Source organism: Giraffa tippelskirchi, chromosome 2 (genome assembly GCF_054371585.1).
Source record: "Giraffa tippelskirchi isolate mGirTip1 chromosome 2, T2T-mGirTip1v1.2.pri, whole genome shotgun sequence".
Lineage (NCBI taxonomy): Eukaryota > Metazoa > Chordata > Mammalia > Artiodactyla > Giraffidae > Giraffa > Giraffa tippelskirchi.
The window spans coordinates 7567651-7676962 of NC_137276.1; the positions used below are offsets into that span (position 1 = coordinate 7567651).

The 109312-nt window shown below is 40.9% G+C and overlaps 2 protein-coding genes and 2 long non-coding RNA genes across 5 annotated transcripts; 2 read left to right on the plus strand and 2 right to left on the minus strand.

The window, feature by feature from the left end:
* Positions 1-5597: 5597 nt before the first annotated feature.
* On the minus strand, positions 5598-11602 carry LOC145523470 (uncharacterized). The gene is made up of 2 exons (XR_014066594.1): positions 9202-11602; positions 5598-6785 (listed from the first exon to the last, which is right to left on the minus strand). It is a non-coding gene; the product is annotated as an uncharacterized LOC145523470 (long non-coding RNA).
* Positions 5604-10759, plus strand: LOC145523474 (uncharacterized). Its single transcript, XR_014066595.1, has 2 exons — positions 5604-8368; positions 8675-10759. It is a non-coding gene; the product is annotated as an uncharacterized LOC145523474 (long non-coding RNA).
* Positions 11603-39324: 27722 nt separating the features above from the next.
* ABRAXAS2 (abraxas 2, BRISC complex subunit) lies at positions 39325-68171 on the minus strand. The gene is made up of 9 exons (XM_081533786.1): positions 68078-68171; positions 63968-64058; positions 59873-59909; positions 57311-57377; positions 48048-48238; positions 47079-47198; positions 46461-46545; positions 44597-44711; positions 39325-41477 (listed from the first exon to the last, which is right to left on the minus strand). The coding sequence occupies exons 1-9, from the start codon at positions 68147-68149 to the stop codon at positions 41008-41010; spliced, it is 1248 nt and encodes a 415-aa protein (XP_081389912.1). The 5' UTR covers positions 68150-68171; the 3' UTR covers positions 39325-41007.
* Positions 68172-71974: 3803 nt separating this feature from the next.
* On the plus strand, positions 71975-98659 carry EEF1AKMT2 (EEF1A lysine methyltransferase 2). Of its 2 annotated transcripts, none has more exons than XM_081533806.1 (6): positions 71975-72108; positions 76594-76659; positions 77173-77291; positions 91324-91431; positions 93978-94194; positions 97992-98659. In XM_081533806.1, exons 3-6 carry the CDS (start codon positions 77235-77237, stop codon positions 98084-98086), a joined length of 477 nt encoding a protein of 158 aa, XP_081389932.1. In that variant the 5' UTR covers positions 71975-72108; positions 76594-76659; positions 77173-77234; the 3' UTR covers positions 98087-98659. The 2 variants fall into 2 exon arrangements, with proteins under 2 accessions (XP_081389932.1, XP_081389923.1); XM_081533797.1 differs by having other exon boundaries at positions 77173-77287.
* The last annotated feature ends 10653 nt before the right edge of the window (positions 98660-109312 follow it).

Genomic DNA, 109312 nt, shown 5'->3' on the forward strand with positions numbered 1-109312 from the left:
GAGAGAGTCTGCATAACCAGCTTGTCTCTCGTTGTCATTGCTGTGATGCATCCCATTCCTTCCTCTAGGATGTGGGGACACTTGTCACTCACCAACCTCTCTGCATAGACAGAAAAATCTACACAAGCAAACGAGTGCTGAGCTCTGCTTCAGTTGTGTCTGACTCTTTGCAACCCTGTGGACTGTAGCCCACCAGGCTCCTCTGTCCACGGGATTCTCCAGGCAAGAACACTGGAATGGGTTGCCATGCCCTCCTCCAAGGGATCTTCCCAACCCAGAGATAGAACCTGCGTCTCTTACGTCCCCTGCCTTGGCTGGTGGGTTCTTTACCACTAGCGCCACCTGGAAGGTGCCACACAAGCAGATGAGACTACCTATCAATCAACAGCTGAGACTCACTGGACAGAATTTGTCCTAGAAAGGGACTTTGTTTTGATGTCATTGTTGAGGTTGTTTTAATAGCTAGATCAATAAAACACAGAGGAAAGTGGCCTGAAGTGGAGATTCCACGTAACTTTCTGTGATTATGTGGTCAAGACTGAAGGCGGGAGGAGAAGGGGACGACAGAGGATGAGATGGTTGGATGGCATCACTGACTCAACGGACATGAGTTTGAGTAAACTCGGGGAGTTGGACAGGGAGGCCTGTCATGCTGCAGTCCACGGGGTCGCAGAGTCGGACACAACTGAGGGACTGAACTGAACGGAGCCCCAGAATTCTGCTCTCAGCAGCAAGATAGTGGAAGGAGTCAAGTGGGCAGAGCTGAGCAGGAGGCCTGTCCCTCAGGTTTAGCTGGATAGGGAGGGCCCGCTGGAACTGACCAGGAAGCTCTGTGCCAGGACTTTCTGAGCAGGGGCTGTGATGAGGCCCTGCTGGGCTCACCCCAGAATTGAGGCAGCAGGTGGAAGGGTTCTGTCTGTGCTTAAGCCTCATTGAACACTTCTGGGTCAGGTCTGGTACACAGCATGTGCTCGAGAATTCTTTGAGTCCCACATTAATTATTCAGACAAGAGAAATTTCTGTACTATGTGTCATTTCCAAGAAATTTCATGCAATCTCTATGAGGACTAAGCAAGACTTTTTTTCAATACGCAATGTGAATTTTGAAGCAAGAACATTTAAAATTCTTAGGATAATAAGAATTTGTAACATTGGGATAATATTTTAACAACTCAGGGGGCAAACTTCATGTTTTAAAATTCTGCTAGAGGGCGCTCCTGGTGGTTCAGAGGTGAAGAATCTGTCTGCCCATGCAGGAGACACGGCTTCAATCCCTGGGTCAGGAAGATCCCACATGCTGTGGAGCAACTAAGTCTGTGTGCCACAACTATTGAGCCTGTGGTCTAGAGCCCGGGAGCTGTAACTACTAAGCCCGCACGCCCTAGAGCCCATGCTTCGCAAAAAGAGAAGCCCCCAATGAGAAGCCCACACTTTGCAATGACAGGGTAGCCTGCATTCGCCGCAACTAGAGAAAAAGTCCACACAGCAACAAAGACCCAGAACAGCCAAAAATAAAATAAATATAAAATCAAATTATAAAATTCTGGTAGATTTGCCATGTAGGAAGAGAGGAAGAATCAGGACATTATTTTATTTAGTCCTTCATTAAACAAGTAAAAGATACTAGGAGGACTTCTGGGTTGAAATGGTGGATTGAACACGTGCACCTCACTTCACTCCCTCCCGAAATCTACAGGGGAGAGATTAAACAACCAAAGACAAAAACAGAAATCCACAAGGACAGAGAGAACACCAAGCACAGAGAGGAAAACAACCAAGCTCATTTTGGAAACTGGAAACCGAATAAGCTGGTGGTGACTGATTAGCAGACCCAAGAAAGTCAGTTCCTACATCAGCAGTGAGGAAAGCTGAAGGCACTAGTTTACACTGCAGGAACTTGAAAAGACCCAGGAGCTGGCAATAGCCAGGGCTCCCTTGCACACTCAGTCACAAAACTACTGGTCACCACGAATGACTACAGTGTGGTGCATCCACAATGGAATCGTATTCAGCACTGAAAAGAAATGGTCTATCAAGCCGTGAAAAGACACTGAGGAAACTTAAAAGCATATTACTAAGTGAAAGAAGTCAATCTGACAAGGCCACATACTGTATGGTTCCAACTAATGTCACATCCTGAAAAAAGCAAAACTATGGAAACATTAAAAAGATCACTGGTTGCCCAGCATTGTGGGGGAGGGTAGGAATGAAAATGGTGTACACAAGAGATTTTTGTGGTGGTGGAACTACTCTGAATGACACTATAATGGTGGACATGTGTGATTTATACATTTGTCCCAATCCATAGAATGCACAACACCAAGGGTGAGCCCTAACATAAACGATGAACCTTGGTCGATAATAATGTGTCCGTGTTGGTTCATTGATTGTAATAAATGAAACATACAGACGCAGGGATACTGATGGTGGGCAGGGGGAGTGTGGATGAGAGGTTTATAGGAAACTGTACTTTCTTCTCCAATTTTCTGAGAACCAAACACAGTCCTATACAACAAAATGTCCTAAGTTTAAAAAATGCCATAATATGTTCTATTTAGGAAATCCTTGCCCAACTTGGAATGTTCTCCTCCAAAATTTTTATGATTTTAATTTTTACATCATAATCCTTCAGGAATTTATTTTGGTTACTAGAAATCAGAATTCGGAGAAGGAAGTGGCAACCCACTCCAGTGTTCTTGCCTGGAGAATCCCAGGGAAGGGGGAGCCTGGTGAGCTACCGTCTATGGGGTCGCACAGAGTCGGACATGACTGAAGCAACTTAGCAGCAGGTGCGGCAGCAGAAATCAGAATACTGACTGTATCAGGGATTCTGTAAGGGAGAGGAGAGAGGGCAGGAGATGAACTAGAAAGGGGAAGGAAGAATTTATTAGGATGATGGTTTTATATATATATAAATATATATTATATATAAAATATGTATTTATGTATATAACATATACATATTTTATATATAATATATAATACATATAATATTATGTATATATTATATATAATATACATATAATATAATATGTATTATATATTTCATATGTATAACATATATTAAATATAAATGTTATATATATAAATTATATATATTACATATATTAAATATATAAAACACATATATAATATATATAATATATACATAATATATTTTATCTTAAATATATATAGTATATATTGTATTATATATGATAATAATATATATAATTACATATATTTTATAATAATATATATAATTATATATAACAAATAATATAATAAACAGTAAAATATAATAAATATATTATCCTTATAATACATAAAATAATAAACAATATATAATAAAATATAATAATATAAATATAATTTATAATATTATATATTATATAATATATTATAATATGATATGTATTATTATATTATATATTATACTATAAAATATAACAAATTATATTATAATTCATTATATAGATTATATCATATAATATATATTATATATTATAATATTTAATATATTTATATTTAATAATATATAATATATAAATATAATATATATTTATATATTATATTGATTTTGTTATATATAATTTATTATATACAATATATAATATATTATTATATATTATATTATATTTCATATATTATATGTAATATATATTATAATATATTACATACTATATATAATTTTATATAATATATAATATTATACACTATAATATATAATATTGTATATAATGTATACACATTATATATGTGTGTATAAATATATATGTATAAATATATACATATATAATGTATATACATATATAATATATATAATTGTAATGTATATAACATATAATTATATATATTAAATAATATAAATATAATGTATAATATATAATATATTTTATATATTACATATTATCATATATTATATATAATATGTGTGATATAGTAATATATGATATATTATATATAATATTATATATCATATATAACTATAGGCATAATTATAGTATATATAATATATAATTATATAATAAATTTATATTATAATTTATTATATATATTCCAATATAATATATTATATTATAATGATATATTATATATAATATATTATATCTTATATTTAATATATATTATATATTTATATATATTCACATGATATATACTATATATGTTATATATAATATTTATATTATATTGATATAATATTATATATAATATATATTATGTATTTATATGTATTATATAATATATAATATATAGTATAATATATATTACATTATATAATATAATATATTTATATTAATAATATACAAATATTAATATGTTGTATATAATATTATATATATTCTATATAGTCTATATAGTATATAGACTATATAGAATATAATATTATTAATATATAAATATAATATGTTTATATTATATTTATATATAATATATATTATGTATAAATATATATTATAAATATTTTGTATATATATTTAAATATATCCTATATATTTACATATATAATATATATTTATAAAAAATATATATTTATACATATAACATATATAAATATATATATATCTTACAGTGTGGTGGATATATACCTTTATAAAAATCTATGAATCTATACCTTTAAAATCAGTGCATTTTATTTTATGTAAATTGTACTTGAAAAATTACATTTAAAAGTTTAATAGGTTTAGAAGATAACATTGAAAAATTTTCTAGAAAGTCAAGTAAAGACACTAAGAAAAAATAGTCAGACAAGGATAAGAAAATCAGAGGACCAGTCCAGGAGGCACCAATACAAAAGCACAGGTTCCTCCAGAAAAAGAGAATCAAGAAGATAAAGGGGATGGAATTACCAAATAAATAATTTAAGAAAAATTTCTGAAAAGTAGCCTATATATGCATTTCAAATCTGAACTTTTCACTTAACCTCCCTGCTTGAGGATCACCCCTAATGTCAGTACTCAAAAATCTGCCTTATTATAAGTGCTGCATGGTGCTCCCCAATTGGAGAGCTCATAATTACCTAACAGTCTTCTAATGACTGACATTTCTGCAGCTTCCAATCTTTTGATATTATAAGCAATGTTGCTAATACCACATGGCTCAGCAGGTAAAGAATCTCCCTGTAATGCAGGAGACACAGGAGATGCGGGCTCCATCCCTGGGTGGGAAAGATCCCCTGGAGGAGGAAATGGCAATTTACTCCAGTATCCTTGCCTGAAAAATCCCAGAGGAGCCTGGTGGGCTACAGTCCAAAGGTTTGCAAAGAGTCAGACGCGACTGAACAACTAAGAACACACACCTTCATAATTTCCCACGTAAGAGAATATCTCTAGAAAAATTTCTGGAAGTTAAATTGCTCAGTCTAAGGATATATGCACTTTAATTCTAATTGGTTTTGCCAGACTGCCCTCCATAGAGATGGTAAAGTCTACAATCCCACCTTGATTTGAGTGCCATTTCCCTTAATCTCATTAATGTGCTGTATCAGTGAGCTTTTTCATCTTAGTCTAATGGGGAAAAGCACTACATCCCATTGTGTTTTAATTTTCATTTCCCAAAGTGAAGCTTTTGAAACATGTTTTTGTGTTTAATATTCGGGAACAACATGAGCAATAAACTAGGTAATAACGGATTATAATTAAAAGACTGAAATAGCCAGGAGTCCATATTCATAAACATGATTAACTGAATAAGGGGAAGAGAGGTGACAACTCTTCCTTACAGAAGCATCTCAATCAATAAATGTTGAAGGAATGGGAGACTGATAATAGGTGATCAGCATTGAAACATCACAATGAGGCTTCCCTGGCAGTCAGGTAGGTAAGACTCCATGCTACCAATCCAGGGGGTCTGGGTAAGACCCCTGGTCAGGAAACTAGATCCCACATGCCACAACTAAGAATTTGCATGCCACAACTAACAGTTACCATGCTGAAACAAAGACCTGAAGCAGCCAAATAAATAATAAAAAACCCAACATCACAGTAATAACTGCTACAGGTAAAATTCACTGATAGATGTTGAAATTAGTGGGTAAAAGTTTAAGAGCAAATAGGATATTTACATAGTCTCAAAAATATCTCACCCAAAATAATAACTTCAGAAGGGAAAATAGTAACTTTACAGTGATGAAACAGCAGATACCTCTTTAGCCAAGCATTCAAGGTTAATATATCAACATCACGGAGTCCTGATGTTGCACCGAGAAGGTACCTCACTCTTCAGTCTAATCAGGGGGAAATACCAGACAAACCAAACGGAGGGACATTCTACAAAATATCTAGTCAGTACTCTTTTAAAATGTCCAGTTCAGTTCATTTCAGTTGCTCAGTTGTGACCGACTCTTTGCGACCCCATGGACTGCAGCACACCAGTCCTCCCTGTTCATCATCAACTCCCCGAGTTTACCCAAACTCATGTCCATTGAGTTGGTGATGCCACCCAACCGTCTCATCCTCTGTCATCCCTTTCTCCTCCCACTTTCAATCTTTCCCAGCATCAGGGTCTTTTCAAATGAATCAGTTCTTCACATCAGGTGGCCAAACTATTGGAGTTTCAGCTTCAACATCAGTCCTTCCAATGAATGTTCAGGACTGATTTCCTTTAGGATGGTACTGGTTGTTTCTCCTTGTAGTCCAAGCAACTCTCAGGAGTCTTCTCCAACACCACAGTTCAAAAGCATCAATTCTTTGGTGCTCAGCTTTCTTTATGGCCCAGCTCTCACATCCATACATGCCCAGGGCATGGAAGACAAGGAAAGACTGAAGAATTGTCACAGATGGGAAGAAACGAAAGAGACATGACAACTAAATGCAAAGAGGGGTCCGGAATTGGATCAAAAAAAAGGACATTAGTGGAAAAAGTAATGAAACACAAATAAACTCTGTATTCAGTTAATACAGAGTACAGTATTGTACTGTACAGGTATAGTATTATACCAAAGTTAACTCTTAGTTTTGATAACTGTACTATGGTTATGTAAGATGTTAATATTAGAGGAATTTGGGTGAAGAGTACATGCAAACTGTATTATCTTTGCAACTCTTCTGCAAGACTACAATTATCTCAAAATAAGACTCTGTAATTTTTTAATTAATTTTTTTTCCCATGCACACAGCATGTGGGATCTTACTTTCCCCAGGGATTGAACCTGTGGCCCCTACAAAACACAGATCCTTAACCACTGAACTGCCAGGGAAGTCTTGAGTTTGTTTTAAAAAGATATTTTTATTCTTTTTACTGTAAACTTCCCACTCATGTATTGTACATTGATTTTTTAATTGTATTTTTGTGTTTTACATAAAGACTTCTAGGAATTCTTTCACACATTAGAGGAAATGGACTTTTGTCATACATGCTACAAATACTTTTTTTCTGTCATTTGTCTCTGATTTTTGTTTATGGTAAGTTTTAAGGCCAAAAAATTGTTTCATTTTTACATGGATGCATTGATTAGCTTTTCCTTTATGGTTTCTGTGTCATATCTAGAAAGTTTTCCCCCCCTTGAAAAGTGCTCTAATATTTTTGTGGTTTTATTTTTTGACATTTAAAATCTTTTCCCTTCTGGAATTTTTTTTTGGCTACCTAATTTTTTCAATATTGTTTTCTAAACTCTCCACCTTTTTCTCACTGATTGAAACCCTACCTATATTATGCACATAATCATTCTATATGCTAATTTTTTTTAAGTTACACAAACTGCTTCTGAGGTTTCTATAAATAAACATTCAAGAATAGTCTGGAAAATTCAGAGAAGGAAGTATTAGGAGGGCAGAACTAACCTAACCAGGTATTAAAATGTATTACAAAACTAGTAATTCTAATAATTTGTTTACTAGGCTGTGAGCTTATTGACTGAAGGGTTGATTCATCTCTGTGCACAGCACAATCCTGGTGAGAACAGGGACTCAATAAATGTTTGTTGAATGACTAACTGAGTGAATAAATGAATGAGTGACATGATTAGGAGAGATGAAAGAAATGATGTTGTCAAGAGCTTCCTCTGTCTCAGGTGCTTTACATGTGTTCTCCTTTTATCTCCCTTTTTTTTTTTCTTTTTTTACTGCCAGTCTACTCCTGACCAAATAGGCTCAGATTTGTTGGGCCAGGATACTCAGCTGGTAATGAGGGGGTGAAGCTAAGATTTGGGCTTGACTGATTGCCCACCAAGCTCCCCAGAGCCTTGGAGAGGCCTCATCTGTGGCTTCCACTAGCCTGGCCCGGGCCTAACTAAAGCCAGGGCCTGTTTGGGGCTGGGCCCGCACCTCCAAGGGCTTCCCTGATGGCTCAATAGTAAAGAATCTGCCTGTAATGCAGGAGACGCAGGGGATTCCAGTTCAGTCCCTGGGTGGGGAAGATTCCCTGGAGGAGGAAATGGCAACCCACTCCAGTATTCTTGCCTGGGAAACTCCCATGGACAGAGGAGCCTGGCGGGCTACAGTCCATGGGGTCGCACAGAGTTGGCAGGACTGAGAAGGCACACAGGCAGGCAGGCCCCACTTCCGAAGCTGCCGCCCACCCTGCTGCAGAGTGTGACTTGGGCAAACTCTGCTGACAGACAGGGACTGGATCCTCACCCAGGAGCCTGAGGCCCCAGCTGTCAAGGGGAGTAGCAGCCATGCCCCAGGTGTGTGTGCATGCCAAGTCACTTCAGTCGTGTCCAATTCTTTGTGACTGTAGGACTATAGCCTGCCAGGCTCCTCTGTCCATGGGATTCTCCAAGCAAGAATACTGGAGAGGGTTGCCATGCCCTTCTCCAGGGGATCTTCCCGACCCAGGGATCATACCCTCATCCCTTACATCTCCTGCGTTGGCAGGCAGGTTCTCTACCACTAGCGCCACCTGGGAAGCTCCATGCCCCAAGGGGACTCAGGAATTTCTGTGGCTGCACAGAAACCTCACGGGTCAGTTCTGGGAGTCACAAGACACCAGGTCTCACATGGGCATGGACTAGGGCTGGGCAGGTGGGGCTCTAACCTAAGCCCAACTGCTGTGCGTATTGAGCAAACCTTTCCCCTCTCTGAGCCTCATCTATACAGTGGGGATGTTTTTCTTTATTAGGTAAAATTTACAAACTGTTGAGACTTAGAAAACTTATGGTTAGACTTAGAACTTATGGTTACTGGCTGGGTGGGGGCACTCGGGGAAAGGCATAGTTGGGGAGTTTGGGAGCAACAAATACACACTGCTACATTTAAAACGGATAACCAACCAAGGACCTACCGTACAGCAGACAGAACTTGGCTCAATGTTATGTGGCAGCCTGGATGGGAGGGGAGGTTTGAGAAGAATGGATTAGTATATATATATGGCTGAGTCCCTTTGCTGTGGGACTGCTGAGGAGCCTGCTGGGCTGCAGTCCATAGGGTCGCTAAGCGTCGGACATGACTGAGTGACTTCACTTTCACTTTCACTTTGCTGTCCACCTGAAACTATCACAACATGATTATTCGGCTATACTTCAATACAAAATAAGAAGTTAAAAACTTTTTTACAAACTAGGAAATGCACAGACTTTTCAGCACAGTCCAGTAAGTTTTGATAAAGTAGAACCAAAACCTGAATCAAGATACGGGACATTTCCATCGCTGCAGAGAATTCTCTCAGTCAGTTCCTTGACCCTCAACCCCTTAGTGCCTTCTTGGACTTCCTATTAATGGAATCATGTAATATGTACTCTTTTGTGTCTGGATTCTTTCAGCATAACACATTTTCCAGATTCATCCACGTTGTTGCATGCGTCAGCCCTATCGTGTGAACATACCACCCATATTCACCCATCCGCCCAACTATGGACCCCTGTGTTGTTTCTCGGTGGTGATTATGTTGAAGTTTTGGAGGATACATATTTCCTTTTCTGTCGTGTAAACACTTATGTGATGCAGAAATAGGCTGCTCATCCCTCCTGTGAGAGAACACGCTGCTGGGGGCCCAGACGGCCGACATCCCAGCGCTGCTCCTCTGAACCCACCTCCCCCAGCTGCTCCCAGCCAGTGACCCAGCACAGAAGGTGAGGGGTGACTCATGTCTGCCCATTCCTGCAGGAGGTGGGGTTCCCCTGGGCCCTGGGGTTCAGGGCCTCCCCTTCAGCCTGGCTCAGCCTCTTCTAAAGCTGCACCAAGGTCTGAGGCTTTCCTGAGCTCTATGGGCTTCAGTGTGTCCCCTCAAATCCGTACGTTGGAGTCCTGACCCCTGTACCCCAGAATGTGACTGTATTTGGCGACAGGGCCTTTCAAGAGGTGATTAAGTTAAAATAAGGTTGTTAACTTGGACCCTAATCCGATCTGCCTGGTACCTTCATAAGAAAAGGCGATTAGGACATAGATACCCACACACACAGGAAAAACCCCGTGAGGACAGAGCAAAAAGGGGCCACCTGCAAGCCCAGGAGAAGGGGCTCGGAAGGAACCCAGACTGCCAACACACTGAGCGTGGACTAGCAGCCTCCAGAACTGGGAGCAGAACTCTGCTGTTGAGCCCATGGTCTGTGGCATTTGGTCTGGGCAGCTGGAAGATGCCACCCAACCTTCCTCCCGGCCCCTCTCTGTGCTCAAGGCGGCAGGCTTCCTCCCCCTCATCCTTGCAATAAATCTCTGCAGGTCTGACCCTGTTCTGAGTCTGCTTCTGACACAACCTGCCAGAAGCGCCACCCACGTCTGGAGGAGGTCGAGGAGCGCGGCAGAGCCTGGCACAGAGCGGGGCCTCTGCCTGGCAGGGTCAGCGAGGTTCTGGACCAGCAGGGCGGGGAGGTGGTCCCTGATGCTCCCTTGCAGACTGGAGATGAGGCCAGATCCCTCCTCTGGGGCTGAGGCAGTGCGCCCCCTGGAGGGGCAGGAAGGCCCTGATTCGGGGGTCTCCTCCCCTCAGCCCGGGATTTGCCCTGGCAGCCAACGGGGCAAGAGCAGCAATTGCAGAGTGGGGAGGGGCCTTCGAGGGGAGGAGTCTCTGAAACGTGGGGAAACTGAGGCCAGGGTGGCGGCTCTGTGATCTACGTCGTCAGGCACACACACCCCCACCCAGCCTTGGCTGACATTTGGTCAGAAAGGACACCCCCAGCGACACTGCCAGCTTGAGTTTGAGGTGGCCCCGTAGGTGTGCTCAGCTCCGTGCCCACGGCCAGGCTGCTTGAGCGAGGCCTCACCCCCACCCGCAGGCCTTGGCTCTGAAGGCTGGGGGCGGGGGGCTTGTCCCCAGGCAGGAAGGGGAGATGGCGGGTGGGCGCCGACCAGCAGGCTCTGCGGGGCTGGCTCAGGGCTTCTCTGAGCTGCTGAGCCGGGAGAGAAAGGAGGAGAAGCAGCCGCCGCCCCCAGCGGGGTCCTCAGGGGCCTCGCTCTCAGGAGGCCCGGGCAGGCAGGAGGGGCGAGGTCTGAGGGGCTTCGTGGGAGAGAGGAAGGAAGCGGGGAGGAGGGAAGGGAGGAAGGGAAACGCTGACAAACCACCTAGCTCTTACAGGCTGTGAAGCGCTTTCCCACACCTTCGCTTTTTGATCTCCCAGCCGCCCCGTGAGGAAGGCAGATGATGATCCCTGTTTAGCCGGGCCCCTGGGAGGGAAGGCTTGGCAGCCTGTGCGCTCACAGGGCGTCCCCTCAGGCCTTCAGGCTCCGGCCTCCGCCTCGCCCGGTTCCGACCCGGCCTCCGTCACACGCACCCCGCCCCCACCCCACCCCCACGTGGGCTCTGCTCACCCCTGCGGGCTTGCTGGGAGCCCCCGGTCCCTACAGCCCACATTTATCGGCCAGGCTTCACAACCCTGGGGTCCCGGGCCGGCCCCAGCTTGACAGAGGAGCCCGGAACACCACGGGCTCTGAGACATTTCTGAGCTGGTTTGCCCCCAGCATCTCGCAGCAGCTCCGGGGGACCATGGTTTCCAGGGCTGTGGCTTCCTGTCTTACCCTGGCCCCTGGTTCAACACCCCCTTGAGTCCCCACTACGCATCAGGTGTTCTGCTGGGTCCTAGGAGCCTGTGGAGACCAAGACCAGGGTCCTGCTGTGCGGGAGGCCCAGGACCACCACATTGCTCCCCTCATTGGGCAGTCTTATCCAGACAGACTGCCCTGGTTGACCCTTGAATAACGCGGGTTTGAACTGCAAGAGTCCACTTACATGCAGATTCTTTTCAATAAATACATTGGCAATTGTTCTGGAGCTGTGTGACCATTTGAAAAAACTTAGACAAACAGCCTAGCCTAGAAATATAAAAAAAATTAAGAAAAAGTTAGCTAGGTCATGAATGCATAACATATATGTAGATACTAGTCTATCCTTACATAGGCAGAAGGTAAGTGATATTCCATAGAAGATTAATATTGTGTCAGTTTTCTTACTATTTTATAGCTTGACTTTTCAAGAATTACCTTTTCAAGAATTATCCTGCAGTATGCCTCTCTTGTAATTGGAGAAACTATTTACCAGTCTGTTGTCTCAGATAAGTGGTTTTTTAAAAAACATGTAACAATGTTTCTAATATTATATTATGAATGTCACTGTCATACTGCATGCTTTAAAATTTTTATAACAAGGCATTCGTTAGTGTATCAGTTCAGTTCAATTCAGTCGCTCAGTCGTGTCTGACTCTTTGCGACCCCATGAATCGCAGCACGCCAGGCCTCCCTGTCCATCACCAACTCCCGGAGTTTACCCAAACCCATGTCCATCGAGTGAGTGATGCCATCCAACCATCTCATCCTCTGTCGTCCCCTTCTCCTCCTGCCCCCAATCCTTCCCAGCATTAGGGTCTTTTCCAATGAGGCAACTCTTCGCATGACGTGGCCAAAGTATTGGAGTTTCAGCTTCCACATCAGTCCTTCCAATGAACACCCAGGACTGATCTCCTTTAGGATGGACTGGTTGGATCTCCCTGCAGTCCAAAGGACTCTCAAGAGTCTTCTCCAACGCCACAGTTCAAAAGCATCAATTCTTCAGTGCTCAGCTTTCTTCACCGTCCAACTCTCACATCCACACATGACCACTGGAAAAACCATAGCCTTGACTAGATGGACCTTTGTTGGCAAAGTAATGTCTCTGCTTTTAAATAAGCTATCTAGGTTGGTCATAACCTTCCTTCCAAGGAGTAAGCGTCTTTTAATTTCATGGCTGCAATCACCATCAGCAGTGATTTTGGACCCCCCAAAAATAAAGTCTGACACTGTTTCCGCTGTTTCCCAATCTATTTGCCATGAAGTGATGGGACCGGATGCCATGATCTTAGTTTTCTGAACTTTGAGCTTTAAGTAAACTTTTTCACTCTCCTCCTTCACCTTCATCAAGAGGCTCTTTAGTTCTTCTTCACTTTCTGCCACAAGGGTGGTGTCATCTGCATATCTGAGGTTATTGATATTTCTCCCAGCAATCTTGATTCCAGCTTGTGTTTCTTCCAGCCCAGCGTTTCTCATGATGTACTCTGCATATAAATTAAATAAGCAGGGTGACAATACACAGCCTTGACGTACTCCTTTTCCTATTTGGAACCAGTCTGTTGTTCCATGTCCAGTTCTAACTGTCGCTTCCTGACCTGCATACAGGTTTCTCAAGAGACAGGTCAGATGGTCTGGTATTCCCATCTCTGTCAGAATTTTCTACCGTTTATTGTGATCCACACAGTCAAAGGCTTTGACGTAGTCAATAAAGCAGAAATAGATGTTTTTTTGGAACTCTCTTGCTTTTTCGACGATCCAGCAGATGTCGGCAATTTGATCTCTTGTTCCTCTGCCTTTTCTTTTTTTTTTTTTTTTTTCATGTTGAAATACTCTTCCATTCCTGGGGTAAATCCCACATGGTCACGAGGTATACTCCTTTTAATATTCTTACTGAATTGTGTTTGCTCGAATTTTGTTGAGGATGTTTGTATATCAATATTTATAAGAAGTATTATCTGTAGCTTCCTTGTGATATCTTAGTCTGGCATTGATATCAGTGTAACATGGCCTCATCAGAAGAAAGACCAGCTTGAACATCTGGAAGTTCACGGTTCACGTATTGCTGAAGCCTGGCTTGGAGAATTTTGAGCATTACTTTACTAGCGTGTGAGATGAGTGCAATTGTGCGGTAGTTTGAGCATTCTTTGGCATTGCCTTTCTTTGGGATTGGAATGAAAACTGACCTTTTCCAGTCCTGTGGCCACTGCTGAGTTTTCCAGATTTGCTGACATATTGAGTGCAGCACTTTCACAGCATCATCTTTCAGGATTTGAAATAGCTCTACTGGAATTCCATCACCTCCACTAGCTTTGTTCATAGTGATGCTTCCTAAGGCCCCCTTGACTTCACATTCCAGGATGTCTGGCTCTAGGTGAGTGATCACACCATCGTGATTATCTGGGTCGTGAAGATCTTTTTTGTACAGTTCTTCTGTGTCTTCTTGCCACCTCTTCTTAATATCTTCTGCTTCTGTTAGGTCCATACCATTTCTGTCCTTTATCGAGCCCATCTTTGCATGAAATGTTCCCTTGTTATCTCTAATTTTCTTGAAGAGATCTCTAGTCTTTCCCAATCTGTTGTTTTCCTCTATTTCTTTACACTGATCGCTGAGGAAGGCTTTCTTATCTCTCCTTGCTGTTCTTTGGAACTCTGCATTCAGATGGGAATCTTTCCTTTTCTCCTTTGCCTTTCACTTCTCTTCTTTTCCCAGCTATTTGTAAGGCCTCCTCAGACAGCCATTTTGCTTTTTTGCATTTCTTTTCCATGGGGATGGTCTTGATCCCTGTCTCCTGTACAGTGTCACGAACCTCCGTCCATAGTTCATCAGGCACTCTATCAGATCTAGTCCCTTAAATCTATTTGTCACTTCCACTGTATAATCATAAGGGATTTGATTTAGGTCATACCTGAATGGTCTAGTGGTTTTCCCTACTTTCTTCAATTTAAGTCTGAATTTGGCAATAAGGAGTTCATGATCTGAGCCATAGTCTGCTCCTGGTCTTGTTTTTGCTGACTGTATAGAGCTTCTCCATCTGTGGCTGCAAAGAATATAATCAATCTGATTTTGACGTTGACTATCTGGTGATGTCCATGTGTAGAGTCTTTTCTTGTGTTGTTGGAAGAGGGTGTTTGCTATGACTGTGGACCAATCACATTGCTGCATTTTCATTATCAGTGCAGGAACTGTTGGACATCTAAATAAATTTGAATTTCTTTTTCACAGTATCTTTTCATTTTTGATGTCTAGTATTAGTAACATGTGTAATGTGTACCTTGTTTTGTATCATATAAGACAATTTTGACGTAGGTACTGATCCAGCTTGTAAACAGATGACATAAACTTACCGTGTCGATAAATACACTACAGTGCTGCAAGTGTATTTTCTTTCATGATTTTTTCAATATTTACTTTTCTCTAGCTTACTTTATTGCAAGAATACAATATATAATCCATCGGTGACAGCAGGCATGCGTGCTCATTCATGTCCAACTCTCTGCAACCGCATGCACTGTAACCCTTCAGGTTCCCCTGTCCGTGGAACTTTTCAGAATCCTGGAATGGGTTGCCATTTCCTACTCCGGGAGGTCTTTTAGACCCAGGGATCAAATCCTAGCCTCTTATTTCTCCTACATCGGCAAGTAGATTCTTTACCTCGGCACCATCTGGGAAGCCCATATAATCCACATAAATACAAAATATATGTTAATTGGCTGTTTATATTATCAGTAAGATTTCTGATCAGCAGCAGGCTGTTAGTTAAGTTTGGAAGGAGTCCAAATTTATATGTGGGCTTCCCCAATGGCTCAGCTGGTAAAGCGGGTAAAGAATCTGCCTGCAATGCAGGAGACACAGGAGAGGTGGGTTCAATACCTGGGTCAGAAGATCCTCTGGAGAAGGAAAGGAAAACTACTCTAGTATTCTTGCCGGAAAAATCCCACGGAGAGAAGCCTGGTGGGCTTCCAAAGGGTCGCAAAGAGTCAGACACAACCGAGCAACTGAGCACACACAAGCACAGTTATGTGTGGACTTTTGACTGCGGGGGTGGGAAGGGTCAGTGCCCCCAACACCTGCATTTTTCCAGAGTTGACTGTATTTTGACAGATACTGTCACTGCCTTGAGACAAAGGACCAAGCAGACTTAGATTCCCAAGCAGGTGGGAAGGGAAAGTTCTGAAGCAGGGAGTTTTCCAGCCTGTTCCAAGTCCTGCCACCTAAAAGCCTGGCCAGGCACTTCTGCAGACAGAGGAGAGGTGCCAGAGGTAGAGACCAGACCGGACCTTACCCTCCCCCTCCCTCCTAACCAAGGTTACTAGTGGTCATGTGGTTATGCTGACACCAAAGATTCCTAAATCTAGAATTAAGGACTAAGAGGAAATGCATGAGCATATTAAGAGTGTTTGTGTTTGGGAAGAATCTATAAGTGATTTCTTTTCTATTTCTTTGAATTTTTCTAATTTAATGCATGCGTATTTCTTTTATCATAAAAAAGCTTAAAGCTGTACTCTCTTAGGTATATGACATTCAGTTCAGTTCAATTCAGTCGCTCAGTCGTGTCTGACTCTTTGCGACCCCATGAATCGCAGCACGCCAGGCCTCCCTGTCCATCACCAACTCCCGGAGTTTACCCAAACCCATGTCCATCGAGTGAGTGATGCCATCCAACCATCTCATCCTCTGTCGTCCCCTTCTCCTCCTGCCCCCAATCCTTCCCAGCATTAGGGTCTTTTCCAATGAGGCAACTCATTGCGTGAGGTGGCCAAAGTATTGGAGTTTCAGCTTCAACATCAGTCCTTCCAGTGAACAACCAGGACTGATCTCCTTTAGGATGGACTGGTTGGATCTTCTTGCAGTCCAAGGGACTCTCAAGAATCTTCTCCAACACCACAGTTTAAAAGCATCAATTCTTCTGTCCTTAGCTTTCTTTATAGTCCAACTCTCACATCCATACATGACCACTGGAAAAATCATAGCCTTGACTAGATGGACCTTTGTTGGCAAAGTAATGTCTCTGCTTTTAAATATGCTATCTAGGTTGGTCATAACCTTTCTTCCAAGGAGTAAGCATCTTTTAATTTCATGGCTGCAATCACCATCTGCAGTGATTTTATGACATTAGAAACATGATTTTCCAACTTTTCTCCTTTTATCTCAATATTCTACCAGTGTTTAGCCGATGTAGTTTTTAACCAACTAGTCATACCACATTTGTTTCATTTGCTAATATTCTTTAGGAAGTGTTCTTAAACTCCTTGTCTTTTATTTAGCAATCTTTAAAAGCTTCATATATCAAAATGACACATGTTTACTATTGTAAAAAATAAAGAAACATTCCAAGAAGAATGTGAGAATTGTTCCAAAATTCCAGAGATAACCTCAATGATCATTTTGGCAAATATCTTCGGTTTGAATAAATCCAGTCATTTTTAAATTGATTTTATTATTTTTTAATGAATTGTTTTTGAATTGTTATATAGTCACAAGGTTCAAAATCAAATTTCAAAATATGCAAAAGAAGGTAGGTGCGAAACATAAAAGGTATATCTTTGTTAACAATAGATCTTGTTGCATCTCAGTAAGTACATGGATATTTCTGGTTCTTTAGAAGGGTGGGACCGTATTCCCCAGCACGGAGGTACCATAATTTATTTAATGCATCCTGGCTGAAGGTCATTTTGCTGAAATAGTTTTACCACTCTCTGTGAAAGCCCACAGCAGAAGAGGAGCTCTCTGAAGTACGCCTTGAAGCCTTTGCTTTTATTTTTCTATTTTTTGGCTGCACCATGGGGCTTGCAGGATCCCAGTTCCCAGATCAGGAATTGAACCTGTGTCCCCTGCTGTGAAAGTGCAGTGGCCTAACTACTGGATCACCAGGGAAGTCCCAGAGGCTTTTGCTTTTAAACTGGCCTGAATGGGAACCTCTCTCGGTCCAATTCAGCCCCCGATTTGCTTCATCATGCCTGGCCTCCTGCATTTTAATGAAATGCTATCTTTTATAGGACCTTCATATCTGTTTTCGAATGTTTGAGCAATAAGTTGGCAAGAAAGGAAAAGTTCAGGGTCTACACACATCAAAGGTTTTTTCCTGTCCCAATGCCTTGCCTCCCCATGAGGTCATGGCCCTTACCCTGTAAGACCCAATGAGCAGCCCCTCTCACTGGCCTTGCAGATGGTAAAGAGACACTTGCATCTTGCAAGTTCATGACAAATGAGATGGGGGAAAAAAATCAAGTTGGGCCTGTGTGTGCCTGAAATCGTTCAGACATCTAGCACATTAGTAATGACCTTCTTTGGAATGCTGGCTCCTCTTTTTCAAAAGAGGAATCGTTGGCATGTGATGTTGTAGTTCTGTCCTTTCTTTACCACCACCCACTCCCGGAAGTAGCAATCTCAAGCCTGTTCCCTTGGCTAAATATTTCTTCCTTTCTTCCTCAAGGGCGCATGTATCCACACACATTTGTCTTTAGGGGCTACTCCCACGTCGGGACTGGATTGATAGGGTTTGTTGTTGTTGCTCAGTTGCTCAGTTGCGTCTAACTCTTTGCAATCCCATGGACTGCAGCATGCCAGCCTTCCCTGTCCTTCACTATCTCCCCGAGTTTGCTCAAACTCGTGTCCAGTGAGTTGGTGATTCCATCTAACCATCTCACCCTCTGTCGCCCCCTTCTTGTCCTGCCCTCAATCTTTCCCAGCATCAGGGTCTTTTCCAGTGAGGTGGCTCTTCTAATCAGGTGGCCAGAGTACTGGAGCTTTAGCTTCATCATCAGTCCTTCCAGTGAATATTTAGGATTGATCTCCTTGAGGATTGACTGGTTTGATCTTGCAGTCCAAGGGACTCTCAAGAGTCTTCTCCAACACCACAGTTCAAAAGCGTCAGTTCTTCGGCACTCAGCCTTCTTTATTATCCAACTCTCACATCTGTATGTGACTACTGGAAAAACCATAGCTTTGACTAGATGGACCTTTGTCGGTAAAGTGATGTCTCTGCTTTTTAATATGCTGTCTAGGTCTGTCAGAGCTCTTCTTCCAAGGAGCAAGCGTCTTTTAATTTCACGTCTGTAGTCACCCTTCACGGTGATTTTGGAGCCCAAGAAAATAAAATCTGCCACTGTTTCCATTTCCATCCTTGTCATTTTGGCCTGAAGTGATGGGACCGGATTGGGATTCGGAAAGATCCAATGAGAAAATAAGAATGATAATGTGCACAAAGATTCCTTGAACTTTCTGGAGCTGATAGAAGAACTGAAGGGGCCTTGGATGCCAGACAAGGTCTCCCACGAGGCTATCAGGGGAGAAGTGCCCTCAAGTCCATGGGCAGGACCAAGGGCAGGGATACAGCTCAGCAACAAGGGCCCAGCCGAGGGATAGGAGGTGGCAGCCACACATCCACACTGCCGACATCAGCAAAGTACTCATGATCCCATCACTCACACTTCCCATCCAGGCAGCAGGCGTTTTTCAGAACAATCTCTTTCAGAGTCGCAAGGAGAAGGACAGTGCATGGGTGATCCACCCATTTTAGAGGAAACTGAATGCTCAGGGCACACCTTTTAGGAAGGCAGTGAAACAGGACTCGGGGGACACCTGGCCTGGGGAGGGGACAGCGTGCTGCTCTGGGGAAGGTCATTTCCCAGCTTGGATCACCTTGTGTTTCTCAGGGTGCCCCATGATTTGGATTGAACAACAGAGTGGTTAACAACACAGGCTTAGAGCCAAGCTGTCAAGTTCAAGTCCTGACTCCACCCTCCACTTAGAAGTCCTGTAGCCTGAATTCTTACCAGTTGCCTAATCTCTCGGTTTCCTTAGCTGTACAGAGAGCTAATGATGGGCTTCCCAGGTGGCTCAGTGGTACAGAATCCTCCTGCCAATGCAGGAGATGCCAGAAATGCAGATTTGATCCCTGGGTTGGGAAAAGCCCCTGGAGGAGGACATGGCAACCCACTCCAGTATTCTTGCCTGGGAAATCCCATGGACAGAGGAGCCTGGTAGGCTACAGTCCATGGGGCTGCAAAGAGTCAGACAGGACTGAACACACACACAAAGCCAATAATAGTAGTTGCCTCTTAGGCTGTTCTGAGGGTTAAATGAGAAAACCACATGCAGCCCGCATCCAGCTCTCCGTAAGGGCTTAACAGACGTTAGCTGTGGTCATCATCCGGAGCGCACACCCGGGACTGGCCAGACCTGTCGTCATTACAGCATGGCAGGCTCTGAAGCGGGCACAGATCTCAGGTCAGGGTGCTTTGCAGCCCAGAGTGCTTCGCTATCCCTCCAGATGCAGAATGTCGGAGCTAGAGGGCCTTGGTGGTAAGAGAGTCATTTCCTAGGCAGGTTGATAAGAAGTCTAGGGGTCCCCAAGGAGAGAGGGGTCTGGAATTCTCAAGGAGGAAGAAAGGACAAACTTTTTTTTCTTTCCCTCTACATTCCTTAGGATTATATAATAATTGTGTATCCTGCCTGAGGACAGTCTCTGGATTAAACCTTCTGGCTAATTCTGTTATCTTAAAATGTAAATTACGGGAATGGGTCTATCTTTACAAGGATTATATAACAATAATGTATCCTGCCTGAGGACAGTCTCTGGATTAAACCTTCTGGCTAATCCTGTTATTTTAAAATGTAAATTATGGGAGTAGGTCTGGTGAGGTCTTTACAACCTCCAGACATTCTTTTGATTCATTGGAGAGTATATAACTCCACTGCTAACACTAGCAAGGGGGTACTCTTTCTGCCCCCTTCTGATGTCTATGTCAGAAGCTTTCTCTATCTCTTTTATACTTTAATAAAACTTTATTACACAAAAGCTCTGAGCAATCAAGCCTCGTCTCTGGCCCCGGATTGAATTCTTCTCCTCTGGAGGCCAAGAATCCCGATGTCTTTTCATGATTCAGCAACAAACCTTTCAGTGGTCAGCTGGCCAGGAGATCAGAAGAGACTGAAGAGCTTAAAAAGCCAACAGACCCACAAGCTCTCCAGGTGCTCCTGATGGGTGGCCAGGCTCGTGGATGACAAATTTAATCCCCTCCCTTCACAGCCGGGGGACTGAAAGTGCAGGGCAGGGCAGCGGCCAGTCCCAGGTCCCGTGGCCGGTCAGTGGCCAGACTGGGGCTGCAATCCTGTCCTCAGAGCCCCCAGGTCTCTCCTTTCCCATGGGGGCTCCCAGCAGCCATGAGGCCATGTGGGAAAACCAACAGAGAATGCCTCATGTCTTTGAAGCCTGTTTTTTAAGCCCAGAAGGTAGACTAGTGCATTTCCTGTCAATATATTTAAACAATATATTTAAAGCAAGGATTTCCCTGGCGTCCAGCAGTTAAGACTCCATGCTTCCACTGAAGGGGGCATGGGTTCAATCCCCGGTTGGGCAGGGCCTGTATGCCATATGGTGCGGCCAAATAAAAGATTAAAAGAAAGCAAACTTCATGATGTTCGGTGTACCTGAATCTGAGTGGGAGCCTTTACCTGACTCATGGACGGAGGACCCACTGGTCGGTGGGCTGCATAGAGAACTGTTTAATTTAGAGGACCCTTTCTCTGCTAATCAGGAGGAAGTATGTTCAGCCGTCTGTTTAATAATTCGCTCTTTTCAGAGGATAAATATCAGTCTGTCGTTTTGAAAGGGAACATATGGGCGTCAAATGACCACCATTTTCTCTTAATGGCAGACATGTGTTCATGAATATGTAAACGCCCAGAGGTGAGGCTGGAAAGCTCTGCTCTCACTGGGCTGGATTTTGTAGAAACAGTCTTTGCAGGAGGACCAGATGGCGTTTGGGCTTCCAGAGACTGAGGGTCAGAGGGGCAGCCTTCACTCCCCTCTCCTCACCCTCCAGGGGCAGCCCCAGGGAGGGGCCTTGTTGTCTGACTTCTGTGCTCGCAGGCTTCCCCAGGAGGAGCGGTCAGGGAGATTCACGCAGGCTTCAGTGTGGGGATGTTCCTCACCCGTGTTGTTATTAAGTCACTAGGTCGTGTCTGACTCTTTGCGACCCCATGGACTGCAGCACACCAGACTTCCCTGCCCATCATTACTAGCTCCTGGAGTTTGCTTAAATTCATGTCCATTGAGTCAATGATGTCATCCAAACATTGTCTGACTCTTTGCAACCCCATGGACAGCAGCATGCCAGGCTTCCCTGCCCATCACTACTAGCTCCTGGAGTTTGCTTAAATTCATGTCCATTGAGTGGATGATGTCATCCAATCATCTCGTCCTCTGTCATCCCCTTCTCCTGCCCTCAGTCTTCCCCAGCAACAGGGTCATTTTCAACGAGTCATCTCTTGGCATCAGGCGGCCAAAGTACTGGAGCTTCAGCTCAGCCACGTGGGCCTCACTGTCATCACCATGGAGTGTAGATGATGCCACCGGTGTGACATGGGTAAAGTGCTCAGACCCTGGCAGACAGTGAGCGTGCCATGGGTGACGGTGGCTGTGGGCACCCAGCCCGGACTCCACCCACCATCCTGACCTGGTTTGAGTGGAGATGCTGGCTCATTGCCACACTGTGCTCTACAGAGGGAATGCAGAGGAGGGCCACACCACAGAGTGGCCAGGGCCCCCTATCTGCCACCCCATCATTACCCACCCAGGCGTTCCCCCCAGCCTGGACCAAGGTGCCCTGGGCCCCTTCGGCCTCAGTGGGCTGCACACATGGACCACTTGCCACGATCACCCAGTGTGCTCTTTAACTCTGCCAGTGGCCCCAGCCCCACTCCGGACCAGTTAGATGAGAGCCCCAGCGGCGGGGCCTAGGTACTACTGATACCCCCTAGGGGATCAAACATTGCTGCCAGGGTGGAGAAGCACTGACACAGCTGATGTGGAAACATATGCTAAGATCATGGCGTCCGGTCCCATCACTTGATGGCAAATAGATGGGGAAAAAATGGAAACAGTGACAGATTTTATTTTCTTGGGATCCAAAACCACTGGGGACAATGACTGCAGCCATGAAATTAAAAGACGCTTGCTCCTTGGAAGAAAAGCTATGACAAACCTAGACAGTGTTTTAAAAAGCAGAGACATCACTTTGCTGACAAAGGTCTGCAAGGAGTCGGACATGATTGAGTGACTGAACAAATATGTGAAATAGATAGCCAGTGGGAATTTGCTGTATGACTCAGGGAGCTCAAACTGGGGCTCTGTGACAACCTAGACGAAGAGGTAGGAGGTGGAAGGGAGGTTCAAGAGGGAGGGAATTAATGTATACCTATGGCTGAGTCAGTAGATGTATGGCAGAAATCAACACAATATTGTAAAACGATTATCTTTCAATTAAAAATAAATAATAAAAAAAAAAGAGTTGATGGTCTGGACTCACAAGTCCAAGGCCAGTGGTGTTTAGGTGTGAATTCAGCTGTGCCAGTGAGCCCCGTTGCTGCCACATGGACAAGTTACTGGCTGTTACACGAAGATGGGACTTCAAAGCCCAGACAGCAGTGCCGCTACCTGGACTGGACGAGGTGGGACACTGGCCCAGGTGCCTGTTGGGGTCAGAGGTCGCGCGTGCCCTGGGCTGTGATCCTGGTGTGATCCTGGCACAGGCCCACAGGCTGCCTCTGAAAGGATCCTGGTCCAACAGCACACCCACCCATGGCCCAGGAAGGGCATCCCACTGGGGGATGGGACCAGCCTCTTTCTGGCCACGGGGGGAATCACCCAGGCAGCAGCCTCACCCCTTCTACGTCCTTGGTGGTCTGCAAAATGCTAAGGACTGAGGCTCGGTTATTTGAATAATAACAACAGTAGCAACTTCATTGCCATCTCTTCCTTGAGGGCTGCCTCAGGGTCTGGCTCATCCTACCCACTTCACAGCGCTGTGTATGCTCAGTCGTTCAGTCACGTCCAACTCTTCGTAACCCCGTGGACTGTAGCCCGCCAGGCTCCTCTGTCCATGGGATTTCCCAGGCAAGAACACTGGAGTGGGTTACCATGCCCTCCTCCAGGGGATGTTCCCAGCCCAGGGATCGAACCCGTCTCCGGCATTACAGGCAGATTCTTTACCACTGAGCCACCAGGGAAGCCCATCCCTATTTCATAGATAGAGAAATAAACTTGGTAACTAGCTCGAGGTCTAACCATGAGTAAGCTGGCTGAGATAGAATTTACACCCTCGTCTGATGGGCCCAGTTGCCCTTGATCCTTCTACCAAACCCCCTGCCCCCTGCTCCCCAGGGGGAGCTGAGACTTCCGGGTAGACAAGCCCACTGCCCAGACTTGTGTCTTGACAGAACACATGAAGCTGGGGTTCAGGCTTTTCACATTTCATTTGTTCAGTCACTTGAGCAAAGCTCAGTTTAAGAGACTGACAGAGAATTCTGCTTCCAGCAACAAGGCAGGAGCGTTTTCTCCACTGAAAACAACTAGAAAAACTGGGTAAATCTCTCTTTGTCTCTCTCTCCCTCCCTCCCTTCTCTCTCTCCAGGTACATATAGCTTCAACAGAGAATTCTCTCATACAATTTAGGAAAAAGTAACTCCAGTCTTACAAAAAACAAAAAACTGCACTCTTCCAGAGAATAGAAAAAAATGGAACATTGCCCGATTTATCTTGTAGAGCCAACGTGACCTTGATTTCAAAACCGGATGAGGACATGGCAAAATAGGAAGATTACCAGAGTCTCTTTCATGAACGCTGATGCAAAAATCTCTTAGCAAACTAAATCCAGTGATATGTGAAAAGGATAAGATCTGACAAGAATGTTTGCTCTATAAATGATTGTTTTAACGTTCAAAAAAAATCAAGATATTCTACTACATTAAACTAAACAAGGGGTAAAAGCATACACTTTTGATAATATACAATAGTCATTCATAGTAATAAAAAGAAACTCTCAGAAGACTAGGAAAGAAGGTTATAGAAAGGTAAGAAAACTACCTCAGTCTGATAGAATATCTTCAAAAGAGCCTCTTCCTAAATGTGAAATATTGAAAGCCTTCTCCTTGAGATCAGGAATAAGACAGGATGTACTCTATCACTGCTTGTGTTTAACATTATATCATTTTACCAAGGTACCAGCAAGAGCAAAATGTCAAAAGAGGAGTAACTGGTGCAAAGAATGGATAGGAGGAAATAAGGCTGTCATTATTTATAGGATACATGATTGCATGCATAGAAAGTCAAAGTAATGTGTAGATAAACTCTTAGGATGAACAAGTGATTAAGCCAGATTGCTGAGTACAAAGTCTATATCAACAAACACTGGGTTTCCGTATACTAATGACAAACCAGTAAAAAGGAAATTTATAAATATTACTATTTATAATATTATATGTGTTCTTGCACACACCTCTCTACACGTACATATACCCACATTAAACACTTTGGAATAAAGCTAAATGAAAGATATGAGAGATCTCAACACAGAACACAAAGTTTTGAAGGAAATAAATAAGGCCTTAAATAAATGGACAGACATAACTGGCTTATGGATTAGAAAACTCAATATTGTAAAGATGTCAATTCTTCCCAATTGATCTATGGATTCAATGCAATCAAAATCTCAGGGAGATTATTTGAAGACTATGGCAACTGACGATCTGATTCTGAAGTCGGTATGGAAATGCAAAGAGCCAAGAACGGCCACTCACAAAGCTCGAGGAGTCATACTACCAGATAGTAGCAGTTACAGTAAACCTTTGTCACAAAAAAACGGCCACTAGAACAAAAGAGAATTCAGAAACAGACCTGGGTTCCATTTATGACAAATGTGACAATGGGATGCTATGGGGAAAAGGATTATCTTTAACTGGTGCTGAGTCAACTGGATATTCATAGAAAAAAGACAAATTTTGATCCTTAGGTCATAGAACATACAAAAATTTTGACTGTTAATTTATACCCTATGCAAAAATAAAAATGTGAAAGGTAAAACAATAAAGCTTCTAGAGAAAAACTCAGCAGAAACTTTTCATGACATTGTAATAGGGAAAGACTTCTTGGGACTTCCCTGGCATCCCAGCGGTTAGGACTCCATGCTTTAATTGCCAAGGGCTTGAGTTCAATCCCTGGTCTGAGAACTAAGATTCCATAAGCCAAGTGATGTGACCAAAGAAGAAAAAAAAAAGATTTCTTAAACCAAATGCAAGAAGAAACATAAAGGAAAACAATTGGTAAATTAGATTAGATTAAAATTTTAAATTTCTGTTCAGCAAAAAAAAAACAAAACACCTTTAAGAGAGTAAAAAGATAAGCCTTTGAGCTGGAAAAAGAATATCTTTTGGTTACACATATATGTGTGTGTGCACGCATATAATACAGGCCTCCCAGGTGGCTCAGAGGTAAAGAATCTGCCTGTCAAGCAGGAGACACAGATTTAGTCTCTGGGTGGGGAAGATCTCCTGGAGAAGGAAATGGCAACCCACTCCAGAATGCCTGCCTGGGAAATCCCATGGACAGAGAAACCTGGCAGGCTGCAATCATGGGGTCACAAAGAGTCGGACACGACTTAGCAGCTAAACAGCAACACACAGCGTCCATACAACATACATACATGTGTATGTACACACATATGTATTTCACTACTATGTGGAATCGCTGGAGAAGAAAATGGCAACTCACTCCAGTGTTCTTGCCTGGAAAATCCCATAGACAGAGGAGCCTGGCAGGCTACAGCCCATGGGGTCGCGAAGAGTCGGACACCACTGAGTGACTGGACCACCACTATGTGGAGTACATATGAACTCTTAGACAAACCAAAGAAAAAAAAGCAGACAACATAACAGAGACACGGGCTCAAACAAGAACTTCACAAAAGGAGTTATTCCAGTGGCCAATAAACAGAGAAAGGTGCTCAACATCACTAGTTTGCAGGCAAGTGAGACCTCAGTTAGCAATAATCTCACCTTGGATAAAGCTCATTGACTCCGACACTGCCACTGTGCAAAGCTTAAGAATTTTAGGAGAAGGAAACGGCAGCCCACTCCAATATTCTTGCCTGGAAAATCCCATGGTCAGAGAAGCCTGGTGGGCTACAGTCCATGGGGTCGCAAAGAGTCGGACACGACTGAGCGACTTCACTTTCACTTTCATGTATTTTGTGAGTACCAAACTGATAGACAAAAGTGAAAACACTATTTTGACAAACTGAATTGCTAAAGTACTTGTATTTGGGATATATTTGGTTGCTAGGGATTGATTTGTTACTTTGCTTTCTATATTGAAAATACATGTTATTTCATAGAATATTTTTAATTTCTGTCAATAATTTTGGAATATCTTTTCATTGAAACGTTAAAGTTACGGTCATTGTTTGATCTTAGCTATAGTAGAGTGAGCATCTTCATGAATTAGGCTTGAATGTTGATGGTTTTTTGTTTATTATTGTGTTCTTTTTTTTTTATAAATGATATTTTTTTTTATTTTAGTTGGGGGCTAATTGCAATATTGTGGTGGTTTTTGCCATACGTTGACATGAATTGGCCATGGGTTTGCATGTGTTCCCCATCCTGAACCCCCCTCCCACCTCCCTCCCCATCCCATCCCTCTGGGTCATCTGATTGCCCAGGCTCTGAGCATTTGTCTCATGCGTCGAACCTGGAATGGTGTTCTGTTTCACATATGATAATATAGCATTGAAACATGTAAAAAAAAATGAATTTTAAACCACTGTGATTGCCACTCACACTAACCACAATGGCTAAGACATTTTAAACTAACTGTACCAAGCGTGGGTGAGGATGAAGCCCCTGAATTCTCATACCTGGCTGTTGGGACTATGAACTGAGGTGACAACACGGGAAAAGTGTTGGCTCTATCTACCAAAGCTGAACAATTACGCACCCTATGGCCCGCAATTCACTCAGATACATGCCCAAAAGAAATATGGACATAGGTTTACCAAAGCACATGATAATATTCCAACCTGCATCATTTGCTGCCCAACCCCCAGAAAAGTCTCAAACACTTATCCACAGACAGACAATTGCTTTTGCTGCCCTCAACAACATAGATGACTCACAAACATAATGCTGAGTGAAAAAAGCAGATGCATTTATAAACAGAAAAAATTAATTTATGGTGTGTGTTTTAGCTTGGGCTGCTATATAGAACATCATAGGCTGCATGGTCTATAAACATCATAAATATATTCCTCATAGTTCTGGGGGCTTATGTCTGAGATCCTCTTCCTGGTTTGCAATCTCTTGTGTCTCCTTTTCGAAGGACCCTAATTCCATCATGAAGGTTCCACCCTCACGACCTAATCTAATCCTGATCGCTTCTTAAAGGCCCCACCTCTAAATGAGGGTAAGAGTTTCAACATATGAATTCTGAGAGGACACAAACATTCAGTCCACAACAGTAAGTCAGGACCGTGAGAGTAACATGGAAAGGGGACTTGAAGGGGCATTCCAAGGCATGTTTTTTAAATTGAGGTGTAATTGACCTATCACACTATATGAGTTTCAACTGTTCACCATCATGATTCGCTATATATATACATACTGGGAAATGATCACCCCAATATGAGTATTTCTTGACCTTTGTGTTGATTTCACGGTACATTTGCTTTGTGAAAATTCAACAACCACACATTTATAATTGTGTCCTTTTCTGTACACATGTTGTTCAGCTGCTCAGTCATGTCTGACTCTTTGAGACCCCATGAACTGCAGCACACCAGGCTTCCCTGTCCTTCACCATCTCCTGGAGCTTGCTCGAACTCATGTCCATTAAGTGGATGATACTATCCAACCATCTTGTCCTCTGTTGTCTCCTTTGGTTAAAAAATGTAGTCGAACAATAGAGAAGGGAAGGGGAAAGAGGGAGGGGGGTGGAGAATAGAAAACAAGAGACGGAGGGAGGAGAGAAGAGGCCACATCCCTCCCCCAAGGAAATGGGGCTGACAATTCGTCCCACCAGGTCTCCAGGAGCCTCGAGCACAATTTCCCAGCATCGGTTGTGGCAAAGCACACTCAGGCTGGATCTGGTGGGGAACAGATGGTGCAAGAAAGGTGCCAGCGATCTTGCACCATCCCCCTTCTCCTGGGGGCTTGGATGTCACTCAGCCTCACTCGTCACTCTGTGCCCACTCTCCCTGGGTGGGTGGAGAGTTGAGTGCCAAATGCCGTATAAAGAACAGAGATTAATTTGATCCTCCACCTGGGTACCTCTGAGTCGGCAGGCCTAGTGTATGGGCAAATGGGGTGTGTTCATGAGCTGCAGAGATGTGGCTGGCTGACCTCCACACCTTGATCCAACTTTCCAGTCCGAGCTGGGGCAAGGCAGGGGAGTGTGAGGATCAGAAAAGGGCCTCTGGGATGGCAGCTGCCCAGGAGATGTCCCCGGACCCCTGCCCCGCTTTGATCAGGATACCACAAAGGGCACTGCAGGCTGAGCCAAGGACAGCCAAGCTTCCTGAGCTGGGTGCCAAGCCCCACGGGGGCTCCAGAGTGAATGCTCGTCTGTTCTTTGTTTCCTTCAATCTGGGACAAACCTTGCCTGGGACCATCTCTTCTGGTTGACATTTGGAGTCTGCGAAGGTCTGGGGCAGACGCAGCTGAAGGAGGCAGGAGTCCTGGGCTCTGGTTCTTTCAGGGGCTTTGTGGCTGGGGGCAGGTCACACGGCTGCCCTTGCCTCAGTTCCCTCTCCATAAGGGCTGAGCGTCCAGTGCTGTTCAGCATGGTACCTGCTGATCACGCAGCGTGTGGCTGTTTAAATCTAGATTTATATTAGTTAAAATTGAATAACCTTTAAAACTCAGTCCTTTTATTGTGCCAGCCCACAATGTGGCAAGTGGCTGCTGTATTGAACAGTGGGGGTGTAGAGCATTTACATCGTCAGAGCATTTACATTGTCACAGAAAGTTCTATTGGACAGGGTTGGGTGAGACCAAAGAACCCACCTGCAATGCAGGAGACTCAGATTTCATCCCCAAGTTGGGAAGCTCCCCTGGAGGAGGACATGGCAACCCACTCCAGTATTCTTGCCTGGAGAATCCCATGGACAGAGGAGCCTGGGTCATTCCACAGGGTCACAAAGAGTCGGACATGGCTGAAGGTGACTGAGCATGCTTGGGTGAGACCAATGTGTGGCTTCATGATCTTTTTTATTACAAAATCACTCTGAAAGTGAAAGTTGCTCAGTCGTGTCCAACTCTGCAACCCTGTGGACTTCTCCATGGGATTCTCCAGGCCAGAATACTGGAGTGGGAAGCCTTTCCCTTCTCCAGGGGATCTTCCCAACCCAGGGATCAAACCCATGTCTCCACATTGCAGGCAGATTCTTTACCAACTGAGCCACCAACGGATAAACTGAGGAAGAGGAAATCAGAGGCCCTGGAGGTTCTTCATACCCCACAGTGTTTCCCAGGCTTTTCCATGGGGCCCATCTGTGCAAAAGCACCCAGCACCAGTGTCTGTAAAACTGTGTGTCAGGTACTGCTATATTTTAAATGGATCACCAACAAGGTCCTACTGTATAACATAGGGAACTCGGCCTAATGCTATGTTGCAGGCTGGTTGGGAGGGGAGTTTGAGGGAGAATGGATACATATATATGTATGGCGGAGTCCCTCCATTGTTTACCTGAAACTATCACAACATTGTTAACCAGCTGTTGTTTAGTTGCTAAGTCGTGATGGACCCTTTGCAAGCCCATGGACTACAGCCTGCCAGGCTCCTCTGTCCATGGGATTTCCCAGACAAGAATACTGGAGTGGGTTGCCCTGTCCTTCTCCAGGGGATCTTCCCTACCCAGGGATCCAACCCAAATCTCCTGCACTGGCAGGCGGTTTCTTTACCACTGAGCCACCAGGGAAGCCTCGTTAATTGGCTATATCCCAATACAAAATAAAAAGTTTAAAAAAAACCCAAAAAACTGCATATCTGGGATGAAGATGTAGTTTGAGACAGTAGTTGCCACAAGCTTATCAGTATTTGTTGCTTCCTAGGCTTTGTTTTCTGCACGTCATATATTCTATCACACTATCTTCCCCAAAACGCTATGAAAAAGTATTACGATTCATCTCCATCCACAGGTGAGGCTCAGAGAGGTTGAGTAACTCGCCCTAGAGCACATCGTTAAGGAATTCAAATGCCAGGTAATGCTGATTCCAAAGACCACCTCATAGCGCTGTTTTCAGTTGCCTTCCAGGGCTCGGAGAGGTGGGCAGAAAGTCCCTGAGTTCATTGCTCCGTGGCAGTGGGTGGGGAGGTGGAATGGGGGTGGTGGTGGAGGTCCCTCCATGGGGGGCTGGGGGTCCCTCCATCACCACCGGGCAAGGAGTGAGTTTGTGCTGAAAGCCTCAGTGCTTCCCTGGGACAGCTGGTGTGCTGAGGGAGGGGGCTCAGGAGAGAAGCCAGGACTGAATGGACAGGGAATCCTTCCAGCTGGACCACAGCTGATGGCCTCGACAGGTGGTGGGGAAGCGGGGAGCAAAGGATGCAGTGCAGAGATAGAGTCTCTGCTCTGAAAGGAACGGGAAGGTAGGGGTCATTCTGGAAGAGCACTTCTCGGCAGGTGAGGTGGCCCTGATTACCTGGAGGACCCCATGGGTGTGCGGCACCGCACAGAGGCCAGGACTGGTCTGTTCACCTTTCTCCCACCCACCCCCGCCCCAGTGCCTGTCTCACCTTTGGTCTTTCTTTAGCCGTAGGTCACTGTTCATCCAGACCTGCTCGTTTCTTCTCATCTATACAGCCTACACGTGAATACATTCAGCGCGGAGTTTTTACAAGCCCTGATTGGCCCAGGACGCAAACAGGCTTTGTCATCACACTGTTAAAGTAGGTCGGGAAAATCACCAGGGATTTGTAGGGACTGGTGATCCTACAAAATCACTAGCTCTTAAAATGTCATTTGGATCCTTGAGTTCAGTTTAGAAACTAGGGAACTAGATCTGCATGCTGCAACTAAGACCTGGTGCAGCCAAACAAATAAATATTTAAAAGACAAAAAATAAAAAAACTTAAATCTACCAAAATACAAAAGTGTCTTTTTGAAAAATTTATAAATGAAGGCAGTAACATTGTAACCATTATTGATGAACTTCCATATCTTATATATAGCAATATCTTGATAGTTTACCTCAAAGTGAAATCTAAGATTTCAGTGATATTTAATGGTTTTCCTTGCTTTCTGGAACAATATCTGAAGTAACATATTCAGCTTTAGTTTTTGTGCTCAAGAAAAATTATTCTGCTGAGAAGACTTTACAAGTAAACATGATTGATTTTGTGTGGATGGTGTCCATGTAATGCTAGTTAAGAAGATCTAAAATTCTGGCCAAAGATTAGAAGATTTTCTGGATGGCTTAATTTGATACTTAGTGGATATATTCAGTTATACTGTGAATTATACAATAAAAGATGGGAATCAAATAAACTTTAAATCTCTTCTTTAAAAAGCTTCCTATTTACTACACATCAAATATATATCAGAAAATGAAATATTATATCTTAGGAGCTGAGAACCTAAAAATTGAAAATCAGAAGAATGTTTGGATCTCAGTAAGGTGCTGGAGCTACAAGAGTAGTCTGGAAATTGAATTGAGCCTTCAATATTATCTTTATTAGAAATTATAAAATAGTAGCAGTTAACATTTGGAAACTGAAAACACTTAAAGAGATTTCAATAAATGATATTTTAACAGAGGTGTGAATATTTCAGTTCTGCAAGAAAGACATATTTTGGTTCTTGAAGCTGATAAAATAAAGTATTTGAACATATAAAACTGATAATGGAAACCATGAAAAGAATCAGAAAGTATAAGAGAAGTAAAGACATGTGACATATCTTATGAAACAACAAAGTGGCAATTCCTAGAAAAACCTATTAAATTATCTAATAAATTATATGAGAACACATTTGCTGTTTTATGATAAAAGTAAACAAACAGAATGGACTTTGATATCTTTTATTTGATCCTTAAATTGGGCCAACTGACATTTGCAAAGCTCTGTGGATTTTTGTTTTTCGTTTTTTTAAGCTCTGTGGATTTTAAGTAAACAATAATTAATAAAATTCAGCCACCTTATATCACACTCTAACAAAAAATTTCAAGACAGTTGATAATAGGGAAACTGGTTATCTAAAAATGTTCCTACCATAAAAGCTAGAAAAATTCCAAATGTAGATGCTTTGGGTTTAGCTAGAGAAAGTCCAGTGTGCAGAGTGAGTTGTTGATGATAGAAGTGATTCTCTATCCAGGCCATGTATCACTCAACACTACTGATTTTATGAGAAACCCATTGGAAAAGAAGTTTGATGTAATTCCTAAGTCAGACTGTGGCCCAGACAGGGGCGCCATTTAGCTAGTGATGGCTGTGCTCAACAAAAGATGACACTAAAACTTTCTAAAGATCAAAAAATAATTTGGAAATTATTAGAATAAAGGGGTGAATTATGTAAAGGACAATACATACCCTCCCATTTTATATATATGAAATAGCTTTGCATATTTTAGGTTTTTTCAAGAATAAAGGAAAATACATTAATTTTTTATTTCTATATTAATTTATATTCCATATCAGCCATTGAATATTTTTAATATCATCCTGCCTGTGAATGAGTGAAGTAGGAGTTATCATCACCCCTGTTTTATTTTTATTTCCTCCCAACTTTTATATTATGTGAACTCTCAGACACACAGAAAAGCAGAAAGAATAGTACAAGGAACACTCATAGACCCATTCCCTAGACTCAGCGATTGTTAACCTTTGCCATATTGTCTTTCTCTGTGTATGTGGGTTTTGAGCTCATTTGGGGCTCCCTAGTGGCTCAGATGGTATCTGCCTGCAATCCAGGAGACCTGGGTTCAATCCCTTGGTTGGGAAGATCCCCTAGGGAAGGGAATGGCAACCCACTCCAGTAATCTTGCCTGGAGAATTCCATGAACAGAGGAGCCTGGCGGGTTACAATCCATGGGGTCACAGAGAGTTGGACACAACTGGGCAACTAACACTTTCACTTGAGCCATTTGCTTGTGAGCTGCAGACGTCATGATTTTTCACCCCTAAACATACAGACTGAATTTCCTAAAACCCAGGAGATTCTCTTATGTAACTGTGATATTATTATTGTGTCTCAGAAAACCCACAATAATTTTGTAATATCATCTAACTCAGTCCCTACTTAAATTTCTCCTAATGTATAGTTTTTTAATTTTTTATTTTATATTGGAGCATAGTTGATTTACAATTTTGTGTTAGGAAACTGTCCATCAGTAAATTCTTCATAACAGCAGCAGCTAGAAGTTTTACTAGTAATCTCTTCAGAGAATAATCTCTGTCTTCCTGTCTAATTCTTCAGGAACTGGTATTATCTATGGGCAGTTTTATTTGGGTCCCTCTCTTTTCATTCAACATTCCAGCAACAAATATTTATTGACCCCCACTCTTTGGCATCATCGACTCAATGGACATAAGTGTGAGCAAACTCCAGAAGATAGTGAAGGACAGGGAAGGACACTAAATCACACAGTTTAGTGATTGAGCAACAACTCTTTGCCAAGCTCTTCTGGTGCCAGGAATTCTGAGATGCCTCAGTCCTTTTCCTGCCCCCAAGGGCCTCACATCTTACTGAAGAGTCAGACACACAACTTACAACTCCATACGATGTGCTGAGTGTTATCCCCAAACATGGACAAGGCAGTAGACAGAGGTATGAACAAGGTACTTAGGTTGTACAATCCTCCCAGGTAAGTCCGAAAGGTTTCCTAAAGGTGGTAACATTTGAGCTGGGCCTTAAGCAGTGAGTAGGATTTTGATAGACTGAGAAGATGCAGAACTTTTTAAGGATTCACATTGCACAAAGCTGGTCTCCACTTTCCATCTCACATGAGCCAGGGATGATCCTTGGATTCACTACAGTCATCCCTTGGTATCCACAGGGGATGTCTTGGTGTCTCCCACCGCTCCCCCCCCAAAACCTACACCTGAGGATGTTCAAGTCTCTTATATGAAATGGAAGAGGGGGGTATTTGTACATAACCTACACACATCTTCTCCTGTACTTCAAATCATGACAGAATTCCAGCTGAGCTATTTAAAATCCTAAAAGATAATGCAATTAAAGTGCTGCACTCAATATGTCAGCAAATTTGGAAAACTCAGCAGTGGCCACTGGACTGCAAAAAGTCAGTTTTCATTCCAATCTCAAAGAAGGGCAATGCCAAAGAATGTTCAAACTACAGTTGCACTCATTTTACATGCTAGGAAGCAATGCTCAAAATCCTTCAAGCTAGGCTTTATTAACATGTGAACTGAGAAATTCCAGATGTACAAGCTGGGTTTTGAAGAGGTAGAGGAACCAGAGATCAAATTGCCAACATTCATTGGTTGATGGAGAAAACAAGCAGATTCCAGAAAAGCATCTACTTCTGCTTGATTGTCTATGCTAAAGCCTTTGACTGTGTGGATCACAACGAACTGTGGAAAATTCTTAAAGAGATGGGACTACCAGACCACCTGACCTGTCTCCTAAGAAATCTTTATGTGGGTCAAGAAGCAACAGTTAGAACTGAACATGAACAATGGACTGGTTCAAAATTGGGGAAGGAGTACAACAAGGCTATATATTGTCATTCTGTTTATTTAACTTACATGTAGAGTACATCATGTGAAATGCCAGGCTGGATGAATCACAAGCTGGAATCAAGACTGCCGAGAGAAATATCAACAACCTCAGATACACAAATGATACCACTCTAATGGCTGAAAGTGAAGAGGAATTAGAGTCTCTTAATGAGGTTGAAAGGAGAGTAAAAACTGACTTGAAACTCAACACTCAAAAAACCAAGATCATGGCATTTAGTGCCATCACTTCATGGCACTGTGAAGAAAGCTGAGTGCTGAAAAATTAATGCTTTTGAACTGTGGTGTTGGAGAAGACTCTTGAGAGTCCCTTGGACTGCAAGGAGATCCAACCAGTCCATCCTAAAGGAGATCAGTCCTGGGTGTTCATTGGAAGGACTGATGTGGAAGCTGAAACTCCAATACTTTGGCCACCTCATGCAAAGAGTTGACTCACTGGAAAAGATCCTAATGCTGGGAAGGATTGGGGGCAGGAGGAGAAGGGGACGACAGAGGATGAGATGGCTGGATGGCATCACCGACTCGATGGACGTGGGTTTGGGTAAACTCTGGGAGTTGGTGATGGACAGGGAGGCCTGGCATGCTGCGGTTCATGGGGTCGCAAAGAGTCGGACACGACTGAGCGACTGAACTGACTGACTGACTGACTTCATGGTATATAGAAGGGAAAAAAGTGGAAGTGGTGACAAATTTTATTTTCTTGGGCTCCAAAATCATTGTGGACTGTGACAGACAAAAAAAAGTTATGACAAATGTAGACAGCATATTCAAAAACAGAAACATCACTTTGCCAACAAAGGCCTGTATAGTCAAAGCTATAGTTTATCCAGTAGTCATGTGCACATGTGAGTTGGGCCATAAAGGCTGAGTGCTGAGGAACTGGTGCTTTCGAATTGTGGTGCTGGAGAAGACACCTGAGAGTTCCTTAAATAGCAAGGAGATCAAACCAGTCAATCCTGGAGGAATTCAACCCTGAATATTCATTGGAAGGACTGTTGCTGAAGTTCCAATACTTCAGCCACCTGATGCAAAGAGCAGACTCAATGAAAAAACCCCTGATGCTGGGAAAGACTGAAGGAAATAGGAGAAAGGGGAGGCAGAGGATGAGATGGTTAGATAGCATCACCACCTCAATGGACATGAGTTTGAGCAAACTCCGGGAGATAGTGAAGGACAGAGGGGCCTGGTGTGCTACAGTCCATGAAGATGTAAAGAGTTGGACATGATTTAGTGACTGAGCAACAACAATAAAGTTTACTTACAATACCTAATGTAATGTCAAGATGATGTAAATAGCTGCCAGTGCATGGCGAATTCAAGCATAGTCTCCTAGAACTTTCTAAAAATTGTTTCTCTGATGATTTTCAATCTGAGTTTGGTTGAATTCAGAGATGCAAAACCCACAGATATGGCAGGCTGACAGTACTTCTAGAGACTGGTTACTTCTTGTCCCCAAATTTCTCCCACACACCCTCTGAAATTGTCTGAAAGGTACTGTGGATGATTCACCTTAGTACAAACAAACCACATCTGTTTGTAATCAGTCAAGAAAAATGACTAATGCTCCTGAGCTCTATAAAGCAGTGCCCACAGCTGGTCAGCCACAGCTAATGTCCCAAGCAAGCACATATTTGCTTTGGAATCAAACACCTCTCAGTCTTGTCTGTATGTGAATTGACTATCAAGGGTCTATACCTCCCAACAGGTAACACAATCTAAGGCTCCCAGCGCATGTAGTGCACCATACTAAAGAACAACCACAAGGACACACGAACCCTGCAGAGAGTTATCTGCAAGTCAAGGAAATCATTCTTACATACTAAGACTCCAAAAATCCACTTTGTAGTGAGTACTTAAGCCTTAGAGAAATGTTATTAGTAAGTGCTCTAGTTTTGAGTCAGTTTCAATCTCAGAAAGCATTTCTTAAATGCTTCTTGGGTATTTGGGAAATGGATTCTGAGCTAAGACAAGTGGAAATGGCTCTGGATTTATTATGAAAAAAAATCACTGTCAACGCAAAACAAAGCATAAATACAGGATTTCATCTGGAAGTAAAAGTTGAATGCAGGGAAGTCGGCAGCATCAACAAGGCTGACCTTACATTGGCCACAAATCTAAAAAACTGGAGTGTGGTGGTGAAGAGACAGAGTCAAGAATGTCTCCAGAATCACCTCTTGGGTGGTGTGCATGAAATAATTCATGTAGCCAATGACCCCACATTTCTGAAGTCTTTTATTAAACCCTTAATGCAGAAATATTAGAAAATACAGTAAGTGAAGGATGGAAGCCCTGCCACGATCTACGGTCAACACTTGTACTACTTGGTGAATATCCTTCTAGATTATTTTCTATCAATAGGAGTATTGCATAAAAACTTCTCCCCCACAAAAACCAGATCATACCTTCTGTACCATTTGGAAAGGAGACTTTCTGCATTTATCTAGAAACATTTCCATGTCAAGAAATCTTTTTGATTTCTACGTTTAGTAGTGGTAGACTATTTCTTCTGTGGGTGTACCAAAACTTAACCGTTCTACTATCATTAGCATTAATTTCCAGTTTTTTGCTATTGAAAAATGCTGCAATGAACTACCTTTTGCTAAATCTGCATGAACAGAAGGCCACTTCCAAGCGCTGCATTCTGGACCATGTGTAGCATATGGCATCCAAGGGCACATCTCCCTATTGATGTACCAAGGCTAGAGGGGCCCCTCCCCTAACCTCCAGGAGTCAGAGCAAGCCCAGAATAACCCAGTGGATGGACACTACATCCTGACTCTTCTGCCTGATTTAGGACGTCACAAAAATCACTGTAAAAAAGAAGGCAGCTGAGCTAAATCCCAGGACTTGTCCCAAGTCTGTTTGTCATCAAGTTGAAAAGTAAACATTTTCCATTATTTATTAGCACCACATTTACAGAAACAGTTGCCTCAGGCTCTGTGTCTAGTGGAATTAAGGTTTGCCGTGGGAAACGATGAAGCAGAACCTTGTAAGAGTGAAGATCTTTCAGTGACTGAAGTGAAACCTACAGTCAGGGCAAATCAGAACCAGAATACAGTTAATAACCATCACTTCTTTCTATTGTATCTTAATTTTATATTCCCAACTCCTTTAACTTCCTTAAAATACAGATTCACAAGAGGGTCCATTTACATGTTTTCATTAAAACAGTTATGGTTACTGCCCCACTGTGTCTAGAATTTTAAAATATATATCCTTAGGGTTTGAATGTTTGGGGATGAGATTTCTGTTTTTACGTTTTGATCTTTCTCCACAAAAGCCAATTACAGCATGTTAGTAAGCATTTCCAGACTTCCAAACAAGTTAAAAGAATCCAGTCTTCTTTTCTCTAAATTACTTGGAGGAGACTAAAAGGTTACAAGCCACATTTTAAAATCCTACTGAAAACAGACTGTCACCTTGGATGCTGGAAGAGATAATAGCACTAAACTGGAATGGCCCCCAGAGAATCCAGAATACACTTGTTAGCCAGCAGACGCTCATTCTAGGTGATTCTGTAATTCCAAAGACACTCTAGGAGCCCCAAATCCTACAGCATCTCAATTGTTAGGTGACTTGGCTGAGGTGTCTCTTCAGACAAGATCAACTATGTGAAAGGTGTCTTTCGGGAACTAAGGCTCAATTTTCTACTCAACTGATACTCAGTTCTCTTGATAACCTGATATTCAACACATTCTTGAAATCAACAGAAACCTTTTAGTAAATTGTATTTTTGTATTTCCCCTGAAACCAGCCTGATCAAAAAAAAAAACAACAAAACCAAAAGTATGGAGATGAGTTTTCATGCCTTTTAAAAAAACTACATGAAGTCAACTAAGAAGGGCCAGAATGAGTAAACTGAGGCGAGACCTTGCCGGGTGTTGAGACAAACATTAAAACAATGGTACCATGATTAAATAAGTTTTTATTGTCACATTTAACTGCTTTGTCAGATATACATTGTAGGTTTCAGTATGGCATAAAAATAAAAATATTTTCCTGAATGTCAAAATCTGAACAGAGGAGATGGCGATGGCACTTAAAAAAAAAAAAAATTCACACGGGTGCTGAAGCCGCTAGAAGGTAGCTGATAAACACTGGAACACATTTGCAAATAAAGCGGTCTGCAACATTTCAAATCAAACGGCAGTGGTATAAGGCCAACAAAACTGGAGAGTAGGAAGATACAGACCCCGCGGAGTAGCTATCTGAAGGATGGCAGTTTGAGTGTTTCATTTCCAGTCAGACTGAACTTCTTTCCTACAATATGAAACTACTTTTTCAGAACCTGGATTTTAAACCTCCTTAACAACTTCCTTATTCTTACAGCTTATAACTAGTCCAAAGAAAGGCAGTTGTAATCCATGGCATTAGCTTCGTGGGCTGACCCTGCGGTAAATGGGGGGGCGGGGGGGTCAGGGGTCTTATCATTTCCAAACCAGGAGTCTGTCATGCTCATGGACGTCTGTAGTGGTTTCATACATTCTGGGCAAAACTAGAAAACAAGCAGTAATTAAATAAAAATGTTAAGTGCATCCCCAAGGAAAGTCTCTACACATTCCACAGCTATATGCCGAACGGTAACTTAAAAATGTATGATTTGGAAATGAATCTCTATTCAATAACCAAGCTTCCCAAACAGTTTATTAAATGTCTTTCTTCCACAAATAAAACTAACACTAGGATTGGTCAGAAGAGCTACACGAATTATCTCCCTCATGTAGGAACTTGGCTAAATCTGCTGTGTCTGGAGTCTGTTCCTCATAAAACTCAGGTCTGGAACATAACTCCTTCCTGTTATACAGCTGTGTGTCCTTCATTTAAGACTCCAGAACAGAGACCATAAATGTGGCTAGTGCAACATAGCAGTCACTGGAATTCCCCGAAAGAAAAATAAGTAATTTATTTTATGATGTACTTATTTGGATGATTACTTACTGGTAATTAGTATTTCTACATTTTTTTTTAAAGGCAACCATTTTAAGTGACAATACATATCAGGCTAGTAGAAAAAAGTGGAAACAAAGCCCTCTCTTTTGATCTCACAAAGTCATGCAGACAAAAGAAGGTACATCTGATTTGTTTCAATCTTGGAAATTATCAAAATTTCTTTTCTGGCAAAGATGAATTTGGCTCATCATAGAAAGAAGGTTCTTTGAAGGCTGCTGCTAAACTAGTTTCCCTTTGAAAAGTAAATTTCAAGGCATGATAGTGCAAGAGGTAAGGTTTTGATTTATAGAACATTTATAGACTAATTGTGCTTAGTCTCTAATTTCCAAATTATTTTAAAGAACAGAAACTATGTTGATAAGTTTATCTTTGCCTAAATTTACCAGTACATCCATGAATCGCACCAGAATTTGGACAATTTGATTATCTTAATGACTCTGTTGTGAGCCCTGCACACTGCGTCCGCAGGTGAGGACCCCCCGCCTGTGAGGCTCCTCCAAGGTCTGTGCCCAAAAACTCCCGTCTTGGGGAGTCCAGGGGCCTGAGAAAGCAGTTCTCCCTCAAGAGGAAGTCCTCAACAACTCTCTCAATGAGCAATTAAGAAAAACAGTGCTAACAGGAGAGTTTCTTGCGTTCAGTTAAATCTGGGAGGTCTGAGTGTTCCTGGAGCCCCCATCAGGGTGTGTCATGGGTCGAGAATCCCTTGAATGTGAGTATTCGCTATTAGGGGGCTCTGTAGGGTCAATCAAATTTTCATAATCACTGTCGTCTGATTCTTCAGCACTGGCTCCAGCTGCTCTGTGGGAAGGAGGGGCGTCTGCTCCACTTCCAGGGTATTTCAGTCCAGCACTGGTGGAGGCATAACTGGAGGAGCCCACAGCTTGAGGTCGAGGCATGAAGATGCTGGTTTCCATGCGAGAATGGCTCAGAGTACTTTCTTGATTATTTGGGTGAAGATCAGAATAAGGCGGAGGTGGGTCTGAGGCCTCTGCATCTCCAAGAGTACTTCGACCTTCCGCTGTGAACCCTGGATAGGGCATCCGAGGGCTGAAGGTGGGGTCCACGGTCTCAGATGGCATCTGTCGGCTTAACACTGCCTGCTGCAATCCTGGGTGGAAAGAGGAAGGAAACTGTAACACTCTGTATTGTCATAGCTTTGCATGTCAACACATTCAATGGTCGACCTGATCGTTTTGAAAACGGCAACAAAGCAGTGCAATTTATTATTACTGTGAATTACTGTACATTTGCACAGTATTTCATAATTTTAAAAAGCCTCAGAACAGCTCTCTGAAGTACTACTGTCATCATTAATATTACTGTCTGTTATGCAGGCAAAGGACCAGAGGTCAGAAACATCAGCTGACCTCACTAAGAGGACAGCTAGAAGTGGGGCTCTGACCCAAACACAGGTCTCTTAACTCTAGATCCAGTGCTATGACCCTCACCTGCTGCTCACTGTGCTCGGAGACCATGGGGACAGAGGATAAAATCGATAGCTGTCCCCACCCTTGGCGGTCATCTGAATGTGAGCTTTTCCGTAATAGACCTCACATCAAAAAAAAGAACCAAAACTTCTCAACAATTACTTGTCACAATATTCTTAAACATCTCTTTCTCCTTAAAGGTTCAAAGCCCTGGGACTTCCCTGGTGGTCTAGTGGCCAAGATGCTGCACTCCCAGTGCTGGGGGCCGGAGTTTAATCTCTGGTCTGGGAAATAGATCCCACATGTTGCAACGAAGAGTCTGCATATCGCACTGAAGACGGCAGCTCCTGCATGCCACAGCAAAGACACAGGAAAAGAGTACATGATTTGGGTTAAAAGACACACACCTCAGGTGTCAGGGACCCCAATTTTTCCAAATTCCAGCTCTATCATCCAGCTTTGTGTGTGTCTTTGTGTGTCCACGTGTTTTATCTTATTTATTTATTTGGCTCAAATTGCCAATATCCACTGGATCATCGAAAAAGCAACAGAGTTTCAGAAAACCATCTATTTCTGCTTCATTGACTATGCCAAAGCCTTTGACTGTGTGGATCACAATAAACTGTGGAAAATTCTGAAAGAGATGGGAATACCAGACCATCTGACCTGTCTCTTGAGAAACCTGTATGCAGGTCAGGAAGCAACAGTTAGAACTGGACATGGAACAACAGACTGGTTCCAAATAGGAAAAGGAGTACGTCAAGGCTATATATTGTCACCCTGCTTATTTAACTTATATGCAGAGTACACCATGAGAAACACTGGGCTGGAAGAAACACAAGCTGGAATCAAGATTGCCGGGAGAAATATCAATAACCTCAGATATGCGGATGACACCACCCTTATGGCAGAAAGTGAAGAAGAACTAAAGAGCCTCTTGATGAAGGTGAAGGAGGAGAGTGAAAAAGTTGGCTTAAAGCTCAACGTTCAGAAAACTAAGATCATGGCATCTGGTCCCATCACTTCATAGGAAATAGATTGGGAAACAGTGGAAACAGTGTCAGACTTTATTTTGGGGGGCTCCAAAATCACTGCTGATGGTGATTGCAGCCATGAAATTAAAAGACGCTTACTCCTTGGAAGGAAGGTTATGGCCAACCTAGATAGCATATTTAAAAGCAGAGACATTACTTTGCCAACAAAAGTCCGTCTAGTCAAGGCTATGGTTTTTCCAGTGGTCATGTATGGATGTGAGAGTTGGACGGTGAAGAAAGCTGAGTGCCGAAGAATTGATGCTTTTGAACTGTGGTGTTGGAGAAGACTCTTGAGAGTCCCTTGGACTGCAAGGAGATCCAATCTATCCATCCTAAAAGAGATCAATCCTGGGTGTTCATTGGAAGGTCTGATGTTGAAGGTGAAACTCCAATACTTTGGCCACCTCATGCGAAGGGTTGACTCATTGGAAAAGACCCTAATGCTGGGTAGGATTGGGGGCGGAAGGAGAAGGGGACGACAGAGGATGAGATGGTTGGATGGCATAACCGACTCGATGGACATGGGTTTGGGTGGACTCCGGGAGTTGGTGATGGAGAGAGAGGCCTGGCGTGCTGCAATTCATGGGGTCACAAAGAGTCGGACACGACTGAGGGACTGAACTGAACTGATTTATTTGGCTGCACTGTGCAGCAGGCAGGACCTTAGTTCCCCAACCAGGGATGGAATCTGTGCCCCCTGCAAGGGGAAGAGCCAAAGTCTTCACCACGAGTTACATCTAGTGACTTCCATAAAAAAGAATGAAATAATGCCATTTCCAGCAACATGGATGGATCTACAGACTATCATACCAAGTGAAATCAGACAGAGATAAATACCACTGACATTACTTACACATGGAATAAAAAATTAACAAAAACGGTACAAATGACCTTACTTACAAAACAGAAATAGGCTCACAGTCATAGAAAGCAAATATGGTTACCAAAGGGTTGGTGGGGAGGATAAATCAGGAGTCTGGGATTAACAGATACACACTACTGCATGTAAGACCGATAAACCACAAGTCCTACTGGATAGCACAGTGAGCTATAGTCAACATCTTGTAATAACCTATAATGGAAAAGAATCTGAAAAATTATTTTTTTATACACACACACACACACACATCTGAATTACCATGCTGTATTGAAACTAACACAACAGTGTAAATCAACTGTACTTCAATAAAAATAATATTTTAAAAAACGTGGTGGTATTATAGCACATATATCTGTTACCATGTTGGAGTAAATAGATTCTTGAGCCTAATTCTCATTTAACCAGCTGGCTCCTCAGCATAATGGTATCCAGCCACCTACTGCTATCAAAACTAGACATTTAAAGTCTTTACTGGAGACCCTGCCCCGTGAATCAAATATAAAGTTAACAGAATTTTAGGTAGCTCTTTTATGAGGCGCCAGTGAACACAGGACGCGGCTCCTATGTCCTAGGCATGCCAGGATTAACTTGGTAAGAAACATCACATCGACTGTACACAGATCATATCACTTCTTGGGAATTACTCTAACTTGCTTCAGCCTTTCTACCTTTGGTCTTTTTTCTTCCAGTATCAGAGACTTGAGAAGGACACCATGAAAAACAGTACTGCGCTTCTGGAAAAGTCTAAAGACAAGGGAATGCCCTGTCCCAAGCAGCCTAACTGGGGGCCTGATGAGTGTAGAAGAATGCATGTAATTTATATAATTTGAAGTTTAAAACCAGACAGTCCGCTGATACTCAGGGGTAAAATGAATAGGAAGCTCACGTCTTTCTTGTTCCTTTTCATTCTTCCTCTGAGTGATCTGTCTTCTTAATTTGTTCACTTCTGCCTGACAAGATTCAACAACTCGCTCACTCTTTTCCACGTCTGCACACACTGCCTGAGGGAAAAATGACAACAAGAACAATTAGTTTCAAATCCAAGCATGAGGCATTTCATAAAGACAGCATCGATTATGACCCTAGGAAAAATCTGTATACTTTATCATGTTAAAAAGCAGACATTTCCCTGAGGTATAGGACAAAATCATGAAGGCCCAAGAGACCAGTACTGCTGTTAAGTCACTGAACTGCTTTCTTAGCTATGTTAAGATGATTATGCTACTTAGCTTATACATTCTTGAATATGAAGTGAAAGATTTCATCTTTCCCTTGCTTACTCATCTTTATTTATATGAAAAGGGAATTTCTGTTATCAGTCTAGCATAAGGCTTCCCAGGTGGTGCTACTGGTAAAGGACCCGTCTGCCAATGCAGGAGACCTAAGAGATTCGGGTTCAATCTCTGGTTGGAAAGATCCCCTGGAGGAGGGCACAGCAATCCACTCCAGTATTCCTGCCTGGAGAATCCTATGGACAGAGGAGCCTGGCGGGCTACCGTCCACAGGGTTACAAAGAGTCGGACACGACTGAAGTGACATAGCACAGCACAGTCTAGCATAGGAGGATGAACAAAAGAAAGGAATGAGATGCTTTCAAATTTTATTTATAATCAACAATTAACCTCAGATCACACACAGATTTATTTAACAGAAACTACAACTAGGAAAAGTTGAAACAGAACTTGACATTGAAACTTATTTTCTTTTTCAACTTTCCCTAGTCAATGTACTTTAACCATTCCTATCAGGGCATGGACGTGATACTGGCGTTTGCAGGGCAGGCCTTAATCAATAGGCAGTGAAATGTCTAATATACGCCACTTTGCAGTCTGTGAGACGGCACTGACAGTCTGCAAAGAGCATGGTCATGAATTCAGGACAAAAAGCTGCTTTTCACCGCACGTTCCTTCCATAGCAGAAATACCAGAAATCCCCAGAAAGTGGGCCAGTCACCAGTGAGTGAGGCTGGATTAAGTTCCCTGTGCTGCTATGGGGACCGTGACCCTCATTTGGAGCCTGCCCACCGCATGCCTTCCCCTCTGCCCCAGGCTGAATGCAGACTGCTCTCCTCTTTCTCAGTAGCTGCCTGATTCCCTGGGACCTTCCTCCAGGCCTGGGACAGCCTCTTCAGCCCTACCCCTCTTCTTCCTGTCCTCCAAAGCTCTTTTGTTCTTAGGGTTTCAGAGTGAATTACTTCCTAAGAACACTTTGGGGCTGATGAAAAGAACGTGGGAAAGTATTGCTAGCACCTAGCTCAGGATCTGGCTTGCAGGAGATGTTTCCACAGATATTTGTTGCATGAATGCCTAGGAATGAACAGGCTCTACTGCACCCTCCCACTCAGTGGAGGCAGCTGTGGGCAAAGGAGTGAACTAGAATCAGGAGGCCGAGCTGTCCTGAGTTACCATGGGTGCCTTTGGGTGCGGTCTCTACTTAGAGGACAAGTGATGCCACAGCTGTGTTCTTAGCGATCCTTCCTTAAACTGGGAATACATTTCTCTAGGGAAAACGCTGTCATTAAAGAGGTCACAAGTATTTAAAAGAGCGATATTAAAACTGTGCACATCGTGTGTGAGACAGGCTTTCGTAGGCTGGCATGAGTAACTACTCCACACATCTGACATCACTGGGGAACTGATTTTTGGACCACAATTCATTCGTCAGTGAGAAGATTCTTAAAAATTAAAGCAGAATTTAAAAAGCATTTGGGCAATATAAACACGATGAAAACTAGTAAATGAATCAGTTACCTGCACTTTCTCCTGAAGCGCATTATAAACCTGATAAATCGCCCTGATGTCTTTCATTACTCCGTCCTTGTCAAAAAAGTCAGTACTAGAAGACAGACAGAAACAAGATTCACAAAGTGATTAGAATTACAGTGAACTGGAAGGCATTTTCCCATAATTTCTACCTTAATCTATTAATTACTTAAATGCTGCAACCCCAGGGTGACAATGTTTCAGCAACAATGCCCATGTCCCTAGGGTTACAGAAGAGAAAGAAGAGAGAACCCGTTGCCAAGACCACTGAAAAATAGTAGTTATTTTTTCCCTCACCCTATATATTTCTCAGGGACCACAGTTAGCTTTCAGGACCTCAGATACACACATAATCTACTCACATTTTTGCATCAGTTGCAAAAAAAGAAAAAAAATTGTGGCAAGTGATTAAAAAAATAAATATTGATAAAAGTAAATTTTCTTTTCAATAAGCGTTCAGATTTTGATATACAGTAGTGGAGGTGTAGAGAAAGAGAATTGCCTTATTGGATTTTTCAGTGTTAATCATATCAAATGACGTCACATTTCTCCACAAGCATAGTTAGCAAAAAAAAGGAAAAACATCCATTTTACCTTTCAACTTACCCATGTTCTTTAATAACTTTGGCATAACTCTGAGAAGTATTTGGCACTGAAGACACTTTATACTCTTGCTGGCTAGTATTGCCTAGATTGGGAATAGCAAGGGATATCCTTTGATTATACCTGTGGGGGATTGAGAGAGAGACAGAGATCATGTTGAAAACACTCCTCTACTTAAGGAATGGGTCTTGCCAATGGGAGCTTGAGTCTCTGCACTGGAAACTAACAGAAGGTCTCACAGAGAACCCACTTCCACAGACAACCCAAGGTTTTATTAATTAGCAAATTTTTCACTTCCTTTAAAGTAGAAACTCAATTGTAAACTCCTGGAGGGCAGAGGTTAGGTCTTCTGTATTTCACAGCAACTGACAAGAGTGCTGAGGTGGTTTTAGATGCTCAAAAACCTACTGATTAATTAATGAAATCTTAGGAGTGGCTATTTAACAACTAATAATTATTTTTCACTGATGCTGATTTAATTTATTCTACTATAAATGAACTTCTGTAGGAACCCTTTCTGTTGTTTACCGACATACCATGATCATATGATCTTTCTTTTTGCTTTAACAAGTTCCTAATGCAAAACCCTCATTAGCCAGTAGGTGGATCAATTTTACAATTTTGTCCTTGAAATCTATGTTTTAAAATTATAATCAGACTTACAGCACAACAGAACTATATTTGTATATAATGGATTATGGAGAAGCAAATGATGATTTCCAGCTGTTTATTCCTGTAAGACTTGATGCATAATGAATGTCTTGCTAATGCTTCTTGACTCAAAAACGATTTTAATTTATATAATTAACTGACAGGAAAATACCTTCTCTATCACAAAGAAAACCAGCTACAGGAAAATTATAAACACCATTCTTTAAAGATGCTATAAAATGCTTATTTTCAAAGGCACAAATCTCAAGTACTTGTATCAACATCTTTCCTATTTGTGTGCGGCTGGTGGGAATGCTTTACCTTCGATTTGGTCTAAAGAGAACATATTCTAAAGCGTGAGTGGAATTGTTGGCGGTGGAGATGAAGCTGAAGAGGAGGAAGACGAGGTCGGGCACCCCGAGGATGCGGGTGAGCTGTTTGTGGATCACCTGCTCTCTGTACGACATCTGCTGCTGCGTGTTTCGCCGGAATCGATACCACCCGATCACTTTCTGCAACAGACACAGAAAAAAGAAGTATTAAAAGTTGCATGATATCCCACAAATTTAATTCTGAATGCATCCGTGCAAACATTCATACCAAATTTATGTGCAATAGCGCAAAACTGAAAACCACTCAATTGTCCCATCGACAGGTGAATGGATAAATAAAAATGTGGTGTATTCACACACTGGACTTCTACTCAGTGAAACAAAGGAACAAACACCGACATATGCAACGCACATGAATCCCAAATAATTACGCTGAGTGAGAGAAGCCAGAACAATAACAACAAAAATTATCATCATCATAATAGCATAGGCTACAGGATTCTTTTTTTTTTTTTTTTTGGCCACGCTGCATGGCTTGTAGGATCTTAGTTCCCCAACCAGGACTGAACCTGGGCCACAGCGGTAAAAGTGACAAGTCCTAATTACTGGACTGCCAGGGAATTCTCAATCTAAGATTCGATGGCATGTAAAATTCTAGAAAATGAAAATGACATAAAGCAGATCAGTGGATGACTAGGGCAGAGGTGAGAAGGAGGGGTCAGAAAAGACCACGAGGAGACTCTGGCAGGGACAGATATGTTCATTATTTTATTCTGATGGTGGTTTCATGCATGTATACATATATCAAAACTTATCAAAGTATATGCTCTAAATATACACAGTTTATTACATGTTAATTATACTTCAATAAAACAATTTTAAAAGGTTAGCTTTGTCAGTGCTGACTATACCAGAACTTAAATTGGTATGTTATTTAAACTGACAGGCTCTTTGGAAGAACATTTTCACAACGTGATCTGCTGGATGCATGGAAGATTGAAGGCCTAAGAGACACCTGGGAGCTTGCTAAAATCCTCCTGGGCCCAATCCAAACCTGCAGAATTGGAGCTTCCAAGGGTACAGTCAGAAATCTGAATTTAAGATATATTCTTAAGTTTTTTCTTATGTATAACTTAAGTTTGAAAAATCTCTGTTGTGGAGACACTTTAATTCTTTATAGGAAGAATAATCTTTCATAGCTTCCTTCTTTAAAACAAACTCTTTGAGTGAAAATCCTGTTTTAAGAAATGAAAGTAATTTAAAGTTGTTAGTGTCGTATTAAAATTAACGGTAAATATAGATTACGTTTTGGAAACTTTCACAAAAGGAAGGAAGTCAATCAACCTTTACTGTTACAATTATTTTCACTAATTATCACAACAACCCTGAGAGGTGAGTAATGTTTTCTGCGCAGAGTTCATACCACATGCAAGGAACTACAGGGAGCAAAGTAACACTGCCTGCTCTTAAGGAGTACTACTGAAAATAAAGCATAATTCTAATTATATTGAAGCAATTAATTCTGGTATTCTTTAAATATAAAGAAAACTCAAACACTTCTGACAGTATAAATCTTATAATAGAGTGAAAAGTAGTTTTCCTTAAAAAAAAACCAAAAAGCAAGTAAGAAAAATTATCAACTGGCTAGAGCTACTAGCATTAAAGAACATGCATATTTCACTCTGAGTCTCAGCACTTTGAATTTAACTTAGGATTAGCTCCTCTGCAGGACTGGGTCATGTCTCACACTCTGCATTCCTGCAGAGGCCTGAGCAGCAGTCAACACACGGCCATTCTCATGAAATACTCGCTGGTTAAAGAATCTAGCAAGTGGCGACTGAATGGGTACTAATACTTTTCACTTACACTGACTCTAATTGTTTGATTCCATTTGTATTTTCTGAGAAGTGGGAAACCTTGTAAATTTATTGTGGATATCAATTTATGCATTTGATATTTGCTAAAAAGATAACCCTCTTCATTCTGATCAATGAGAGATAAGATGCCAAAATAATTCACACTAGTGACAGATACAATTGTACCTTTCAGAGCTAATAAGCTGGTTGCAAGGCTATCGAGAACTGAGGTTACTGATGCGGAAGAGCACATTTTTGATAGCTATTTTGGGGCCATGAGGAAAAATTATGAATGCCTTTCCCTAAAACCTTATCTCTGCTGAAGCTTCAGACAATATTTCACAAAGACTCTCCTCTCTACTCTCTGTGCTAGACATTCACTTACATTTCTGGAGCCAAAGCAATTATCCCCAATACTGAGCACATTTGTCATCTTTAACTTGTGTTCTTTTTGGCCTTATGATGATATTAAGATGGCAGTTATGTTTATCACTATCTGTTTCAGAGCAGATGCTTTCAGGAAGGCAGAAATCCTCCTCTCACTTGCTTTTTTTGGCCTGAGCCCAAAACCTGAGGCTGGTTGAAACTTTGTAAACATAATATGGCTTCTGCCAGGGCAGTAACTGAGCAGGCAACCAAGCTATACCTACAGGGGAATTTCTCATATGAAAAAACACTGGCCTCTATCTTAAATCCAACTTTTTTTTTTAATTTAGCAATGTTGTGGAGTCCCTATATTTGAGAGCCACATGTTTTTAGTAAACATTTTTCTATATATTTTATATATTAATTGGTATTGTGACAAAAATCTTTATTAGCTTGTGTATTCTAATGGATAATTTTAGGACTCAAGGAACTTTTAAAATCACTATGTACTTACTTTATGAGTTCAAATCACTAAACTTTCCTTCATAGGATTTTTCTTTCATTTTTTGGGTGGGGGGGCCTCCCTTCTCCACTTATAGGATTTTAGCTCCCCCATCAGGGACTGAACTCCAGCAGCCCTCAGGGCCCTTGGCAGTGAGAGCGCAGAGTCCCAACTGCTGGACCACCAGGGAACTCTCAGTTCAGTTCAGTTCAGTCGCTCAGTCGTGTCCAACTCTTTGTAACCCCATGAACCGCAGCACGCCATGCTTCCCTGTCTATCACCAACTCCCGGAGCTAGCTCAAACTCATGCCCATCAAGTCAGTGATGCTATAAAAACATCTCCTCCTCTGTCGTCCTCTTCTCCTCCTGCCTTCAATCTTTCCCAGCATTAGGGTCTTTTCCAATAAGTCAATTTTTCGCATCAGGTGGCCAAAGTACTGGAGCTTTATTTAGTTCTTCCAAAGCATCAGTCCTTCCAAAGAATATTCAGGACTGACTTCCTTTAGGATTGACTGGTTTGATTTCCTTGCAGTCCAAGGGACTCTCAAGAGTCTTCTCCAACACCACAGTTTAAAAGCACCAATTTTTTGGTGCTCAGCTTGCTTTATGGTCCAGCTCTCACATCCATACATGACTAGGGGAAAAACCACAGCTTTGACTAGACGGACTTTTGTTGCCAAAGTGATGTCTCTGCTTTTAATATGCTGTCAAGGTTGGTCATAGCTTTTCTTCCAAGTAGCAAGCATCTTTTAATTTCATGGCTGCAGTCACCATCTGCAGTGATTTTGGAGCTCAAGAAAATAAAGTCTGTCACTGTTTCCATTGTTTTCCCATCTATTTGCCATAAAGTGATAGGACCGGATGCCATGATGTTCGTTTTCTGAATGATGAGCTTTAAGCCAACTTTTCCACTCTACTCTTTCACTTTCATCAAGAGGCTCTTTAGTTCTTCTTCACTTTCTGCCATAAGGGTGGTGTCATCCGCATATCTGAGGTTATTGATATTTCTCCTGGCAATTTTGATTCCAGCTTGTGCTTCATCCAGGCCAGCATTTCCCATGACGTATTCTGCATGTAAGTTCAATAAACAAGGACATACTCCTTTCCCAATTTGGAACCAGTCTGTTGTTCCACGTCCAGTTCTAACTGTTGCTTTTTGACCTTCATACAGATTTCTCAGGAAGCAAGTAAGGTGGTCTGTTTTTCCCATCTCTTGGAGAATTTTCCACAGTTTATTGTGATCCACACAGTCAAAGGCTTTGGTGTAGCCAATAAAGCAGAGAAGTAGATGTTTTTCTGGAACTCTCTTGCTTTTTCGATGATCCAACGGATGCTGGCAATTTTATCTCTGGTTCCTCTGCCTCTTCTAAATCCAGCTTGAACATCTGAAGTTCTTGGCTTATGTACTGTTGAAGCCAAGCTTGGAGAATTTTGAGCATTACTTTGCTAGCATGTGAGATGAGTGCAATTCAGTTTGAGCATTCTTTGGCGTTGCCTTTCTTTGGGATTGGAATGAAAACTGACCTTTTCCAGTTCTGTGGCCACTGCTGAGTTTTCCAAATTTGCTGGCATATTGAGTGCAGCACTTTCACAGCATCATCCTTTAGGATTTGAAATAGCTCAACTGGAATTCTATCACCTCCACTAGCTTTGTTTGTAGTGATGCTTCCTAAGGCCAACTTGACTTTGGACTCCAGGATGTCTGGTCTAGGTGAGTGATCACACCATCGTGGTTATCTGGGTCATGAAGATCTTTTTTTGTATAGTTGTGTATTCTTGCCACCTCTTCTTAATATCTTTTGCTTCTGTTAGGTCCATACTGTTTCTCTCCATTATTGTGCCCATCTTTGCATGAATTGTTCCCTTGGTATCTCTAATTTTCTTGAAGAGATCTCTAGTCTTTCTCATTCTGTTGTTTTCCTCTATCTCTTTGGAAGGCTTTCTTATCTCTCCTTGCTACTCTTTGAAACTCTGCATTCAGAAGGGTATATCTTTCCTTTTCTCCTTTGCCTTTTGCTTCTCTTCTATTCTCAGCTACTTGTAAGACCTCCTCAGACAATCATTTAGCCTTTTTGTATTTCTTTTTCTTGGGGATCACTTTCTCCTGTACAATGTTACGAACCTCTGTAGATGGTTCTTCAGGCACTCTATCAGATCTAATCCCTTGAATCTATTTGTCACTTCCACTGTATAATCATAAGGGATTTGATTTAGGTCATACCTGAATGGTCTAGTGGTTTTCCCTACTTTCTTCAATTTAAGTCTGAATTTGGCAATAAGGAGTTCATGATCATTATTCAGGAGCCACAGTCTGCTCCTGGTCTTGTTTTTGCTGACTGTGTAGCGATTCTCCATCTTTGGATGCAAAGAGATAATCAATCTGATTTTGGTATTGACTGTCTGGTGATGTCCATGTTTAGAGCATCTCTTGTGTTGTTGGAAGACGGTGTTTGCTATGACCAGTCTGTTCTCTTGGCAAAACACTATTAGCCTTTGCCCTGCTTCATTCTGTACCCCAAGGCCAAGCTTGTCTGTTACTCCAGGTATCTCCTGACTTCTACTTTTGCATCCCAGTCCCCTATAATGAAAAGGACATCTTTTTTGGTGTTAGTTCCAGAAGGTCTTATAGGCCACCATAGAACTGCTCAACTTCAGCTTCTTTGGCATTAGTGCTCGGGGCACAGACTCGGATTACCGTGATGTTGAATGCTTTGCCTTGGAAATGAACAGAGGTCGTTCTGTCATTTTTGAGATTGCATCCAATTACTGCATTTTGGACTCTTTTGTTGACTATGATGGCTATTCCATTTCTTCTAAAGGATTCTTGCCCACAGAAGTAGATATAATGGTCATCTGAGTTAAATTCGCCCATTCCAGTCCAGTTTAGTTCACTGATTTCTAAAATGTCGATGTTTACCATCTCCTGTTTGACCACTTCCAATTTGCCTTGATTCATGGACCTAACATTCCAGGTTCCTATGCAGTATTGCTCTTTACAGCATCGGACTTTGCTTCTATCACCAGTCACATCCACAGCTGGGTATTGTTTTTGCTTTGGCTCCATCCCATCATTCTTCTGGAGTTATTTCTCCACTGATCTCCAGTAGCATATTAGGCACCTACCGAGCTGGGGAGTTCATCTTTCAGTGTCCTATCTTTTTGCCTTTTCATACTGTTCATGGGATTCTCAAGGCAAGAATACTGAAGTGGTTTGCCATTCCCTTCTCCAGTGGACCATGTTCTGTCAGAACTCTCTCAAGGAACTCCCCGGGCTTTTCAATTAAACATCAGATTTGAAGCCTGCCTAGCAGAGAATCAATTTTTGAAATGCTTCCATTAGCACTTTCTTGAAGAGTTGATGTTAATTAAAAATAATTTTTTATATCAGATATTGTTTAAAGTACATATGTATTTTTAAGCCAAACATTTTAAATTTAACTTTGTAGGTACTACTATAACCCCTTTGAGGTAAAGATGTAACTTTGTACCATTTCTGGGGAAAAATCCCCATACTAGAGTCAACTATACAGCTTCTCAGTCTAAATATTAAATATCATCTTTTGTTTAGGGGCTATAAATTTGGATTCTTGAAAAATATCCTCAAAGAGTTTATATTATGTATAAAGTGTCATAGGAAATACAATGAACATAAAATACAGTCCTTCCCTTTAACAAATTCCATGGAAAATAAAACCTAATTTCCAAGTAAATTGAAGAAACAAATTCCTGTCTTTTAATTGCATAAGAAAATATAATCGCTAGTTTTAGCACAAAGCTTTAGAAAATCAAAACTGAAGATCAGCTTTTTGAGAATCTGGGCCCCAGGAAAAGCAAAGATAACTACAGTTAACAATCTGCCTTGGTATTCTGTGTCTCAAAAGACCAAATCCGATTTTATTTTTTAAAATACAATATGGCTATATTTTAATACATAACTGAAATACAAAATACCATAGCAAATTAGCAAATCCAATTTAAAATCCTCAAATTAATTAAGAAGAGTATGTCTATTTACTACTGAAAACGCTACATGGTAGAGTTCATTTCTTTTTTTCAATTAATTTCAATATAAAATATAATGTAAAAAACCTTATTATATAAAGCTTCCCCTCCTCAGCAACATCTCTGTTCCCTTTACTCAGAATAACCACTTCTAGGTGTGGCTGGCTTCCTTCTGGATCTTTCTCTGTATGCACTCAGACTTTTGTTTTTATAAAAAGCAGGCTCAAATTACTTCACTTAACTTCAAGATCTTTCTAAGTCATTCATGAGAACCTCCCTTATCTTTTTAATGGCTGCTTCATATTCCATGGGCTTCCCAGGTGGCGCAGTGGTAAAGAATCCATTTGCCAATGCAGGAGACACAAGAGACATGGGTTCAATCCCTGGGTCAGGAAGATGCCCTGGAAGAGGAAACAGCAACCCACTCCAGTATTCTTGCCTGGCAAATTCCATGGACAGAAGAACCTGGCAGGGTATCGTCCGTGGGGTGGTCAAGAGTCGGACACAACTGAGCACGCGCAAACTGTCATATTCCATAGTATGGAGGTACCAACATAATTTACTTAACCATTTCTCACTGGTGGACATTTAGATTGCTTTCAAAATTCTCATTATTAAACAAAGATGCAACAAACATGTTTGTATGCTGCATTAAAAGGCCAGACTGCTGGGTTTAAATCTTGGCACCAACATTCCTGCTTATAACCTTAACCAAGATATTTATCCTTAGTTGTCTCAACTATAAAATGGGGGTGATGATAACAGCCTCATGGGTTGGGTGCAAGGATTAAATGTGTCAGTATCTGGAAAGTGCTTAGTATACAGTGTAGCACACAGCTAAAGTGTTCAATAACACAACTTTTCACACCTTTGTGCCTATTTGTCTCTGTTTCCATGGGCCAGATTCCTCGAGATGGAACTCTATATTTAAAATTCTGTTACTGCAAAACTTTCTCCCTAAATGTCTATATCAACTTACATTCCCACCAGCTACAGCTTCCCCACTTCCCACAACTTTGCCAATACTGGATATTAGCAATCCTTTTACACTTTTGCCAATTGGATGGACAACAACAAAAAAAAACAACAATAGTTATTATGTGTTCCAATTTGCATTTCCTGAAGAGAACGAACATTTTTTTCATTTACTTTTTGACTGCTTGTAGATTTCCTTTTTCTTTTGTGAATTTCCTGTTCATATTCTTTATTTCTTTTTTCCACTTCAAATTTTTTTGCTCTATTGAAAAAATTGTCCTGGTAATTTGATATATAGTGAGTGTTCTAGATAACTGCTTCAGTAAGAATCTTCATGAATAAATTTTAGTTTATTATTTAAAATGTGAAAATAAATGGAATAAGGAGGTAAGGTGGTGGCTGGAGAACGAAGATGCTCCAGATGCCAGAATACACAAGCTTCAGGGCAGTCACTAAGAATGGGGGAGCGGGACTGGGATCCCTGGGCTGCACTCACCCACTTCCCCACACCTGGGCAGGTGACTGTGTTAAGACTCTCTGCCAACACCATGCCCTTCCTGAGTCTGTCATCACCCACAAAACACTGTCCTTTTCCCAGACCTACCCCCACACTTTCTATGTCTCCTTTTCCCTGACCTGCTCCTCTCTCTGCCTGTGCACCAGATGGGGGTTCTGAGAGCCCCTGCACTGGAAAGGCTGCTCATCCACTCTAACTGCGGCTGAGGCTCTCTTCGAACACCTGAGATGTCCCACACTGATTATTTTTATGCACAGGTAATCTTTTAAAGGCTTTTTTATAATATATGCTTCTAAAGAATGGCATTTTGTTTTCTCTTTAACAAGCTGAAAACTTTCACTGGTACTTTTCCTCCTCATGTGATGTTTTAGTGACTCACCTATTTTTCGGGAATCAATATACCAAGGTAAAAAAGTAAACCCCACACATGGTACAACAGAGTATATTATGAATGACACCATCACACAGCACTGCAGCGATAAAACCTTGGCTCATTTTCAATTCTATTCAGACTTGTTTACCATATATATACACAAGCAGAACATCATATGCATATGCTTACAGAAACAACAAACATATGACCTTTTGGGAAAACATCTATGTTCAATGTGAACTGAACTTGAAAGAACAACACATCAAAAGATGTTTGACTGCAATCTACATTTTTTAGGAATATTTTCCCTCTTTATAAAATTAATGCATGTGTATTAAATGTTGGGAAAGTTATTTTTTAAATTACCAAATAGGAAAATTAGAACCACTTAGAATCAAATATTGTCAATTTTCTGGATTACAGTTCATGTTTTTTCTCCTTCTGACTTTTACATAATGGAATCATACTCTATCTAAATTTTGTTTTATTTACATACTGTAAACTTTGTATCATATCTACAGTTTACCTTTAAAATCTACTTAACAGAATTCTTACATATTAATAACAAGTCTCACTGTTTCATTTTACATTCCTTTCTGGTTTTAAGTTTGGGTGATAAAGATTGATTTCCAAATTAGATTGGGCGACAAACAGAACATACCTTTCTCCGATCTTTAAGAATCCTGTCCAAGCTCTCTTCATTAACTTTGCTTGCATAGTCATAAAAACTGTTTTTTTAAAGAGGAAAAATATTTTATTAAAATTACATAGTATTTTGACAAAAATATGCTTAGCAACTTGTGTCTATGTGTCACCTAATCCTAGAAGTTGGCAACAAAGATACAACTTCTTATCTGCAATAGGTATACAATAGTACAGTGGTAAAGAACCCGCCTGTCAATGCAGAAGGTGCAAGAGATGCAGGTTCGATCCCTTGGTCGGGAAGATCCCCTGCGGGAGGAAATGGCAACTCACTCCAGTATTCTTGCCTGGAGAATTCCAAGGACAGAGGAGCCTGGCGGGCTACAGTCCACGGAGTTGCAAAGAGTCGGGCACAACTGAGCGACTGAGCGCACACACATACACACACACACACACACAGTAAGTATATAAAGAAAAAATAATCTAAATGTTTTGCTGGTATGAGGTATCTTTTGCATCAAAGATTACTCAAGAGACTGCTACATTCAAAAGGTATTACTTCCATAAGTGGAAGTGCTGATACCAAGTAATTACAAAATGTGTGGTTTCAAATGACCGTGACGTCTTCTCCTTGTTTCTAAGTGTCATTTATCTATGGTGGAAAAAAAGAACACAGAACTGCATATTCTGAGAAATGAAGCAGCGAAATGAATATTTGTTGAATCCTTAATAAGACACTCAGCTGCATGCCTCCTCATGTTAATTCATTTCATTTCTGTCTCACTACTGGGAGAGTTCAAGCCCAATAAGTCAACACTATTTTTCCTCCATTTTTGTAGATAAAGATACTGAGGTTAAGTGACTTGCCGCAAATTATAGAACTGGTGGATGGAAGAGCTGGAATTTGGACCTAGGTCTGGCCAGCTTCAAACTGAAGGCCCTCACTTTTAAAAGAGGTCCGTCTGACCAGGGCCCTGTGAAGAGAAGTCCGGGCATCACGATGTGCGTGCTTTTCTATCGCGGGTCCTGGTTTAAGGAAGGCCACTCCCCTGCTCCCACCACCACAAGCCCTGGCCTCACAGGCAGGAAGCAGTTCAAGTCACAGCAAAAACACTGAACTGGAAGTCAGGAGATACCAGCTCCAGCTCCATGCTGCTTCTCTCTGTACAATCGTGGGCAAGTCACCTGAACCTTGCTGGCCTCCACTTTTTTTTTTTTTGCAAAATAAAGAGTTTGGAGCAGACATATGATTTCCATGGTTTCTTTCAGTCTTAAGAATGATGAATCTATGATTTCAATTATGAGTCTATGAGTTTATGTTCTGGGTATTACTTTGCTGACAGTGGTTTAAGGAACTCCTCAGAAAGACAAGGCAGGGAACACCTAGCAAAGCCTTAGATGGTCAGGGCCGAACAACAGGACCCCTTCCGATCCAGACCAAGGCTGTGAGTGGACCAGGGCCTGAATCACTCACTGACTGCTGAATCATCAGCAACCAGTCTCACTGCTCTGAGATTCTTTTCAGATGAACTGCTGATTCCTTGTTTGCTTCCTGCTCCTCTTCAGTTATGTGTAAATCTAAGAGTGAGGTTCTCAGCTACTGTGGGGCTTTGCTCACAGGTAACAGTCCTCTGAAATAAGGGCTAAGTGTGTGCAGGAGGGGTGGGGGTAAGGTGGGTGGTGAACAGTGTAAGTCTCCAGGAGTTCTTGGGTGCAGGGGGGTTGGGGGTTTAGGTCAGCTGAGGATGGGAGCGGAGTCAGGGTGAAAGCTGCTGTGAACACACGGCAGGAACAACCAGGCACGAGGGACTGGCAGTGTCAAGGCAAGAAGTGCTGACCGAGATCGCTGAATCGAACAGGTATGGGCAGAAGTGCAAGGACAGGATTGGCCTGGCTTTTCACAAAGTAGAAGAACAGGGCCTCAGGGAGTTTTAAGAAACACAAGAGTGGAGGTCATCATATCTGTCAACAAGTGGAAGGGTTGGGGGCTCAGGAAGGAGGCAGAGGCCTGGACTGCAGTTTGGGGAGCAGAAGTCCGGTGGAGGTGACATACTGGTCACTTTCTCCCTCACCTTTGCCTCCATGGGTGTCTCTGTCACTTACTTTCTCCCTTTGCATGTCTCTCCTCCTGTTTCTTTCTTTCTGTCCTTTAGTTGGTCATAACGTGCAACTGGTATATATTAACTTAAACCCAAAAAAGTAAGCTTTATGTTCCCTTTCCTTACATTTTAAAGTTGTACACGGAACACTTTTAATCCCTCTTACAATATGCTTTTATCTCTATGTGATCCTTGATGAACTGTTTTCTGTATGGTTGACAAGCCCGTGCTAGGAAGGCTGGCAGGAAGGCTTCCATTTTAAACCACTGAGGCCAAGATTTATCTGCCCTTCCTTCCCCTTTTCCTAACTTAACACAGTGCTACACACACACATCTGACACTCAGTAAATCAGTGAACTTGGACCCCTCAGTTATACTTAAAACACTACAGCCATAATCAGATGCAAGTCTGAGTTCATTAGTTTTCAATCAATTAATCTTTTAGTAAGGACAAAAAAACTATAAAGAAGGATGTGGCTTACCTAAAAAGTTTTGAACAAGGCTGATGGTTATGGATTTCTGTAATCAGAAAGAGGAAATACATCTCAGTTAATCATGTAAGATACAGACAACTACAAAGTAGATCAGGATTTAAAAAACACTTTAAACTAAAATCTCAGACAACAAAAAGACAGTTTTCCTCCCCCAAAGAGTGTGTACACTAGTGAAGGCAGTGTGTCTCTTTAACACTTAAACTCAGGGACACCCCCTCAGGACAAAGTAAAATGGCAAATGACAGTTTTGGGTCCATCTGTTGGCGTGTGATAAGCACACGCCTGAAAGCTTTTATTCAGGATCATGCAGCTATTGTGTGCTCTTAGTCAATCTTACCTTTTTCCAAGAGTAAAAAGGAACCACTGACTGGAAGCATTTAATCGAGGTGGATAAAAGCTGTGAGGACAGCTTGAGGAAAGGAGGGCCTTAACCACTCTGCCATCAGTAACCCACTAACAATGCAGGACAACTGGGCCAGGTGTTTTGAAGGGGAAGGGCAAAAACTCTGGAAGTTTATTAGCCCTTTCAAAGCTTTTCAGCATAAGGGAAATAGCCATTTATAAGGCAGAGCCAAACAACTTCTGAAAAGATTGCTGTGATTTACTGTAGTGAACCATTTCTTCAAGTTCATCGGGGGCTTAGGGTCTGGGTTGACGTACAAGACCATGGGACTAACTAACCACTCAATTCTATTAACAACATTCTCCTGGCCAGCAACTCATCACCTGCTGCTTATAAAGCCACAGCCATAGAGTTCCAGGCTGCAATCTTAACTCAATTAAAATGAAACCACAACCCTGAAGGACACTGGGCTATGCCTATTAGCTTCTGTACCGATGTGAGTGCTGTCAAAACACACAAAAATGCCAGTACTTCCACGGGGAAGAAAAGATTACTTGCCGAGTATAACTGTCAACATAGTGATGCAAACAGGAAAATCTCATCTAGAAATCCTCTTTTTATCACCAAAAATGATACAGTATACCATCAGAAGTTATTTCAGAGATACTGTCAGTAAAGTAATTAGACTGCAGAACATCTGTAGTAAAAATGTTAACTAGAGTTCAGGGGAAGGAAAAAAAAAAGTCCTCATCTTCTACTTTAAAGGAAAGAATTTTTTGTTTAAGAAAATCCCTAGAGTAAATTCTGAACTCTGAAGACACACTCCTGTCATCAATCCACCCCAGCAGACTTCCTTCATGATTTACAACCTGGATGAGAAGCATACTGAAGATATGCTCTAGATACCACACCATATTTTCTACAGGGTCAAAGCTTTCTCCTACAAGATTCTGCAATGCCTAACTAAGCACTCCGTGGAGAAAACAGGGTGATGCTTTCAAACACAATTAAGCTGCAGACTGGCGTGACGTTGGCGGCTGTGACAGCTGCTAGGCAGACTTCTGGAAGCAGGGGAGCCAGGGCAGCCTGGCCTGAGATTCCAGAGTTCTGGAAGCCTCCAGAGCTCATCCGCCTGGTGGAGCCCTCTTCTATGTGCATGGCATTTCCGCCTGGACGTCTGTGAACATCCCCACGGGGACGCGCCACTGGGCTGGCTTATCTTCCTGTCACTGCTTCTCCTGCTGGTGGGTGGGCCGAACAGCCCCTCTCATCCCCGCTTCCATCTTTCCAGGAACTGCTGCTGCCATCACCTCAGTAGCTAGGGGAGCTCTCACGTTGCTCTCTCCTCCCGGCCACTCCAGGCATGAAGGGCAGACAGTTCCACTTCAAGTGCGTGCTGCTGCTGCTGCTAAGTCGCTTCAGTCGTGTCTGACTCTGTGCGACCCCACAGACAGTAGCGTACCAGGCTCCCCAGTCCCTGGGGCTCCAGGCAAGAACACTTGAGTGGGTTGCCATTTCCTTCTCCAATGCATGAAAGTGAAAAGTGAAAGGGAAGTCGCTGAGTTGTGTCCGACTCTTCGCGACCCCCTGGACGGCAGCCCGCCAGGCCCCTCCGTCCGTGGGATTCTCCGGCAAGAGCACTGGAGTGGGTGCCAGTGCCTTCTCCGTCAAGTGTATGAGCACTGCTTTAAAAATGAATGTGTTCAAGACGGGTGCTCCCTCAAAGCGTGGCATTTCATATCAAGTCCTCCTTATTGTGCAGAGTCAGGGAAAGGTGTCCGTGCGTGGATTCAGGCATTTTCAACACATTCGAAATTGGCTCAATTTATTATTTTAAAATATGCTGGAGGTTAAACTATCCAGAAAATTTCTTTGCGCTAGTGGTATGGAATACTTCTCCTGGTATGTTCGTTATCTAATGCTTGGCCTTTTAATCCAGGTTTTCCAGGGTCCCGGTTTACATTTTCTAATATTGATATGTATTTATTTTTAAATGAAAAATACCACCAAAAAAAAGAGAAAAAGACTACAATGATAACCATACATTTAATACTAGTAAATACTCTGTTTATGAGACCCATGATTGTTTCAAACAATAAATTGAATGTAGCTAATAAATTAAACATTGTACAGCAAAAGGGGGTCATTGTCACGGCCCCGTATTACCTGGGTCTTTCTATCCATTGGCATGTCTCCGTATCTGCAATACCATGGGAACTAGTATTTATGAATCAAAGACAAGAGTACTCTATGCTGGAGAATTTAAATTACTTTACTATTCTGTTTCTTCAAAGATAAATAAACAGCCAGAACACTCATCAGAAATGCTACTTTTGTGATCATGCCAGGCAAGAGCTCTTTCTTGCATGGTATGCCGTCAGGTCTTTCTGGCAAACCCTCATACACCACATTAGTTTTGAAAACCCAAGTGCAAACAATGAATAATTGCACAGATGGCTAATGAAACCGAGTTCTCTATTTTAGGATTTTTAAAGAGTTAAGCAAGACAAAACACAAAAATAAAACCTCCGTGAAAGAGCAGCTATACCACAGCACGTCAAATATCAAGTATTTATTTACCAAGTCAGTATTGTGGGGAGTGGGCTTCATAGTTTTGGTTCTTTAGGAGACAGCTGTCTCTTGTTTTCCCCAACCCTCACCACCTCAGTCCTCACCCTGGCCCCAGCCCAGGTACCAGAAGGCTACGAGAACAGGCTGAAATCAGTGCTTTGGCCTCAGCATAACCTAACCTTCCAGCAGTATTTCAAACCACAAACCACTCACCTTCACACAGTCTGTATTCTAGTCACACAGAAACAAGCCAGACTCCCTGCATGTTTTATGCACTCCCTGCCCTGGGATGCCCTGAACATACCACTCACTGGCCCTAAGTTCACCTCGCTCATGATGTCGTTACTGATTTAACCCAATAGCATTTTTTTTTTCAGCACATGAGATTGTCTTTGTTCCTTTCTGACAGCCTGCATGCTCTGGTATTTCTGTAAACTTGTCTTCCTCTTCTCACAGCCCTGGAAGGCACAGACGCCTTGGACATTCCTCTCACTGCCCAGCACACGTCTCATGCACTGACATTTTTCAGTGATCGTTGGTTGCATAAATGAATGGAACAGCCCTTGCCCTGTTTCCAGGATCAGGATATGCTGCTTGGCGATGTGTGCCAGGTGCAGCTGAAAAAGCGTATGATCCTTTTCATCAAAAGGAGACTGACCCACAGAGCCACGCATCCACAAAACACCTCCATTTTTCCCAGTAAGTGCCCCCAAATCGGCTGTTCGACTTATTCCTCAGAAAGCTGTACAGGTCTGAGAAACATCTTTGCCAGACCCCTCTAGGAAGGACCAGCACAACACACGCTTTCATTATAGTATGAGGTGAGGCCGACAATGGGCACAGCCCAAGGCGCACACTCGGGGTTCACCATGGTTGTGAAGAGACAGACATGGATGCAATTCCACACAGCCACTCACAGGTCAGACCACTTGGGTCAGGGACAGCTTCACAAAATACCTGAACTTACAGACTCACACTGTGGGTTTATGCTGACTTACAAAAACATTTCTTATCATTCCTAGTGAGAATAATTGGCATTGTGATCTGAGTGGCTTTCTATGTACTCTTTAAGTCTATTGTTAGGTTACAATCAGTCAACGGCCAAAGAACAAAACAGGGTGCATGTATACAAGAAGAGTATTTCTCAGGTCCGTGATAAGCTCACTTACCGATTACTTGCAGAAATTCTGTGTTGCTGATTTGGGAGTCACTGATGCTGAAGGTTTCCTCTTGCCTTACCTCTCCCAGCAAAAATCCTTCCTGAAAGCAATGGAAGAAGAGATTTGCAGCTAAAAATAAAAATGATTTTTTACTGGAATTAAGAGGAATGGAGGACATTACAATTTTATAATAATTTTAACAATAATCCAAATAAGCTTGTCACGTAAACTACTATTCCAAAAACCAACAGGTATACGACTAAAGTACTTTGAGACACAGGTATTAACTGAATTGTTTGAATAAAGGATTCCATGACAAGATGAAATATTATTTTAATCCCTTCCCCTAAAACCCTGTTTTTCTGAAGTGAAAATAAGTACAGTGAATTCATCACCTAAATCCCACTAAGTGTAACAAGCACCATCAAAAAAGCTCAGGAAGCAGAAATATTCTAGGCTGCTTTCTTGAAACAGCACATAACTTATTTCATTGTTTTAAAAACTCTGCTAATGACAATAGGGTAAAGAAAGAAGTTAATACAATGCACAACTAACTGCTCCTGTACAGGCTGGCAGGAGAAATTAGGATTTCAGCAAATAAATTTTTCACTAGGTCAAAGTTTTTCCTTAATAAATGCTGAGATAAATTGATTTACTCCCTTGAGAACATACACCGCCATCAACGATTCTGGATTACTCAGCACATAACCTACTGCTTGAGCATTTGCTATCAAGTTCAGCACAAGCACAGCTGGAGAAGAATGTACATTCCAAATGTCAAATACCATCCCTGCGGGTGGGGAACTAACAGGCTGTCCCAGACTTCCCCTCCCTAGGCATCCAACACGGCTTATTCCTTCCCTCCATTTGGCTCTTCACTCAAATGGCACCTTATCAGAGAGGCCTTCCCTGGAGAGTGGAATAGAATCAAGAGTTCCCTTTACCCTGCATCTCTTCTCTTCTCATATTTTTCTCGTATTTCATATTTACACATACTAATGAATGCCTGCTCCGACTAAACTAGGAGCCCCATAAGAGCAGGGATTCTGTGTTCACTGTGTACTTTAGCACCTCGCACAGCGCCCAGCACACAAGAGCTGCTCAGCAAAGAGTGGCTGAATACATTTGGTGGAACAATGTCCTTTCTATTGTAGGTTGACTCTTCGAATAAATTTCCTAGTTTAAAAAGTCCCAGTTGGAATCCGTGGGGGTGAGGACGGAAAGATAGAGGCTTTTCAGCACAGCTGAATACATACATAACTCAATAAAAAATATTGAGTTAGAGGAGTGGAGTGTCATAAAAATCCCAAATCAGGCTTCGCTGCTGGCTCAGCAGTAAAGAATTCGCCTGCCAATGCAGGAGACACGGGTTCAATCCTTGGTCCAGAAAGATCCCACGTGCCGCGGAGCAACTAAGCCTGTGTGCCACAAGTACTGAGCCGGTGCTCTAGAGCCTGGGAGCTGCAAGTCCTGGGACCATGGGCCACAACTACTGAGGCCCAAGCACCTAGAGCCCGTGCTCTGCAACAAGAGAAGCCATTGCAATGAGAAGCCTGTGCACCTCAACTAGAGAGTAGCCCCCACTCACCACAACTGCAGAAAAGCCCATGCAGCAACGAAAACACAGTCAAAAAAAAAATTATATATGTCCTAGAGAATCCATGACTACTAGTCTGGAAAAAACGGACTAAAGAAGCTTGTTTTATCCTATGAAAGTCTTTCATTATGAGTTCTTACTACAAAAGACAAGCTGTGTTTTTGTAACAGATTAGAAACTTTTTTCTTTAATCAAAGTGGAAGATACAATTGAAGATTTCTACACAACTTTAGACTTCAACATCTACAGATTCCTAGTGTTCCATAGTCCAAGGTTGCCAAATTTAGCAAATAAAAATGCAGGATGCCCAGTTAAATTTGAATTTCAGATAAACGATGGATAATTTTAATGTAAGAAACAGGATATACTTATACTAAAAAATTATTTACTATTTATTTAAAATTCATATTTAACTGGGTGCTCTGTATTTTATCTGGCAGGCCTAAGTTTGAAAAACTTGACAGTGGCATCAAAACATTCTAAAGCCAAGTATAACACGGATGGTCATTTATTTATTGGTCTGGATTATCTGAACCACTGTTACTTTATAATAGTAGGCAAACTATAGTGTGTGGGCTAAATCCAGCCTAATGGCCGTTACTGTATGGCCTACAAGCTTAGAATAAGTTTCTACACTTTTAAATTGCTGAAATAAAAGAGAAAATGGGAGTAAGATTTCATGATGTGTGAAAAAGTATATAAATATAAAATTCAGCTTTGTGTCCACAAGTAAAGCTTTATTGGAAGCAGTCATTCTAATTTATTTATTGTCTATGGCTCCTTTCTCCCTACAACCGCAGGGCTGAGTAGTTGCTACAGAGGACACAAGGCTCAGGAAGCCTAAAATAATTACTGTCTGGCCCTTCACAGAAAAAGTTTGCTAACTCCAGTGCTACAGAATAATGAGTGGCTTTAAACTAATTTCTTGCCAGGACAAAACAAGAATATACTACAAAAACAAATTCTTGTTCCTTCAATTTTAAAATATGTGAAACTGAAATTACTTTAAAGTATTCTACATACGTAACTGTAGCAAGGTTAATATAAACAGGTATCCTTGTAGAGTACAAGATACAAGTTGCAAACGATTGCCATTGGTAAAAATGTCTATGAAGTCTGGCACCATGGCATAGTGCAGATATTAAAAAGATAACTCTTGAATCAAGTTAGTAACAATCTAAGTAACATGGCCATCTCACTGTAGACTAAAAAAAACTAGAACTATCCACTTTTCAACAGGTTGCTTACAGTAATTTTGCTTTATACATAAACTGTGATATTACTAGGCACTCCAAGAACTAGAGAGGTTAAGAAACAGGACTGAAACCATATTTAACACTTCCATGGGACATGAGCAGGATCACAAACTACCTACACAAGGCATTGCATTACATCATTAAAGAGCTGGCTGCAGTATCAAGGGCCTTAGTGTCCAGGGACAGGAGCTGCCTCTGGAAAAACCCATGTTGTGTATATTTCTGTAGTTGATCTCTACCACTGAACTGAAGCAATGAACGGTACAACACTTCAATGCCATCCAATTTACTAATGAAATCACCACCTCTCTACGAAATCAGTTTTATTGATGGAAGCTAGGATTGCAGACATCGAACCAAATCCAGTTCCCTCTTCTGCAGTGTTATCATTTTGCTTTGTAATGACAACAACACCCCTCCTCCCACTACATTTATTTAGTGAACTTAAATAATTCACTACTCAAATCATTTTAACACAATCTCTCAACTTGGTGGGCAAATACGTAAAGATAAAAATTATCTAATGTCATAAAAGAATTTCCATCCAGAAGCCAAGGACATTAAAAATGCACTTCCGATCACTCATACGTAAAGGCCTGTCACTTCCCTATTTTCACTGAGACTAGTTCCCTGGTCTTAGAACATTCGCCAAGGAACTAAACATGCAATGGTAAGGCCAAAGTAGACCCTACAACGAACACTCCTGGTTACATCTGCATTTTTCATCGAGGCGAAGAAGACACACGCTCACATCTAACAGGAGTAGTGACAGCCATGGTTACCCTCGTCGCACCCCACAACAACCTGTCAGACCAGAGGGCGCGGCTGGGAGCCTCCACTCCTAGACTAAAGCCGGGGGTCTCTCGGTTCCTTCCCGACCCCGGACACCCCTCACTAGTCTCGAAGCCTGACTCAGGGAGGGGCAGACGCTGGGTTTCCAGGACTAAGCGACTCCTGTCACTGTCGCTGGGCGGCCGGGAAAGCCCTCCCCACCGGGAGAGTGCTGTCCCGGGACGGCCAAGTCGATGGAAGGCACCGAGTGAGAGGACGCCCATCTCGTGGGGTGGGAGGCGGGGGACGAAGGAGACCCGGGCAGCAGGAGTTCGCCGGCGGCGGGAGCCTCCCGGGTCATCAGTTTCTTCGGCCAGCCCAGGGGGCGAGGGGCAGGGGATCCCGGCTTGGCCACAGGCGTCGGCCTGAGACCGAGGCTGGAGGCCCGAGCAGCCGCGGTGGGTTGCGGGGAGCGGTGGGGGGCCCAACACTTACGTGGTCGGCGTTGCTGTTGGCGCTGTGGAAACACACAGCGCTGAAGGTGTAGCCTGAAATGGAAGCCGCCATGATGGAAAGCTCCAACTCCCCCATCATGCCCCGCGGCGGGCACGGAGCCTTCCGGCCGGCCAGCCCCTTGACATGCTGGGAAATGAAGTCTTCGGGGGGTGAGGCCAAGTGGCCCGAGAGCCCCCGGAGACAGGGGTGAGAGGTGCAAGGTTTGCCGCCTTCACCACCGATTCGAGCACTGCATCCTCCGCGTGCAGTCTCGCGCTCTGAGCATCCCAGACACGGCGTCTTCTGTTATAGGTCTTGGTCGTTCCCCAAACAGATTTTTCTCTTTGCAAGCGAAACTTTTTAGTATTAAAAGCCAGCATTTGCCATACTCAAGGATAAAGGAGGGAGTTGATTTAGGCACTTGTATGGTTTGGGTTTGACGCGGAAGTAACATGATGTGACTTCAGTTCCCACATGACCCCTCTGGCTGCAATGTCCAGGACATAGTGGCCAGAGAAAGGCGCTGTCACAGTAGTCCAGACGCTGGGTGCCAGTGGTTTGGGGGTGGTTAGAAGTGAGATGCTGGTGGCAGAGGAGGTGTTAAGAAGCAATTGGATTCTGGGTACAATAGAAGACAAATGTAATGAAAAATCCAGGGGAAGAAGATAGAATCAGCATAAATAATAAATAACAGTGAAAATGAACTACAACTAACCTCGGGGAAGGAGCTAAAGTTTCTAATCATTATTCTTCAATTTGTTCAGTCTTCCAGGTTCAAAATTGAGATTGTAATCTCTCACAGCGCTCCTTCTAGCACACTTCTTCCAAACTCAGCAAATTGAAACTGTTTTCTGACAGTTGCACAGGCCAACAACCTTGGAATACTTCTGATGCTCCCCTTTGATCAGTCAGCATAGTTTTCAAAAACATATTGAGAATCCTACAACTTGATACCAGCATACCCATCACAGTGGTCCAAGCTATCCTGGATCACTGTAACAGCCCCTAATTCAAGGGGTCTGAACTGGAGGCAGTTTTGCTGCAGGGGACATCTGGCAAAAATGAGACATTTTTGGATGTTACAACTGATGCAGCAGGTATGGGGGGGAGGGACCATGGGGTGCCACCTGCATTTAGTGGTGAGAGGTCAAGGAGGCTGCTAAATATCCTACAACACATAGGACAGACCCTTATAACAGAGAATTATCCCACCCCGAACGTCCATTGAATGAGGATGAAAAAGGCAGTGTGCTCCCACTTGTGCCTTTAACCCTTTCCCGGCCAAGTCTATTCTCAGTGTATCAGCCAAAACTGTCACACCAAAACTTAAATTTAAATTTTGTTGCTTCTTGGTTAAATCCCAAACCTTACAATGATCTGACTCCTTCATTCTTGCTGCTGTCCCCTTTGTTCACTCTGCTACAGCTACACTAGACTTCTTTCTGTTTCCTGGATAACCCTATCTCATTCTACCTCAGGGGCTTTGCACTCACTGTTCTGTTCACCTGGAATGCTCTTCTCCCAGAAAGCTGCAGGTTTACTCCATAGTCTCTGTTCTAGATGTGGTGATGTGTGACCCACACGTCCCCGTGTAAGACTGAATTATTCTTCCAGGTGCTGACAGCCCTTTCTTGGATTTATCCCTCGTGGAATTCTCATTGTCCAAGGTCAATCCTCTTTTTCTGGGCAAAAAAGCATTCGAGGTCTGCTCAGTGTGTCCACAGATGAATAAAGGCACACATCCTTCAATCCAACCTGAAAATTCCGAAGGATCATCCCAGCTTCACAGTGTCCTGTCAGGGGAGAGGGTGTTAGCTGAGGCTCCATTGTGATGGTACCCCAGCCTGACTACTTCCTCTGTCCAACCCTGCTTCACTCTCTTCCCCAATAGGTGGTGATCTTGAGAGCAGTCCCTAATAAATTTCTTCCATGTTCATCTCAGTCTTACAGTCTGCTTCCCTGGGGACACAGCCTGTGGCAAACTCTTTTAGCTTTTCACTCAGTGCTACCCTCTCAGAGAATCCATCCCTTCTGACCCTAACCAGGATCACCTGGAATCGGACTGTTGTTTTGCCAATTGGGGAGCATTTGAGAACTCCTGAAAGCACAGTTTCAGAGAAGCTGTAGGTAAGCAGAGTTCCAGCTGCAGGGACTGGCAGAGTGAGAGGGACACAGGCAACCCAAAGTATACTCAGGGCCTCCCTCCTGTCTTGTGTAACTAGCACCTGGCAGGAGGGACTGTGTTCCTTGGCACATTCCAGTTTCTCCCTGGTGATGGGCAGCTCTGCTCTGATCCAGCTTCTCCATCCCCCCACCAAGAATGTTGTCCTCGGAGATCAGAGGTGGTGTCCCACTCAGGACTAAACACTCAGAGTACTCATGGAGCCAAAGAAGGAACTCTGTATAAATCGTGTTTTTTTTCCAGGGCTCCATACCAACAACTGTTTATAGCATTCATCACACAGAGCAAAAACATCTTTAGTGTTGGTAAGACATCAGATTGAAGAGAGCCTTATCTTTCATGGGCGCTTCTTAATTAGAACCTAAAACCTTTTAAGACCCACTCAGTCACATTCAAGCTCACTCTCTCGAGCAGTGAGCATCAAGTCTAGGAAAGATCAAAACAACCATTCACTCAGGGCAGCCCTAATTGACTGTGGCATCTGGTGGTTTTATTACTCTGTAATAACATTACTTACGTACTTTCTTGAGTTCTTTAATCACTATACACATAGATTCCCATCTGTCTTTTACTGTATTCTACCACCAGCACTTGCCTGAAGATCTTGCAATGTCTTGAGTCACAGGACATGCACATGCAGTCCTAACTGGGATTTCTGTGAGCTGGAAAGGAAACTGTTGATGCCGCTCACCTCCAGGGACTTGTTAACGGGCTTCTGTCTGCCAGGTCAACAGAAACGTGGCCTAGGAAACAGGCGTTCTGCTTGGAAGGCAGCCTTGCTAGGAGCCTTTGAGATTCTTGCTTAGGATATAGGACTAGAAGTATTTCATGGCTGCTACAGGTGTGCCCCCAGACCTTTGGCCCACAGGATCTCTGGCATTATGCTGCAAAATCCCAGCATCCGTCCCACCAGGAGGTAGCTGAATCTCAGATTCATTGGTTGGGAGCAGTCTCTCCCCAGTGAGGTGCTCCTGCGGAAGCTGAAGCACATAGAGGTCAGAGGTCTTGGAAAGGGCCAGGTGCCTGGTTAGTGGCAGAGCAGAGACAGCATCTTGACTTCACTTAGACCTTTCTTCTCACTTAGCTCTCCTGATACCTGTGGTTGGCCTACTTGGGCAGGTGGGAAGAGGTGGGGGTGGGGGACCCTAGGGCATTCATTTCACCTGGCATAAAGTCCTTCCTTCACCAGTGAGGTCAAGTCAGAAGAGGCCAGAATGCTAATTTTCAAGGCAGGAGGCCAGCCCCAAATGGAATTAGCCTTGGGCAGGAAAGCCAAATGCTGCGATGGTCCGTCCCACCCATTTCTCAGATCTGCCCACGACATGGAGAGATGAGGTGATCTGTACATGTGGGTTATTGAACAGTGTCAGCTTAGTTATCTGGTGTGGCTTCCCCACCGCCGGGCTTTTTCCAAAAAGCAATGGCTTGAATAGTCCCTCAGAAATAGCCGTCCCCATATCTAAGGTGCGCATACGCCGGGCACCCCGAAGCAGTGGGTGCGTCTGACGCTGGCTGGAGAGAGGGGGGACGGAGGCGAGGCCTAGCCCCATGCACTCCTGGGCTAGGGACCCAGGCGGCGCCCGGAGGAGCGCAAGACAGCGGACCCCGCGGGGGCCGGGAGCAGTAGAGAGGGCAGCCTCCCGCCTCCTAGAGGCGCCAGCCCGCCCGTCCGCTCTGCCCGCGCGGCGTCTCTATGGCGGCCCCAACGGCCGTCCGGGGCGCGGAGCGCGATGAAAGAGGGAGCGGACGACGACGGCGGCGGCGGCGGCTCGGGAGGCGCGGCGCCGTCCCCAGGGTGCGGCCCTGGAGGGGATGGCTTTGTCCCGTCTGCGCTGGGAACCCTAGAGCAGTGAGTGTGGCGCGGGGCGGGGGAGGGTGAGCGTGGCTGTCTGGCCCAGGCCCCGGGAGGGGGGACGGAGGCATGGAGTCCTGAAGTGGTGGTGGTGGTGGGGAGGTCCCGGAAGATGGGGAGAAACGAGGGGAGCGTGATCGGTGGAAGCCGCAAGGGCCACCTTGGGAGAGAGTCAGGGGGACCTTCGGGATGGAGTCCGGAGGGCCACACTGAACAGGCCTTTCAAAGACTTTGGCGTCTAAGGGGCCCGTGGGGTGCGGGGCGGGCCTTAAAACTCCTGGGTGGACTTTTTTAGGGGGTCTTAAGCTTTTGGGAGTAGGCTTGAGGAAAGGGTGGTGGTGGAGAAGACTCTTGAGAGTCCCTCGGACAGCAAGGAGATCCAACCAGTCCATCCTAAAGGAAATCAGTCCTGAGGGTTCATTGGAAGGCCTGAGGCTGAAACTCCAATACTTTGGCCACCTGATGCGAATAACTGACTCGCTGGAAAAGACCCTGATGCTGGGAAAGATTGAGGGCAGGAGGAGAAGGGGACGACAGAGGATGAGATGGTTAGATGTGAGTTTGAACCACCTCCAGGAGTTGGTGATGGACAGGGAGGCCTGGCGTGCTGCAGTCATGCGGTTGCAAAGAGTCGGACATGACTGAGCGACTGAACTGAATTGAAGAAAGGGAAAGAGCGTGGGTCTGACGAGTAGGGCTGGTGGTCAAGGGTAGGAGGCTGGGCGACAACTGCCTGGCTAGAGACCTGAGAAGTTTCAGTGGATGAGGGCAGGGACATGGATGCTAGGAGGGGTGGGAGTCGGGGGATGGTCGAAGGATGGAGCTAGGAGATAGTGGGCATATTGGGGTAGGAGAAAGCGATCTGACCTAAGCAGATGCTCAGTAATCATTTAGTGGATTAGTAGATGGATGAATGGGTGACTGTGGGGAAACGTAAGAATGAGAGGTAACTTGGAAGGAGACCAGGGATTCTAGAGGCAGGAAGTAGGAAGAGGCGGCCATCCATGGGGACAGTTCAGTTCAATTGCTCAGTCGTGTCTGATTCTTTGCGACCCCATGAATCGCAGCACTCCAGGCCTCCCTGTCCATCACCAACTCCCGGAGTCTACCCAAACCCATGTCCATCGAGTCAGTATGCCATCCAGCCATCTCATCCTCTGTTGCCCCCTTCTCCTCCTGCCCCCAATGCTTCCCAGCATTAGGGTCTTTTCCAATGAGTCAACTCTTCGCATGACGTGGCCAAAGTATTGGAGTTTCAGCTTCAACATCAGTCCTTCCAATGAACACCCAGGACTGATCTCCTTTAGGATGGACTGGTTGGATCTCCTTGCAGTCCAAGGGACTCTCAAGAGTCTTCTCCAACACCACAGTTCAAAAGCATCAATTCTGCGACGCTCAGCTTTCTTCACCGTCCAACTCTCACATCCATACATCACTACTGGAAACACCGTAGCCTTGACTAGACGGACCTTTGTTGACAAAGTAATGTCTCTGCTTTTAAATATGCTATCTAGGTTGGGCATAACTTTCCTTCCAAGGAGTAAGCGTCTTTTAATTTCATGGCTGCAGGCACCATCTGCGGTGATTTTGGAGCCCAGAAAAATAAAGTCTGACACTGTTTCCACTGTTTCCCCACCTATTTCCCATGAAGTGATGGGACCAGATGCCATGGTCTTAGTTTTCTGAATGTTGAGCTTTAAGCCAACTTTTTCACTCTCCTCTTTCACTTTCATCAAGAGGCTCTTTAGTTCTTCTTCACTTTCTGCCATAAGGGTGGTGTCATCCGCATATATGAGGTTATTGATATTTCTCCCGACAATCTTGATTCCAGCTTGTGTTTCTTCCAGCCCAGCGTTTCTCATGATGTACTCTGCATATAAGTTAAATAAGCAGGGTGATAATATACAACCTTGACATACTCCTTTTCCTATTTGGAACCAGTCTGTTGTTCCATGTCTAGTTCTAACTGTTGCTTCCTGACCTGCATACAGGTTTCTCAAGAGACGGATCAGATGGTCTGGTATTCCCATCTCTTTCAGAATTTTCCACAGCTTATTGTGATCCACACAGTCAAAGGCTTTGGCGTAGTCAATAAAGCAGAAATAGATGTTTTTCTGGTACTCTCTTGCTTTTTCAATGATCCAGTGGATGTTGGCAATTTGATCTCTGGTTCCTCTGCCTTTTCTAAAACCAGCTTGAACATCTGGAAGTTCACGGTTCACGTATTGCTAAAGCCTGGCTTGGAGAATTTTAAGCATTACTAGCGTGTGAGATGAGTGCAGTTATGTGCTGGTTCGAGCATTCTTTGGCATTGCCTTTCTTTGGGATTGGAATGAAAACTGACCTTTTCCAGTCCTGTGGCCACTGCTGAGTTTTCCAAATTTGCTGACATATTGAGTGTAGCACTTTCACAGCATCATCTTTCAGGATTCGAAATAGCTCTACTCGAATTCCATCACCTCCACTAGCTTTGTTCATAGTGATGCTTCCTAAGGCCCACTTGACTTCACATTCCAGGATGTTTGGCTCTAGGTGAGTGATCACACCATCGTGATTATCTGGGTCGTGGAGATCTTTTTTGTACAGTTCTTCTGTGTATTCTTGCCACCTCTTCTTAATATCTTCTGCTTCTGTTAGGTCCATACCATTTCTGTCCTTTATCGAGCCCATCTTTGCATGAAATGTTCCCTTGGTATCTCTAATTTTCTTGAAGAGATCTCTAGTCTTTCCCATTCTGTTTTTTCCTCTATTTCTTTGCATTGATCACTGAGGAAGGCTTTCTTATCTCTCCTTGCTATTCTTTGGAACTCTGCATTCAGATGGGAATATCTTTCCTTTTCTCCTTTGCTTTTCGCTTCTCTTGTTTTCACAGCTATTTGTAAGGCTTCCTCGGACAGCCAGGTTGCTTTTTTACATTTCTTTTCTATGGGGATGGTCTTATCTGACAGAATGTGGTCCACTGGAGAAGGGAATGGCAAACCACTTCAGTATTCTTGCCTTGAGAACCCCATGAACAGTATGAAAAGGCAAAAAGATAGGAATGATGGGATGGAGCCAAAGCAAAAACAATACCCAACTGTGGATGTGACTGGTGATAGAAGCAAGGTCCGATGCTGTAAAGCAATATTGCATAGGAACCTGGAATGTTAGGTCCATGAATCAAGGCAAATTGGAAGTGGTCAAACAGGATATGACAAGAGGGAACGTCGACATTCTAGGAATCAGCAAACTGAAGATGGACTGGAATGGGCGAATTTAACTCAGATGACCATTATATCTACTACTGTGGGCAGAAATCTCTTAGAAGAAATTGATTAGCCATCATGGTCAACAAGAGAGTCTGAAATGCAGTACTTGGATGCAGTCTCAAAAATAACAGAATGATCTCTGTTCGTTTCCAAGGCAAACCATTCAATATCACGGTAATCCAAGTCTGTGCCCTGACCAATAACGCTGAAGAAGCTGAAGTTGAATGGTTCTATGAAGACCTACAAGACCTTTTAGAACTAACACCCAAAAAAGATGTCCTTTTCATTATAGGGGACTGGAATGCAAAAGTAGGAAGTCAGGAAACACCTGGAGTAACAGGCAAATGTGGCCTTGGAGTACAGAATGAAGCAGGGCAAAGGCTAATAGAGTTTTGCCAAGAGAACGCACTGGTCATAGCAAACACCCTCTTCCAACAACACAAGAGAAGGCTCTACACATGGACATCACTAGATGGTCAACAGCGAAATCAGATTGATTATATTCTTTGCAGCCAAAGATAGAGAAGCTCTATAGAGTCAGCAAAAACAAGACCAGGAGCGGACTGTGCCTCAGATCATGAACTCCTTATTGCCAAATTCAGACTTAAATTGAAGAAAGTAGGGAAAACCACTAGACCATTCAGGTATGACCTAAATCAAATCCCTTATGATTATACAGTGGAAGTGACAAATAGATTTAAGGGAGTAGATCTGATAGACAGAGTGCCTGATGAACTATGGACAGAGGTTCGTGACATTGTACAGGAGACAGGGATCCATGGGGTAGGAGTCCTTAAAAGGAGTAAGAATAAGTGTTAAACTTAAAGCTAACTTTTAAGCAGAGATTGTCTTTGATGAATTCTGTTGTGAATAATCACCTCACTGGTAGAAAATTCTCATATCTCTACATTTGAGACTGAAATGTACTGTAATGACACTGCCTGTAGAGTTTTGTACTTGTGTTTGGGACTTAGGGATCCCTACTCCTTTGTATTTTTTAAGCTAAAACGTACACCATTTTTAATGTTAGGCATTGTTGTAAGTGCTTTGCATGTATACATTTACTCTCATTTTTTTAACACGAGGATGTTAAGAGATTGAGCGATGTGCACATATCAACACCAGTAATGTTTTAAATTTTTCATAACTATCCTGGTAATGTATGAGAGATATACATTGATTTCATAATACAGTTTAATTCAATAATTTGCTTTGCATTTGCTTATTTATATAGTTGGGATGCTGTCTATAAGAGAGAACTGCAAACCTTCCAAGAATACGGAGATACAGGAGAAATCTGGTGAGTTAGAAAAAGTAGTGGGATTATGATCCAGAAGGTTATGTAGGGGTGTGTGTGTATCTTTTAAGTGCTTATCCCAGAGAAGGTAAAAAGCTTGGAAACCTTGAACTGATTCTGGCTTAAATGGGTAGATTTAAAGAGTCGCTCTCTTTTCTCTTTTAATGGCCTAGATATAAATTTGATGACAGTCTTAGGAAATAACCCTGATTCTATAATTGTCCATTTTCAATAAGCAATGCAGTTTTGAGCCAACAACATGTACAAATGTTAATGCTGATGTAGAGAAACGTTGATAAGTAAAATATCAACCTTATCTATTCTGTTCTATTCTTGGGGGTGTTTTCTCTTAAATAATAGCAAAGATGAAGATTAAGTTTACAGATAGTATTTCTTACTTTCAAAAAAAAAACACTTAATTGAGCGTATTGAATAAGCTGTGTAGGTGGATTATAGCTGTAACCCTTGTTCTCTAGCCGTTGGTTGTTTGGCTAACTGATTCTCTGTTTCTAATAGGTTTGGAGAAGAGAGTATGACTCGACTAATAAGGTGGATGCAGAAACAAAAGATTCCATTGGATGCTTCAGTGCTTGATATTGGAACTGGAAATGGTGTTTTCCTGGTTGAACTTGTTGGTACTATTAATATTCATGTGTTTTAGAGCCAAATTTAAAAATGAAATTAGGAAAAAAGTCTTGCAATTAAGGATACTAGCACTCTACAGTAGTAAAGCTGTCATGCCACTTAGTTTGAGAGTCACACGGTACGAAAGGAGACTGTATGGGTTGTGAGAAAGCACTAAATGAGAAACTGGGGGATCTGAGTTCTAATCTTGGTCCTTCTTGCTATAGTCTTGACCTTGAACAAGCTCTTTTTCCTTTTCTCAGCTTTAGGTTTTTCTTAAAGATTTTACCTAGGTGATCTCTATGGGTTTCCTCTAGTTCAAAACTCTGGAAATCTGTATGTATTGCAATATAAAAGGAAGATGCTTTTTTGCACTTCCAGTAGAACATGTATCCCTTTTCTCAGGTGAGCACGTGGTTTGAAGGGTGTTTTGCATATGTTTTGAAAAGAGCATTTTGTCCATGGAACTGAGTTTTGGTGCAGGGTCTGCTCCTAGCTAAACTGTTGTTGTTATATGCATGTAGTGCCAAGTGCTATGGAGGAAGTGTAAGACAGGCTCAGCTTTGATAGTTTTACTGTTTTAGTTTGTAAGGATATATACATAACAGTCAAATGTATTAAGTGACTACTACCTGCCAAGCCTTGTGCTAGGCACCGGAAATATGAAAATTTAGACCTTGGTGCTTGAGTTGTTCACAGTACAGTGTAGACTGACATAGACGTAAATAACTAATGCTATAGCTTGATCTGTGCAATAATATATATGCTGAGTATAGGAAAGGGAGTGATTAAAGGGAGTGATTTGGGGAAGAAGGAAGAGAAAGGGTCTTAGAGGAGCTAATATCCAAGATTGGTGGAAATTGTGTTGAGTGTGAGTAGAGTGTAAAGGGAGAGAATTTCAAGAAGTGGAAACAGTATCTAAACGCATGAAAATTTGAAACAGCATAACATGTTCTGGCCCTCTAAATAATTTGGTAAATTAGATTATAAATTGTATTGTGGGATAGACAGAATGGAGGATTAGATTAAAAGTAGGAGTCATATGCCATGCACAAGAGCTTAGATTTTGCTTTTAGGCTATGGGGAGCCATTCAAATATTTGAAGCTATGAAATATGATTAGAAAAAATTGTAATAATTTTTTTGAAACGTTGGGGGGGTTCGTAGCATATATACATTAAAGTGTGCAAACCAAACGAGTGTGACTCAGTGCATTATCACAGTGAACAGGCCTATCACCCTAATCAAGATGTAGAATATTACAGACTCTAGAAACCCCCCTTGAATTCCCTACTGATCCTCTCAGAGTTATTTCTCCTTCCTCTCTAAAGGTTATCGCAGGGGTTTTAGCATCACAGATTAATTTGCCTATTTTGGATCTATAAATGCAAGCCTTTAGTGTGTTCTTTCCACTGTCTTTAGCTCAGCATTCTGTGCGGGTCATTCAACTTGTTGCTCGTAGCAGTTCATTCATTTTTGTTGCTGTATATGATTCTTTGTATGATTATATCACAGTTTTACTTCTTCATTCTGTTGTTTACCTGTAGATTCTTTTGGATTTTAGTAGCTTACCTGTAGAGGCTAATGATTTATCCTTTGGGACTGATAATTTAACTATAGGTTACAAACTGAAAGACTAATACACATACACACACATAATTATGCAAACTGTAAATAATGGTAGTTTTAATCTTTCCTTTCCAGTCCTTTGTAATTTTTCCCCCTTGTTAGACTGGTTGGGATCTTTGGGAGAATGTTAAAAATTAGTAGTGACAGAAGACATCCTTGTCTTTTTTTGCCCTTTTCAGAGAATATATTTGGTGTTCCACTGTTAGGCATGATGTATCTTATAAGTTAGTTTTGTAGATAACTTTGTTATCAGACCAAAGTTTCCTCCTATTTCTTCTTTGCTAAGTATGTGTGTGTGTTGTTATTGATTAAATGTTTTTCCCGTATCCATTGAGATAATCATGTGAATTTTTTCCTTTGTTCTGTTCATGTTAAATGCATTTTGGGAATAAACCCAACTGATATATAATAGATCAGTTTGAGAAGGATTTACATCTTTATAATGTTGAGTCTCTGAATCCATGAACATGATGAATTCGTCCATTTATTTAGTTCTTAATTTTCTCTCAGTAGTGTTTTGTTGTTTTCTTTGTAGAGATCTTATATATTTTTCCTTGATTGATTCCTAGATTTTTTTGTTGTTGTAATTGCTATTGTTATGCTTTTAAAATTTCATTTTCTAGTAGTTTATTGCTATTACGTATAAGTACAACGATCTTCCCTATAGCTCAAATGGTAAAGAATCTGCCTGCAATGCAGGAGACCTGGGTTCGATCCCTGGGTCAGGAAGATCCTCTGGAGAAGGGAATGGCAATCCACCCCAGTATTCTTTTTTTTTTTTTTTCACCCCAGTATTCTTGCCTAGAGAATCCCATGGATAGAGGAGTCTCGACGGGCTGCCGTTTGTGGGGTCGCAAAGAGTCGGACACGACTGACCGACTAACCCATCCACATAAGTACAACAGATTTTTATATTGATCTTATATCCAGTGATTCACACATTCATTCCAATAGTTAGTTTTTAGATTCTTTTTTAAAATTGAAAAAAAATTTAAACTTTTTATTTTATATTGGAGTAAAGTTTCAGGTGTACAGCAGAGTGATTCAGTTATGCATATACATGTATATATTCTTTTTCAAATTCTTTTCCCATTTAGGTTGTTACATAATATTGAGTAGAGTTTTCATAGGGATACGGGAGGTCCTATAGATTGTTTTGGATTTTCTATAAAGACTGTAATGTCATATGTAAATAATAGTGGTATTTCTTCTGATCCATTCTTAGTATTTTATTTATTAAAATGCTGTGTACTCTTCAGGTCAACGTTGAATAGAAATCATGAAGGCAGATAGCCCTCTTAACACTGCCTGTTGTAAGAGGAAAGCTTCTAATATTTCACTGTTAAATATGATGTTAGCGCTAGGCTTTTCTAGATATTCATTGAAATTGATGATGTTCCTTTATATTCTAGACTGTTAAGAGTTTTTAATTATAATGGATATTGAACTTGATCTTTTGTTTCCTTTGATATTCATTGATACAATCAGATGATTTTTCTTCTTGATTTTGTTAGAATTGAATTGATTGATTTTGGTGGGGATGCCATAATTTTTCTTTAAATTGACAATTTTATTGAGATAATTTTAGTGGTTGATTGTTTGATTTTAAAACAAACTTCCGTTCCTGAAGTAAACCATGTTTGGTCATGGTGAATTATCCTTTTCACATAATGTTGGATTTGATTTGGTAGTGTTTTACTTAGGAATTATATAGTGTCATGTTAGTTGCTCAGTCATGTCTGACTCTTTGCGACCCCGTGGACTGCAGCCCACCAGGCTCCTCTGTACATAGGATTTTCCAGGCAAGGATACTGGAGTGGTTTGCCATTTGCTTCTCCAGGAGATCTTCCTGACCCCTGGATTGAACCCAGGTCTCTTGCATTGCAGGCAGATTGTCTGCACTGCATGCAGATTCTGTATAGCTTCCTAGGAGAGATTAACCAGTAGTTTTCCTTACTTGCAAAGATGGGCTCAATAAAGGACAGAAAAGTTAGGGACCTAACAGAAGCAGAAGATATTAAGAAGAGGTGGCAAGAATACACAGAAGAACTGTACAAAAAAGATCTTCACGACTTAGGTAACCACGATGGTGTGATCACTCACCTAGAGCCAGACATCCTGGAATGTGAAGTCAAGTGGGCCTCAGGAAGCATCACTATGAACAAAGCTAGTGGAGGTGATGGAATTCCAGTAGAGCTATTTCAAATCCTGAAAGATGATGCTGTGAAAGTGCTACACTCAATATGTCAGCAAATTTGGAAAACTCAGCAGTGGCCACAGGACTGGAAAAGGTCAGTTTTCATTCCAATCCCAAAGAAAGGCAATGCCAAAGAATGCTCGAACTACCACATAACTGCACTCATCTCACACGCTAGTAATGCTTAAAATTCTCCAAGCCAGGCTTTAGCAATACGTGAACCGTGAACTTCAGATGTTCAAGCTGGTTTTAGAAAAGGCAGAGGAACCAGAGATCAAATTGCCAACATCCACTGGATCATTGAAAAAGCAAGAGAGTACCAGAAAAACATCTATTTCTGCTTTATTGACTACGCCAAAGCCTTTGACTGTGTGGATCACAATAAGCTGTGGAAAATTCTGAAAGAGATGGGAATACCAGACCATCTGACCTGTCTCTTGAGAAACCTGTATGCAGGTCAGGAAGCAACAGTTAGAACTAGACATGGAACAACAGACTGGTTCCAAATAGGAAAAGAAGTATGTCAAGGCTGTATATTATCACCCTGCTTATTTAACTTATATGCAGAGTACATCATGAGAAACACTGGGCTAGAAGAAACACAAGCTGGAATCAAGATTGTCGGGAGAAATATCAATAACCTCATATATGCAGATGACACCACCCTTGTGACAGAAAGTGAAGAAGAACTAAAGAGCCTCTTGATGAAAGTGAAAGAGGAGAGTGAAAAAGTTGGCTTAAAGCTCAACATTCAGAAAACTAAGATCATGGCCTCCGGTCCCATCACTTCATGGCAGATAGATGGGGAAACAGTGGAAACAGTGGCTGACTTTATTTTTCTGGGCTCCAAAATCACTGCAGATGGTGATTGCAGCAATGAAATTAAAAGACACTTACTCCTTGGAAGGAAAGTTATGACTAACCTAGACAGCATATTAAAAAGCAGAAGACATTACTTTGCCAACAAAGGTCCGTCTAGTCAAGGGTATGGTTTTTCCCGTAGTCATGTATGAATGTGAGAGTTGGACTATAAAGAAAGCTGAGCACTGAAGAATTGATGCTTTTGAACTGTGGTGTTGGAGAAGATTCTTGAGAGCCCCTTGGACTGCAAGGAGATCCAACCAGCCCATCCTAAAGGAGATCAGTCCTGGGTGTTCATTGGAAGGACTGATGTGGAAGCTGAAACTCCAATGCTTTGGCCACCTCATGCGAAGAGTTGACTCATTGGAAAAGACCCTAATGCTGGGAAGGATTGGGGGCAGGAGGAGAAGGGGACGACAGAGGATGAGATGGCTGGATGCCATCACTTGACTCGATGGACATGGGTTTGGGTAGACTCCGGGAGTGGTGATGGACAGGGACGCCTGGCGTGCTGCGGTTCATGGATCTCAAAGAGTTGGACACGACTGAGCGACTGAACTGACTGAACTGACTTCCTTCCTTGGAATTTTGATGTAAGGTTTTTTAATCAAGGCTATGCTGGTCTAATAAAATAAGATGAGAATTGTTTTTATTTTTTTCAAATGATTTTTGTATGATTGGCTTTGTTTCTTAGATGTTTGGAAGAATTCGTGGTGACATACTGTGGATGCTATCTTGACTAGTGTAACTTTTTAGTGAATCTTAAAGTTGGATAGTGTGATTCTTTCAGCTGTATTCTTTGTTAAATGTTGTTTTGTCTGTTCTAGTTCCTTTACCTTTCCAAATGAATTTAAGAATTAATTTGTAAACATCTACAAAAGAATCCATGCTGAAAATTTGGTTTAATTTGAGCAGAATCTATTATTTGATGAGACTCAACATCTTTTGGAGAAGGAAATGGCAACCTACTCCAATATTCTTGCCTGGAGAATTCCATGCACAGGGTAACCTAGCGGACTACAGTCCTTGGGGTTGCAAAGAGTCGGACACAACTGAGCAACTAACACACACGACATCTTTACTATCTTGAGTTTTCCAATTCATGAACATGATATGTCTCTTCATTTATTAGGTCTTCCTTGATTTCTTTAATCAGCATTGTTTAGTTTTCAGCATACAGATCTGTACATATTTTTTAGACTTATACTTGTGTATTTTTTTTGTGTGTGTGTGTGGAGTATTTAAAGTGGCGTTGCTTTTTGAAATTCAGTTTCCAATTGTTTATTGCTAGAAATATGGTTGATTTTTGTTTGTTGCCCTTGTATCCTTTAAATCTTGCATTTTATTGGTTCTCGGAGTTTTTTGGTGGATTTTCTGAGATTTTCTATATGGACAGTCATGTTAATTGTGAATAGGGTGAGTTTATTTCATTCTTTCCTATATGTATGCCTTTCTTTTTTTCCTGCCTGATGACACTACATAGGTCTTCCAGTACTATATAGCCTAAGACTGGTGATGGTGCATTTCTGCCTTGTTCCCATCCTAGGTGGAGTGTCTTCCGTTTTTCACCATTAAGTATGTATGTTAGCTGCAGGGTCTTATTAGATACATACTCTATCATATTGAAGAAGTTCCTTTGTGTTTCTAGGATGGCTGTTGAATTTTGTAAAAAAGTAGAATGAAATAGTTTTTTTACATCAATGAATATAATCATGAAGTTTATTTTTCCTTTAGACTATTAATACAGTGGATTGTATTGATTTTCAGATATTGAACCAGTATTGAACTTGTGGAATATGCTTCATTTGGTCATAATATATAATTCTGTTTCTGTATTGCTCGATTCAGTTTGTTAATATTGTGTTGAGAACTTTTGCGTCTGCATTCATGAGGGATATTTGTCTGCAGTTTCCTTCAGTCCTAAAGTGTCCTTATCTGGTTTTGGCTTCAGGGTATCAATGGCCTTATGAAATGAATGGGAAAGCATTGTCTCCTTTTTTAATTGTTTGAAGATATTGTGAAGCGCTACTTCATGGGAAATAGATGGGGAAACAGTGGAAACAGTGTCAGACTTTATTTTTTGGGGCTCTAAAATCACTGCTGATGGTGACTGCAGCCATGAAATTAAAAGACGCTTACTCCTTGGAAGGAAGTTTATGGCCAACCTAGATAGCATATTTAAAAGCAGAGACATTACTTTGCCAACAAAGGTCCATCTAGTCAAGGCCATGGTTTTTCCAGTGGTCATGTATGGATGTGAGAGTTGGACGGTGAAGAAAGCTGAGCGCCGCAGAATTGATGCTTTTGAACTGTGGTGTTGGAGAAGACTCTTGAGAGTCCCTTGGACTGCAAGGAGATCCAATCAATCCATCCTAAAAGAGATCAGTCCTGGGTGTTCATTGGAAGGACTGATGTTGAAGCTGAAACTCCAGTGCTTTGGCCACCTCATGCGAAGAGTTGACTCATTGGAAAAGACCATAATGCTGGGAAGGATTGGGGGCAGGAGGAGAAGGGGACGACAGAGGATGAGATGGTTGGATGACATCACCGACTCGATGGACATGGATTTGGGTAGACTCCAGGAGTTGGTGATGGACAGAGAGGCCTGGCGTGCTGCAATTCATGAGGTCGCAAAGAGTCGGACACGACTGAGCGACTGAACTGAACTGAGTGTCCTCTCTTCTTGAATGTTTGGTAGAATTCACAGTTAAACCATTTAACCTGGAGATTGCTTTACTAAAAGTTTAAAGTATAAATTAAATTTAATAGTCACTGTCCTGTTTAGATTATTTTATTTCATTTGAGAGAGTTTGCATGGTTTGCAGTTTTTAAGGAATTAGTCCATTTTGAATTTTTGTGTATAGAGTTCTGTATTGTTTTCTCATTATCCTTTTAATATCTGTGGGATCTGTATTGATAGGGCTTTGTTCATTCCTAATATCGGTCACTGTGTCTTCTCTTCTTTCTTTGATAATGATGCTAGAGATTCATTTTTTTCTGTCTTTTATAAAACCTAGCTTTTGTTTTCATTGACCTTGTTTTTATGTTTTCAGTTTCAATGAGTTTTGCTCTTAATTTTATTATTTTTTCATTCTTTTTGCTTTTAATTTATTCTTGCTCTTTTTTCTAGCTTCCTAAAGTAGAAGCTTTAGATTTTTGATATTAGATTTTCCTTTTCTGATATAAACATTTAATGATATAAATGCTAAAAATTTTCCTATAGGTGCTCCTGCACCCTACAGACTTTGATATGCTTCATTTTTTGTTTTTTGGCTGTGCCATGTGTCTTGTGGGATTTTAGTTCCTTCACCAGGGATTGAACCCAGGCCCCTGGCAATAAAACACAGAGTCCCTAACCGCTGGACCACCAGGGAATTCTGTAATTTTCCTCTTTGATCCATGGATTATTTAGAACTTTGTTCTTTAATTTCCAAATTTTGGGGATTTTTCTTTTTGTTACTCCTAGTCTAATTAGATTATGTCAGTGAACCTACTTTGTATGACTTAAATTCTTTTAAATGTGTTTGTTTTATTATCCAGGATATAATCCATCTTGGTGTATGTTTCACGTGCACTTGGAAAAAAAATGTGTGTTGTGCTGTTACCTGATAGAATATTCTGTATGTGTTAACTAGATTTATGGTGTTTGATGGTGGTGGTATTCAAGTCTATACCTTTACTGGTTTTCTATTAGTTTTATTAATTATGGATATAGTAATGTTGAAGTGTCTATCTGACCAAACTGGTAAATTTGTCTGTGTTAATTTTTATTTCTGTCATTTTTTGCTACATGTATTTTCAAACTCTGTTCAGAGCATACACACTTAGGATTGTATGTGTGTTTTGATGAATTGACCTGTTTATTACTGTATAATGTTCCTCTTTAACATTGGTAGTTTTCTTTACTTTGAATTTTACTTTTAATGCTAACAATAAAGCGTTTTTTTCAGCTTTTTAAAAAATTGAGATATACTCTGCATACCCTAAAATCTACCCCTTTAAAGTAGTTTTCAGTTTATTCACAAATTTGTGCAACCATCACCACTGTTTTAATTCCTGAAGATTTTCATCACCCCAAGGAGAAGCCCTGTACTCATTGTCATTCACTCCTTATTGCCTACTCCCTTCAGTCCTTGGCAACCACTGATCTACATTGTCTCTGTGGATTTTTCTGTTCTGGACATTTCATATAAATGGAACCATCAATATGTGTGTGGTCTTTTGTGTCTGGCTTCTTTCATTTAACTTACTATTCTCAAAGTTCATCCATATGGTAGCATGTATCAATACTATATTCCTCTTGTTGCCCAGTTAATAGTCTGTTGTATGGATTTACCACATTTTATTTATCTACTTGCCAATTCATGGACATTTAAGTTGCTTCTATTTTTTTGGCTGTTATGAAAAATGCTGCTGTGAAAATTTGTTTATGTTTTTGTGTAGACATATGTTTTCATTTCTCTTGGGTATATAGCCAGGTCCATACGGTTACTTTATATTTACCCTTTTGAAAAATTGCTTGACTGTTTTCACAGTGGCTATATCTTTATACATTTCCATGAGCACTGTATGTGAGTTCTGTTTTTTCCACATACTCACCAGAACTTTTTATTATGTGTCCTTTTGATTATAGCCATCCTTGTGGGTGTGAAGTTCAACATTTTTATATCAGTTTTTGCATGATATATCTTTTCCTATTTTTTCATTTTAACCAGCCTGTGTCATTATATTTGAAGTGAGTTTCTTGTAGCCAGCATATAGTTGGGTCATTTTTTTTTATCTTTTCTAAATTTCTATCCTTTAACTGGTATATTTAGGACATTTACATTTAGATTTAGGTCTGCCATTTTTATTATTTTTTTCTCTTTGTTATCTCTGTTTTTCATTCTCCCTTTCTGCTTTCCTGCTTATTTTGGCTAATTTGACCATTTTTTAGTATTCCATTTTAATTAGATATATCTATATAAATGTCTTTGTATAGTTTCTTTAATGGTTGCTCTAAGGATTTGACTATATCTCTGGCTTTTTTAGTGGTTGCTATGGGTCGAGAAGATCCCCTGGGGAAGGAAATGGCAACCCATTCCAGTATTCTTGCCTGGGAAATCCCATGGACACAGAAGCCTGGCAGGCTACAGTCCATGGGATTGCAAAAGAATCAAACACGACTTAGTGACTTAACAATATTTAATGTGTTTGGAGCTTTTTTAGTACAGATTATAATATACATTATTTACACAATCTTCTTAGAATCAGTGCTTTACCGTTTCAAGTGGAATGTGGAAAACCTTACAACATTTGAGTTTTTTAATCTACCCTCCTTTATACTGTAGTTGTGTTAAATATTATTGTTATCTATGTTGAAAATCCTGTTGGATAATGCTGTAATTATCCTTTGTATTCTCCTTTCAAAGGAGAATAGTAGTTAATAGTTGTCGTTAAGTAAGTAAAGATACTTTTGCAGTTTTTTCTTCATTCCTGATCTTCTGAGTGTGTCTGTTTGTTCTGGTATTAATATTGTTTACTTTCTGTCTAAAAAACTTCCTTCAGGGATGAATTTTAGAGTAGCTTTGCTGGCTAGAAATTTTCTTAGTGTTCCTTCATCTGAGAATGTCTTCATTTCACCTTCATTCCTGAGGGATGTTTTTGCTTAATATAGAATTATGAATTAATTGTTCTTTCAGCACTTTAAAAATGTTATGTCACTTCTTTCTGACCTCCATAGCTTGTTTTTTTTTTAAACTTTTATTAAATTTATTTGGCTGTGCTGGGTCTTCGCTGTGGCCCACGGGATCTTTGATCTTCTTTGTGGCATGCAAGATCTTTAGTTGCGGTGTGTGGGATCTAGTTCCCTGACCAGGGAGATGGAACCCAGGCCTCTTGCATTGGGAGCATGTAGTGTTAGCCACTGGACCACCAGGGAGGTCCCTGAACCTCCATAGTATTTTATGAAGAATCTGCAGTTGTCTGAATTGTTGTGTTTTTGTAAGTAATGCATCATTTTTCTGAATGCTTTCAAGATTTTTTCCATTTTCTTTTAGTTTTTAGCAGTTTAATTATGATGTACCATGGCTTAGATTTCTTTCTGCTTATCCTATTTGGAGTTCACTGAGCTTTTTGAATCTGAGAACTTAGGTCTTTTGTCAGATTTGGGATGTTTTCAGGCTCTATGTGTTAAAAAAATTTTTTTTCTGCTTAATAACATTCTTTCCTTTTGAGAGTCTGTAACTAGCAGTTTAGGCCTCTTTGTATTTATTGTCCCACAGGTCCCTGAAGTGCTGTTCTATTTTTTTCCAATTATTTTTCTCTCTGTGGATCAGATTTGATAACTAGCATTGATGTGTCTTCAAGTTCATTGGCTTTTCTTCTGTCATTTCCATTCTGCTTTTGAGTCCACATTTTGCAGTTGGTTGATAGTTTTCTAAGGCTCTTTTAAATTCTCTGTATATTGTTTGTTTATTTAACTTGGTGATTTATTTGCTGTAGAAGGTAGTTTATTAATCCCAATGATTTTCCATGGTGTGGACTTTCTAATTGCATCTGTATAGTACCATTTAAACATATTTTCTGTCCCCTGTGTTTTCTGTATGTTGGAAGTTAGATCCAGAATAAGAGTCAGCAAACTATATAGTTTATATGAGTCAAATCTAGGATTCCCCTGTTTTTATAAGTTTTTCTTGGAATATAGCTATATTCATTTATTTACATATTGTCTATAGTTGTTTATGTGCTACAGTAGTACAGTTGAGTAGGTGTGACAGGAACTGTGTGAGTGGCCAAGCCTAAAATATTTATGCTCTGTTCTTTTAAAGAAAACATTTGTTTACCTCTGATCCACAGATTTTTATCAAATTCAATTTTTAAACAAGTAAATTTAATAAGTGGTTATGTAATGTTTGGTTTCCTGTATTTTTGTGATGTTAACAATAATTGCTCATATTTGGTGCTCTTTTCAGTGACACCTACCTTCCTGATGGAGATATATACGTGTGTGTGTGTGTGTGTGTGTATACACACACATACTTTTTTTTGCTGGGTATGTTATTTTAGATTGGCATTTTCCTTTCACTGTTTTCCGGCTTCCATTCTTTGACTTATTGTTAGCTATCAGTCTTGTTGTTAGTCTTTAGAAGGTAATCCGGAGAAGGCACTGGCAGCCCACTCCAGTGCTCTTGCCTGGAGAATCCCAGGGATGGAGAAGCCTGGTGGGCTGCCATCTATGGGGTCACACAGAGTCGGACACGACTGAAGCGACTTAGCAGCAGCAGCAGCAGTAGAAAGTAATCTGTCATACTGTATCCCCCACCCCACTCCCTGAATGATTTTGAGATTTTTCTGTTTTTGGTTTTCATCAGATATATTATACTATTTGTATATAATATAAATTATACATTGTGTCAGATATATATTATACTGTATTATCTTTGTTTTTATCATGCCTTGAGTTTATAGTGCTTGTTGAATCTGTGGCTTCAGATACTTTGTCAGAATTAGGAAATTCTGTCATATGTCATTTTCTCTTCTGCCCTATTTTTATTTCCTCCTTTTCTAAGACTCCTATTATATATATTTAGATCTTAATACTCTGTGCCGTAGTGTGTCTTTTATGCTCTCACGTATTTTTAATTTCCCATCCTTCTGTCATTCTGTGCTTAACAGTGGTATTTTCTTCTGACCTTTCTTCCACTTCAGTATTTTTTGTACTTGTGTCCAGTCTGCCATCAAGCCCACCCTTGAATTTCTTAATTTAATTATTTCATTTAAAATTTCTCTTATTTGTATGGTTCTTTGTTGTAGGTTTCAGTTCTGTTACAATTACCCAGATTGTCATTTATTTCAGTTTTTTAAGGATTTGTTTCATTCTTTTTTGTTTTTTGCTTTTGACTGCGGCGTGCGGGATCTTAGTTCCCCAACCAGGGCGTCCCCCTGCAGTGGATGTGCAGTCTTAACCACTGTACTGATAGGGAAGTCGCATTAAGTATCTGTTACTGATCATTCTTTTATTTGAATCTCCTATGGGCCTTTTCCTAATACAAGCTTTTCCCTCTTAGTTTTTGGTCATTTATTATTTCCTTGAACGTCTGCTTATTTCTCACTTAGTGCCAGAAACTGAATGTGAAAAATGTTGGCAATAGTTTGAGAATGAATGTTCTAGAAACTTAAAATGTCTGTATATGATTCTTATAAAGTCTAAGGGAAGAATAAACAAGCGTGGAGAAGAAGGAACTGGTTCGAGTCAGTTGATAGAATCGTCCTGCGTTCTAGGTCTGATAGAGAAGGAAATGAGGGAAACGGGGAGAAGATGAAGATGTTCAAGAATATGGATTGATATCACTAAAAGAATAGGAGACTGGCATCAAAGAAGGGATATTAGATCTTAAGACTGAAAGTAAAAGTTATCAAAGAGAAGAAAAGTGCTCTGTGGAAAATAATTGTTGGGTTGAGTTTAGACTAGGATTTAGTCACTTAGGGTTGAAAAGTCTACGTGTAAGTCTTAAATGACTGGTAAAGAGCAGGAAGAGGAATTTCAGGCTACACTTTACTTGGCAGCTTCTTTTCTTCAGATTTCCTTTGAAAATGCCTTTAGCCTGAATGGTCTGACAATGTTCTGCATAGTTAGGGCTGAAGACCAAAGGCCATCGTGCTTTTTTTGCCTTAGGCTTCTTACACCTCGCACCCTTACATGGGTTAATGTGGTTAGTAAACAGCTGGATTGCAGGTTTAGTTTCAAAACTCTTTAGTTCAGTGAGCTTTCTTTAACTCTTTGGGAGTATTAATACCTGCCCAGTATACCACAGGTTTTTTGTAAAGGTCTACTGGAATGTGTGAACTATTTTAAAAATGAAAACTACTGTACACATGGAAGGTGGTTAATAATCTCATGGTTGGTGGAGAATTGCATTATTTATAATTGCACTGAAGGAAAAATTTTAAAAGCAAGGACTTATTACATATGCATTTAATTTATTCATGTAACTTAATTGTGTTAAGAAAAATTTATGACAGATTTATGTGTGAGTTGGAGCATATCAGCATTGGAAATTAATACTACCTTTTTCTGCTTTAGGACAGAAATATACATATATTCTCATGGTCTTTGAGAAAATGAATTTCTTTTGAAAAAGAAATCAAATATTATAAAAGCAAATAAATTGTCACATTATATGAACTTAAACTTTTAGTTTTCTATTTAGATTCTATAATAAAATTTAAACATGTTATACTATTAGAGGGTATATGTCATTTGATATATTAATAAAATAAAACAGTCTGGGTCCTAACAGAATATTATAACTCATAGGTAAAACAGTATTTAAAATTTTAGAAAACTAAAGCATAAAATTATCTATCTGTCTCCAGGCAAAATTTGGTTTCTCTGATGTAACTGGAATTGATTATTCTCCGTCTGCAATACAGCTTTCTGGAAGTATTATAGAAAAAGAAGGTTTATCTAACATTAAGTTGAAGGTAACTATTATTTATATTGCTGTCATTGTTATTTTTAATAAGTTGTAAGGTTTAAATGTTTCTGATGTGTATTAATTTGCTGACATCTTTAAACTCATAAATTAAGGATCAGTCATAAATAATCCAAAATAATAAACTTTTTTAAGTAACAGTATTAAAATTTCAGTCTAGTCAGTTTGGGGAAGTTATTTTCTCCTCTTCCTTTTGTGTTCAAATATGTTTATTTTGCCTTTCTGTCTCTCTTTTTTGCAGATACACACAAATAATAGCTAACTTTGGATTAACCAGATCAAAAATTTATAAATGCATAAAGTGGTATAATGCCCCAAAGATTACTTATTTTGCCCTCTGATCTGTGAGGAGATGATAACGCTTGCATTTACATTTTTATCCCAGGCTTCTCCTCTGAACTCTAGAATTACAGCAACGCTGCATATGCTATAGTTCCACTTAGATAGCTAATAGCCTATTAATTAGTCCAAAATGAAACTCTTGGTTTCTCCCTTAGCCTTCCCACTCACTCCCACCCCCATCTCACTCTTTCCTTTTTATTCAGTAACCAGGAATTCCCTGGTGGCCCAGTGGTTAGGATTTGGTGCTCTCCTGGGTTCGGTTCCTGATTGGGAAATTAAGAGCTCAAAAGCTGTGAGGTGCTGCTGAAAAAATAATCCTATAACCAATTTTGTTGGTTTTATCCTCAGAATATTTGAGAAAATGTGTCATTCCTTGATATTTCCACTGCTGCCTCCTAGATCCAAGCCAGCATCAGTAGCCTCTTACTTAGCCTTCTCATTTCCACTCTTGCCACTCTGCTGTCTATTACCACAGGGCAGCCAGTTATTTTGTGTGTGTGTGTGTGTGTGTGTGTGTGTAATTTAATTTTATTTTTAATTGAAGGATAATTGCTTTACAATATTGTGTTGGTTTCTGCCAAACATCAGCATGAATCGGCCCCAGGTATACATATGTTCCCTCTCTCTTGAACCTGCCTCCCACCTCCCTCCCCATCCCACCACTCTAGGTTGTTACAGAGCCCCAGTTCTGAGTTATTTTTTTTTTTTAATGTAAATCACCCTCCAAACACTTCCCCACTACATTTAGAATGGAATCTGAACCCCCACCCAGCCTTACAGAGCCCCTTGGTTTTTACCCCTTTCCTTCTTTACCACTAATACTCTAGTCACACTGACTTTTCTTTCTGCTCCTGATACGTTTCAGCCTTGTTTTTCTCCAGTCTTAATTCCTGCTGCTCTCTGCCTAGAATGTTCTTGCCCCAGATCTTTGTTTGTTTGGCCCATTCTCATCATTCTGATCTCTTCTCAAATATCACCTTCTTAAGGAGGTCTTGCCTGACTACTTTTCCAAAACATTTCTCTTCCTCATCACTCACTGTCTTTATTTTTTCTCTTCATAGCACTTTATCTGAAATAATTTGGTTAACTTATTTATTGTTTGCCTCTCCTTTTAAAGAATATGAGATATATTCTCATACAGATCTCTTTTTAGTTTTGTTTGCAGTTATAGTCCCAGGGCCTGAAACGTTCCTACATGTAATAGGTGTCTGTGAAATATCTGTTGTGTACTATATGAATACTTTTATGCAGGCATTTAGGATAGAAACTTCTCCACACTTGACTCTTATGAGTGATAGTCATTATTTTGCCTCAGGTGTAATGATGTGGGGTGGGAGTGGGAAATCTATGTTTGAGTGTATGAAAACATACAATACACATTTTTAAATCAATAACAAAGTTTTAGATAATACACCATTTATAATTATTTTGTTAAGTTTATATGAATAATCACAAACTGCTTAATTTTTCAAAGTAGCTTTTCAGAATTAATTTTGTTGGCAAATTATTTTGAATATTTTATGAAATTGAGGCAGATCACTATTCCAGATGCTTCTGATATATCAATAAGTTATTGAAAATGAATGAGATGCTGATACATGACTTTCAAAATCTGAAATGCATGATATTTAAAAAGTTAGGCAATTGCAGTTTAAACAGTCCTTTAATTTCTTAAGCTTTGTACTGTTTGTTGTAGTTGCTTTGTAAGGTGCTGAGTCAGGCATAGTAACTTTTGATTTACCATGTTTACTTCAGGTCAGACAACTAGTAATATCAGCTAAAAATCATCATATTTCCAGTGACCTATTTGAATTCCAGATTTTTTTTGTCATTTAAAAAAATATGTCAAATATTCTGCTTTTCAACAGAAATAACTATTTCATAAACTGGGCTTGTGAGCTCCATAATGTGCTGGCATTATTAGGCAGTACACCTGGCTTTGATTTGTTTCCAAATTTGTAGAGATTTGGAATGTCCAGGAAACACTGTCAGTCTTGCTTACTAATCTTAGCTTTAATGATCTTGGAATGAAGCACATAAAAGTTAGCTATGAAGTTGAAAATATGTTTATTATATGTAAAATGCCATTGTAATTAATTGCTCCTTTTATCTATCACTTTTTACAGACTGTTACTTAAATTCAGTAAAGATTGTGTGTGAATTGTTTCACATAGACATTGATTTTTAATATAGGTAGAAGACTTTTTGAACCCTTCCACAAAGTTGTCTGGATTTCATATTTGTATTGACAAAGGGACTTTTGATGCTATAAGCCTTAACCCTGACAGTGCAATTGAGAAGAGGAGACAATATGTGACATCTCTCTCCAGAGTGTTGAAAGTGAAAGGCTTTTTTCTAATAACCTCATGTAATTGGACCAAGGAAGAGTTGCTAGATGAATTCAGTGAAGGTAAATGGCTGTATATTGTTTAAATGTGTTCTTACCTCATGTTTAATGCACTCAAATAGGTTTTTTTCTTGGTGTTACAGTGTTTTACTTTTCTGTTTGTGGGAATTGCCTGCTTGTTTTCTTTGTTAATAACCATGGCAGTACTTTTAACTGTATATTCAAAGAACAAAAAAATAATATTGGTTGAGATCCAGAGTCCTTTGTAAAATTTTCCCAGAAATTCTGGCAGTTAAGTACTAAAATTTATGAGCCTGTAAAAATTAAGTTCTTTATTTAAGCTGTATAATCTCTTATTTAGAGAATCAAAACAAAGAAAGCACATATATTTTGCTTCTGAATTCAGTGCACTGATATACCAGTAATTAGTTAATAACAGTAATAATGCAGGTGGTATTAGTGTTTTTTAAAGTCTTATATGGTGAGAGTTTTAATTCTGTGGATACTAGTGGTCATTTAGGTGTTTAGCATTTTTCTTCTTGTTTTCAGTGTATATTCTTTTTTTTGACATTGCATAGAAGCAAAACAGGAGTTCAGAAGAATTACTGCGTATTACTTCTTGAGAAAATCTCTACTTTTTTGCAAGATTTTGGTGCCAAGACAGGAATGTTTTTTTTTCCCCCGATTAGCAAAGTATAATTAGTACTGTGTCTACTAAATGGGAATCTTGTGAGAATCTTTAATCCATACACAAATACTTTGAGCTTTGGCAGACTGTTCCTGGCATGGTTGAAGGATTATTTCACCTGTCACTTACTCATGCAGTACACAGGCCTTTCTGGAAAGTACCTTGAGACTCCATAACTAGATATTTGCTTGTTTTTCCTTACACTCCATTTCAGGTTAGTATTAAGGGTTTTTTTTTACGGAATGGGAAGAATTTTCAGGATGGAGTATTAATAAGTGACTTGGTACTAAATTTGTGGTTAAATTTTGAACTTCAGTTATCACAAGCTAGCGGGAAATGGATTTATAACTATACTGCATGTGCTTCATCTCAGAGTTTGTTTTCTTTTTGGTAGTGAGGGAATAGGCAGTAGGAGGGAGAACACTTAACACATGTCCTTCTGTGTGCATTGGATGGCTTTGGCAGGTTATATAGTGTAAAACTTGAAGTGTTTGGGGCTTGAAATGTGAGCTTGAGGCTTCATTACTGCTGCCTCTGGAAAACAAGAATGATGTGATTTATTGTCTTTTATTTCAAGTCATTAATTTTATTATCTTCTATGTTAAATTTGTTTCCTTTAGAACTGTTGAGGCCCTGTACCAATAGTCTTTTTTCCTGAAGCTTGACAGTTTTAATAAATGCTCAGCATTACACTGTGTAGGGCAAGTTCCTTTCCTGGTTTTTAAATACAGGTGTTCTCTTTTACCCTTGAAACCACCAGACAAAAACATATTTGTCTGTCTTTGATAATGAGGAACAGACTTTAGCCTGGTAAAGAGTGCTTAAAAATCTGTCTCTGAGAACTACTAAGTAAATTCCTTAGCTTATGTTCAGTTTCAGAACTTAATGCAGAATTTAAATAAGCGAAATGTTGCCACAGGAAATGTTAAAGAAATAATTATATACACTGAAAACATTTTTCTTTTCTTAGAAAATGGTTAGACACAGGACACAGCCATGCATCGCTGCTGAGGGGCTTCTCACTGGGGTTTAAGATTGGCTTCTGTGGTCCCTTTTGCACAGAATAAAGCTTGCTTCACTAATTTTTTCAGGTTCTTCGGTTCTTTCCTAATTTGAAATGTAAATGTTTGTAAATCTGTTGAAATGAATTTTTCCTTTATAGCCCTATTATATAAATATTTGGTGGTGGTATTTGTTTTGGTTAAGGTTGCTTAATCATTTGCCAGACACTAGGATATTCTAATTTGATGACCAAGAAACTTGACTTTCTTACAACTAGGGAGTTAAAAAAAACCCGGAAACATGTCTTACAACAAAAGTAACCCAGATTCATTATGAAAAACATTTGAAAATATCAGTAACCCCAAGACGTAAGTATATAGATTAAAACAATTAAAATTCATTATCTCTGATATACAACCACTTTTAACACTTTGATGTATTATCTACTGAAATATAACAGCTTAAGTTCTGTAGTGTTAGTCCAGGGAGTTAAAAGACTAGTTCTAGAAAATTTACACAGACAGCTCCATTTTCTTTTGAAAATTTTTATTAGGAAGTATTTGAAACACTTACAAAATTTCAGAAAATAGATAGAGGCGTGTCCACATGTACCCACCACAGTGGCTCCATTTATTAGCATTAAAATGAATTATTTAAAAGGCCTGGCCTTCTTTGGGAAAGTTTTCTTATGGTTAGTTATTAATTAGCATTTTAATATCTAGTTATTTGTTAAGATTTGGTGAACTTTGGTTAAGAATATGAACCATGAAGAAAAGTATAAAAAACCAATTAATACAATAGTTTATATCCTTTTAAGCATTTTTTTCTGTTTACAAGAGTTATTTGAGCTTTAGCTCAGGCATAGAAACTTAGAAGATATAGGCATCTCCTTCCCCAAAAGAAAAAAAAAGTTCTCCCAAACTGCTAATCCCATCATGAGAGAAAACCATGGTAAACTGCCACCCAGCCTTATTTGTCTTATTTTTTAAAAACAGAATAACACATTAAATTTCCATTTTGTTTTATAGTTTAGGAGAACACTACATTATCTTATTTTGATCTTCACAGAATCACTGGGAGTTAGGTAGGGCAGTGATAACCTGTAACCTCCTTGCGTAGAAATTGAGGATTCTGGGTGAGCTAAATTGACCTTAACCTAATAATCTGCCATCTAGTAAGTGGTGGAGGTGGGACTTGAACCAGGATATTTGAATCTACGTTAAGTGGGGGAAAAAAAGGATCATCCTGCACTGCTTTGGCAGTTACTACTTCCTTGTCTTCCCAAATTGAGTTCAGTTTGGGTCTGGATCTTGGGTTACGAACTGTGTTTTTACTGTTGTAAAATATATATGACATAAGATTTACCATTTAGCCATTTTTAAGTTTACAGTTCTGTGGCATTAAGTACATGCTCATTGTTGTGCAGCCATCACCCCCGTCACCCCCATCCATCTCCAGAACTTTGTCATTTTTATTTCCTCATTATGTAACTTTTCTATATTAAAGTGCTTTTATATATCTGATATGGATTAATTGACTTATATGTAGAAAGCACTCAAAACAGTACCTGATGCATGGTAAGACCTCAACACATGATAAGCTGCCTACAACTGGATGGTAAGGAGGCTGATGGAGGTGCAGGGTTTGCGTTCTTAATGGTAACGGCGCATATGTGCTTAGTCACTCAGTCGTGTTAAAATCCTTGTGACCCCATGGACTGTACCCACCAGGCTTCTCTGTCTGTGGGATTTCCCAGCCAAGAAGACTGGAGCAGGTTACCATTTCCTCTTTCAGGGGATCTTCCCAATCCAGGGATTGAACTCGGGTCTCCTGTACCTCCTGCATTGCAAGCAGATTCTTTACCTGCTGAGCCATTGAGGAAGCACTATGCGTAGTTGAAGGGATGATGAAAAGGAAGTGGAAGAAATGAGGGATGGATGGAAAACTTCTTTTCTCCAGTTTAATTTTGTCTGTTGCTTGTTGATTTCAATGTTTTGGAGTTGTATATACATATACACATAGAGTAGAATTGAAAATCATAAAGTGAAGTTTAGTCACAATTCAGTTTGGAGTCATGTAGTTCTATGAAAGGTTCGAATGTACTTTGTTAATACAAACATCCCTTCACTGTGGGAGTTGATCCCTAATGAAAGTGTTTTAACTTTGGCAGGATTTGAACTTTTCGAAGAGCTGCCCACACCCAAGTTCAGCTTTGGAGGCCGATCTGGAAACAGTGTAGCAGCGTTGGTTTTCCAAAAAACATGAGACTTTTCACTGGACAGATTCAGTTAGTGTCTTTTTAAGAAGCTCTACATCAAAGTAAACCTGACACAGAAAATGCAAGTGCAAGTAAATGTTTAGTAAGTACACAGGCTGCACATTTTGAGTAGAAATAATGAGTTGGTTAAAAAAAAAATCATGAGCGTGTAAGTGGCTGGGTTTTAGAGATCAACCAAGAATAATTTTAAAATTTTATTTTGTATTTGAGATGTAAATATTTCTCTTTCAGATTAAAAAAATAATTCCTGTAACTGCTGAACAGTTAAAACTTTAAAGCAGTAAATGAATTTACAGAAAGTTTGTATCCTTGATTTTTGCGCCTCGGTAAAGGTGAATTGAACGTAGCTATTTATGAAGATTTGATCAAGCTATTCCAGGGTCAGAATAATAAGCCAAATGACTTTCTTAATTTTTTATTAGACTATTATAAAACATAATAAGTGTGATATTTTGGGTTGAATGGTGATTTTAAAAAAAAATCATTTTAATATCTGAGAAAATGTCTTAGCCCTTACGTGTGTAATTAAAATCAGATAAATGTATCAGTTGATCAAGAAATATTTAGTGAACTTTTTTTTTTGGCTGATGGTTTTGTGTGCACTGTGACGGACAAACAGTAGGAGGAAAGACAACTAAGAGACACTGTTATGTGCTGGCACTGTGTTTAGTTGTATTATCTTACTGAGCATTGAATTCCCTCAGTATCTCCTCCAGGCACGTATTACTTATTCCTATTTCTACCCATCAGACAGCTAGTGCAGGATGGAGCCAGGGCTCCTCTCTGGGGCTGACTCGAAAACCTTGTCTCTAGTAGTTTACTTCCCAGGTCTAAGTCTCTGCCGTTATGGCATTTACAGTTCATTAGGGGAGCTAGGACTGGTACACTGAAAATTCTGTCGGAGAAGTTGGGCAGTTATTTTTAGTGGCTCTGCAGCTCCTTGTTAGTGACTGTTGGTTGGTAGACTGAGAATAGTGAGTCATCCGTCATTACTTTTCACCGTCTCCCTACTTGTCTTACAAGACTTGCCCAATCAAGAACTGAATTATGTCATTCTTCTGTCAAAGGGGGTGTGAGTTTTATATATATACATCCTCAGGGCTCTGGAGACAAAGATGTTCTAGTTAGGCACTGATCAGCAAGAGAAACAGTTTATTTATGATCGTTTTTGAAAAAATAAGTTTTATTAATCCTCACTGCCATTTTGTCTTTGGGCTGATGTTTTAATATTGGAGTGATAATACAGGTTTTTAAAAAGTGATAATAGTTTTTATGATTTGCAGCTTTTGGGTCCTGTTGGCTTATAAAACAAACAGAATTTTTGTTTGTTTAGCAAATGCTTTTCCAGTACTGAACAAGTCTAGCATTACACCCTTTTTCTTTTCATTTTTGTCCAGAGGGAGATAGGGGGAGAAGAGTAGTTTGGTTTAGATCAACATTAATCAATCATTAAGATAACTATCTGCCTTGCACCAGATAACTGAAGACATTTCCATAAACTTTCAACACAAATAACACTTTTGGAAAAGCTTTAATTTTTAACATGAAAAAGTGAGAAATAAAATAAAATTTTATTATTAAAAATTAAATTTTAATTTTTAAAATATATGTGAAAATTAAAATTAAAAAATTTTAATTAGAAAAATTAAAATTATGTGATTTAAACATGTAAAATTAATTGTGTTGATGTTATAAACTAGACTCGGGATCTTAAACCATAGAAATGGTGTTATATAATTTATTGAGGTGATCTTGTCTTTGTTGTTTTCCACATTAATATTTCTTGATTTTAAATACCATGTTAGTGTGTAGGTACTCTTTTAGAATTCTGAGTTAAGTTTATACAATTATGAAGCATCAGGGGAGCAAAACAGGCTTTCTGTGAAACCAGACTAAGACATTGAGTTTGATTCACTGATAGTTGGAGAGCGCCTTTGTTGAAAAGCTCCTTGAGTCACTGTTGTGGGGGTATGTGTGTTCTGTTTGCAGAGATGTAGGACTTTTGGCAGGAGAATCATGGAACTGTTGATAAGGTTAGGAAAAGGGAGTTGTCATCTCTCCTTAGCAGTTTAATCCTGCTGGAAACCAGCCTCTCGGAGATTGAAATCAGGACAAGTGGAAGGTCCAAAGATGCTAACAATAAATTACTAATATTTTCAAATAATACCACACTTTCAAAACCAGGCCCTTAAATATCCCCAAGTTATTGAAACAAGTCATAAACACGTTATTATCAAACTTAGTTTTGATACATCATGTGGATATGTGGGTAACTGCGAAGGAAATCATGCAGTTCTAAAAGGGAGCGGTAGGTTATGTAGTGAATGCTGTTTTATCTGGACAAGAAGTTGGAACTGTAATTTTATTTCATCAAAAGACACTCTTATTTTGAGAAAACTTGTTTGAAATGCAAACGAGATTTCTCTGTGGAGCCTGCACAGAATTGTTGCTTTTCATGATGATGTTATTGGTGCATAACAGTCCACTTCTGTGTGTAGGAAGTGCATGTGCAAGTCCAAAGGGATTGGAGGCCTGAATGGGTGAGTTACACCAATTAACAAAGGGAAAGGTTTCAGAACATTTTGTTTTAAGCCAGGTGCACAAGTTAGGGTTGCTTTTTAGGCCTAGTGTTTATGTATCTGAGAATCAAACCTGACACTACTCTTGGCAGCTAGACTAAAGCCATTTTAAAGTAAGTACAAACTGTCCTTGAATGATTTTTTTCCCTTTATAGTGGCAATGAGTTTGCCTTTTCTTCATCTGTGATATGTGTGCAATTTTCTGTTTATTTTGGGGGAATGGGGGATGTAAACATATACATGAAAGACTTAGTCTTTATATGAATAATGTGTTTCAATTCATTTATTTTTGAATTTTCTTGATAACTTTAACACATTACCTATATGTTGACTTTCATTCACATTCATCCAGAGTATAATAGAAACCTTAATTTTAAAGAACCTAGATGAGTAATTAGGTTTTATGTGGCTTTGAGATAATTTTTCTTAAACTGATAAGCAAAGAAATAGAGTATCCCTGCCAATGTGAATAGACTTTGATTTATGTTCTCCTAAATAATTTTATTTATTTGTGTGTGTGTGTGTCTGTGTGTGTGTGTCTGGAAGCCTACCATGAAAAGGTATATGAGTGTGAAAAATGAGTTGCTCTCTAGATCAGCATTCTCCCCCTGCTGGGACACTTGGGTTTGATCCCGTTGTTAGCGCTGTGAACTAGATAGAAGGCGTGTGCTCCAGAGACACTCTGCTTTGAGAGCCAGAGACCAGGTGTCGTGTGTCTGCCGTAGTAACCTCTCTAGCTAATTGTGTGTGTGCGGAGGAGAAGGGGTGCTGAGCGGTGTTGCTGGGGTCTGAAAGGACACGTCACAGGAAGGAGGCTGCCTGTGACCTGGAGTCTGATTGTGCGAGGTGAGCAGCTTGGTTGGTTGAAGGACAATTGCATCGTGGGGAAAAAATTGGGAAACCCTGTCATTTCTCTTGGCTGGGCAGAAAACAGAGATGTCCTTAAAGAAGGGGGGAGCACATGAGCATGTTTTATTAACAGTTAATAGAAGAAAATCAATGCTAATTTATTCTTCATACATACCATGCAATTTGTTAGAAAAGTAAAAGAATAGTTTGAAATTCTTTGGTCAATTGATGGATTCCTATGTTAGGGGCATAGAAATGAAACTCAACATTAAGCAGACAAATACCCAAGCCCACAGGCTACATAAATGCTGAATAAAACCAGCTCTACAATGGAACTCTGAAAAGCAAGGGGTAAGAAGCCTAATGAATGACTGAATATGACCTTAGCAAAATCCCTGGAGTGTTGTTGAAAGATCATTCATTTCCAGCTTAGATGTCAAGATGGGCTCAAGTAACCAGAAAAAAAAAAGAGAGCTTGAGTCGGTACTTACTGAGTTTTAAAAATCTTTACAACACAGTGCATTAGACTAATCATTAAAAGGACTTCTCTAACTGCATTTTAAGCTGTCACTGTATGGACCTCTGGTTTAGGCCCAGGGAAACCAAATGAAAAAGATAGGAATAATTCTCAAGACTTGAATGTATCACTGTCCTACTTTTATGGAGTAGAACTTCAAAAACTGGGGCATAGAGGCGGGCAGAATGTACTTTTGTCATGCTGATACCATTGTAAGAAAGACCAAGAGATCAGTTGTGCCTTAAAGTATTTGCCAGTTACTTGCCTAATTTATTGGAGGAAGATATAAAAAAACGAACCTACTTTTTTCATTTTTTTACTTTTTCGTTTTTAAGTGATCCTTCCCAAAGAAGTGATTCATATATTTATATTTTTAAATATGTATTTTTATTACTGCATCAGGAAATGGTAAGTATGTTAGCGAGTGAGCTTCATTGTGCATGCTATCCAGAAGCTTTTTAAGAGAAGTGAATCTGACAATATATTTGTTTTCCCAAATACCTAAAAATTTTCACATGAGCCAACAGTTAGCATATACTCTGGATATTATCTGAGGAGCTTAGAAATATGAAATACCCTGGTTGAGTAAGGGGACCAGGAAGTGTATTATCACTCTTCATTAGCAGAGATGAAGCAGTGTATCATGATGTGACTGTAGCAGAATGGACGCGCTGTTGGGGTGGCTGGTGGCTCCCCTGCTCTTGGGTTCCTTGCTGCTTCCGTGTCGAGGGAATAGTCAGGACGAAGAGGCTAAATGGAGAAGAGAATGGGTGCTGCAAGTTCACATTTTTCTCCTAACCCCTCCTCTAATATGAAAATGTCAGTCCTTTGTTCCCATCTAATTTTAGTACATCCTGGCTAAAAAAAAATGTTAGGATGATTTCCAACCGTGGAACTTGGAGGGGCGGGGTGGGAGAGGGGCAGAGTGGAGGAAAGAGCCGTTTACATTCCACATCCGTCTGCCGTTCTGTGACAGCATCTCGCCCCTACTCTGGATTTTCGTGATGAAATAAATTTACATGCACTGGAGCAGCACTAATTAGGTTTTCCTTCCATGTCCTCAACAAGAAGTCTTGTTGGAGTCTGAATGGGGAAAATCCTAATACGGTATTTAATAAAACATACTGGGCTGAATTAAAGAGCTGTTTGCAAATTTTGGAAGACAGGCCTGAAATTGTGAGTGAAAACTACATGTTGTGATTTATAAATAGAACCTTCATGATTCATTGAAACTGCTTGTATGCTATTTTTTGAATGAGAATAATATTTGTTGATTTTTGAGAATCAGTCATAAGCAAGTCAGAGTTGTTTATTACCTCTGGATTATACACCACAGTAGATACCATATATTGAAACTCACGTTGGAATAAGCCTGACCTTTCCAAAAGTTTGCTCATTTAGTGAGCTAAGGTTTCCTTGTGAAGCCTTTGTATGGTAAAGACACTACATAGCTAGAATTGAGAGATCATTTTGTTAAGTCCATTTGATTAATGACTTAATCTGCAAAAAAATGCAGTAATCACATTGTTGTTTGAACTTGAAATTTGTTTTTGTTTTCATTTTACAATAGCATATAATTTGTTTTTAAAATCTATTAACTAGTAGAATAAATATCAGAAATGATTTTTTTAAGATACTGAAGTTTGGGCGGAAAATGACTGGAACCTAGGCAAGTCACTTTCCTTTTCTGGGCTTCAGTTTTTCTTTTTGTGAAAGAGGGGTGTTTGGTACGTGATACTTAAAGTTCCTCTCTACCTCTGTAGTAGCTGGGATTGCCATGGACTGGGTGGCTCAAACAACAGAAATTTATTTTTCATAGTCTGAAGACTGGACATTCCAAAATCAAGGTGCCAACAAGGTAGGTTTCATTCTGAGGTCTCTTCTCTTGGCTTGTACGCAGCTGCCATCTCCCTGTTGTGTTCACATGTTCTCTTTGTGGGCTTGTGGGGAGAGAGTGTGTGCAGTGTGCAAACTCCCTGGTGGTTCTTAGGAAGCTCTTGAGTGTTTCTTCTTATAAGTGCACTGATCCCAAGGTAAGAGCCCCACCCTCATAACTTCATCTAACCCTAATTACTTCCCCAAGGCCCTGCCTCCAAATACCATTTCTTTGGGTGTTAGAGCGTCAACATGAATTTCTGGGGGACACAAACATTCAGTCCATAATAACTTCTGAAACTGATCTGAGGTTTAGAGAAAACAAAATAGATTTCCACTATATATGGGGAGTTTAAATACTCCATTAGCTAAATATCAGTTGTTAGGTCACTTTATGATTCTTTTAAACTGAGATACTATTCATGTATCTGAAAAAATACGTGTACAGATAATGAAACAGTTGAAGCCATCACATGATTGTTTTTCAGTCTAAAAATGTCTTTGTGCATTCATTGGTAAACTTTAGATTTGAGTATTGATTGCCCCTGATATATATTTGATAATTCAGTTTGTATTCATTTGACACAGATGTTTTGTATGAGAAACTCAGAAATTTACATCTATTTTACTCCTACCTTAATTTTATTATTTTTTAAAACTTTTTTAAGTTTTAAAAGTTTTGGCTGTGCTGGGTCTTTGTTGCTTCGAGTGGGCTTTCTTTAGTTGTGGTGAAAGGGCTTCTCATTGCAGATGCTTGCTTTTGTTGCCGAGCATGGCCTCTCGAGCTCAAGGGCTTCGGTAGTTGTGGCTCCTGGGTTCAGTGGCTGCAGCCCTCAGGTTCTAGAGCTCGTGGTGTGCTTAGACGCTCAGTCATGTCAGACTGTCTGTGACCCCGTGGACTGTAGCCCACCAGGCTCCTCTGTTCATGGGGATTCTCCAGGCAAGAATACTGGAGTGGGTTGCCATACCCTCCTCCAGGGGATCTTCCCAACCCAGGGATCGAGCCTGGGTCTCCCGCATTGCAGGCGAATTCTTTACCTTCTGAGCCACCAGGGAAGCCCCTAGAGCTCGAAGGCTCAGTATTTAATAGTTGTGGTATGAGGGCTTAGTTGCCCAGTGGCATGTGAAATCTTCCCAGACCAGGGATTCAACCCCTGCATTGGCAGGCAGACTCCTAACAACTGGACCACCAGGGAATTTCCCCACCTTAATTTTGATAAGGTGATAAATAATTTGATAAAATTATGATAACCTGAAGAATCTCCCTAATTTGATTCTTCCCTATTTCAAACACATACACTGCACACTCAGAGATAACTTTATTTACCACTTGAAAGCCCTGGGTTTTTGAGATTTCTACATTCTCATGCTATATAGAGTGTAGTACATGGGTCTGCCCTTCTATACCTTGTACCTCTTTGAGGTACTGTCAATCTGTTCTATAACTGCTTATCCCCCTCAATGAAATTGAACTATTTTAAAGGTGTTAGCAAAGTGCCTAGTGTATAGTAGATACTTATTTCAAGTTGGTTTCACTTCAGTACATTTCTTTGAAGAAGTTTGATATAGTGGAGAGAGAAGCAGTTGAGTAGACTCTACATGATAGGGTAGTGAATATTAAGTGAGAAAAATAAATGTAAATCATCTTAGCATGATTCCTAGCACACACCAATGCCAAATAAATATTCTTTTCTCCAAGGAAACCTTCTTCCCGTTGGAGCTAATATATTGAATGGTTCAGGTTTTTAACCCTCAGTGCCACCTAGTTAATGTTTTTGGTTCCATCCTAAGGCGTTTGTATTCCAGGAGTGATGAGATGAGTGAGGAGAGGAGGATGAGAGGTAGACAGAGTAAGAGAGAAAGACTGGAATAGGTGGGGGCCTTTCCAGATATCTTAAATCATACTGCATAGCTCCTTCTTCTTCAGTCTGCAGATGGGGCTGGTGCTAAAAGCACCTCTTTCTTTAGTAAGAAATGGAGACTGGATATCATAATGCTGGATTTTCACGAAATGCCCTTTATAATGTGTTTCAGCAGATTCTAGGAATCCGCCTCAGGTTTCTGATCATTATCTGTTTTGGAGGTCAGTAGGTGGTAATAAGTGTAGGTATCGTGGGTAAAAGGTTACTGTGGATGCTTCTGAATTGAAAACAAATGGTCACAGATATGGTACATTTTCCTCAGGTTTGAACTCCAAGGCTTTGTTTCCAGTGACCACTAATGAGGGACCCGACCAAGATCCTCCATGTGACCGTGTGTGTGTGTGTGTCTCTCAGTTGTGTCTCTTTGCGGCGACCCCATGGACTGTAGCCCGCCAGGCTCCCTTGTCCATGGAATTTCTCCGGGGCAAGAATACTGGAGTGGGTTGCCATTTGCTTCTGCAGGAGATCTTCCCAACCCGACTAGGCCACCTGGAAAGCTGGACTAAGATTTTTATCATTGATTTCCACCTTTCATTATCTAGGTTTGATTTCTTTGATCAGTGAATCATGTTTATTTTCTTTGCTGTCAGTTAGCAGCCATTCACAATGGCATTTTAAAATTTGATGTTGGGCAGTACTTTAAGCAGTTTATGTGATTTGACCTTGGTTTATATTAGAACTGACAGTATAGTTAGTAAAGTACAGTGAATCAGTTGTTTATGCTAGTGTAGAAAATGTTTGGTTTGTGAATTCGTTTACTTATTTAACCTTTTTATTAGTGGTTAAATGAATACCTTAATGCTTAGAGTGCTTAATATTACTATAGAAATGCTGGCCAGAGGGGTGTCACTTTCTCTAGGTAACTAACCTCAAAGAGTTTAATTCTGACCACTTTAGAAAAAGCTCTACAGAGATGAGGTGAATACAGTATGATGTGTGTCATCAGGATAGAACATAATCAGAGTTTCACTACTTTCAATTAAGTGAACATTACAGTGGTTGAATAACTTGGTTTGAGCAAGGTGTTTTTTGTTTTGTTTCTATGTGAAAATTAAAAGGAGATGTAAAGTAGTATTTAAAATTGCAAGCTAGCATCTCATTCATATCAGTTGTGTTTCAGGTCAGCTGCAGGGCAGGCTAGGACAAAATAGGCAAGGCTGGCTGGCCCTCTTACAACGGTAAGGGGTTAGGGCAGAACAAGACGTCTCTGCTTTTGGTTAATAGAGAAGACAGAGCTGAGTGCGGAGATTCACAGGCTGGCAGAATACCTGGGGCAAATGTTCTTTTCATACGGCTCCCAGGGGTGTTCTTCCGCTGGAGCCAGAGACTGAATTTTTTTTCCTTGATATTTTAAATCCAAAGGATTCAGTCCTAAGATTGAGTATTTAAACTCTATGAAATCACAAGCTGTATCTTTCAGTTTCCTGTATACCTAATGAAAATGAAATTCGCTCATTTCATTTTCATGGGTAATAGGCAGGATAGTGGTAGCTTTGAGCGTATCACTAGGGATGAGTTAAAAATAGATTTTTCTTGAGGCAGTGACTTATATGACAGGTAGTTGATAGAAAAATTAAGTTAAATTTTGGGCTGAATGCTGCTGCTGCTACTGCTACTGCTAAGTCGCTTCAGTCGTGTCCGACTCTGTGCGACCCCATAGACGGCAGCCCACCAGGCTCCTCCGTCCCTGGGATTCTCCAGGCAAGAATACTGGAGTGGGTTGCCATTTCCTTCTCCAGTGCATGAAAGGGAAAAGTGAAAGTGAAGTCGCTCAGTTGTGTCCGACTCCTAGCGACCCCATGGACTGTAGCCTACCAGGCTCCTCCACCCATGGGATGAATATCTCATACTAAATCTGAATTCCACTATAGAATATTTGAAGCAAAAAATTGAAATGATTTTCATTTGAAGATGACATAAACATTGAGTGTGCTGTTGAAATATTTTCTAGATTAAATTCAATGTGTAACAATATGAAAATACTATAACTTGTTTTTAGCTATGATTTTGGTAGAGTGATTGAGGTAGGCTAGGTTATAGGTGACTAACCATGTTATAGTGATACTAGTTAGTGTCTGTTTCAGCTAAGATCATAAATAGATCAGGGAAAGGCCAGGAATTGATTATGCTTTTGAATCTTAGTATTAAAATAGTTTAAGTAGGTTTGGTAAGGTTTATATATGTCAGTAACTTTGTAGATTTACTTTGCTATATTTTTACCTATTTACCATACATAAACTTTTCAGTGTCTGTTTTTTCATGCTTGAGTTTTCTTTTAGCACATAATATTTATAGCTACTATTAATTTTGCAAAGAAAAGGTAGTATCAAATTGAAATAAGTTTTAACTGTTGCTCTGTTCTTTTTAGCTTACTTTACTCAGACCCTTCCATGCAGTGAGTTGCAAGCGTGACATTTGCTGTGTTTTCAGCACCTGCCAACTTGGAAACCAGGGTTTGTGCTCAGGACTTAGGCTTACAACCCACACTTTGTGGTGCACAATGCCGTCCCAGCTGGCATGCTTCGTACCTCAATGGTGCTAGACGTTCAGTTACAAAGCTGTGCAGATTCACATGCGCTGATTTCAATAGGCAGTCCCCTTCAAGCTGCTTTCAACTCTCATTTTGTATCAAAAGAGTTAGATTGGTATCATTAAATTGACTGCTGTGCTTATTTTTCAATGAAAATAAATTCATTTTATTTAGCTCCTGAATCAAAAAATGACTGTCTTCAAGAACCAAAGTTCCTCTTAAAAAAAGGTGGATGTCTACAGATATGGGAGATAGATTTATATATCTATATGAGATTCCAGCCAGGGCTATAACTCATTTTCATCAGTGCAAGGGTTTCAGAACAAAAGATAAAAAGAATAGAAAGGAAAGAACAGAAGGATTAGTGTGTTGTCACATGCTTATGTAGGTAGGGCTGTTAGTTGAAGCTGGATCATAAGTATGGGGACGATTATAGAACTTATTTTTCTGAATAAGATCTGAATAGGAAAATTGCCCCCATAGTACGCTCAGATTTTCTGCTTCCACTGATAACCAAAAACTTGCCATCGTTTTCAAAGCAGTGTATTTTGCTAATAACTTGCTTTCAGTAGCCAATCTCTGAAAATGTTTCAGGTGGACTTGGTGATGTCTATCTTCTCATCATCTATTATAAGCAATTTTAAAAGGTTCTGCTTTTATAAAGATCTTTTCAAGTGTAGAAAAGACAGTGTGAAATGTGAATGACTGGCTTTTAATACAGCACTCGTGACAAAGAAGCTGTGGCCTTGGGAAGCTGAATAAAGGGGTTAATACACATGCATCTGCACACTGCTGTTGGTTCCAACGTATAACACGTCTGATGTTTGTTTCACTCCCATTATTAGTCTAAAAAGAATGTAATTCTCAGAGACAAACCAGTTTACCATCGTTCAGTGGTCACCACTCTTCTTACAATCATGCTGCTGCTGCTAAGTCGCTTC

Coding starts and splice junctions, on each gene's coding strand:
- ABRAXAS2 (XM_081533786.1), bottom strand. CDS start 68,149: ATGGCGGCTTCCATTTCAGGCTACACCTTCAGCGCTGTGTGTTTCCAC. Junction 59,910..63,967: donor AGAATTTCTGCAAGTAATCG/GTAAGTGAGCTT, acceptor TTCTGATTACAG/AAATCCATAACCATCAGCCT. Junction 41,478..44,596: donor TGAAAAGGAACAAGAAAGAC/GTGAGCTTCCTA, acceptor CTTTCCACCCAG/GATTGCAGCAGGCAGTGTTA.
- EEF1AKMT2 (XM_081533797.1), top strand. CDS start 71,990: ATGAAAGAGGGAGCGGACGACGACGGCGGCGGCGGCGGCTCGGGAGGC. Junction 76,660..77,172: donor GGAGATACAGGAGAAATCTG/GTGAGTTAGAAA, acceptor TGTTTCTAATAG/GTTTGGAGAAGAGAGTATGA. Junction 94,195..97,991: donor GCTAGATGAATTCAGTGAAG/GTAAATGGCTGT, acceptor TAACTTTGGCAG/GATTTGAACTTTTCGAAGAG.